This window comes from Pararge aegeria, chromosome 8 (assembly GCF_905163445.1).
Source record: "Pararge aegeria chromosome 8, ilParAegt1.1, whole genome shotgun sequence".
NCBI classification, from domain to species: domain Eukaryota; kingdom Metazoa; phylum Arthropoda; class Insecta; order Lepidoptera; family Nymphalidae; genus Pararge; species Pararge aegeria.
Genome location: NC_053187.1, coordinates 7,584,185 through 7,728,363, shown reverse-complemented (window position 1 = coordinate 7,728,363; position 144,179 = coordinate 7,584,185). Strand labels below are relative to the sequence as shown.

Below are 144,179 nucleotides of genomic sequence, written 5' to 3'. Positions count from 1 at the left end.
TAATCCAGATGCTTATGACTTATTCATTTATAAATATTCTTTTCCATTCTGAGCCAGAATGAGATGACTATGCTTGATTGCATAATGTATATAATTATGCATTTATTGGTATTTAATATCGTTAAACTACACATTTGCCGAGCGACGGGCACGGCCAACTTTTTCTAGAGGGTGGTCTTATTTGCAGATACAACATGACTACAGGGCGGTACCCCTTTGAAGGTGATAACGTGTATCGGCTGCTAGAGGCGATTGGGCGGGGAGAACCGGCACCCCCTCCACAAAATCTAGCGCCAACACTACAATGCCTTTTAATACACATGCTGAAGAGGAATCCTGATGAACGACCATCCGTACAGGAGATTAGGCGGCATGAGTGAGTTACATAGTACCAGTTACAACATTATAAAGAAGAGGTACAGAAGCTTTGGTCTTGTTGTATATTCCATTTTTGTCTGATCATCGATCAGTCTTTTATATTACACCATCGATCAGATCAGCCCGTTTTCACTATTGACGGAAAAGGCAATGCTAGGTAAACGCCTAATCGAAGAAGATTCCTAGGCATTACCTTTCACCAATCGGTTTTCACTAGGCAACTAATATAACCTAACTTGTTTTGGGTTATATATTTGGGTTTTTAGTATCATACTTTAATTTTTTGTATGGATTGAAGGTTATTGAAAAAAAAAAAATTATTATTCTTTAAATGTCAATTGGCAAAGAACATGTACAAATTGCAACCTGTGTCTGTTAAGCGTCATGTGACTGTAATAACACTGGCAACCACGCTCTTCAGACCGGAAGACAGTAATGATGCTTAGTTACGTTAGCTCATGACACAGATAAATATACTAAATATACGAAAATAAATATACTACGACAACACACACACACACACACACACACACACACACACACACACACACACACACACATACGCGCACACACCCACACGCATACTCACAAACACGCACGCGAACTACTTTGCACTTATTGTAATGTCCTTTTTCTTTAATTTTTATTTTTTAGTTAACTTCTTCTATGTAACATGTCTATTATTTCTAATATCAACACAATTTTTTTTTTTTTTGTTTGTATACTTACCCTCGTTTTTATGTTTATTTCTTGCTATGGCAGAGCGGTGTCTTCTTACACAGGGGACAATTTTTTTTAATCGGCGAAACTAAACTATGGGTACTAAAATGACTGATAAATATTTTTATAAATAATATTCATAAATACTTATAATGTACATGTTAACAACCAGACACTAAAAACATTCGCGCTCATCACACCAACATTTTTCCAGTTGTGCGAATCGATCCCACGGCCTTGGAATCGGAAAGCAGGGTCGCTGCCCACTGCGCCAATCGGCCGTCTTTAGATAGCTCTGTATAGATTACTAAATAACATTGTGTCTATTTAAAACAGTAAATGTTTGCTCCATAGCTGGGTTCGCTCCCGGCCTCCGCTGTTGTCGGGTGAGACGGTCGTGGGCCCCCGTTCGCGGCGCTCGGATGAGCTGCACAGCTCCACTGTCGTCCCCTACCTCGTGGAGCGACATTACGCCTCCGCGCACCACTTCTTCACCGAACGGGAACTGCGACACGGTAAATAGCAGTAGCAACTAGTTCCACAGCTGGGTTCGTGCGTTTCAAACAAACCCAGCGTCATCCCTTGCCTCGTAGAGCGGTATTACGACTCCGCGCACCAATATTTCAACGAGCGAGAGTTGTGACACGTTAAATAGAATTAGCAGTAAGTTCCACAGCTGGGTTCGCTCACAGTTTCCACCATTGTCAAGCAAAACGCTTGTGTTAACCTGACCAAAGCGAGGCGAGACGAGACGCATAGCTCCACCGTGACTCCACATTACTTCTCCGCGCACCAATTATTCACCGAGCGAGAATTGTGACACGTTAAATAGAATTAGCAGTTAGTTTCGCGGTTAGGTTCACTACCAGTGTCCACCGTTGTCGAGCGAGACGCTTGTGGGAACCTGACAGCGGTGCTTGGACAAGCTAAACAAACCCAGCGTCATCCGTTACCTCGTAGAGCGGCATTACGACTCCGCGCACCAATACTTCAACGAGCGAGAGTTGTGACACGTTAAATAAAATTAGCAGTTAGTTTTGCAGCTAGGTTCACTAACAGTCTTCACCGTTGTCGAGCGAGACGCTTGTGGGAACCTGACAGCGGCGCTTGGATGTGCTACACAGTCCCAGCGTCATCCCTTACCTCGTAGTGCGGCATTACGCCTCAGCGCACCAATTCTTCACCGAGCAAGAATTTTGAAACGTTATAAATAGAATAAGCAGTTAGTTTCGCAACTAGGTTCACTCACAGTCTCCACCGTTGTCGAGCGAGACGCTTTCGGGAAGCTAAACGCGGCGCTCGTATTAGCTACACATCTCCAGACGGGCGAGATGAGAGACGTACTCCATTGTCCTCTTCCGCACATAACATTATGACGCTGCAAGATAGGATCGCAGTTGCAAGTTCTATTTTATCGAACCGTTGCTTGCAGCGTTTGGACGACTTTACAAATTTGGGGTTGTTGGAACCAGACATAAAGAACGTATACCTACCTTTCTTTTCTTTGACTAAACATTTGTCATATTCATTCGAGTGTTGTTTTGAAAAACTGTCTGTGAAGAAGTAAACATTTTCGTTGCATGTGGGCGCCGAATCGACTAGCGGCGGATCTGCGTAAATTACTTTTTCATTAAGTAAGACTTGGGCCTCTGGGATTTTTTTAAATCTAATATACAACGTGTAACTAAATTACGAAATACTGTTGAAGAGTGCATAAGTATATTTCATAAGGAATCGCCCTGTAAAAATATTTAATCAAAAGAAGCATATTTATTTTTCCATAGAAACGAATTCGAAACATTCTAAGTGTTTACTTATGACAACCCTATTGAAGAAAAGGACCGACACGCACATAGTACCTACGCTACGCGACGCGTACCTAATAAAGTGACAGGAGTCACATGATTTTAATTTTGCATGTGATGTTAGGGCTGTATCTGATTTCTTTCAGTAAAAACTATTAGGTTTTCGGTTTCACATATAAGTCTCAGAGACAGTACATAATGCAACTCTAAAGCCTGTCAACTATTATTTTAGTTTTTATTTAAACGTTGTATATAGGGTTGCGACTTTCGTTTGACGACAATTACGGTACATAAGATAGAAGGCAATGTTGAAATGCACTTGCCTCAAAAATGCAATTAGTTTACCAGCTATAGTAGGTATATTGTGTCAGGATACAGGCGAATGATACTTAAATAAATAAATAATAAATAAAATCTTTTATTTGGGAAAAAAACAACACATAGCAATTAACATATAAACTTAAACTTTTTAAAAATAAAAGAAAGGATCTTAAAATTTGGTTAAAAAATAAATATGCTAAAAACAAACAAATATAGTTCCCTGTTGGCAGTGACATATGTATCTGTGGTGTTGTTCCTCCCAAACAGAGTATCGCCTCAGCGTTATGCTCTAGCAGTGGTTTTGTGATCACTGCTACAGCGCTGATTTTCAGGCGACCTCTCTCGACATCCCGGACCGGCCAAGAACTTAAACTTCGTAATTCTAGTTCTTCGTAGTTCTTGTTATCGTCTTCCTTATGCGCTTCATTTGTTCAATTAATTAATATGACACCACAATGCACACTTATCATCCATTGTATATTACTTTTTAATGTAAATTGCCTCATAAGTGTGAACATTTTAAACTAAACAATCACGGTGGTCACGGTAGATAATACAAATAGTACCCGGTGAGTGGTGACTTACTTACAAAATGTATGGAAAATAATTGATATCATATACATGTTCATCGATAGTAATACTAACTTTATACGAAATATCATTGCATTATGTTTAAAAATTTGTAAAATATATTTACATATTTAATTTTTTACCGTAATAAGGTATACAATAATAATAACGTTTAATTCTGATAAAAATCCATAGCTACAACAATAACAATTATCTTATTTACTATATTATGAATTAAAATTTGTCAAACCTATAAATAATAAATAATTAGGAATCTTCTAACTAAGGTACCCTATTGAGCACTTGGTGTGTGAGTGTGTACCAACCCAGTGCTCCATAAAGGGATTTCCCCATTTATTGCTTAATATTTTCAAAATATTATATATATTTTTATGAACAAATATTATTTACAATTATTATTATGATAGATTAGGACGACAGATTGTAAAACGAAATTAAACTTCTACAAGAAATACCGAGGATATAACCGTTTTAATATTGCGCTGCGAGTATGGAGGGTAGAGGAAAGGAGGATCATCTGTGTATATGAAAAAGTGTCGTTAAAATGTATTAAATTAGGATGGCGCCACATTCTTAAAAGAAGCGCCAAACCAAATATTGTTAGAGTAGGCTTGAAAAATAAACAAGGAAGTAAGGTTATATTTACCACAATATTTTGTGCAACGTAAGTTGTTGAAATTCTCAATAATTAACTACTTTAGTCGATAATGACATTAAATTTTTTAACTCGGCATACTTCAATTCATCTACGATTGCTACATTCATACCATACCCTGTGCATCCACCAGCGCCATTGTGGAGGATTTTTGAACTGTTATTTAGCGCATACAACTGGACACTTTTTCAACTTTTCTCCCATATAAGATGACTCTCCTTACCTCTACCCTCCATAGCTGCGAGCAAACGTAAGAGTATTATTTATAATACATTTTTTTCGTTTTGGTAAGATCAAAGTTAGGAGAGGCCTCACATCGAGCAGTGGACTGCTACAGGCTATTGATGTGATGTGATAGTATTGGCAATAAAGTCTCAATAAGTTCAAAGTTTATATAAAACGTAAGCTTACAGAAAAATTATATTAAAATATTAAGGATTACTTAAAGCTTGGGTGTGAATTGCTCTAGCTTCATAGCTTAATTTAAATAAACTGTGAGATTGTGATAACAAAAAAAAATCCTGGCTAAGTTTGTTGTGGGCTCTTCTTAGACCAGGGCGCGTTTGGAACCCTCGTAGCTTTAGGTTTAAGTTGGCGAACGAAGTTATCACCATCCCCTTACAATTATGTAAACTTATATGTATGACGCTTCATAAGTGCCTGTGATAGGCCTACATGAATAAAGAAAGTTTGAATTTGAATTTGAATTTGTTTTTGAATAAACAAGCATTACTTCATTGTAAGTAAAGTTATTTTGTTTTTGGGTAAATACTACAAATATTACGTATTTATTCAAATTTTAATAATAGATCTATTTATATTTTAATAATTGATCTCAAAGTACATTCTCCTTTTAGGCTTTTACCTATTCATTGTAAATAATTTGCAGATTCTGGTGAATATCGCAAAGCGGGTCAAATTCGAGCTCGCATTTGCTCTATGAGTTAGGTTCGTAGAATGAAAGTGTTGACGAAAAATAAATCCGTGTGCCGCAGAACCGCATTACAAAGTCCTAACACTAATTAAATGCATATAACATGTCACTAACATAGTTCGATTCCATAAATAAGCCACTAATAAGCGAGTTGTGTTTCTGTTTTTAACATAAATAAAGGATGGGTCATTTTCCTCGATACCAACAGCTTTATGTAATTTTTTAATTTATTTCTATTTATATTAGTTATTATACTCTACTGGCTGGTACGAAATTGCGTAAAAAGTTGTAGGTCATACAGTAACGGGCATATTTAGTTAAAAGATTAGATTTCTTACATGCTCAGTTATGTGAGGTATTTTTATTGTATTATGGCTTTTAAGAAACGTAATTCATGAAAGCGCTATAAAAAGAAAATATAAAACTACTACTTTGAGCTTCCTAGTACAAAAATAATCTGATCGAATTGAGATCATTAGCTTCCAAAGCGATTTTTGAGGAGCCCACATGGTAACAGTGGTAATCTTCCTAGAGCTATCTGTATATCTGATTGAGTTTTTTTAATTGTATTTTGACCTTTGAGAAATGTTATTCAAGAAAGCGCTATAAAAAGAAAAAAGAAAACTACTACTTTGAGCTTCCTATACAAAAATAATCTCATCGAATTAAGATCATTAGCTTCCAAAGCGATTTGTGATGAGCCCACATAGTAACAGTTTATCTTCCTAGAGATTTTTATCAATATCTGTGTATCTGATTGAGTTTTTTTAATTGTATTTTGACCTTTGAGAAACGTAATTAAAGAAAGCGCTATAAAAAGAAAAAAGAAAACTACTACTTTGAGCTTCCTAGTACAAAAATAATCTCATCGAATTAAGATCTGTTGGTTGTTGGGATATGCCCCATCTGTTTTGCTCATCCCCATTGAGGAATAGCCTTTAACAGTGAGTTTTAAAAATATTCTATCGTTGCAATTTGGACCGCTTTATCGTTAAAATCTTACGGTTTAGACATACTGTAATATCGCCAAGTGGCCTCTTACTTTTCGAAGTTATGAGCGTGATTAAATATGACTAACTTTAAGAAAAAGATCTTCAGGTAACCTGCATGCCTGAGAGTTGTCTATATTTTTATCAAAGGCGTGTTAATTCCACCATTACGCGATTGACCAGTGTGTTGTATTCCGATGTGATGTCGCATAGAATCCGACATCGTACATCGGTTCATGGGGGTTAGGGTTAATATAACTTCTGTACCCGCCAACATGTTAGCCCGCTCCCATATTAGACTGCATTATTACTTGATTGAATTACTACTTGAAGTGGAATAAAAAAAAGTGTTGGATTGAGTCTTAAATCCTTCACATACTGCGATGAGACCCGTGCCCTGTAATTGGGCGGTGATGGACGGACGATTGGCGCAGTGGGCAGTGACACTGCTTTCTGAGTCAAGGCTGTGGGTTCGATTCCCACAACTGGAAAATGTTTTTGTGATGAACATGAATGTTTTTCAGTGTCTGGGTGTTTATTTTAAAATTTTAAATATATATTTATATTATTCATAAAAATATTCATCAGTTATCTTAGTACCCATAACACAAGCTGCGCTTACTTTGGGGCTAGATGGCGATGTGTGTATTGTCGTAGTATATTTATTAATTATAATGATGATGCAAAATGCTAGAAAACGTGTGTTTTATAAATTTGCTAGTATTGTAAGATTGCTTACTTTGCAGAACTAAATGATGGCGGTTCCCGGACGATGTCTACAGCAGAGCTGTCGGACGCTGAGTCGTCTCAGTGCAAGCGGCGCTGGCACTCTTCGTGCGGCCGGCTGCCGTCTTGCCGACTTACGTGATCCTCGCACAACTAACGACAACCCTTATTGAGCAAGTACATAAGAGCCGTTTTACATTGTCACTCGATGTCGATTCATGTTTTATGACTGTATTTCACGTAGGTCAAGAAAACACCCACAAACCGCATCTACAACATCTTGTTCCAGTTCCCGCTGCCGAAGATCATATTATAGTCTAAAGTCATTTTTTTCTTATTTGTCTTAAACAATATCTTTGTAGTCAAAAGTATGTTTTAAATACATGAAAAAAACGAAAAAAGATACATACATAAAAATAAATCTCTTTTTATATTTTAATTGAATTATATAATAAATAAATATTTTTTTAACAATTGTTTTTTTTCGTATTATCTAAAACATACTTTTGGATTGTTAGAATTATAAGTCAGGTAAGAAAATTTTAACGATACATTGTTTATTCATGTAATTGATACATAGCGTTTTATGAGTGTTGTCTTGTACTGAAATGTTGTTTGTTACACCTATGTCTGTTAATTGTTTGTAATTGAATGCTTTGTGTGCAATACAGCACTGAGAGAGAAGCCAGCGATAGCTTAGAAGAGCCCACTCTACAATCGCCCGCGAATTCATGGCAAATTGTGGCAAGAACTGCCATTGTTCCTCAAAAGTATGCGTTTGATTAATACGCGAAAAATCGACGGAAATCGGGTGTGAACGTGACGCGAACCTCGAAGATTCAATAAAACGGTACCACATGGTTTGAGGCTTGTTCTCGGAATTTGCGTGCGAATGTAAAGCGGCCTCTAGACGGATTCCTGACTAGTCTAGAAACAGTAAAGGCGTCTACACACTGAAACCACCAACCCCCAGCTAACGCAGCCCCGCGGTCTGGTGATGACGAATTTATTATAAGGGAATCATTTTTGTGCCGTGTGGTGACGGCAGAGCAGCATACAGTTGTCAACACGGGTGGGAATAAAACAGGGATTTGGTAGCAGCATTTTCTGTGTTACCATCTACTGCAACCACCAACGCGTCTGCCCAGCTTGGTCAAGACTCGTTGGGAGAGGTTTTAGTCCAGCAGTGAACTGTAAAAGACTGTCGACGATGGCGGCGCCCGCATTTGATTCCCGGTGACATGCGACTAAAAGAGTTGGCGACATATACGCACTAAGTGCTCAGCATTGTCGAAGGTAGCTGACTGCGTGCTGACTCCTTCGCTTTCCGACTCTTAACGAGATATGATGCCGCCGACTAACCAAACCGTGTCGTCAGGTCGGCGGCTTTGGTTTGTAGACACACTTACTGTTGCTCCTCATTGATCTTCAAATTCGAGACGCCTTAAATTATATTCTCAAATTGCACATGAATCCTTTTGTGTCGTAAAATTGACGTCCGTTAAAGTGATATAATATAATTATCTTTAAATTTTAATGTGTTTTATTTAAGGTTATGAAGGGTCTGAGAGAATAAAGCATTTTTATGTTCTCGCTCAATACATTTAAAACCTTTATTCACAAACTGTATTACTTACTATAAAGTGTTATGTTAGGTTCTAAGAATCTGATTGCGCTAACGCTGCAATCGGATCTACTTTCATACTTTGTAGTATGAAATATATGTTTGTTAATAGAGGCTTAATATTTGCAATCACATGTTTAGTAATCATTTTTGTTGCCTACTTCGATATTTGTTTGAAATCAAAATAAAATAATTGCTTTTCATGATTCTTGGAATATAGAATTTCGCATTAGCGATTAATTAAAATTTGTTTTTTAAGAAATGTTTGGACGTATGAATTCCTGGTTCTATTTGTCAATATACCTATTTAAGAAGTGAATTTGAGTTGTCTCTAGGATATAGTAAAGTGATACAAAAGTCCCATTTAATAGTCTTATTGTGATTTCAATGTTACATAGGCCTGCCGTTACCTGAAGTTGCATTTCGCTACTCGCATATAATGAAATCTTTAAGAAATCCTCTCTAAAATTATTTTGTTTTAAATTCTGAGGATCTTCGTTTGACGGATTCTGTACGTGTGTATGCTTCAGAATGCTTCAGTAAGACCCTGCAGTGTAGTAGGAATGGAATGGAAATATTATTTTGAATAGAATTTAGTGGATTTTACGGTTTCCGTTTTTGCTTAGTCTCATACGGAATACGAAACTAAAAAAGCGAACGGTAAACAGACAAAACCAGTGCCCTAGGCAAGTTCATAAGTTTTGATACTTTTAGAAAACTAAAGCCGCATTCACATTACACATACGTGTCTGTGTCTTATCGTTTCGCGTGGGTAGGTACATCCGAGGCCTATCGAATTCATAAATCACGTGATGTGCGTCAACACCGTTTGCGTTGTACCTCGTCCGTGCGTCACAACACAGTATAATATGAATCCGGCTAAAGTGGTACCATTGGTGAATACGTGATGTAAAGTAATTCTCATTATTTTTCTAGTTTTCTGAACCGTTACTGTATCAGGCTCTAAATGGGGCCCTTGCAAATTCTAAAATTCTAATACTTAAACATCATTTATATTAATTCACAACAGTTCAACACGGTAATTTTATGAGTATAGTATAAAGTTATGGTATAAATTGGTGAACGAAGTGATCACCTTACAATTACCATTACCTTACAATTATGTACACAACAACTGTACACAAAATATGTTTACAATTGTGTAAACATATTTTTGTATGAACGCTTCATAAGTGCCTGTGTTAGGCCTATATGAATAAAGAATATTTGAATTTGAACTTGAATTTATAGAATGTCACACTGCGAGTTTATTTAAATTTCTTATGCCTTTATTTTTACTAAACGGAAAGTTATTCTAGAATTCTAAAAGTGAATGTTTTTTTGACGTCGTTCCTTGACGGCTTACTTACTTATAATGCCGTGTTGTATGAAAATGGCGACTTTTTCAGACTTAAAACCAAGTTTCAGACTTGACTTGGCGAATATCCCCCGATAATGTAGCCAAGGTTGTTGCAATGTGTAGATATTATGTAAACTTAATAAACTTATTGATGACCATTTGCTATTAGATTAAGGTATGGAAAAAGATAAAAGGTATTAAATTAAAATCTATTTTTCTAATTACGTCAGGCAATGTTTTTAAAATCGCCTCAATTTTTCAAATTAATTATTTAAGGTCAATATTGCATTCATAAAATATATAAAATTAGGACAATAAAATTGTAAAATAAGGTGTAGTGCAATATTTTTCTTAACGTTTGTTAGATGTAGTGAAATGCGACTTCTTTTTGAACAAAAAAATTATGTAGTTGCTGTCATAGGCTTAATTAAAAAGTGGCAATAAAATATTGGATAAAAAAAACGTGTAAAACTTACTAAAACTTTTTTTTTTAATAAATCCATAAAAAAAGTTTTTTGTTATATTTTTTTAGGAGTGGATGATTCGTAGAGGCTATATCGAGATCATCTAAGGCGAATCCACAGCTGCAGTATGCATACGAACTAGTTCGCAAACTGGTCGTGAACGGCCACAATATGTGCTTAAGATTAACGTATGCGAAACGGTTTGTGCGCGTGCGTAAATGTGGATGCGCCTTTAAAAAATAAATATCTTTAAACCTTAATTTACATTTACTTCCATAACTATATTAACGTGTCTTAAAATATAGCAATTGTTAAATAAATCTTATATCTAATCGTGTACTTCAATAGGTTCTAAACCACTCTATTAATATAGGTACTCACTAACAATTCTAGCAAACATGATATGTTATGATCGATATAGCCCCAACTATGGTTTCCTGTAAACAGTTAATTTTCTCATTAAACTTTTATAACTGATCAAACTATAATAAGGCATTAGTAAACGAAGTATGGCTATCGTGTCCACCTACTTTTTCATCATAGCGATACGTAACTACTTATGCCTTAAGTAAACAAACCCTTAGAAGCTTCAATAAACTAAGAAAATGTTTTGTAGTTCGAGCGAATCAGTTTCAGAATATCTGGCACCTGAACTGCACCGTGCGGCATTCTATGGATTTTGCTATGCCGCAGTGGCACTTCTTCCGCACATTGTGGTCTAGCCTTTATGTTTTGCGGGATTTAACGATTATTATCATATGCTTAGTAAAAATATACATTTCGCCTTAACTCATGGGTCAAGGGTTGACAACGTCAGCTATTCGGGGCTGGTTTTGCGAAATTCTTGATAGTTTGTCTGAATGACAACAAAATTTGGGCAGCACCCTAACTCAAAGCCAAAAGCGCAATTGGCAAAAACAAGTGAAGAAAATTAAATAATGAAGCCGATTTCTATTTTCTTAAATCAAGGTTGCCGGGGCGTAAAAAAAAGTAAATTTAAACTTTGGTGTTTCCTACTTATGTTAAATGTTAGATATAATAGGTGTTTCAGAGTTAACTCTTGTTTGTTCAGGAGCATCGACTAACAAGTGTGTAGTCTGAAATTCAAATTACAAACTTGTCTCGTTAATTAAGAGACCTCACTTTTTCTGTACTTGTTCTTTTTCATATTTGCATTCTGCACTTTTTATGATCTTTGTACCTAATAGTATGTAATTCATTGCATTTATTCATATTTTTGTATCACTCATTACAAATTGTAACATTGACATAATATATTGTAAACTAGCTCATAATTCCAATTTTATATATACGAAGCCACTAGTTCACACACTTGGAATATGGTTGTAGTTAGGTATTCCTGCGCGAACTTTTGAATCTTTCGGAGTACCTGAAGGCGTTCAAGCGATCTTAGATTAAAATTAAATTCAAAATGTTTTAGTTGCGTGATGGAGCAACAGACATCCAAACATACAAAAGTTCAAATTGATAGTATTACGCTTTGGCGTGCACTTTGTACATGCACAAAAGAACTGCCTACCCTAAAGTTGATATATAACTCGTATAGGAGGAGGACTTTTGGCACGAAACTTGACGGGCGTGCCAACCAAAACTATCATCCTAAACTAGACAAAGCATAGTTTATGTTGCCTTGGTAATTTAATAGTGGCCTATACGCGCCTATACGTCTAGTTTTGGCGACGTTTACGCTCTATAATTTTGTACACATTAATATAGTGTCCAGATTACCTATGACATCTAAATACTTCAAAAATCATTTGAAGTCAGTGTTGACACATAATAATCTCAACATGTACGTGCTAGATGAAAGAAGTAAATAAAATGAATCTGTTCCAAAATTTTCAGGTAACAGATTTGATTTTAGTATTAATGCTATTCTTTTTTACATTAAAGAGTGAGATAAAGATATCTATAACCTAATTCAACCTGCCACCTGATGTTTTTAGATTTGATGTATAAGTAATTAATTTTGGGTGGATCACTCTCTACGTCTTTCAAACCAAATTTAAAGCGCTGAGTTTAGTTTGAGTTGACGCACAAAGCGTCATACCTAAACTTAGAACCCCTGTCTTCTTGCATTCGTGTTGAAATTATATTGAATAGCCTTACTTATCGTTTATATTGGCAAATAGTGTTTATTCAATTCTAAATTTTTTATAAAACGACGCGTCAGCTTTCGGAGTTACTCAAAATATTCATTGTTAAATTGTGTCGAGTAGGCGTTCATTGGACCGGAAGCTAAAGAATGTGCAGTGTATTCATTTAACAGTGAAGAACATGTGCAGTGTAACATTTAACATTTAACATTTAACATAGAAAGTGTTGGTTTGTTGGTCCTTCCTTTACGCCCTAACTAAGCAACCAATCAACATATTTGGCATAGAGTTAGTTGAAAAGCCGGAAGAGACGAAAGGCTACTTTACATCCCAGGAAAACAGGTTTCCCATGTCATTTGCCAAAAAACTGTAATAAACTCGGACGAAGAACGCGGGCAATAGGTACTTATTCGTATGTTATATGTTATGTTCGTATGTTATCAAGCGTAAGAGTTTGGTATGATGACACGCAATATGCTCGGGGTATCAAGACACACGACGGTGTGTCAGCCAAGATCCAGCCAAGAAAGAAACTGGCAACGCAGCTACCGTGTGTAATATTACACGATCTCTTCTACGTGATTAAATGAGATCTGAGTGCCTAGTCTGAGCAGAAGAGCGCCGTCCAGTAGCAATGCTGTTTCCCAGCATTGAATCTAGATGACTCTTGCGATTCCATATAAATCGTAGTTAACTTTCACTCGTTCTAATAAGTTATGTATTAACGTAGAGAGAAAATTTCGCACTAGGCAATAGTTTTAAAAGAACTTTGTAGCTTCATAGCTGTGGAGCTTAAGTGGCAATGGACAGGGCACACTATCCTAACTTACCTAGGCTAGCACAGACAGAAGACAAAAAATATATCCCCCGTTGATTATATCCCCTGAGTTGATTAAGCTGTGAGAGAAGATAAATTTTTATCTCTGGTCCCTAGATGACGCTCTTTCGACAACACACAAATCATAGTTAACTTTTACGCGATCGAATAGATAATCTCGCACTCAGCGCACAGTATTGATACACACTCGCGTTTGCATAGTTATTTAAACACGCGATACTAACGAGTGACCGACGCTATCTGGCTACTACGGACGAGGTTCTGCTTAAAAACGCAATATGCCATCGCGTTTGTAGGTATAACGTCTGTCATTCAGTGGCGTGTTTAACTTTATACAGGTTTGCGAAGGTCTACAGCGTGTGTCTGACTCACGTGCGTATCGCTATAAAACGGGCGTCGACAGCGCGTTTTAAAACTTGGTGTGCACAGACCCTAAGCTCTTGATAAATACCTCTATTAGGTATAAGGGTTATTTATGTAACGTGGCCTTCCTTTCATCTAGGGTAAATAACTTTTCACAAATGTGTATACAATAAATTAGTGATAACACAAGTTCAGATTCATTACAAAGACTCTCTGAATAAGAATTTAACGAGTCACTGCATTCTTACACAAATGCAGTGCACTTTAATACAGACCTAGTTTCCATTGTTGGATTCCAATTTCCACGAGCATTGTATCGGAACACAAGTACTTTAACGGGGAGTGTCAAGTACTTGCTTGTCACTCTGACGCCCTACTTAGTTTTTTTTTTTTAGATTCTTCATTAGTTTCTTTCCTATAACTATGAAACGAGGGATGAAGAGCTAAGAAACCATGTCGCCGCCCCAATGCGGGTAAGTATCTAACCTCTAATCAACGTACGACATACCTACCTAATACCTGCCCTTTAAGGCACGTGTGTCAAGAATATTATTTGAGATTTGTTAAACAATTTATGGCCCATATTCGAACATGCTTACTAGTAGATATAGGTAACCTTTTATTTAATACAGACCTCAATGCATTTGGCTAAATTCCATCTCATTTATCAAAATAATACCGCCCCATTACGGATAACGGACTGGAACAACTAAGTACTAAAAAACATAGACAGTAAAATACGTACTCCTTTTTCTTCGCCGTAGTCTAGTTTAAGCGATTTGTGCACAATTTATGATGTCTTTCGTCATTGTCTTCTGCAATTAAAATGTGTTTTGTTATTTATGGAAGTTGTTATTAATGTTACTGTAGTTTTTTGTAAAGGTTATATTTTAAACCACATTGTAATGAGATTTAATATAGGTACGCTTTATCTTTCATCGCTAATATTAATATGTAGAATTTTTATGAAAAAGTGAGGTCTAGAACGTGTACCTAACTATTCTGAGGCGCTTCCATGGATGTATGTGCACACTGCGTAGTGCCTGAACTGATTATATGAGCAACATAACACAGATAACATACAGAAAATATATTATTGTAAATAAAAAGTCAAAAGAATTTAATGATGGTGATTTTATTTATTATCCTTCTTTGATATTTTTCAAGTCAACTTCTGAATCATTATGATCATATTAACCGACTGATGTCTACTATTGGACATATGTGTGTTTTGTAGGGAGTTGCAAATCTGACGACCTCTCTGGCGCAACGGTGGTCTTATCTGGTTCGGAAATATCTTTTTCGGAATTATCTCTGGTCTGGTCTGATGGGAGACTTCGTGGAGGCAAATTACCACCTTACCGACAAAGATATGCCGCCAAGCAATTTAGCTTTCCGGTTCGATGTCGCGTAGACTATGTCCCCATATAGCGTATTTATCCTAGGGCCAAAAGGGCCATGGCAATTGGGCTGCAGGCTGCGAGTGGCGGCGCAAGCACCAATTTCTTTTTGCCCAGTAATTTGACATTTCCCAATCTGCGTTGTCTTGTTTGCAGGCGACGAAGCGTATCAGCCTATTTGTTGAGGTAAATTCACTTAATTCGTTCAGAAACAAGAGATAACCGTGTCGCAAGTCACTCGCGACACCATTCCCAGCTACAATGTACGGAAGTGCGCGAACGTTGCCGCAAAAGCACCTTCCGCCATATCAAGCGTCAGGTTCCACCAACTAGTTCACTATGCCACTCCGTCACCGCGCGGAGACTTGTCGCAACATCTTAACAACCTATTACCGGCCCACTACATGGAATGGGAGACTTACAATGAGAAGGGTTTCAGCCGTAGTCCACCACGCTGACCCAGTGTGGATTAGTGGACTTCACACAACTCTCAGGCCAGCAGCTTTCCCCGCAATGTCTTCACCTATGAACAAATTTTAATTGCTTAATCCCTACTCCCTACTAATATTATAAATGTGAATGTTAGTTTGTTTGTTGCGCTTTCACGCATAAACTACTAAACCGGTCATCATGAAACTTTGTACACATATTCCTGAAGCAATATAGGATGCTTTTTATCCCGAAATTAAGCTCAGTTCTTTTGGGAGAGGGGACGAAAGAGTTTGGCGATTTTACACAATGACGGCGTCAAAAGATAAACGATTTTAATAATTACTTTTATATTTTAGAGGTTATAATGTCTGTTTAATTTTGCTCAAATTTCGTGTAGATCTGATGAATGTGATTGGAGATAGAGGACAGAACTCCCCAGCGGACGGCAGCAAACCCGTCATTTATGGCTTACATAAAGTGCTGCCACATTTATGAGGCCCTCAGTGCTAGGACTAAATAAAATTTGTCAGAAATGTTTTTCGTTACCTTTAGCATATGAATCAACTAATAATCCAATTTCGATTCTTCCTTTAACGATTACTATTCTTTGTAAGTGATAGGAGGAGCTGAGATTGATTAGACAGTTCTTTTTAGATATTGTTTATTATGTGAATATTTTTTTATATAAGAATATACAACTTAAAAATTTTACACCTAAATTGAGCCACACGTCTTTCGAAAAACAAAAACAAACACAGACGAAGTCGCGGGCAACAGCTAGTAAAATATAAAAGATTCGAACTCAGTCCCCCGAGAGTAAAGCCAAAATCCTAGCCATTAGGCTATTACCACTTGTCGCAACATAATATGGTCAATATTAATCACAGCGCGTGAAGAATCCCGCTAGCTCCGTTAACGTTTTGGCAAAACTGGCTCGGTTTACTGGTAATGGGTGCGATGCGATGGTTAATAGAAATTATTTAAAATTTGTCGCTATGTGATCACTTGCATCCTGCGTTAATTTTTAGCAAAGTAAGTGGTTATTCATTTACTATGCGTTATAGGTACCTACCAGCGTACTTACCTACTACCATACAAGGTATACACAGAGTATGCACTAAGCGGGCAGATTATAAATAAATAAATAAAAATAAAAAAGCCATCACAAATCACAAATAAGTTTACATTGGTAAATTGGTACTTAAGTATATAAAATTTACATGGGTTTTTAAGTTCCTTTATATACAAAATATGCAGATAATGAATTTTGAATACGGTGCATTTTCTTGGCATACCTAAGTTTCAAGTTTTTCATGTCGCTACTTTTTTTATGCTGAATGTCTTTAAATTGTTATAGTTATATGTAAGTATATTTTATTTTGTCGTACCTAATATTATCTTATAAGTTTAGTCATTTGCGTTTATTTAAAAAAAAATGTAATTAAGATATTTGTTATTGTTATATTAAAATTTTTGTTATTCATATTATTATTTATATTTTATAAATTAAATTTGTAGTATTGTGTGTGGATGAGGGGGACCGCCAACGGAGTTCGATCCCCGGTACCCACCTCTAACTTTTCGGAGTTACATACGTTTTTAATATAAGCAATTTAGGATATCAATTGCTTTAACGGTGAAGGAAAACATCGTGAGGAAACCTACATGCGTGTGGAGTCCACCAATCCGCACGGGGCCAGCGTGGTGGACTATGGCCTTACCGCCTTAACCCCTTCTCATTATGACCCGTGCCCTGTAGTGAGCCGGTAATGGGTTAATATGATGGTGATGATGACGACTATAAAAACCTACCTATTTATGTGCGTTTTAAGTTTAAAATATAACTTGCTTTAATAGTTAAGGAAAACATCGTGCAGAAACCTGCATGCCTGAGAGTTCTCCATTATGTTCAGAAAAGCGTGTGGTTTGCACCAATCCGCACTGGGCCAGCGTGGTAGACTACGGCCTTAACGCCCCTTGATTGTCAGAGGTGACCAGTGCCCTGTAGTGGGCCAGTAATGATATTCAATAGAATATTAAAATAAAAATTCTAATAGGTATGTTTTAATCATGTAGACCTATCTCAGGCACTTATGAGGCGTTCATACATGACCTATTATAAGTTACAATTATTGTGTGGTGATGGTGATAACTTCAGTTGTTAGCCTAAAACTAAAGTTAGGAGGGTTCCAAATGCGCCCTGGTCTAAGAAAAGCCCATTGGCCGGGGTTTTCTTTTTTGTTAAAGAAAGTTTACTTTTTGTCTTTGAAAAATTTAAAGAAATTGGTATACTTACGGTAGCCTCACAATACATTTATAACAATATAGTATTTGTAAGAGACAACATATTAGTCTTTATATACAAAAAGTGGATATAAACAGTCGACTTACAAGAAATGGTCATAAATTAGTGACATCTGCATATCGTCTGCGAAAGGTGCAGAAGTCATTTGTGGGATTGAGTATACGCTTTTATAATATGATTCCTAAGGTAATTTTGGACCTACCAATCCATAAGTTTAAAGAATGTGTTAAAACACATTTATTACAGCGAGGTTATTATACAATTGATGAGTTTCTTAATGACAAGGTTGCTTGGAAGCATCCGGCTCCGCTTTCATCTCTCACAAGATAGAAAAATGAATGTTAAAATATAAAATGTAAATTTTTGATGTTGGAAAAGAGCAACTGCTGAGTTTCTTGCCGGCTTCTTCTCGGTAGAATCTGCCTTCCGAACCGGTGGTAGAGTCACTACACACGGACAGACTTGACGTTTCAAAAGTGCTTGTATTAGGCCTACTTGAAATAAATGAATTTTGAATTTGAGTTATCACCATCTCACATTTATATTTAGCTATGAAATTAGAGCAATCCATACCCAAGCAATTTTATCATTCACGTATTCCTTTGATTCTTTGCTTTGATTTTTCGATAAGCTTACGTTTTATACAAGCTTTGATTATTAGCAGAATTCTACATATTCTCAATAGTAGATATTGACGGTGTGCGGGCGTATTGAATAAATGAAGTATTTATAATAAGTAGATATCAATAATATTGACTATATACGAGCAGCCTTAACCTGTGAGTTACCGACGTCTGACGACCTCCCTGGAACATTCGTGAGCGCTGGAGTGGAAATTTTGAAGAAAAATGGGAATTTATTTATGATAATCTAAACACTGAATGGAAAGCATAAAATACACCTGGGACAAGTATGATCAAAGTTTCATATAAAATCATACATAAATTATATGTCTTTGGAGAGTCATAGCCCATTCAAGTATATGTAGAGGTACGTATGCGGACAAATGGAAATTGTGTCATCGCCGATCTGAGTGAAAGGTTGCGAATGTACCATGTTATATCCCATAAAAGATTTTCCCATTGTCGTAAGGTGGTATAAAAAGATCAAGGTTTTCGAAACTAAGTAGGTAGGTATGTTTCAGGATAAGAAGTAGTTTGTTCATAGGGCGGTGTGCAAACGTTGACACGGTTGGTTAGGTTGGGTTAGGTTAGAAACGTTTCGTCATTGTGAATGTTTTTCCGCTCTTTTTCTATGATTAAAAAAGACCTTTTTATAACATAGACACTTTACTTATACATTAGACAGGTTAACAAAATGATAAAAACGAATCCTTTAGGTCTCAACCTTGTCCGTCTGTGACATCTCTAGATAATATTTAACTCAGGCTCAAATAAGTATTTATACTCTTTCTGAGGTAGTATTCAAACGCGACGCTGGCTTGTAACAACTTGCCTGTCTTTATTTTACTCTCAGAATTCGTTTATGGACCGTCTGGTATTTTGTTCGCAAAATTCCGAGACATATGTTTTGTTAGATTGACAGCCTGATAGACGGACGGACTAACATGCTAGTGATGCTATACACGCGCTCTAAGGGTCCTGTGTTTTCTTCGGCTAAAGGAAATATTTAAAAAAACTTAAATTTTCGCTGCGCCTTATTCTTTGTGGTGTGCCGAAATTATCAACTAAAAATAAATCACTATACTATAGTCATCACATCATGGTACCCAGGTATATATGAATATTATTAGCTAAAATTATTTTAATCGCCCTTTTTAGGCAACGTCCTACCCTAAATTTTAACTAAGTATTTACTTAGGGTGGGTACAGCTAACTCAATGCACTAATTAAAAAAGAGTCAAGGAGAAAAGTTCATTTTAATAAATAATTAATAAGACACATATATACCAATCACTTATTTGCAATTAGTAAATTAGTTTTAAGGTCTGTACAGGTTTTATTTGATACTCAAGTAGCGTTTTAAAAGCCGTTTAAATAGTTACGTAAGTGGGTAAATATTGATGTTACGTAGGTCGTGAAAGGATGTGCCGAGGATATCGGCTAGTCGCTTTGGTCCTTGGCTTGGCAATAATCACTACAGATGGGCACACGTAGGTACCTTTAGGTACTGAATACAACAAATCAAGGTACATTTTAACACCTGCGCGTTAAGTTTAAGAATTTTATAAAATACGTTGCATTTGGTAAATGCAATATGCATAGAACTATTTGTAAACTTACAATAAAATTAAAATATTATTATTTATAAGAAATATATGATACCTACGAGTAAGTATAAGCAAACGTTTCTTAAATATAGTTCAACGGGTACATACCTACCACGATAATATTTTTGGATTTGTCGATATTTCGACCCAGTTGCATGGATCGTGGTCACGACGGGACTCAAGACAACACAACACAAGTCCGTTGAAAATCTTAGTTTAAAATCTTTAATTATAAGCAAACGACTTCTATTTTTTTTTAATATCTACTGGATTACTCATAACTTCCTTGTTATTGTAATAAATTGCGTTAGGACCCATCAAACCGTATTGGTGCAGCTAGGAGTGTGTGCGCTCGATATGGCAGGAGACTTTTTATCTACGTGGAAACGACAAAATGTATCACCCCTCCCATAATTGTGGGATCCATCAATAATGATATAATGAATGAATGAATAAACTTTTATTGTACACCAAAGAAAAAAAGTAGTTACAGAGACATAAATACATATCAAGAGAGTACAATATACCTAAAAGGGAGGAAATAATATACATACTTTATATGTCAAACGGGAGAAAACCTCTCCTTTCCCTATCCCTTGCCGTGCTTGGTGGAAAAAATAACTTTGGAGTGGATATGATTGTGGGATAAAATCTTCTGTCTATGTTAGTCGTGCAGCTGTGGGATACTTATGCTCGTTTCTACTAACGATGAACCAGGCAATGCTTGTAAGTAACTAATCAAAGATTTTTCCTAGGTTTTTTAGATTTTACCTACATTTAGCTTTACCAATCGATTTTCACTAGGCAACTCATATAACCTAACTTGTCTATTCTTGCCACAAGATGCGGTATTTTGTGTTTGTATTATCATATTTTTTATTTTTCGTATTTCGTCATTTGAAAAAAAACATTTTTTTTTTCATCTGTCAAGTGTCAGTTTACTAGTTCCTAAACATAAATACCGCCAAATCGGTGTCGTAACTTTAGATGGCACCTAACGGCGTTAGTCATTATCTAAGAGTTGGTGAAACATATTTTTTCTCTACGCCACACTTAATCACCTAAATCATTAGGCATCCGTTTTAAGCGTTTCCTAGGTTTTAGTTAATTTATCATTTCATACTTTTCAAATTAAACTTACATACAATTAAACTACATACATATCTTATATCTACATATGAATGCAGCACACGTTTAATAAGTACCTACGTAAGATAGAAATACATTATTGTGACATCTTTTCTAAGTGATATTTGCTAAGGACTTCCAACCGCCTTGGGTTGAACTAAATGCCAACTCCATATCCTATTTGTGGTTTGCCACTGCGATATTTGTTAATTTAAAATGACTTGTTTTATGTTATATCGATCTTTGTAGATACTAATAAACTGAGAAGTTTATCTTTTGTTTATTTGTTTAAACACGCTCTAATCTCAGGAACTGCCGGTCAAAATTAAAAATCTTTCGTTACATTTAATAGATAAATTCTTGAGGCTATTTAGCATGACGCTATGACCCTTAGGAGCCGAGCAAGTAAAGTAAAAACGCGCCCGAACGCGGCCAAAGCGACGCGGACGATCGGGGTATATTGAGAACAATAAAGAGTATGGAAGACTCATCAAAATTTGTATGCGGGTAAAGTTGCATGGAATGGTTTGTTGTATATCCTACCTAAAAGAAGTTCCGCCTCGCGGTTTTACTCGCTTCCGCCATGAGCTTTACCAGGAAGCTATATACTTACTTTCTTAATATGATTCTTGTTGATAACCCCTAATCCTACCTAGTATGGTATTCAGTAACAAATTAAGGTTTTTTTTCTGATAATTTCATATTGCAGAGCATTCAAAAAATTACGTACGTAGGCGTACGTTATAAGCACTTTTGAAACGTCAAGTTTGTCTGTTTGTAGTGACTCTACCACCGGTTCGGAAAGCGGATTCCACCGAGAAGAGCCGGCACCTGTTTTGTGGTTTCTCTTTTCCAACATCAACATTTACAACCATTTTTCTATCTTGCGGGAGATGAGAGCGAAGCTGGCTGCTTCCAATCTACCATGTCATTGATTTTTATAGATAAAGATTACCAACCAGAAAAGTATCTAAGCTAGGTCGATGAACTACCATATATTTCTATAGATAGTCTCAGCGTGTCTCTATTGTTCGTGTCGTTTATTAATGATGTTAAAAGTTCAGATAGACGGATCAATAGTTGACGGACCATAGATAGCTAGGTGAAAGCAATACTAGTTACCTGCCTATGTAATTCTATTGTAATCTGCAATTTGATACCGAACGGTAAGTAACCTACCGTCTTCGTGGCTATTGTTCTTCGCTTCTTAACCATTTAGAGTGATTGGCATTTTAAAATTGAAACCCGTTTTTGTTGAGGTAACACCTCTTAAAGATTTGTTACAGATGCGTTTTCTTTTCAAGAATTGTTTTATTGCGTTTTACGTAATGGATGCGAGGTTTATCGTCAATCTGTTTGATTATAATGCTGTCCGGACTAAGCATAAAGTTATTTTTTGTTGCAACATCCAAAGTTTTGAACGTAAACCTATGAAGCATTAACTGTCGCTGAATCAGTTCTACGTAAGTCGTTTGAAGGTAAGCGACTTACGCACGTACTTTACTTAAGAAAAGATTTCAATTTATTTATTTATACACTTTATTTGGATTCCACGTAAAGAGAAGAAAATTAAAAATTTGGATACGAAAGGCGGCCTTATCGCTTGGTGGCGATCTCATTCAGGCTTATCATCATTCATAGGCTCATTCTTCTTAGGATCGGAAAACCGAAAGAAATGGAACGGTAGGGTGTATGTTTATTTCAAACATATTTAACGAGATTACACACAAAAAATAATATTAACTAAAAAAATTAATTTCATAATAAATGCTAAAATATGAGTAAGAATCCCTTAATATCGTTTTTATTGCTCAAGATATTGATCTTTAACAGCATGATTTAATATATCTAGGGACCAAATTTACTTTGTTGAAAATATTTAGCACCTAATTATAGACCAAATATTTGGCAAGTAGGTTAATGTAAGAAAATCGTCCTGAGAAGCAGACTCGTCACGTGTGCACGAGTTTGAGATTTGTTCACGACCCGTGTCTTAATAAATGTTTGTAGACCATCCGTTGCTAAAATTCAGCTTAATGCAGAAAGTAACTTAAAGATTAAAAGAGAATACATAGCATGTTGTTTATAGGAACAAATTAATACAACACTTGAACCACAGTAAATGTATGAGCTAAAGTATTTATAACTGTGCTTGAACTAAGCTTTAAAATGCTAAAAATACTTACGCTTGCTTCGGCTTATCCATACAAATATACAAATGCGAAAGTGACTGTGGTTATTTTTTTATATAAAGATGACTATTGCATTCTGGAGGATGTTCACCTATTTATTCTAAAAAAGGTTTTTGACGGGAATCAATAATAATTATCTATTTCACAGAAATGAGCATGGCGGTTTTACTTCAACGACCTCAGTCACAAAAAACTTTTATTTTTATAATTATTAGGATAGGTATAAAAAAAAGTGTACTTATGTACACGCGTTAGTTATACTTTGGCGTAAGAAAATAAAAATCTTTTCAAAAATTTTACCTTTCGCCTTATTCTTTCGTTTGTAGAAAAAAATAAACTAACAATAGAAAAAAGATATTTCATACATTGAGAGTGTAAATGCAAATGCAAAAATGCTAATGCAAATGCTAAATTTCTTTATTTATGTATTATAACGCACAATCTAGTTAAATAAGGTTTATTTAAATATCACAAAAAAAAAATATACAACATAATAAAAATAACAAACATGATTCAATTTGGAACACTAATAGACAGTTGGTTATCGGAAAACCAAGTTTCACACCACATTAAAATTTGAGATTTTTGTACAATTGAATCAATTATATCACCGGAATGAGCGCGCAGACTTTGACAATTCCAAGTGTACACTGTCAAACCTTATAGCTAACTTCAGAGTGTCGGTTTTTGTGACGGTGTGCGCGTGCATCGTAAAAATTTACTCTCATCATTTTTCCCTAACGCGCCAAAAGAAGTATAACTTCAAATAATTAAAAATTCAAATTAGAATTGTTGCGGAAAAGCAATAATATGCATTTAAGTTTGTATGGTAATACCTAACTCGTAATAAATAAAAGATATAACCTATCTATCAGTAGGTATAATCGGTTACGTTGTTTACCATTTCTTAAAGATTCTATTGAAATGCATAGTTTGAAGTGTTGGCAGAAATACATTCCGATCTCGATAAAGAAGTACAAAAAAATTATCTTGTCACTTGTTTTTATGATAATGATCTAAACATCTCAAGAAGTCCAGTGGGTCAAAATCAGCATGTTTATCTTCGGCATGCCATCAAAATCTAAAACGGTCGCGGTTGGACGTTCTACGTTACGATGTTACACAACTTGCGAGTTTAATTTGCGTGCCATCAATTCGTGATCAGTTTAACCTTTTGCCTCAACAATTTTATGTTACCTACCCGTATCGTATGGGTTTTAATGAGTAAGCTAATTGTTACTTCATAACTCGTTAGAACTTCCTCATTGGTGTAATGGTTGGGATGTCTTTGCATAGCTCGAGGTCCTGGTTTCGGTTCCCGGGTAAACAAAATAATAGGCGTGATTTATTTATTTATTTATTTATTTATTTATTTATTTATTTATTAGTAATCCAACAGCGTTACAAACAATTTTTGTTAAGGGTTTATCTTATTAGTAAAATAAGGCCAAATCTAGATGACATATATAAAGCAATAGGTACAAGTACAAAATATACAAAATAATCACTTACGATATTCACAACAGCATGAATGAGTGTGAGTGGGTGTGAGTGTGCGTAAGTGTGTGCGTGTGTTCGTAAGTGTGCAAAAATGAATGATTTCACATCATTTATTATCTCTGTGATGATAGTAACATAGAAACGCTAAATATTGTATTTATCTAATAACTTATGTATTATGAACGTATTTTTATTTATATTCGAAGTGAGATTGATGAATGAACGAATGAATACACTTTTATTGTACACCACAATAAAAAGTTTACAGAGATACAAATAAAACAGCACAATAAGGTAGATCACCCCGATATTCCTCGAGCCCTGGGGCTCAAAACCATTCATCAGGCGACGCTTCGCGCTCGCCCCGACCCACCGGTGACGCTGTTGAAACCCGTAAGGTTCACATAACATTTCGAATCCACACAATAAGGTAGAACGTACAATTTGGCGGCCTTATCGCTAGCGATCTCTTCCAGGCAACCAAAGGCATACAAGAAAATGCTATACGAAATTAGTAGGTAGTACAACATACATTGGTGAAACATTAGGATTTTAAACTAAATTAACATAAAATAAAAATTAGTTAGTTTTATTTATTGAAAATAAATTGATATTTATTTTAAATAAATAAAACTGCAAAATCTAGCGATCCGCCATGACAGGTAAAACACGGAATTCAAGACTATGACGTCACGTCTATATAAACATAATTTTGTAGGTACCACTTGAACTTAGGAAATCTCAGCGTATACCAAGTATTTTGTGATATAAACTATCAGTTGCTATGTTTTTTGTTTTCAATACCAAAATGAATAATCTTTAGCTATGGAATATGGACTTACTAAAGCTCTAATTTATTATATTTAATATATATATTAGTTTATGACGTCCAAGTTCGGCCATGACACCCGGCGAGCGTTTTCGCGGGAAATATTTTTTTTAAATAAAATTTGCAATTTATATTAATAAAACCTTTAATGTTGGATTTTTTCACAATTTGTCATCATGCTGGAGTACTTACCGGCTCATAAGGCTTAACACTAAGTGTTGCTCTGTTTATAGGCGATAGTTTTCCACTTAACATCTGGTGGCCCATCTGCTTCGTTTATTAATTATGACAAAAAAACCTGTTAAATATTGGATTTTTAATCTCAGTACCTTGGTAGGTAACCAGCTCTTAACTCAATGGTCCCTGGAGTTAGCAAATTGGAGTTTTTCATACCCGTGCCTTAGAGTCACGCTTACGGGTCCCCGGCTGTGGATTCAAGCTCGAAACCATCTCCTATGTCAGAGGAGGTCTGCGCTCTACAGGGTGATGTTAATATACTTTTAATAATTATTATTTTACTAGCTGTTGCCCGCGACTTCGTCCGCTTTTGTTTTTCGAAAGATATGTGCCTTTGTTTATTTATTTAGGATATCTAAGCCTGGTGTAAGATCGTCAAACACTTTCGTCCCCTCTCCCAAGAGAACTGGCTTAATTTCGGGATAAAAAGCATCCTATATTACTCCTAATACCTTCAGGAATATGTGTACAAAGTTTCGTGATGATCGGTTTAGTAGTTTTTGCACATTTATAACATTAGTAGGGATTAAAGACATCCGCACATCCAAATATTTACCATTAACTTTCACGTTTATGTATTTATGTTATGTAATAGCCAGTGGCGTGCACTCCATACATGCACAAAAGCACTGCATACCCTAACATTGATATATAACTCGTATAATTCTATATCGTATAATATCTCGGAGAATTTGAGACGTTTTATGGAATTTTCCTAGTGTAAGCATACCCTGGTAAGAAACCCAGTGCACGCCACTGGTAATAGCTATATATATTCAAATAATGTTTTGAATAATACTTACTAGAAGGAAATAGCGTGATCTCGTGTCTCGTCTTTGTACATATGGGTCATGATCATGGGCAACGAACTAGAACTGTTCACGCAAGCAATCGGATGCTAGTAATGAATTTATTGGTATGCGTTACAAGCAGTGGCGTGCACTTCATGCTTTCGTAAAAGCACTGCCTACCTTAATTTTTTTAATATAAGTCATACATTAGGAGGATTTTTCCATTTTATGCCGTCTTTCCTTGCGCCTACCCTGGTCATAAACTATATGCACGCCACTGGTTAAAAGCTGTTAATTCAATGTCGATGCGGGTTTAAATCGCTCAGGGTTTAATGACCTGATAGGGGTCCATTAGATGTGATGTGAATGAAGTTCCAACACTAAATGGTTGCCTGGAAGAAATCACTATAAGTGATAAGGCCGCCTTTGTTACACAAATTTAATTGTACCTTTGTTGTTTTTGTCTCTTTTATTTATTTTTTTCTTGTGTGCAATAAAGTATTTTTGATTGATTTGATTAAAGGTGTACACTAGTTACCAGTGGCGTGCATACAGGATATGCACGAAGCGGGCAGATGATATAAAATAAAGTCTTCAGTAACAGAACTGAAGACATACAGAATCCGTGTGCACGACTATTATTGAAGCATCAAAAACCACTCTACTTTAGAATGGTTTCTTGAACAAACGGTTAGTCACTTCATACCATTTAGGAGTTGACAGTAATGATGTTACCTTTTATGTTCTAAGCATTCGCTATAAAGTGTGAAAAAGTTTGTGAGCTAGCAGCATTTCGCGGGTGTAAAGTGAGACGTGTGCGGGGGGGTTTTGCCACATACAATATTGGCTGAATGAGGATTCTGTATCAATGTTCTAAATTAAATGCCCTGTGAAATTGCAAACCCTGTATGCAACTGCTAGTTACACTATATCATCATCATCGGGCGCCATCTTTTGGCGGTCAACAATAGAAAAGTCTTCTTATTAAGTGCCTCTTTTTTATATCTGGATAACTAAGTCCAGTCCCCTATACCAAATACAGGAATCATATTTGAAGTTGACGAATTCGCAATAAATAACATTAGTTAGTGTATACCTATACATAAATAGATTAGGTAGCTAGATAAACCCTCATACTGCATTCGGTAATGAAGTGGCTAACCAGCTGTTGCCCGCAACTTCATCTGCGTTTGTTTGAATTTATTTATATCCTGTAGGAACTAGATATCTTATCCTTACCAGCATCGCTTCTTATATACTAAGCGTTAAGGTCGCCTTTTGTATTCTGCTTCTTCGTCTTCTTTGTTTTTCTATTCTTTTTTTGTTCCTTCAAATTGTAGCGTGCTAATAAAGATAACAAATAAAATACAATAAAAATGTCTTCTTAATTTAAAAAGTCTGTCTTTATCGGTTTGATTTCCGGAATAAATATATCCTATGTACATTTTAGTTGAGCCGAACAGTACATACTTACGCATTTATGTTATTAGAATCGATAAACAAACGTGAAATTTTTCCACTGTGCCTTTCGAAATTGATCAAATTGAATCGATTATTTTATATTGACATTTGAGATGATCGCTATCGTGTGTGTATTGGAAGACGTGATGTTCACAGAAAGACTACATTCTCCAAATACAGAATCTATTCTCAGTTTCGTAAGATATTCCAAAAGCTTACAGCTACCTAGCTACACAATCCTGATCCCCTTTAGAAACGAGAACTTCATTGGAAAATCCTAACATGCAAATATGGCTAACAAATTACGTGACGATTTCTACCAGTTAACTTCGCCGCATTAAGGAACTTCGATCCAATTATTATGATATACTTTTCTGGTGTATATCACCGTCACTTTTCAGTTGTATAAAAATTGCATTATGAACAATATCAGTATCGTAAGATCTAATTAATATAATATATATATATATACATTTTCCCACACTAAATGTGTGTCGGTAGGGTGGTAACTAGCAACGGCAGAAGCCTCCAGAAGAATTTGACAAGATCCGAAAAAATTCGGATATTATAAATTTCCAAATTGTCCCGTCGGTATCGAACCCGGGACCTCCCACTTATAAGAATGCTCTTATATTAATTATAAGCAAGGTTTGTTTGTTTGTTTGTTTTAAGTCTTTATTGCACACACACATTTTATATATATTAAACACAAATACAGAAGAAACTTAAAATAATAAAAATAAAATGGAGCGTGCAAAGGCAGTCTTATCACTAAAGCGATCTCTTCCAGACAACCTTTGACGTTAGGAAAAAAAAACGAAGGAACGAGGAACGGGTTGGTGCAGCAATTTAAGTATAAAATATATATATTTATATATATACAAAATAATTTTAATAAACTACTTACTCATAAATTCTTATACTACATACATATTATACATAGGTTTTTATGTCCCCTGAAAAAAAAAAAGCTTTTTTTTGATTCATATAATCAACTGAGTTGCCAATCAAAAATAGATCTTACGAAGGTAAACCCGTTCTCATTCTCCATTATTCTACAGTGGCTATCATAATTCGGAAAATGGCCAGTTCTTTTCCGTTTAGAAATTCATAGTATTAAATTTAAAGAGCTATATATTCACAGAATTTAGCCCGGAGTCAGAAAAGTTTTATCCACGCTCGTGCCTCAAAGAGCATGTTTTGGTATCTATGACTAAAGTGTGCTGCACCGTATATGCTGACGTCGATGATAACCTCATGGTTATATACGTATACGGTGCATATGTCGTACATTTACTACTGCATGTCGACATATTATAAAGTAATAATAATAATAATAATAATAATTTATTTATTTCATATATAAAAGTGTATACAGCAGAAATCTCCTAATGGACACAGTGATACTCTATTTTATTAATTTGTGCACAAAGGAGTGCTTAAACACTCGCACTAAGGTAACTTGTGTTACGAGTGTCGCAAAGTGAGGTTATAAATTGATTACGTATCTACCTAGTGCAGAAAAATGTTTCTAAAAGAACTTTATTAATCAATGTTGCGTTAATAGTTCCCTACTAGTTCAAATATCATGAAATTACTTTCAAAGTTAGTTTAGTTCATGATAAGCACTAAAAGTAGGTTCCGGCAAAACTTTATCTTAACATTGATGCAACTAATGTTATGGAAATCGCTGCGAGTATATCCTGGTTACGTGAATCTTAATGACATTTTTACTGTCAACGGGTTGCGTTTTATTGAGAGATGAGATCGTTCTCGTCTCATACTCACTTAATGATGGCAATAACTCGCCGCCTAAGCATGCCGCAATAATAATTATAAGGCAGACATATTGATTTGTTTTTTATATTCTAATAGCTAGTTCTGCCACGGCTTAGCCCGCGTAACTGCTTCCGAAAGTTGCTGCTTCATAATACAAACCAAGAAAGTTTAATATTTTATACTAAATGTAGCCCATTCAGCATAAAAAATATTAAAGAAGGTTTTTTGTTTCGATCAGTAATGCACTAGTTAAGAAACCAAACAAAGTCAAAATGAAATATAAAAAGTGTCCTGTTTTTTATTTTACTGTGGGTTGGTTATCTATTGAGTGTTTGTAAAATATTGAATGCCTATAAATTGTTTACTTAAAACCCACATAACTTAGAAACGTAATAATAATAATTAAGAAATTAAAATATTGCTTGCTTCAACGTTATTGGAAAACATCGTGAGGAAACCTGCATGCTTGAGAGATCTACATAATGTTCTCAAAGGTGTGTGGAGTCCACCAATCCGCACTGGGCCAGCGTGGTGGACTACGGCCTCAACCCTTTGTCAATGAACGGTAATGGGTTGATGTGATGATGATGATGAAAATTATTAATAACTAGCTGTCCCGGCGATCTTCTTTTTTTTTATGAATGTTATATTTTAATACTGACTATCCTCTTCCGGTCTAAGTAGAATCCAAAAAAATCTAATATTTAAAAAATTGGTTCAGCCGTTCTTGAGTTATGAATGGTGTAATTAACACAACTTTTTATATATATATATATATATATATATATATATAGATTTGATGTCTTGACATATAATAACATATCCTGTCAGTTTTATTGCTTTTTCAGATGTCAAGCATAAAACGACTGCCACGACGATCGTTGTTGGTATTAAAAGTAGCCTATATCACTCTCAAGCTTCTATAAGCTTTCTCTAAAGCAGTCAACCCGTTGTTTTTTTGAATCGTGAACGAAGGACTAACAAACATACTTTAATTTACAATATTTTAAGGTAGTAAGCAGTTACTTTTCATATAGAATGGAGACATTGTATTTACCTACTATGCATACCGTACCTATAGGCTATGCGTAAAACCTTCATTATGCAATAATAGACCTGCCTGTAAGCAGGTTTTATTCTTGGGGCAGGTCGTAGGTCGCGATGCGCCAGCGGTCGCGGAAGCTTTCAAAATATTGTAGGGTTACCCATTAACAATGTTAAAATATGGCTTTTTATTGTTTTTTGAAAATATTCAGAGGTTACTTTATATATAACTTCTATGTTAGAACATAAGACACAAGAAGTGTGTATGCTTGCGCAACTTTCTGCTCCTACAAGGTGTAAACGTATGATTGACATTCCGTCAATTTTTTAGTTTTGCTTCCTCGTTTCTAATTCAAACCGCTTTGGAATGGAATGCCCTTCCGGCTTACACATTTCCCGCCGTTTTATTATAATTTTAAATTAAATCTTTTTTTCTTACTTAATCTTACTCTTACTTTATATATCTATTTGAGTTACCTTCAAGTTTGGAAGCACTAATAAATCGCATAAATCGAACATTTTTTTTAAATATTTAGACAGAGTATTATTTATTGAATCGCCTTATTTTTAACATACAAATAATAAGTACCTATTAGTTATGAATACTACATCAATAATAAGGCAAGGTATCATTTCCATATTCCAAAAAAAAATACTTTAGATATGTATTTAGGTTTACTGATTACTTTTGTTTTCTCCAATATGATTTAAGTAACTAAAGAGTGATTTGAGTAAAAAAAGTGGAAATGGATATGTGCATGGTGCGGCTACGTAGTATTTTGGGTCACGTTTTAGTTTGCAACGTTAAAAAATCGATGACAATTATGTTACGCTCTCAAGGATTTGCCATTCTATGGAAGAAACACTCCACACTTTTACCCGCCGTATTACTGAGCGTGTTTGCGGTCCTATTGCATCGACACGCTATGTACTCTTATGTTCATCCCTTAAGTATTCAAAGCAGAGAGCGGTGTAGTGGGAAGCGGCGCGGTGTCTGGACCTATTTTTTAGCCCGACGACCCGGGTATCGCGTTCAGGACTTAGCAATCCGTAGTATCCAGTAAAAATCAGTTAATCCTGTCATAGGTATAAAAAGAAATAACGAAAATCTTTTGTCGTCAATTTTCTTTGCCTAAACTTATGATTCTATTTTTATATATACTAAGAATCACATTTACAATTTATATCGTAGCTTATCTAATTAAAAAAAATACAAATAATTTATACGGAATAGGCTTTCAGATAAACGATAGCCCTAGTTTAAAGAAGGGTTCGTTCGTGATATACCAGGAGTGAAAGCAGGTTACCTAATCGGGGCTTGCCTTCGGGGCTGGGAAACTGCAGAACAAATAAATCACTTGCAATCCGTCAACGTCTGATAGCTAACATTACGAGTATATCAGACGGAAGGATTGGGTAACTGGAGAAAACGCAACTATTAATTAGGTCTTTTAGTTGCCTTTTTGCGTCTCATCTCATCAGATGATTTTGTGCATATGTATACAAGTTACATAATACATATGCACAAAAACGTCTATAACGATTTCAGTTTATAAGTAAAGATAATTAAATTAATAGCATTTAAAAACATTTGAACTGAGTAAAGTAATAAACAGTATCAAATGCTACCAATACAAATAACGAATAAGTATTTTATTATAAATAATCCTTTTAAATCAATGAAATAATAATTATAAAAATATTTCTCATTGGTGACTCTGTCATTATCTGACTGATTTTATTGGGAAAAATTCACTTACTTATTCTTTTTATTGAAACAAAAGATATATAACCGTGAAGGAAAACATTGTGCCAAAACCTGCATGCCTGAGAGTTCTTCATAGTTTTCTCAAAGGCGTGTGTAGCCTACCCTTGTGCTCAGTAAATTATAATGGCATAAATATAATGATGATGAGAAGAGCCCGCCAACTCTCATTGCAGCGGCATGGTGGTTCTTAGCTCGATCCCATGTCTAAATTCAATGACTGAGGAGATTTATGCACTGGGCACCTAAATATTAGCACAGAGCAAAGTAAGTCATATAAAGGTGCGACGAAGCCGTCTGTACATAACGTAATTTAGTATTAGTAGACCTTATTGTGAAGTAGGGGAAGTAATTACTACTGCCAACAGTGGCGTGCATTTCATACATGCACAAAAGCACTGCATACCCAAATCATTTTATATAGCTCGTATTGGAGGGGAGTATTTCTATTTTACGCTATATATCTGCTTTATGCATACCCTGGCAAGACCCTGTGCACGCCACTGACTGCCAAGCTTAGTTCTGCCGCCAAGCAGCATTGTTGTGTTCCGGTCTAAAGGGCATGGTTGCCGGTGTAATTACAGGCGCGTAAGGCTTAACACCATAGCGTCAGGTTGATGGACACAGGGCGGTACTTTAAAGGACGTGTACCCTGGATGCCCTGCGAATTGTTGCTCTGTTTATAAGGCATTGATTTTCGACCATTATCATCTTGGCGGGTCAACAGCTTGGTCTGTCAATTACAACCTATTTGATAAAATTCGGCCAAGTTAGAGTCGGATAAATATAAATACTTAAGGTAGGCTTTTTATAAATCTTTAAACGCCTATCCTTAAGTTTTTATAACTCGTGCTGGAGATTTTCTTCATTTTATATCATCTGCATACCCTGTGCATACCCTCAGTGCACGCCACTGGTTCCGCACCATTGTCTCGGCAAAAAAATCACGTCTGTTGTATGGTTTCCCATTTATTTTTTCTTTTTGCTTTTTTATTTTTTGTTTTTACAGCGGCAACAGAAATTACTAGACTAACTATTACGGTTTATGTAACGTCAGTACGGTCATATGGAAAGATAGCATATAGGGTACAGAATCCTAAAAAAAAGAGTAATCGAGCGGTACGTGCGGGCGGCGGGAATGACTCTTTCTAGCCTCAGTAGGTGCCGAACTACAGTATCCGTTCTTTATACTATGCTATTAGTTAAATACCTATTCATCTACACTTTTACGAGTGCATTAGACGTACATAGCATTGCAAATGATTCATCTGAAGCACACGCTAAATACGCCCCTGGGCGCCGAAGTTATGAAATCAAATTATTTAAAGCGTGTTGTAAGAACAAAGTTATCCACGACCTTCGGCAGCCGTGAGAATCATCGTTCTGCGTGCGACCAAACATTGTCTCCGTTAGAATAATCGACAACGGTTATGCACATGTTGCAAGCACTTCACGAAAACAATGATTATTTGTGTACGATCGCGTGCTGTGTAGTGTTTTATACATTCTGTTTCAATTTCCTTACAGTTGAATGTTTACGTATTGCTAAGACTGTGAATGTTGTTTGGAGGTTTATTTATTTATTTTATTATACTCATCAGATTGGTTTTTCAAAACATGTATCTGCGCAGTTTGGCAAAAGTATTTTTAATATTCTAAGAAATACAATAAATCACTGGAAGAGCTGACTGATAAGAATATTATTGTTTCAATTTATGTTTTACCTTATGTGTTATAAGCTAAAACATAAATTGAAACAATATCTTATTGAAAAATGTAATTATTCCATAGATGAGTACGTAGTGCCTTGCAGATACTTAAGGCCTAAATTAAATTCATTTTAATTATATAACATATAATATCAATATAATTATATGTCCGACAGGATTGATATTGTCATTTTATTAATTTATACAATTGACGTAATCCAAATAGGCTTTTTTTAAAGTTTCAAATTTGCATACTTGAAAATGAGCTTAAACACTGTTCTGTATCATTTTTGTAACATCTATAGTTTCATAATGTTTTTTTGCAAATAAATTATTATGTTTATTATGATTATTATTATTTATAATAAACAACTATGTAATATATACGCCTAATATGTAGATGTTTTGTGACTACAATATTTATTAACTCCTGACGTTTGCTCTATATTATTTCTTGCTTTATTTAGTTTGAGTACAATTATTTCAAAAAAATAAAAATCTACTGTTACATATTCTAAAAAGAAATAGAATTGGTAGGACTTAAGTTTTTATCACATATTTATATTAAACTAATAGTAAGAAAGTTATAAAATTAAAAAAAAACATTTAACATACTAACCCTGAAAGAAGTACTTAGTGTTTGAATACACTTGAAAATTTAACAGACGAAATAAACGATAACGATTACGATACATGAACATAATACTTATACATAAGTATATGACTTTCAGACTGTTTGTGTTTGTTTGTTTGTTGTCCACGGTCGATTTCAATCGCATCGCAAATCAGAAACAACCTTTGATAAAAGTCAAACCAAGCTTGATGACCTCACAGTTAACTTAACTCGCTCATGAGATTTTGGTGGACTTGCGTTTAATTGTGGCTCGTCTAATGCACCAAGTTAATAAGGTTATGTCTATTTTCGTAAATTAACTTCATAGTAAAGCACTAGTTTTAATATGAAGTTAATTTACAGATCATCTGTGTCCAGCCAAATTATCATTAGCTGAGTTCTTAATAAAGCTTTGTTAAGAAGTACCTACTTTCATCATATCAACCCAATACCGGCCAACTACAGTGCACGGGCCACCTCACAAAATAATAAAGGGTTACAGTAGTCCACCACGCTGGTCCAGTGTGGAATGGTGGTACCTATTATACGAGTACATGAACTATGTGAAGTAGGTCTCAACCTGACTGATGATTAATTGTAATAGGAAACAAATGGTAGTGCATAATGATTCTACCATTTGTTTCCTATAGTCATGATTTATTATGATAGTTTATAATCTATGCGGTTATACCCTGATTACCTCTATAAGATAAAAAGTATTTTTCCAAAATCAGTAAAATTAAGAACCCATTGAGATATATACCCGCCGACAACGGACACGGGTCGCCTCGCAAAATGAGAAGGGCAAAGGATGTAGCCCCCACGCTGGAAAAATGCGGATCAGTGGGCTTCACACGTGTTTGAGAACATTATGGAGAATTCTCGGGTTCAACGTTAATGCAAGTGATATATTTTAATTATTAAAACGCACATAACTTAGAAAATTTATAGGTGTGTGCAAGCGTTAAAACTCGGCCCCCCGGAATGTGAAACCGAAGCCCTACCTTGTTGGTAGGACTTCGGTTTTACATTCGGCTATCACCGCTTCTCCAATAGCTACCAATTACCAAGATATGAAAAATACGGACAGGTATCATTACATAAGGCATATAGGCTGTAGCTCATGTAAGTAGTAAAGAGTGCATAAAATCTCCAGGTACTTGACAGTTATCTCGATCAATCAAAGCACAATAATTGTGTGAAAGCTTTAAGAATGGATGCCCGGAACGAAAGCAAGATTCTTGTCGAGTCTCCCGACTTCGCTGTTGAAACAATTGCGTTATTATAGCGTCAATTAGGTCGACTTGTTTCTGGGGTGAATGTATTAAGTTTTCATTTACTTTATATTAATTTAATTCCTTTATTTTAATGAATTATCGCGATAGAAATTTTGCTGGACATTGGTGTTTTGAAGAGATTTCCATTCCTACGACGTCTGCTGCGGCTATCTTGATATGGTCTGTTCAGCTAGTAAAAGGTCTAAACTCCACCGTCCATCTACTATTATACATGCTCCGCCGATAGCCACTTCAGCTTCGCAACTCGTTGATCTACATCGGTACTTCAAGTTCTTCTAAAGATCTCTTTATGTCTGATTTCATCACGCATAGATACTTCGGGTAACTATCTATATGTCATAACTGAAACGACATATTATGTCGTTTCAGTTATGACATATCATGCTATGAAACTGAAACGACATATTATGTCGTTTCAGTTTCATAGCATGATCGTTGATACAGTTTAGTTAAAATTAAATTACAATGTGATACAAAATAAATTATAAAGGAATAAAAATGATGAATGATAAGATATAACATATGTATGTATGTATAATTAGATTTTACATCGCTCCACATCGTTCTACATTTTTCTTTATTAATAACTATAAAGTAAAGTATATATTCTTCAGTGCGTTAAATTGTTACAATAATCTGAATACCACAAGGCAATAAAGCGGATCCTGTTGCGATAATCATCTTGTCCATGAGCATAGTTCCGTGTTGGAATAGGATGCGCATCGACCGTTTACAAAGGTCAGTTAAAGGTTCTGGCTAATTTAACATTTATTTCCAAGTGAACCATAATGATTACGTGGCTTCATTAGAGTGATTGAACTGTTTTCAGATGAATCGAGTTGACCGGTCAGATTATAAAAAAAATATTAACAGCATAACATACTATGGAACATGCACTTAGGAATATCAGATTTATAAATTGAAAATGCATTGAAACTGTGACGCTGGCAATCGCGGCCTGAGCGAAATTTTTAATGCATTTCAATATACGTTGACAGACCATAAAATAATTTTAGCCAATTTTAGGGACCTTATAAAATAATGTTGGTATATCTAGTCAGTGTTTTATCGCGCTCAGACAGTTGAAAGGTGCTCTCAGTTGAAGTGTGACAAAACACTGCATGACTGTTACAATGTTATTTCACGTTTATTTGCTAAGACTTTAAACTTAAACATAAACGTAAACTTTGAAGAAATGACTGTATCTGGGGACTTATTACCATCGCTTAAAACGATATTACTTTATTACGTGTGTAAGATTTAAAACACAACAACGGCCCTATAATAGCCGTAGCTCTAAAAGAGTGCTTATCTTCAATGCTCCATTGTTAATTCTTCAGGCTAGTTAGGATGTGACTGCAGCGCTACAGATCATTCCCACGCATTTAGCCGGTAGCATATCAAAGTTATCAATGAATTAGTCTCACCCCCACCGAGAGCGACACGCCTCTTTAGCCCAGCTATACAAAACATCTCTATCATGAGTTTAAAACCCATTGTACATTAGATTATAAATAATTTAAAGCGGCGATAGCTTAGTGCGTAAGGCTTCGGGTTCACTTTAGCGGCACTCATCTCTAACTTAGGTATCGGAGCTATATGAAAAAGCAATTGTCACTTGCTTCAACGGTTAATAAAAAATATGTTGGGTTAAAGTTCTAAGACTCTTCTGTAGTGGTCCAGCATTGATGATCATTCAAGTTGTAACGCCCAAAATGGTGCTTCAAAAAAAATCAATGCCTTAAAGCATTGATATTTTTTCCCTCGATAAAGTTTGCAACCTCAACTACTCGAGTGACAAATTGCAAAATGGCTGCAAATAAGTTTTTTACACAAGCTGCACATACTCGATTTGAAACAATGCGTGTTATGGGAAACTTTTAGCACACACAATAATTGTCCGCAGTCTTTAATCTAAATATTAAGAAATCTCGACTGTGTACGGATAGATTGTATCACTAAATGTTTGTGTTAAAACATAAAGCACAAAATGCGGTTTTACGAGTAAAGTAATTTATCATAATGAGAAGGGAAAGATATCGTGTTAAATTTGTTATAGTTCCAACTTTACCTTCTATTGATTAGCTAGGATTTTTTTATTCGTTGAAACCGGCTCGATATATTTGTGGTCTTTATACATACCTACTTAAAAATAGAACATGATTTGTAAGGATATTTCGTTTTGTTAGAAGATTTTTTCGAAGTACAGGATACGTCAGAATTAAAATAATAGTACCCAACACTTTTGAGATAGCTCCGGGACTCTACTCAACAGATATTAATCACGTTCAAATCATAATCAATTTTAAATATTATCTGTATAAATGCAAAACAGTTTGTTTTTTCAAAAACGTTTCTGCTAATTGTATATTTTATTTATACACACGCTGCTTGCTGGCTTTATGTAGAGCATAAATTAATATTTTATCCCTTTTCGTACAAGTTCAAGATAAAAAATGTTTTTTATAACTTTGCCGCACCAAGGCAAGTTTAGGTTACAGATAGGTTTCATATACGTACTTATACTTGACGAAAATTAATCTAAACATGAGGTGATTGAAACTAAAATATCGTTCAAATTTTAGGTTCGAAGAAATGGATTCTTCGATTTGAGAATTTCGACACTAATGAAAAAATAACAATAGATCATCAACGGTCATGCGGCAATCGCAACAGTTCACCCGAGATACCTTCGTCCGCTCATCCGCCGTGAAGAACATTTGGTTCACGGACATTATGCTTATTGCATCGGGTCAGACGATTGGGAGCCTACAAATAATGTATGCACGAATGTTACGTTATACTCGACATAGGATTTCGTTGAAGAGCCCTAACGTTGTTTGCACTACTAGAATCGATCCCAAACGGTTATTTACCGAAATACACCAAGCAGCGCAAATACGGTCCAAAGTTAGCTTTATGAAGTTTTCTAAGACTATTTGAAAAGAATATTTGATATATATTCGTTTGTATACCCTGTATTTTTTCAGTTTCTTAGCGTAATGCCCAAATGTTCTTGTAACCTTAATGTCTTAATACATAGCAAAGTAGCTTGAAAATGCATTGCAAAACGCTTATAACTAGTTTTTGTAGATAATAGGAAAGCATTTGAGCTAATATGAAGCCCGCCTGTCTGCATTGAAGTAGGGTAGTGGAACTACGATTTTTATTTGCTTTTGACAATAAGAGCTAGACTGTTCGCACCGGTGTCGCTGCTACCCGAAACCGGTCTGTGGGATTTTTGGGAAGCTGTGTGGTAAATCCTACAGAAGATCTATGACCAGCATTGGACGTCCATTGGTTGACATTATTATGATGACGACTTACATAAGCATACTATTCTATATATATATATACAAAAAAGAGAACCGTTAATAGAATAAACATTTGTTACATCAAACAAAAGAATCGAAAACAGAGAAATAAGGGCAACAAAGTTTGCCTTATCGCTACATTGTGATCTCTTCCAGGCAAACAATGACTTAAAAGAGCCCCACCGAAACGATATAGGTAGTAGATTTTAATTAATATCTGTTATAAGTATACATATATAATATAAATGTTATAATCATTAGTGACCAATAACCGGCCCACTACATGTGGCGGATACTTTAAAAAAAACAATTCTCACTGGACCAGATAGTAACATATTAAATCATTGCACTGGACTTCATAAAAAAACTACGCATCTGATTTTCACTACACCCTTAAATATGAATTTTGTTAAGAATTTGATAACGTCATGTGTCATACAGATCACTACGAATTACATTGCATAATGGGCATACGGCAGACCAGAATAAAGCTGTCACCACCCCTATTCTTCCCGTGGCTGTCGTAAGAGACGACTAAGGGAATATGACGGCGACTTCCTTGGCGCAAAGGTGAGCGCTGTGAATTTAAGTAGGAGGTCCCGGATTCGATTCCCGGCAAGGCAATTTGGGACTTTATAATTTCTGATTTTTCTCTGGTCTGGCCAGGTGGGAGACTGGCTACTTACCACCTTACCGATAACTTTTAAATTTTTTTTTAATTTCATTAATTTGGGTGGTTCTTGTTTATTTATTTACTTATGCTTCAAAAATAAATAAACAAGGCTAAAGAAGAACCACCTTAATTAATGAAGGTCAAACATTTTTTCGGAGGTCATCTTTTGCAATGCAAGGCATAGTGATCTGTGATACATATCGTCGTCTAATTCCCACAGCTTACGAATAACTTGAGAATAATAATCGAGTGGTACATTAATCATTTTTTTAAGCTAATTGTAGCATCCGACGGTTCATTCAATTGGTCGTGAGTACCGACCGACCACACAAGGTCCGTGCCATTCTCCGAGGAGCATACTGAGATGTTGAAGATTATCTTTTGCCGTCGTTGCTCGTGAACGTTTTATCTTATCACCTTCTTTATCGTCTTATTTATCGGTAGACATATCTCTGGATTTCTTTTACAGCACGTCTGAGAAAACACTGAAGTTACCTGAGTATAAAATACGTAGGTCGTCGTAGAACTTAGGAAATTCGACACGTAAGATAATAATTACTACAGTTGGCTTATTAATAATGCATTACACAACCAACAGTACAGTACCAATTCTTCTGTTAAGAAGATCTCTTAAAGGAATTTAACTGACCTTCTCTTGTAAATAGAGGTCTAAAATATTTCCTTTTTGATTACTTTTGGACCTAACAATTAGTTTTGTTAAGTGATTTGAGAACAGCAATGACCACCATCGACCACAACCAATGTAATAAAAACAAAAAGACTGTATGTCTGTTTGTATGCAGTCTCAGAATTTGGTAGGACGCGTTTCTTGCATGCCCGCGTAATCGTTGCTTTTTCTAGGCGATGGTTTCCACTCCAAAATACTTTGTTCGTCAGATATTACAAGAAACAATCTTATACCTACTATAATACTCACAGAGTATCAATAGTGGGTGAACCATTTTGTACATTTTTTTCACGAATGTGTTGAAATACGGTCTGGCAATATTAACTAGGTATTTTAGTTTTAATTAAATATCAAATAAAAAAGTTCCATAAACGGGTCGACATACCTATGGTACCTATATGTTTGCGATAATAATGGTGCTTCTCGTTTTATTCGACTATTCTATTCGACCCTCTTTGCAAACTATAGGTACTAATAGATTTATATCTATTACTATTTAATAATAAATAGTAGATTATGATAGGTAATTAATACAGTCGGCATAAACATGAGAACTATGTACAATATAATGATTCATCTTCGTTGGATTTTTCGTGATAAGTTATCATAAAAGGCATTGTAGTGTAGTGTAGGTATTTAAAGCAACAAAAACTGTTTAATTTGATTATCTTTCTATTCTCTCAGTAACAATGTGCTTTGTTAATGTGCGGTTAAACACAGTGGGTGCCTACAGGTATTTATGTGCGACTAAATCTATTAAGTGCTTTTGGAGGGTACCTATTTCTGAATCTTGATACCCATCTTGTACCTACTTCTAATCTTACAATAGGTCCAACATGTGGGTTCTCGCTTAATAAACATACAAAAAAGATATGGTAGAAACTGATGGTTTTAATATAACTGCCATAACCTTAGCAGATTAGCCCGCTACCATCTTAGACTGCATCTTCATTTAACTGGTTTAAAATAAGTATTTTGTTTAAAACCCCCTTTTTTACTGTAGTGGAATAAAAAAAAACAAACTTATCGAGGTATTGTATTGTTACGTATCTAAAAACGTTGTTCTGTAAATGGGATAGGTGCTGGCATTCAAAAGAACCGCCACGAAAAGAAAGTTATAAAATAAATTGAGCCTTCTTATAGGCAGATTTATTCAATGAATAAAATTTATAGTACTAAGCTATCGTTTTCGAACGATTATCGAATGAATTGTATGCAAATATAAAACGTGCTGTATTGAAACGTGATCCGCCCATAACTCCCACAAGATGCACCGAAATGTTTGTTTTGCGAATGCTTGATTCGTTAAAGATCATATCTAAAATACGCGATCTATTTTTGAATAGCATTGGATCCGCAAGCGGCTTTGTCTGAGTGTACTTTATCCCTACTTCGTTACTGGTATAAATGCCTCGTTGATTGGCATGTTTGAATACGGATCACGATGTCCTGGGTTCGGTTCTCCAACCAGGAAGTTTTAATTGGGTATTTGGTTCACTCATCATTAACCCCCCAGCATCGGTCTACTACAGAACACGAGTCTCCTCTCAGAATCAGCAAGGTTTTGCCTGTCTACAACTACTGGCAAAACCTTGCTTATATATAATATTGCTTAAAACGCACATAACTTACAAAAGTTGGAGAGATTCGAACTCGGCCCCCGAAAGGGAAGTCGAAATGCTACCCACTGGGCTATCAGCGCTTAACAGATTATTAGGTTATTACTAACTTAGACTGCATCATCACATAACAACAGTTGAGATTGCAGTCAAGGGCTAAGTTGTTAAGGAACACAAAAACAAAGTTATCACAGAATTTAGAACATACAGAAACCGTGTACACGACTATTGTTGAAGCATCAAAAACCACTCCACTTTAGTAGTGTTAATAGAACAGGCGATTAGTCACATAAATAGTTTCAAAAAGTTCTTAATCGTTAGTTTTTAAAAGATAAGTTGATATTGTTTGTCATTTAGCACAACAAGAACGGTAACTTTTAAAGGTCATGATGAGATAAATTCAAAACTGCTTGCCGAAATTCAAGACCCTAGGATGCCACTGCATGCAATAATGGCTGACTAAGGATTCTGTGTGTCCTTAACTCTGTGGGTAACACTTAAAATATTTAATATTAACCTGAGCTAACATTGATTGACGATAAACAATTTTAAAATAATCTTTAATTAATTACCTTCAGCTTCTAAAAGTGTTTCTAGCTACTGAAACTTGTTATTAAGCATCATGACTTATTTATATATAATAATCCATGACACATAAGCAACATCTTCTTACGTTTCCAGTTAGTTACGTAACGAGGTTGCATGTAAGTTGTAACCCATTAACACATGCGGAACCCGACCACAAAACTTTAGTGCGTATTATGACATCTGAGGTAATTAAATGTAGGAACGTTAGATAACACAGGTTTTAGGTTAGCCAACATGTGAAAAATGCAATTTCTTAATACAATGAAATTAAATATTAATAACCAGCTTTTACGTTCCCTTTTTACGTGATAGAAAATTGGAAAGTAAACTATCTCTATGCAAAATATTTGGTAGGATCGGTTTAGCTGAAGCCGTGAGTAGATAACGAAAGATTCCTTTTTTAATGACAAGGTTGCTTGGAAGCATCCGGCTCCGCTTTCAGCTCTCACAAGATAGAAAAATGAATGTTAAAATGTAAATTGTTGATGTTGGAAAAGAGCAACTGCTGAGCAACTTTCTTGCCGGCTTCTCGGTAGAATCTGCCTTCCGAACCGGTGGTAGAGTCACTACACACGGACAGACTTGACGTTTCAAAAGTGCTTGTATTAGGCCTACTTGAAATAAATGAATTTTGAATTTGATTTTTTTTTTGTATTAGCTGCTGCCCGTGTCGTCCGCGTTTATTAGGAATTTCTTTTCTAGGATAAAACAAGTCCATGTTACTCTCCGTCTTATCAAGTAACTCTATAAATTAGCTATCATCATCCTCATTAAAAATATCACTCGCTTCAACGGTGAAGGAAAACATCGCGAAGAAACCTGCACGCCTGAGAGTTCTACATAATGTTCTCAAAGGTGAAGTCCACCAAACCGCACTGGGCCAGCATGGTGGACTACGGCCTTAACGGGTTGATATGATGATGATGAATAATAAACCGGGATAAACTAAGTATTCCTTGATGCAGTGCTTTGGTACGTGGACGTGTTAATTTCATCCCTTGCCGGGGGATTTTTGTCTCCTGCCTTTGTTTTCTGCCTGTGGTAGATCGAACCCGCGACCTCCCACTTCGCTCACCACTGCGCCTGGTCATCAAAATGAATAAGTCAAATGTTGAATACATTGAAGTCACCAAAGAGCGTGGCTTGGGAAATCTTCACCTGTTTGGAATGTGAGCATCCTCCGAGCTAAAGGTCGGCACGAGGTCGTGGCGTTACAAAGGTACCTAGTTCGCCGCAAAATACACAATAGCAACACTACAATTAAGTAGAAGGTGAACCGCGATGCGATAGTAGTAGCTTGCGTGAGTGGCTTCAATATCATATTTAATATTAATAAGAAAGGTGCAAATCGTTCGGTTTATTAGAAAGAAAAAACATTTATTCATGTTAAGCGTTACAAACAGTACATCTTATAATAATAAAGTAACAACATAGTATACAACATACAATGTCTGTGTGTAACACCAGACAGAAAGGGTGTACAGCTCAGCATTTGCCATGCATTGTACCTAAGTGCACGCATGCCGCTGATTTTCAGCTGAGACCCGAGTGACGATACGGGAAACTGAATATATAAATAAAAATAATGAAATAAATAAATAAAGTGAAGTACAGGTTATTCCCATTAAAGTTGGTAATAAAAGTGATAAAAGCAGCAAAATTATAATTATACTAAAAAATAATCAATAAAAAAAAAAACAGAAATACTGTTAATTACATAATGCAATTATATAATTAGTGTTAATATAGTAATATATAATATAATACGATTTGTATATAAAGATAACACATTAACTGAAACTCGCATGCCCACCTCTATATAATTGACCTCTATATATATTACGTATTGCAATTATAAAATATACCTATTTACCTACATTCAATACTGTTGCTTATTTATTTGTTTTTATTTATAACTAGCGGACCCTCGCGACTTTGTTCGCGCATGAGTCAATCGAGAAGCTAGAATAGATGTGATGCTAACATCATAATCATCGTGGCTAGCTATGTACCCTCTATTATTTTACGTGGTACACTGAGTTAGTAAGTTGTCATTATTTTAGTTGATACATAAATACATACATCCATCCATAAATCCATCCTCACAAACTTTCGCATTTATAGTATTGGTAGGATTTAAAAAATTCTAATGTTTCTAAATATATTAAATGTACAGAAATCTTCCAGTTACAGTTTTATTATAAGTATAGATTGTTGTTCAATGGTTATATTGCGTGGGATTTTTCTATTAATTAATTGCAGCTTATTTTTATATTATTGATTACGAGCGAAGCGCCACCGCATCAGGCGGTTGCAATCTATGTAAGCTTTATTTAATAAAGAAAAATAAAGCCTCAAAAGATGGCGCCTTTCGTCAATGCTTCAGCTAAATTCCTAAATGTACAAATTCACTTCTTACCTAAATGTTTTTTGGTTGACCTCCGTGGCGCAGCAGGTGAGCATTTATGTCTCATAAGTGGGAGGTCCCGGGTTCTGAAGTAATTTTCGTATTTAAATTATTAAATTTTCTCTGGTCTGGTCTGTTGGAAGGCTTGCTTAAAAGCTCCTATTAAGGAATTAAACCGAAGCACGTCAAGACACCATTGCCAAGCCAAGAGGCACCATTTTTCAAAGGTATTATTTTTGTAAACAAGAAATAATACCCCTAACAGACTAGCCCCCAGATGAGATTGCAGTCAAAGGCTGTCAAAGACTAACTCGTGGTGGAATAATAATATAAAACAACATAGTATAAAACTAAAAAAACATGTTTTGTTATTAAATTGCATTCCAATTATATATCTATGAATATCTTAATTGCAAAGGAAGAACATTGTTTTATGATAAAATGTACATTGCAGAGAATATATTATGCGGAAAGCCTTCTAACTGCAGCATCCACTATTTAAAGTATTCACGTTTAAAACTTAATTATGTGAGTATGGAATCTATATTTTTATAAAAAGTACTTTAACAAGCGTTGTTATGACCTTAGAATATTCTACGTTTCCTAATAACCTTTAAAAAGTAGCGTCTTGATATGGCGTACATTCATCGAGCCAATTTAACTTACTCTTAATTAACGCTATTTTAACCCAAAAGGTTTTAAGGCTAAGCGTCACTGACTGTATATTGAAATACTAACAGATATGGAATACTAAGAAGCACGGGTACTAAGAAAATAGTTAAAGAACTCAAGCATAAGATGGCCCGAAAGTTTTTTAGAATATGTAGGAATAAATGAGTGCTCAATTAATAAATCTTATAGACTGTTAACTGCGCTGAACCAAAAAATGATTTATTTTAATACTATAGTGTTCGTACGTGACACCATCTGTTAAAAAAAAAAAATTTAAAAGAAGTTTGACCAACTACTTTTAATAGTTTAATCTGAAATAGGTACTAAATACAGCTAAAATGGTTTAAATCTGAAGCTAAGCTGATTTAATCAGTACTATCGCATTCTGATATAAACAAAGTAACCGAAGCTATTGTCTGCGACTTCGTCCGCGTTTATTTGCAGTTGCAGTTCTGCGGAAATCTTTCGGGAACCGTTCGTCTTCCCGGGAAAAAAACCTATATTTATCTCCAGGATGCAAACTATCTCCATGTTGAACTTTCAACATATTGCTCTGTGATACATTCACAAGATAGTTAATTTACAAAAGTGAAAAGATAAATTTTTTTTTGTTTGCTTTTCCGCAATAAAAACTATCTGATATCCACTTCCAGCATACAAGCTTTATGTTTGATATAGATGATGCTCAACCATAGGTAACAAAAAACAAACAAATAAATTAACAAACAGTCAGACATACTTTGGCATTTATACTGGTAATATTAAGCTGAGCTGAATATTAGTATTAGTGTGATTACGTTCATTCGGTTTTACGGAAATGACAACTCCTTTTTTAAAAGCAAACTGTCATTTCCGGTGCAGCTTTAACATGTAATCTTACACGATATTTAATTTGATTATGTTATTGAGTCTACCGGGGATCCTAGAGCTGGTAACCTTGATCAAAGAATTCGTATGCCTATTCAAAGGGACAATGCTTCCAGCAATTTATGTACTATGTTGATGTAATTTAGGTACTATGCCTCGATGCGGTGGTATCGAAAAATTTCAGATTTCTCCAAGTTTAATTTTGGTACGTAGGGTATTTTTTTAATTAAGTTTATGTTATTTATAAAAAATAATTATTATATTTACAACTTACTTAGTACGCGCTTTTATCAATTCAAACAAATTATGTTTAACTCGTAAAAAGCTCCATACAAAAGACTTCAACGACTAACATTACAGTAATCACATTTAATTTTTTTTATGCATTATTTGTTTGTTTTAAATTTACATTGTTAAATTTTAGATTTAACTACTGATAATATTTAGTTTGTATAATTACATTTTTTTAAATGGGACGAATTAAGTATAATTATTACTCACCTTCAGTTAACTATTTTTCATTGTAAAGTCAACATCTCCTGAAGATGCTCCGGTTTCGGAGCGAAACGTGCGTAGAGGCTACATTGCCGAGGATCTATTTGGTGTGGAGTATACGGATTGAAGAAATTATAAATTACAACTTACTGATTCTCCAGCTTTTCGCGGAGTATAGCAAATTAAGCTAAATTTTTTTTATGTATTATTTGTTTGTTTTAAATTTACCTTGTTAAATTTTAGATTTAACTACTGATAATATTTAGTTTGTATAATTACATTTTTTTAAATGGGACGAATTAAGTATAATTATTACTCACCTTCAGTTAACTATTTTTCATTGTAAAGTCAACATCTCCTGAAGATGCTCCGGTTTCGGAGCGAAACGTGCGTAGAGGCTACATTGCCGAGGATCTATTTGGTGTGGAGTATACGGATTGAAGAAATTATAAATTACAACTTACTGATTCTCCAGCTTTTCGCGGAGTATAGCAAATTAAGCTTAATTTTCATAATATATTATGGATTTCCGAAAAGTAACGCCTGCTTCTATCCAATATCCTCATATTTCTAGGTGATACCGGTTTAAAAAAGACCATTACAACTATTCTTTACCATTATTTAGAGGATGAGAACTTTTATACCTAAACAAACAAGATGTGTCTAAATATTAAATTACTAAACGGACTTGAGATGTCCATGAGCGATTTTAAACCGACTAATCTTCAAGTAAACCTTTATGACTAATGTAACTTAACACTTAACTACAACTTAAGGTCAAGTAATGCTCTATTATCGTATTAAAGTAATCCATGACAATGATTAACTATATTACTAGTAAACCGCAACGGCATTGTGCTCATTAAGTGACATTACCTATTTCTGTGACATAGAAACTATTTCTACGTTTTTAGGGTTCCGTTCCTAACGGGTAAAATGCCTGTCCTTGTGTCACTAGGCTGTATCTTATGAATCTATAGTTAGATAGTTGAAATTTTCACAGATGATTTATTTCTGTTGCCGTTATAACAACAAATTTATTAAGATATTTATCGTAAGGTACTAACTATAGTCTAATCGAAATATAAGTATTAACAAGTTTTGATCCAAAACTAAAACCAATGTGTGTGTTCACAACTTTGAATTTTAAATGAATAGAGTAATAAAAACTTTAATTAATAGTTATGACATTTAGAAACAACGGAATAAAATAAATATCTTAAGCTGCTGTCTTATGGCAGGGTTTACGTACGGGGAAATTTGGGAATATATAGTTTCTGAATTATCTCTGGTCTGGTCTTGTCTGATGCAAGGCCATCACTAATATATGGTATACTCAGATAATGATGAGAGTCTATTTCATATACAGCGAAGTACACAACAAGGATCTTACGAGTATAACAAATAAACTATAATAATCCTCTTTAATAACTGATTTTAATATTCATTTAAAAAAAATATCCTTTGGTCTGGTTAAAGGCATGTTTCATAAAGAATTACGAGGTCCTGAGTTTGAATCCTAGGTCGAGCCAAAAATTGGTAGGCATTAGGTTTCTTTCTTGGTAATTTTCAATATTACCCCGCAGGAATGAAATAGGTAACATGAACTGAGCATAGGTTATTTATGGTTCAATAATTGTGTACCTTTATTATAAATTCTCAGTCTGTATCTCCAATTATATTGAAACTCGGTTATAAAAGAACATACGAATTAAACATCGTCGTTTAAAGTTAACAGGGAATTTGGAAAAAAAAAGTCGGTACTGGAAACGTAACAATGACTTATCAACGGTACCCTCTCCACGATTGTTTTTTTTATGTAACTTTTTCCTGCTATTAGCAAACTAGAAGCGTCACTTAAGGTGTGTCCTAAAGACAGTGTACTAAAAACTACGTAGGTATACCAGTTGTTACTCATCTTGGATAACAATGGATGCCGATTACGTGAATGCACCGAGTTTTAGAAGTAGGCGATACATTGAGTGGGTACGTATGCCATTCACCTACACTGACTGACGGCACAGTTTCTTACGTCGAAACTAGAATATACAAATAAATATTTGGTACTCAAAGCCTAATTTAGTTTTATAATTACCCAGCTAACTTTGTTGTGGGCTCTTCATAGACCAGGGTGCGTTTGAAAGCTTTAGGTTTAAGTTAGCGAACGAAGTTATCACCATCCCCATACAATTATGTAAACATATTATATGTATACTACCCGTGATACGGGTTGACACCGTCAATTTTCTAACTCCTGACTGGTACTGAATTTTTTTAAGAGATAAAAAAATACTTTTTATCTCTAAAAAAAATTCAGTACTATTTTTCGCCTAACCCAGGCTTCGAACCTAGGTCCTCGTGATCCGTAGTTAAACGAGCTAAGCACTATACCAACGAAGCAGTCAAAAATAGTAGTAGGATAATAAGTGGAGGAAATATCCAGTATATTTGTGCATTCCATGTATGTCTTATACGCATCCAAGAAAATGCGTTATAAAATATTTGTATGATTAGATCTGCTCTCTAGATCGAAATTCAGAATATAATACATTCGAATAAATCTGTTATATGTAGTGTCATCACCGGCTCTTCCCGCTGGTGACTTACTGGGCAACTAAAATATAACGGGTAACATTCAGCAGCGTCCTCTGTGCAACTACTACCATCTACAGCCAACACCAACCAGTCTGCCCAGCGTGCCGATTATGAGCAACCCCTATTGTTCGAAGAGGCCTTTAGTCCAGCAGTGCCGTTGACTTTTATAAATAAATAAATAACTATACTACGACAATGCACGTGTTAGGAAATAGGGAATTACAATATTTTATATATGTCCCGATGATTATATTAAATATAATATAAATATTCAACCATAGTATGCATACTCATTGATAGGATTAGGCGGGTGACGCGGGTTTGACAAGATAGATTGGCGGGAAAGAATAGTTAGCACGGATTTAAATTAATTAATTGAGAATAGTAGATTAAGAAAAGTATGGTGATAGAACGTTACAAATTGGGAATAGATGATTTATAATGTAAACAATATATTTAATGAAATATTGTTTTGGTGGAACAAGAGTCCTGAGTCGTATCTGGTCGACTGGTGATGAAGTTGAGATAAGTTGATCAAAGGGCCTAGCGGTAAAACTTGTGACAATGTTGTAATTGTGTTTATAAGTCTTGTTTTAATTGATTGAATAAAAGAGCAAGTTTTAAAGAGTTTCTTGCCAGTGGTCTTCTCTGCCGAAGACAGCATTCCGAACTGGCAGTAGAGTCATTTAAAGGTAACGAGTAATATGAATTATAGAGAAGCTTAATATACAGATACTTAGATATTTAATTTTTTTTTTTGGTAGTAAACATTATTATATTATTATTAAAATTAATACTTTAATAGTATGTCATAAGTAAGGAAGAATAATATTCATAAGAACAAATAAATTTACTGCTAAGCAACTAGTTAGTATTGAAGTTAATATCTGGGTCTACCTTTCACCCCCATTCTATTTTATTAGCACACGCATAGCCATCTAGCCCCAAAGTAAGCGTAGCTTGTGTTATGGGTACTAAGATTTCTATGATGGTGAATATTTTTATGAATAATAGGTATACAAAAATACTTTTAAAACACAGATAAACTCCCAGACCCTGAAAAACTAATTTTCATGAGACAAACATTTTTCCAGTTGCGGGAATCGAACCCACAACCTTGGACTCAGAATGCAGGTTCGCTGCCCACTGCGCCAAACGGCCGTCTATAACTTTTATGATTGTATAGTCCGTACCAGACTACCAATATAGACAAAAATGTTGTGATATAAAAAATCTATGTGTCTCACGGATTTAGTGGTTAAAATGAAGAAAAACTCTTTGCGAAACGAAATAATATGATATGTCTAATAATACTCAACAAGATAACTCAGAGGATAAGGTTTAACTTCAAATTTAATTTCCAACAAAAGCTATCAAACTATAATAAAATATAAAATGGATTATTAAAATCCATGCAAGTACTGGATGCCTGTTAAGCCTAACTTTAGACTAGCACGAAATTCTAACTTGTGAGTTGCCAATGATCACGTTTACCTTCTATTTGCACAACTGGCTTACGTAACGCATATGTTGTTTGTTTAACAAGATGCTCCAAACACGATTAAGATTTTACTGATAATATTCGCTAACCCCTTTTACAGTTAACTTTAAAAAAATAATATTTGCAAAACGTATAGTTAGATCATTTAATTTAACAATTTGGTATGCGTTTGGTTGGCACCCTGGATGGTTTAGATTCACAAACTAGCCCGACAGATTGTCATGGAGTCCGCTAGTATTTCAATAAAAGGATATTCTCGACTTAAGCTAAGTTCTTTTTTTTATTGAACTTTGCAGAAATCCGTGATTATTAGAATTAAATTCCGCAAAATCAGACTAATCTAGATAATTCGTTCGTTATTGTGTTTTTTATCTAAAGCTGCTGAGCTTTTGAGTTTGTTCGTTTGAACGCTCAAATCTATATTAATATAATTAAAATAGTAGAGTACAACATGTATTCTACTATTTTAGTTCTATTTATAAGGTTTTATCAAAATTCTATCCCCAATGAGTATATAATATATACGGTATATGAGTTTGTTAGTCAGAACTTGCTAAACGAAGATCATATCATTTTAATTTAAATTACCTTTTTTAACCCCCGACGTAAATTGGAAGTGTTCTTAGCTATGTTTGATCAAAATCGGTCCAAGGTGGACGCCGCCACAAAATTGTATAATATTTTTTCACAACTCTCTTAATATGAATATTAAATGAGACGGCTTAACTAGTAGAAAAATAATGGGGGTCGGGATATCTTTATTTTTTATGTTATATAATATGTTTGCATTTGAAACCAGAATCCTTGATATAGTGAGTTGGGGTATATTGTGTAGGATAACGGAAGGAAGTTTTTAATATGTTTTGTCTCCTACTTGGATGGTGGGATAATAATCGGTTGATGGTACTAAAAACATAATATTATATTCTGATCGAATGTTGTTGCGCGTTAAGGTCACTTCGCTGTCATGGTTGATTTTTTGTTCGGGTGCTAAGCGTGCTAAGTTATCTTCGCGCATTTTCCGGCGGGCGGGCATTCGAGCTTTCATCCCTACCCCACGGGCGGGCGGCGCACGCGCATCCCCGACATTGGCGGCCAGTCCCTTTGCGGCGCACCTCGCGGCAACATGTCTCCCGTGTGGATCGTGCTCGCTTTGCTCCCAATCCTCGGTAAGTGTCCAGTGGTTATTCAGTGAAGTTCTTGGACGTGACTACGTGAATTTATCTCAAGTAAAATACTATCTAGAGAGCGTATATTAGTGTTTCCGTAACTGTGAGGAAATAGGTTATAGTGATAATGCGGTTGCGCGTGAGTTAGATGCGATGTGCAGGACGTCCGGGTGCGTGGGAATATTTTTAAAACAAGGAAATTATTCTTCCTTTTGTTTTCAGAAGATTTATGTTTTTCTTGAATTTAAGAACCCTTTTAATGATTATTATAATGGCACTAGACAGAATTTGTAATTCAAACACATAATTTTTTTTTATGAATGTATTTACAATTTATTGCTGGTGTGTCTTATGAATAAATAAATAAATTGTGTTAATAAATTTTATAATGATTCATTAAGGGAAACGATCACGTTTCCCTTAATGAATGTCTTTATGGCGTCACGATAAAAGGGCAAATTGAAAACGAAAGGTCATAGGTCTGGACCTTGCGCGTCGCACTTATGTTGCTCCCACTAGTAGTTGGAGGGGTAACGGGAGAGAGAGCTACTTTTAAAACATTTACTTTGATATAATATATTATATGCCCCCGACGTTGTTGTTTAAATTAGGTCTCCAATAAAAAATAAAGAGACCAAAATGATATTTTATTTGATTTTAATGATTTTACTTTCAATGATAATAAACAAAAATAAATTAATAGTTTAATATATCCTATATTGAGTGTCAGCGGTGCTGTGCGGCGGCGGCACGCATACAAACAATTTTATATTACTGGTGTAGTAAACATCAAGTATTTTGAATATTGATTAAAGTTACGATTACGATAAAACTAGATCGCATAGGTTAAAGGGGTTGTTTGACGATAAATCATTATGTATATAAACATAATATATATCATCTTGAAAATGTGCATATTAAATAAATTACAGTTAATAATAGTCATTACATAGTCTAAATTGCTTTTATTGCTATATAATGTATCGTGAGATTATGTCGTGACCATCTCATAAGGTAATGCTCATCTTAGTCACATTTAAGCATGGCAAACAAATAATGCTAACGTAATTTCTTTTGCCGTGAGCAAAACTCGTCATTAATGCGTTGCGAATAAAGGTTGATATAATTTATTAGGTGACATTCTACGTGGCTTGTACCTAGTGCATCTCCGTGCGGTGTGAGAGGTGCACTATTGCATCGCGACTTAGTTGCGCAATGCCATTGCACTTTCCATTCGGCCGTACGCCGCTAGGCGCAAACTATCGCACATCAAGATAATCGATTCCCCTATTTTACATAAGTGATTTTCTCACGACTACCCGAAGAACTGGGGCGGCTTGGCGTGACGGTCGGCGAACGGATGTGCTACAAGGTTCCGATGCACCGATAATTTGTCACACAAACAAAAGCTATTTCCCGTCTCACAGCTATATAAGTTGATTTAAAGGTGGCTTGCAGGGCTACCATAGACAGGGGGCAAAAATTATATCCCACGATTATGATAATGATTTAAACATATGTTTTAAAAAATCGCGTGTAGATTGTATTTACACAAAATGTTCTCTGAAAATATAACTGAGTTTTACAATATACGATGTCGCGTAGAAACCGTTTACGGGTATGACTACCATACTCCCTAACAGATTAGCCCGCTACAATATTGGACTGCGTCATGACTTACCGCCAGGTGCAGTCAAGAGCTTACTTGTAGTGGAATAAAAAATATATATGTCATCAAATACTAGGAACGCAAAATCAAATAAGTAATAACTCTACATTTGCGCAAACATATTTTTTATTTATTTAGGAAAACTCCGAGTTTCATAACACGTCAAAAGTAGGTTCTAAGTCCTAATTAACCTTAAATTATAACATAAATATCCAGTTCTATCTTGTAATGAGGCCTGCTTCAGCGGATGCACTTCCACCCTCCAGGATCTTTTATGCTCTAAATATCCAGTTAGTATTACACTTGTATCATATTATATCAATGATAGTAACTAATATAATTCAATGATTAATATAATTGGTATAAGGGTTCATCAGTCGCACAGTCGTAATGTCGCGCCCGCGCATTTGACTGACAGCCGCGTCGTTGCCAAATCAATCGATTCTCCTATCACTTTAAATCATTCTCCGAAAAACTAGCTAATAAAGAAAACTCACGGTTTTAATGTTGAAGTAATGAACCAATATTTCCTTTAATTTAATAATAAATACTAATTGTTCGCAGTTCAAATTAATAAAATGAATAACTCCTCAATCGAATAGCTGATAGGAAAGTTAAAGTTAAACAATTTCTTTTGTATAAACATAGTTTCAAAAGCGCAAATACTAAGATAAATAAAGACCTCTAAAATGAGCACATTTACTATATAAATATGTCGAAACTATAACATACAGCGGGCGCGGTCATCAAAGCGTGAGAAAACTTGTTACGTGAATAGAAAAAGAAAGTGACGAGTAAGTTACAACGTCCGTGAAATATGTGTACGTTTACTATTGATTATATTGGCAGCCACGACAATGATATGGTCTCAGCGGGCGATGTTCTAAATTGGTGATTCTCTCCACAACAATAGGTTATGTCATCCGCGACACGGTTTTATAAAGTCATGACCTGTCCTCAGTCTTAAAGTATACAATGAGCAAATACACTAGGTAGGTATTATTATCTACATGCGTGTCTGTTTTTTTTTTAAAACCCCCGGAAACCGTTCTGATTCTGAGGATTTTCCGCGCCAGGATGGGAGCTAAATATATTATCTATCCAATATTTGGTTACCTTCAAAGTAGATATAAAAAGTTGTTGATTTACACTGCGGAAAAGGTTTCAGATACTTTTATGATATTAAACTCAACAAACGTCTAACAACATAATATAGCAACACCATAACAACAACACCATAACACCATAATAATACCTCCCAAAATCAAAGATTAAAATATTAGATGGTGTGACGGGTGACTGACTTTTTTCAATGCTAAAAGTCAGTACCGTCGTCCATGGTACATAATGACAGTCAGGACAAAGTATTATTTTTATCTTACTTATTAGTCGTCTTTTACTTTTATAAAACTCTCAACAAATCTACACTTTCGCTACCTGAAATTTGAAAATGTTTGATGAACTCTTAATAAAAATTTGCAACTCATATCGTCTTCTATCCGTTATACAAGATATTTCCAATTATATATCGATAACACTCATCGTTTAAATTGTTTAAGCAACTGTAGTTTTTTAAACACATCGTTCCTACTACTTGCATTTTTTGATTTTGGTTTGAACGGTTCTTGTAAAACAGACATGGAAATGTATTGAAGGTTGTTTGAAAAGGTTTTGTAGAACCTCCCTGCGGGATGAAGCGAGGAAAGCTGACCTGAAACTGGGATAAACAGCAAGGAATTTAGTTAGAAGTCGAAATCCATTGTAAACTTAAAATCAAGATTATCACATATAAACAATATCGCCTAAAATATAACTAGTTTGACCTACATTTAAAATTTAACTTTATATAAACAACACAAAAAATAATGAATAAAAAAAACAATCAGACCACTAAACAATTAGTTCCGTATGACTTCTGCTTACGGACGGAAGCGTCTATACTACCGGTTTCAACATTTTTACATGCAAAGCGATGATATTCGCTTTATTTAATTGAACTGTAGCTATAACTGCCAGCACAAGAGTAATATAATATAAATTTCCACTAATTGCGGTTAGTTTTTTCACGCATACTTATTTACTTTAACTTCAACTGCCTCTATGGTATAGTGGTTAGAAAGTTTAAAAGCACACTGGTTTTGGGGGAGTTCCTGGGTCAGACCAAGAGGTTTGAGGTATTGAGTACCAGTCTGCAAATGTGCACCACTATCAACCCGTTATCGGCCCTGTACAAGTCTAGGGTCTCCACTTATGCAAAGGCTTATGCCGTATCCTCCACATGTCTTTGAGATCATTATATGAAGAAGTTTCAAGTATCCAATTTTAATTACGATGTTTCCCCTTACCGGCGAAGCAAGGGATAATTAAGTTCTTAAAATTCATACGACTCCGAAAAGTAAGGGTGCAACGCGAAGCAAACTCGTTCCCCCCGAATGGGTAGCTAAAGCCTGACCCACTAGCGATAACCGTTTGAACTGGTGATTCCGACCTATGAATTCATACTTTATCACTCTTAAATTCCGCCATTCTGTCATTTCGTCATTCCGATTGTATGGAAACATAAGGATTATTATGATGAAATGTTAGCAAGTATAAAAAGCTTGTATATCGTTTAACATATTACAAAGACGTGATAAGATTTTGACGTCATATTAACCTGTGCGTGGGGTCATCTGTTGCATCGTAGGTTTCGAATAGGTGACGTGAATTTTGGGTCTAATGTATGTCAAGGAGTTTTCATCGTTTTCGGAAAGTAGTATCACTTTTTGATCTCTCTTAATGAATATAATCAATTTGATCTAAAATCTACCTTTATCCTTTTGCCTTTAGTTAAGAATATCACAGCAAAAGTCGTGATCATGATTTCATCAATCTGGCGGGTTCCGGGCTAACCTGCTAGGAAGTATGCCAGTTAAATATAAACTGTTCCCCTAATCGGTTTCTACGCGACATTGTACCGGAACGCTTTATCGCTTAGATTATAGGCAACATGGTCCAATGCCGGATCAGGCCAAAAATTGTTATATATGTTAAATCTAGAAATTTTCAGTGCCAGCACATGTTACTTATATACAGGAAATATGAGGAAAAGGATATCAATACTAAACTCAATCTGCCATTTGAAGATTTTCGATGAGACTTCATTTAGGGCACCGGTTAGGTAGTTTTAAAAATTAATAGTTCTTATAACAACGTTAGAACGACGCAGTTAGATACATCATTTATTTTAAAACTAAAATTACACACAACATATTCGCATCGAGATAAGCCCGGCGACCTTTCAGAGAGGATGAGGCATTACGCGGACCGAGGCTTGCGCAAGTCAACCCCACTCGCAAGCATGGGAACCTCGTTTAACCTCCGCACTCCGAGAGCCAAACGTTCACCGGCCAAACCGCACACCTTGGTGATGCAACATCGCAAATGACCACGATTATTTTATATTTTTTAATCATTGTGACACTATTTGCGATTTTTTGGATTGAACATTTACACAAAACATTATTATTTGCTCAAATATGGCTAAGTAAATCTATACATATATAATATTTAATCTAATAAAATACAAATATAATATGCATAGTTTGAATTCAATGTAGACATGTGTGTATGTGTGAAGCAGAAGGTATAGGATTTAGACTTTACTTTCGGGGAGCCGAGTTCGAATTCCAGCACGCACCTATAACTTTTCTAAGTTATGTGCATTTTAAGTAATTAAAATATCACTTTCTTCAACGGTGAAGAACAAAAAAGGTTGGGGGAACCTGCATGCCTTAGAGTTCTCCATAATGTTCTCAAAGGTGTGTAGAGGGCCAGCGTGGCCTTAACCCCTTCTCATCGTGGGAGGATACCCGTGCCGTAGTGAGCAGGTTATGGGTTCATATGATGAGGATGATGAATATGTGTGTATATACATTTATAGTATTTTTTACGCCTTTGGTCGCCTGGAAGCGATAAGGCCGCCAAATTGTACCATCTAACTTATCACTCGATTATAATTGCATTTTTGGAATTAATTTTCTTTGAGAGGTACAATTGTATTCATTCGTTCATTCAATAGAGCTGACAAGTTTTCGTCGTTTTTGTTTCATAGCCAGGAAGGTTTTAAGGCTCGTACTTAGTTGCATATGAATACTTGCGCACGTACCGAAAGACTTGTGATTGCGTAAAACCAAAATCTTTAAATTAATTTATATCAGGTGTTGTACGAATAGTAGGTACTACAAGAAAGACATAGCGATGATACTCAGACCCTACTCCAAACTAAGTTCCAGATAACTTCCAGTCTACGAAAAAGTTCTTGCATATAACTTTCAGGTTACTATAAATAGGATTTGTAATTTCGTGCCTTCAATGACTTAAACTGTGTAAGAACTATACTTAGTAAAGAGACACTATTAAGGCGTGTGAACGCGGTGTTGTGGTAACAGTTTAGCAACTATTGCCACTATTGTCGCCGTCGACCCCGCCTAACTAACTATGTATATAATTTGCGTGGTTTTGCAGAGTCACGCTTACGAAAAAAAAATATATTTTTGTGACTTTGGCTCAAATAATTGTCACAAAACTGGAGTAAGTGTAATTTAAATAATAGTCAGTCAGTTTTTTGCCAGAATATTCACTGTCAGAAGAAATCACGGCTGGAAAATTTAATAATGGCTATAAAGCCAAGCGAAAGTATCATCTATCGTGTCAAAAAGTAAACTTAAACTACTATAATTAATGGTGCCGATTCTGTTGCACACAAATCTCTTTTTTTATTTTTTTTATTCTACTACAAGTTACCATCTCACCTGGTGCTCAGTGATGATTCAGTCTAAGAAGTTAGCGGGCTAACTTGTTAGGTCAGTTATATTTACCACACCCGTAATCGATTTCTACGCGGAAAGCTAAATAGCTTAGCGGCACGTCTTTGTCCGTAGGGTGGTAACTAGCCACGGCCGAACTTATTTGACAGACCTAATAGTAGTTTACGGTAGTGACTTATGCACAAAAGAACTAACAACATCGTCCCAACTGCCAAGATAAAAAAGTACTCTTACTATATTAAAACACCTGCATTTGATTTTAGGCTGAGATCTATAGAGCGTGGTGAAACTGCATCATCACATTATTAGGGTACATCGCAGACAAGCGCAGTGGCTAAGGTAACCTACTACCATCGCAGAAAGTCAATCAATCCAGTGTTCTTTTTAAATTACACATATATATATCACATACCTTGTCGTCCTTAAAATAAGAATTATAATTCTGAAAACAATATTGCGATAATATTGTTTAAAAGTGGTAGTTTGTACTCTGATTGTCCACGAACAAAAGAGCTATACTACGAGTATGACCTAGTAAGTTGCCAGAAATAGAATATCGCGATGCGATGTTACTATCGGTACTCCTTTGTCGGTTATTAAAGTAAATATATTAGCAAAATGACTGCATCTTACGTTACCATTAAATTCCTTGTCCAAAACAAGTTCTTTGAATTTATATCAGATTTCATAGCTTAGAGGGTTATTAAACTTAAAATGGAATGGAATGGAAGGTACTCGTATTTTGAAGGTTGAACAACAAATCTTGCCTTACTGTTGTTTTTCGCACACATAAACGTATTATGGATGTTCCGTTGAAAAAAGGAAATGTACATTATGTAATGAACAACAATATCATTCATTCAACGCACGATCGATCGTAAATTTTTTTTGTGATTCAATAGATAGAGAAATGATTTTTCTTTAATAAGTTCCTTACTATGGCTACAGGTTATTGGTGCCGATTTTTTTTGTACACACATTTTTGCACTAAACTAAATTAACAGATCTAAAATTAGTGCTATTCTTTCCACAATTACTAGTACAAAAGACATCACATACATACATTCTAATACTTAACTACTGGTAGTTAAGTATTAGAATATATGTACTAGTACGGATAACTGGTACCAGTACCAGTTACAATCGCAATTCCGTATTTTTTTTATCCGGATTTTTTATTTTTTTTTATTTAAAGTACCTACTCGTAGGTTTGAACACTTTTAAAGGTTACTTAGGTTAGGACTAGATAAGTTATATCAATTCGGTTGTCTTTCACGCATTTAAAAGTAGGCTAGATGACTGCGGCCGTGTTAAAATCCAACTAAATCGATTCAGCCATCTAAAGATTTATCAGGACAAACAGACTGAAAGAAAAATAACAATATTAAGGAAGTACTGTCATACTAAATATCCTGATGAAGTTATTTCAATATCACTAGACTGACCGATCAAAGTTAAATCAGTGCAGTAATAAGCAATTTAGGTATCTACCGAGTACCGACCCATTGTTATATACAGAACGAACAACAAATTTTTGCTCGCATCTGCTTACTTATCGTATTTATTATTTCCCTAAAAACAATCTAAGTTCAAGAGTATCCCATGTGTTACTCTTGACCTCAGATTAACCTCAGATAACAGCTTTCTATAAATCCTTAAGCCCCTAAGCCTCCGGATGTCCAACCATTCAAATATGTTCAAAAAAACCTAAAGAGAAATGTTTAAAAGTCTCAGAAAAGAAAATATTAGATAAGATTTATAACGTGGGTCGACTGGTCACTGCTCTTTTGATGCGACATAGTTTATTTTGCTAGATTAGCAATCCATTTTATTTTACCAACAAATTACCGCCACTAATGATATTTCTGTTACTTTACATCAATGCAATATCTACCTAAAATATGTTTTGGGTGACTTGCAAAACCTATTTTAGATGAAATTTATATTCCTGAACAATGTTGACGGATGTTGTTGTTCCTGAAGGGAACAATGGGCAGGAGACAATTAATTATCTCAAGGATATCGAAAGGATAAAAATTAATCTTCTCCCACAGCTTTAAGAGCACTGGCGCACAAGTGGAAATTATATCCAAATTATATTTGTGTGTTATCTTTATATATATATTTCTTGTGTGCGTGTGTATGTCACTGAACTCCTCCTAAACGGCTGGACCGATTTGAATGAACTTTTTGGTATGCGTTTGGGTGGCACCCTGGATGGTTTAGCTTCAAAAATCAGGCCGACAGATGGCGCTGGGGTCCGCTTGTATATATATATATATATAATATTCCTATTCCTAATAAGCTTCTCCTATGCCATGTTCCCGTGCTTTGGCAGGTGGACACGTTCATTTTATCCCCTGTCAAGGTATATAATTTTTGTCTCCAGCCTGTGCTAACCCTGCTGGAGGATCAAAAATACGTCTTGTCTTTTTGGTTCAAGTTAACTTAACGTTCACTCTAAATTTGACTTACCACCAATCAATCTTTAATATTAAATCAATCTTTAATAGCAATAGTGAATTAGGACACATTCTTCTTACAAGAACTATAATTTTTTAAACCAAGTAGGCAATGATAAACAGTGACACAAAATAACTCCAGCTTCAAATAAAAGATATCAATAAGAAAACATAGTTCACAGATACTTAAAAGTGTTAAAGAGTGTGCTATAAGTGTATTACGATTTGAATGTAGATTACATGAACGATACAAATAAATAAAATTAAAGTGTCTACCTATGATTTCCAAATAACTGCCTCTTACTTATCTCCTACCTACCTATACTCTTCGGGCGAGACCAAGTATTCGACATATTTTAACGAAACGAAACTTCGTTACTTACGAACTTTCACAGTCCAATAGAAGACTATCGGCCTATGTGAATTAAAAGCAAGGAAGACATTACCAAAGCTTATTTTAGATCAAACCAATTTCATCGGAACTTTGCCATTTGTCAAGTAATTCGTTTTGATTATTGCAAGTAGTTTTTCCGTAGAGCCAAAATGAAAAAAGAGAATCTGCACAGAAGAAGTATAGTGAGTATATTTCACTTGGTATTAAACTTGGTCACCCTACGGTTTTAGATAATTGGGTGATGTATCTTCCGAATAAGTTTGATCCATTATTTATGGGACACGCTGTATGTGTGACAGCCTGGTTGGTAAAACATCGTCCTAGTTTCCGGGGAGAGTGGGTTTGATACTCGGCACGCGCCTTTAACTTAGCGGAGATAGGCGCGTTTTAAACAATTAAATATAAGTTTCTTTACCGAAAGAAATCCTCGTGAGGAACCTGCATGCAGTTGACCAGTTCAATACCTTGACTGCAACCAAACCTCTTTTGAGATGCCTATGATGGTTTATCTCTTCCGCTGAACCAGTCTTGCTGAAACTAGGTTTAGCATACGTAGAAACTAATTAAAAAATTTGGGATCCCTTCTTGACTCAGACGCAGGTAGCGATCCCAAATTTTAGAATTAGTTTCTACGTATGCCAAACCAATAAAACTGCTTATATTAGCGATTAAGGTAATAAATCAGACATTGTAAAACATTTTAAAGTAAAATAGTTAGAATGTGCACACTTTTCAATTTTTTATTAATTTTGAAAATTCAGCTCTTAGATTTTTGGCAGCATCTATAGTTTTTATAATACAAAAGGTAAACTAATCAGCAATATTCAACAAAAATCAGATTCAAAAATTTTTATTTATTACTGCTACTGCGTTAAAAAAACTGATTGAGAGTAGAAAAAAATTACAAACTAAAAATTACTGAAAAACTTGGTCACCCTACGGTTTTTTTTTGCGTTCAAATTTTAGGTTTTAGATTAGATTACCTATTAAGGTTTTAGGTTATTGGGTGATGTATCTTCCTCATAATATGATCCATTATTTATGGGACACGCTGTGACACATATACACAAACACATTTTCGCATTTATAATATTAGTATGGGTTAATAATTTTTCACATAGATGAACCGTGTCTAATGAGATGATATAAAATTCAATTATTTCAGCATTTGCCGGCCACAGTTGGGTAAACATCATACACTCTTTGATCACGTAATCGACCTCAATGTGAGGTAATGTAACCGCTTGACCTATGTTTTTTATATCTAGCGTAGTATGTGGGTACAAGTGCCTATCTAATTGTGTTTATCTATGTTTTCGTACAGGTTTATTCATCATTCAGTTATGTAATGACGTGAAATATGATCCGTTGTATCCGCTTTGACTGAATTTTTATCTTATATTGTTATTTGTTATTATTTATAATATCGCAAATCGTTACAAGATTAAAAATATTTATCGTTAATGTTAGATTTATACGCACACTTATTAAAAAAAAATCATCATCAACATCAATCCATTAATGCCCCATTACAGGGCAACGATCTGCTCTCAGAATGAGATGGGTTTAGGCTCTAGTCTATCGCACTGGCTAATTGCGGATCGTTAGACTTCACACGACCTTGAGAACACTCTTCTGTCAGGCATGCAGGTTTCCCTACGATGTTTTCCTTCACAGTTAAGAAAGTATTATTTTAATTGTTTAAATTAAATTAAAAACTTACATAACTCCGAAAAGTTAGAGTGCCTGAATTCATCTATCACCGCCATTATATTATTAAAAAAAAAAAAGGCTTGCCCTTCATTTCTTTCTTCATTTTCAATTAAGTAGTAGGTTCTATTATAAAATTATTCTACTGTTAGTATTTTCATTTCCAGTTTGGGCAACACATTAGTAACTTATGTTATGTTCCATACAATCATTCATTGAGCTCAATCTTATAACCACCAGGCAAATCTGTACTAAGGTATGCAAAAATGTGCTAGTTTTAACTATTTAATATCTATTTCGGCTAAAATTCGGCACATAAATAGCGTGTATTTTGTAAACATTCTTATGACCTTACAATCAACCGTTGTCAAAGGATTTTTAAGAAAATGAAACAAATGTCTGATGTGGTAGTTAACGGTTTAATGTAGGTAAGCCACATACACATCTTCTAAATCCACTCTCTCTATGCGTCGAGACGTAATATTGTTTAATGGCTGTGGCACATAAAAATTCTATATAAAACATTTATTACGAACATTGGCTCGTTGATGCAAAAAGGTTTGCCTCCTCTGACTCAAGTCATAGTCAGGTCAATTAGAACAAAGAGTTAAGATACTATTACAGCAAAAAAGGGCTATGGTGTGTACAATCACTATAGGCATCATATACCTTTAACTCGTAATTTGCCCAATAGGGAGAGCAACTAAATTTACTTTCGGTTTCTCTATGAAAATATATTTATCATACACCTTGAAAGGTGCATTTTGTTAAAGTGTTTAACTACAATTAATATCGTTGTCGTATTTGACATTTTTTTTTAAAAGTCGTAAAATAAAACGCATTTCACAGATTCCTAAGACCTACCTTAAAAGTGACATCTTCATTAGTTAATCACGGAAAATATTATTGTCTTACGTTGTCGTAACCACTTCTATCACAAATTTAAAACAAAACTAAAAGAAATCTCTTTTAAAAGCACTGGTAAGATGCTTACTTTCATTATTCATTCCAATAATTTCACCATTTATTTTTATTTTCACAGGGGGAGCTCAACGTTTTAACTGCCGGGGACGCATCCTTGGAGCGTACTATGCTGACGCAAAATCTGGATGCAAGGCGTTCCACGTCTGTGTGCGAGTAGCTGGTGGCGGCATTCGAGACTTCCGCTTCTTCTGCCCCCCTGGTACCTTGTTCCACCAGGAGGCGCAGACCTGTACCGATTGGGGTGATGACGACCCCCTCGCCTGCCCGGCAGACATCTACGATGGTCAGTTCGATCTCTACAAGATCGGATCTGGTGAGCTCGCTTTGCAACTAACAGTACTTACCTAATTTAGCTTTATATGTTTCGATACGAAAAAACATACAAGGTGACTTTTCTTTCGTCTTAGAACGGCGACGTTAGTGTATCCAATCTACTACTTAACATTGAAAAAATAAATCAATTATAGTTTGGTGCATTATAAAACACCCGTGAAATCACCAGTTTAGTAAACTCAATATATTGATTGACTATGTACCTAAGATATACTTTTGAAGCGTAAGGTTATACAAAAGTAGTCTTGTCAGTGTAGGTGACAATATGTGTTTTTTAAATGTGTGTTTTAACATTAATATTCAGAAATTTCAGATATTTTCAGTGTGTGCTTTTAAATTTTGGAAGTAAGCGTAATCTACTAGTAAGTTATTTAACAAAGCAATATTATCTAGTGAGAATGAAAGCTTAAAGTAGGCAGACAATTAAATGAAAAGCAATTAAAGTTTATAGTTATCATATTACGTTTGTTACTAGAAATAATGCTTACAAAAATGCAAGTAATTCAGAATATTTATGAAAATCATTCAACTAGAAATTTAATAACAAGAGCTTTATTAATTTACATACGAAATTACTGTTTAATTGGTTTTAAAAAATCTCAATATAATGAAATAACAAAACGCTTTAGTCGAACGCTTTGGTAGTTGCGCTTATTTAGAAATCAATAAAATTAAAAACAATGAAATAAATTTTAGACTTTTTCCATCCGTTAGAATAAAGGTGTCTAAAACCAACTACGAAATATTATTTAAATGTGGTAATATTACTTTTTGGTACTCAGGTTTTGACACAAAAAAAGTATCGACTTCCGGAAACCGAGAAGAAGAATCCGAATTTGGGCTTCAGAGAGCAGAAACCGGTGACCGCCGTCTATCGCAAAACGCTGGATCAAATGGTGCTGCCTCTGACCTTCGAGCAGCGCATTCATCGGACTTTTTCACTGGACAACGTGATCGAGGTCGGGATGAACCAGTAGCTCAAACTCAGCAGCCAACGTCTGTACCACCAGGTCGACCAGCATTTCAATCCTTTAGGAGAGCAACTACAGCACGTGTAACATATCCAACCACCCTTTATACTACACCAGCACCTACTTCTTTTCCCAAATCACAACCTTCCAACCCATCTCAATACAATGGTCCCAAGCGAAAAATAAGAAAACGTCCAATTTACACCCCCACAACACCACCGACAACAACTGCAGTCGAATACACTTTTCCTCCTCAAACATACTCCGAACAACCGCAACAAAATGTTAATCGAAGAAATCCTACTCACATTAAACAGGCTCCAACAACAACAGTAAATATACCTCCTCAATACAAAGATGAATACGTAGAAGTCAGCAAAGTCACTGCAAAGCAAAACAACAATAGATATTTCTCTAACGGTCCCTCACCGACTTCCTTTTCGCAAACCACACAGGCCCCTAATAAAAACGAAGCTCTTGTAGAGTTATATAACTATGAAATTCAGTCCACTCCTGTAACAAACATAAACAATAACAATCCACCTTTTAAACTGCGAAATAGTTTTAGTGTACAATCTGACTTTTCTAAGGAGCCTGATTTTGTAAAAGTAAGAAATTTAAATGAAAATAACAGCAGAAGTTCTCCTACTACTACAGTTGACTACAATTCTGTCCGTGGAACAAGTACACCAGCGTACAGAAACTTTAATAGTGTTTCATACGAACCGGAAAAGAATAACTTTGCTTCATTTTCAGGTGCTAAACAAAACTATTACAATAATCCCACAACCACTTTTGCTCCTACCACGAGTTATACAACTGCTCGTGTTGATCCGTTTGCAAACTTAAACACTGTAGCTTATAATACGAATATTGGTTTTAATACCCAATCTTCGAACTACGCAGAGAGCGTAGAAGACGATGGACAATATCGACCACCCCAAGGTGAGGACGACGGTCAATACAGACCGGAGTTGTACGAGCGTGAAGCAGAGTTACTGGCAGGTGCCCACTCATTAAATATAGCAGCTAGTGGAAATAGATTGCCAGAAGATCAGAAGCAATACTCAAAAACTCAGTCACAAAAGTCGTCTGCTAAAACAGCTGCTCCTCGTCCTTTTAGACCTGCACCGACACAATACTCACCAACAACTCACCCTCCAGCAGTAGAATATACAACAACAGTACGACCGCGATCCGAACCAACGACCCTCCGAGCTTTCGATTATTATCAGACTTACACAACCACATCGAGACCTTTCGAACCGCCTTCCGCTCCAGCTTATACTTTTGCTCCGGCCAGTAACGCAGTCAAAATAACTAGTACGTCAGCTCCTAAGACGACTGAACATTATCAACAAAGAGAGACAGCGCCACCGACCTCACCACCTTCATCATATTCCTCGAAGTCCACAAAGCCACCGTACTACTCAAAACCCATCCGTCAGGAGGACAACAGTTACGACTACGCGTACTACGATTCTGACCCTGGTTTCTCGCAATACGATCACATAGAAGAATTTGGTAGAACAAAAACTAAAAATTAAATGTGTATTTGTACTGCTTCCACTGCCATTGTTTTAGTCGCCTCTTTAGATATCGAATTAAAGCACTGACTGTACATGTTTTACTTCTAAGATCAGTGTGTTAATTAATTATGAGATAATTTAATTAAGGATTAGGTAAGTGCAATACCTACTAACAATTTACAAAATAGTTCTAATTTCGCCTAAAAAAATATGATTCATATTGTAAAAAAAAAACTATTGTATTTATTGAAAATGACGTTACTTTATTTATTTATTTAAATGCATATACGGTTCTGTTGTTAGATTAACTATAAGTAATATTGTCAACACCTGTCCAATTTGACTCATCACTCAAATACCAGAGGGCTTATGCATGCTATTTTAAACGTAAATTTTGGTATATCTTGAAACAAGTACCTACATCACAATCATTGTAGTTTACAGAATGTCGTAGCGAAAAAAGCCCTGTTCTCTTTCAAATCTAAAGAGGCCTTCCATAGTAATGTTACCGTAAATTATTTTGTGATATTAATGTGGATGCTTGTATTAAATTAGGTAATTAAATAAGTTATAACTATTAGTAATTAGGTAAAATATTATTTTCAGGTTGTCATCGATATTAGGCCTCTATCCACTTTCCGGATATTCCTTAAGATTGTTCGAGTCATATCATATTATATATATTTGTAATAAGTAAAAAAATATTCAAGTTCATACTCAAATTCATAGACCCACTCGTTCAAATATAAAGAAATTATTTAGTTATAAAAGGGTATCCGGAAAACGGATATTCATATTATGCTGACCAATAATTTATAATTTAAATTATAAAATGTTCCAGTTAATTTCATATATCAGTACAATAATGTATGACGATGCTGCATAATGTAAAATATTTCTTTGTAAATAAATTTTTTTATAAAAAAAATGTCTTGTGTAAACGTTATTAATTGAGTTGAGCGCGTGAGAAAGTGAGTTTATTGAATTTTACCTCATGCAATTGTGACAAATTTCCACTATTATAACTTGAACAAGACGGAGCACTTGCGAAGTCATTGTTTCTATTCACTCATATTTTATTCATTGTTTACTCTGTGTTAGGTATGGATAATGAATTATTGTTCGATTTAGAATAAAAATACGTTTTCTTTTCGAGCAAATATGCATTACTTGCACGGTCACAATTGCCTGTGGTTGAGAACGTATTCATAACAACTCGCGAGTGCGTGAATAACTGGTAAATGTGGCGTGATATATTGTGGTGATAGCTTAGTAGTTAGGAATTCGGCTTCACTTTCGGGAGGCAGGGTTCGAACCCCGTCATGCACTGGATTCCTGAGAGTTCTCCATAATGTCCTCAAACGCGTGTGAAGTCCACCAATCCGCACTTGGAAAGTTTGTGTAGTGGAACTACGGCCTCAACCCTTCTCATTCTAGGAGAACCTAGGGTTGTTAATGATGAGGCGTGATATGTCTCAGGTTAAAGGACTCTGGGTGGTACACTGTTGCTCTGTTCATAGGCTTTGTTTTTAAAATAGGCTACATGGTAAGTCCTATTATTAATATATAACTATAAATAAAAGAACATCTGCAACAAAGTGCCCATTATTCCATATATTTTTTAAATGTTTGGTAACCAGCGAAAACTTATAATTTTCATACAAATTTGTCAGTAAAATAGAATACAAGCGATGCTGTCAAATAATGCGTTTTATTTAAAGGTGAACTCCGAAAATACAATTGGAATACCAGCGCTTGACTCGCAAATAGTACCTACTTAATAATGCTACAAAACATAAGTTCACGATTTTTTTTTGTCAATTTTTTTTTATAATATTAGTTGGCCAACTAATACAAATAAACTATATTTATTGGCTTTTGCAATCAATATCCAGGTCACAATTTTCATTGTATCTCAATATAGGTATAAATTTCAATACTTTTTATTTGTCGTTGTGGATCATTGGCCGCTAATATCCGCCAATCGTATTTTCTTTTGTTTGCCCGCCTTTGTTACGAAAAGATACTCTATATTCCAGCCTAGCCACCAAAGAGAATTCAAATGCCAGATTACCTAGCGCCAATTCTTTGACGAATACTAGGATTCAAAAGCCAACCTGACTAATCATCTAAATAATACGCATGAGACGATAATATATTTTAATACCACATTGTTGTCTCGTTTTATGTTTGAAATTTAAACTAGACGATAATAACGGATTTTATTTAGTTTTCTGAACAATAAATGCATTTTTTTAATTAAATTGCAACTACCAATAGTACCATCTAGTGGCAAATAGAAACATCTTATTTCTTTCTATTCAGCAACAGATGGCGTTAGATTGTTAGATTCAATTTTGTCGTAATTAATTGGTAAAAGACAATAATAACCAGTGTAGGGTTTAGCATTAGGTATATGGCGTAATCAATATGGCTATCAAGAGCAGATATTGTTTTTTTTTTCTATACAGATAAGCCCTTGACTGCAATCTCAGTTGGTAAGGGATGATGTCTAAGATAGTAGCCGGCTAACCTGTTAGGTCTAGGTCGAGCAAGATTTATGGTAATAGGGTTAGAATAATGATTGACGTTGGAGAGAAGAGACCAACCTAATGGTGTTAGAAAAATGATTGACGTTTTAGAGAAGAGACCAATTTCAAATCGTCATTTGTTCATCGTCTTAGGTTACCTTTGATCAAATAGCGATTGACAGTGAAAAACTGATTTTCTTAGTAAAACCTAGGTCTATACGTGGTAATTAGGTACTCGGTCATGTGGATAAGAACTATTTTCCCGTAATATTTTTTTCTGTCACATCTTCCAGGCAATAGAAATAGAACTTTACTAACTCACGTTTCAATGAGGACACTGCTGACTTATAGGTATGAGCAATAAGTAATAACAATAGGCCATCACACAAAACAGATCTAATGAAACTATTTGTGGAACCAATGATGACTTGCTATTTTCTTTTATGCTTTATTTAATTTTATTTATTTATTCGTAAGACACACCAGCAACTTATTGTAACTACATTCATAAAAAAAAAAATTATGTGTTAGAATTACAAATTCTGTCTAGTGCCATTACAATAATCAATTATAGGTGCAAAGATACTTTGCTAAAAATTTTAAGGAAAATATAAAAATGTAAAGTTTATGTTTTTATCTTTTCAAACATGATTGTTAAAAAGGAGTAAGGATTAACACCACGTTGTTTCAAAGCGGGTTTCAGGCTTACCAGAATAAAAAAATATTATAACAATAATTAAAACTTATTACATATTAGCGTGTTCGACCACCAATCCCCTTCTCATTGTGAGAGACCCGTGCTCTGTAGTTGGCATGTTAGAGTTAATAAACTGGGACCGATGGCTTAACTATAATAATAAAAGAGGTTGATAACGCCTTTTTTTATTCAAATTAAAATTACAAAAAAATAGGTTACGTTTCGACCTGTGAATGAAACCCGAGACCTCTTAATCGGAAGTCGAAAATTTTAAGTAGATACTAAATATTTTTTCACCCGAAACAATACGAACCCTGACGTAAAAATCCGTCCATTCACATGTCCGGATGTAAGTACCGAATCAAAATCGTTTTTTTTGTTATATTCGTAGGAGTTTTTAATAGCAATGGTTCTTGTGTATGTTTTGTGAATATTTTCGTTCAACCGTTATCATTCAGGCCATTAGCCAATTATGGGGACTTACCTACTACCATCGCTTAAAGCAGTATTATTTTAAAATGAAATTTTATATGACATACCTTGTACCGACGTCCCTTTAAGCTTTTTTGTAAGTGATCGTCCGGGGAAGTACTACTGCCATGCTTAACTCTGCCGCAAAGCTGCATTGCTATTTTCCGGTCAAGGGCTTGCTTGTTGTTGTAGTTACAGGTACATAAACCTTAACAGCCACGGCTCAGGTTGATAAACACAGGGGGGACTTAGTAGGACGTTTTCCTTGCAGGCCCTGCAAAGTTTTCTTACTCACATCCTGGGGTAGCTGGAAGAGATCTCTTATAGAGACAATCTTTCCTTTGTACACTTCATGAAGATACATGAAGTGTACAAAGGAAACAATCAATGTTCACAATCACAATTTATGGTACATAAATAATAAATAAAAATTTATGAATAAAGTTTTCCACTTTAATAACAGGTGAACTATTTTATTGGTAATAATAATAATATTCATCAGCTATCTTGGTACCCATAACACAAGCTACGCTTACTTTGGGGCTAAATGGCGATGTGTGTATTGTCGTAGTATATTTATTCATATTGGTCTGTCAATGACTCCCATGAACATACAGCCCACTCCAGAATCGCCAAGTGATAGAATCTCTCATACTTAGAGGAGGGGTTTAGAGCTTAGTCAACCACGCTGCTGCAAGACTGTTCTTAGAGTGTTCGACCACCAATCCGCACTGGGCCAGCGTGGTGGGCCACGGCCTTAACCCCTTCTCATTGTGAGGGACCCGTGCTCTGTAGTTGGCATGTTAGAGTTAATAAACTGGGACCGATGGCTTAACTATAATAATAAAGGAGGTTGACAACGCCTTTTTTTATTCAAATTAAATTTAGGATTATCACCTTATCAGTATTATAATCCAGGTATTGGCATTTTGAGGAAATGTTGCTAGAGTATGGTGGTTACTCCGAGAGCTGATATTGCTATTAGGAATCTGCGGACTATTCAACCCTTTTTTTTTTGACGCTGGTAAATGCGATCAGGCATCCCTTCCCGAGGCTGCGCGGTCACAACTGTGCGGCCTCTAGTAGGGTATGTGGGACTCGCTAGCTGGTAAAGCATCAGCCAGAATACCCACTAAAACTCAGCGGAGCCGCCTGCGCCCAAGTTGGGGCGTCAAAGGATCGCAGTCGCATGCAACTTTGACGACCCGTCCCAAGGCACGCAAATGTGTCTACTGACCATTCAACCCTACATAAACTTTAAGTCGAGGGCAAAAGTGTATACTTGTTATATCTACTGTATGCAAATTTGACTGTTTACGGTTAACCTTTTAACTGAGAGATGAGTCTCCGAGCGTTAAGTTTTGTGTAAGTAAGCTTTTTGTATTGTTTCTATGATGTAGACGACCTATTTAAATATGTATTATGCTAGGACCCCAATTCCATGTTATAACATCTTAATTATAAATAACATTGTAAGTAAATTCCAATCTCAATTCTATATCTGATTAGTTTAATTGTCGAAATATTTTTTTATCTTTTAGGTTAACATTTTCCAATATTTTTTAGCTATTTTAATCTATTGAATTTATAGTAATTTTATTTGACCAAAATAACCATTTCGGTCCAGTAACGGCATTAAAAATAAATTTCGATAAATTTATTGCAATGCCCCGGCGGGGCGTTATGTAATCTCGTATGTACTTCATGTACATACGAGATTACATAACGCCCCGCCGTAATAAATAAACAAAATAATTATTTTTTCATTCGTACTTTTTTATTAGTTGCTTAGGAATATTTTATGGGTCATATAGTCAGGTAGACTTTTTATAAAAGAAATATAAATATATGAAATATGCAATATAATATAATATATGGAATAGATCTAATGAACTTATTTTTTTTGTATTACCTTACACGGTATCATCATCATCATCATCATATTAATCCATTAACGACCCACTGCGGGCATGAGTGCCGGTCTAGTGCGGATTGGTGGTCTCCTTTAAGAACATTATGTGGAACTCTCAGGCATGCAGGTTTCCTCACGATGTTTTCCTTCACCGTTGAAGCAAATGATATTTTAATTACTTAATCGCCCATAGCTTAGAAAAGTTAAAAGGTGCATGCTGGGATTCGAACTGTCACTGGGCTATCACCGCTCTCACGCTATACTGTACCTTAATTGAACTTATCTTATTTCTGGAAACTATCTTCTATACTTCATCATCATCATATCAACAGATAGACGTCCACTGCTGGACATAGGTCTTTTGTAGTGAGTTCCAAATTCAACGGTTCTGTGCCGCTTTAATCCAGCGATTACCTGCGACGTGCTTAATGTCGTCTGCCCACCTTTGGGGGTCAACCAACGCTGCGCTTACCAGTTCGGGGCTGCTATTCCAGCACCTTGGGACCCCAACGTCCAGCCTTTCTCCGAACTATGTGCCCGGCCCATTGCCACTTCAGCTTTGCGACGCGTTGAGCTATGTCGGTAACTCTGGTCCTTCTACAAATCTCTTCATTTATGATTTCGTCGCGTAGAGATACTCTCTCCATCGCCCGCTGTGTGAGCCTTCTTATGAGGCCCATAGTTGACGACCACGTTTCTGAACCATAGGCCATCACTGGCAACACGCACTGTTCGAAGACTTCGTCTTCAGGCACTAAGGGATTTTTGACGAAAAGATGTCACGAACGCTGCCGATCCGAGTTGGATTCGGCGGTTCACCTCCTTCTAGAAATTGGACCTACCTAACTGGACCGCGTGTCCTAGGTACACGTATTCGTCTGCAATTTCGAGTGCAGTGCTCTCAACGACACCTGGTTGAATCAGAACATGAGCATTAGACTTAATCTTTGTCTTGCCCATGTTCATTCGTAGGCCAACCTGTTTCGAAACTCTGCTAAGGCCATTGAGCATCGTATTTAAAAAAGAATAGTTACTGTCCCGAAAACCTCATAATATTATAAGAGGAAATGTGAGTTTGTTCCTAGAGAGTATATAGAAAAGTAGGGAAACGGAAGGTACACTCGCTCGGAGCCGCGGGTAATAAAACAAGTTTGGCTTCTCGAAAAAAAATTATTTAATTAAGAACCTGCTCACATTAGTAACGGTGATTTAGCTTCTTATTATCGAGTAATTATCACATTAAGTTCGCACCCTTTTTTTTTGACTTACATTTGTAAATTCAAACATCATAATCCTTCCCATCTACAAATTGAAGCGGTGATAGATAAATAAATAAATATTTTACTGCAACACACTCATCGCCATTTAGCCCCAAAGTAAGCGTAGCTTGTGTTATGGGTACTACGCTGACTGATGAATATTTTTATGAATAATATGTACCTATAAATACGTGGACTACAGCTTAAGCCCATCTCATTCGGACAGGAGACCCGTGCCCTCTAGTTGACCCGTAATCATTAACTCGAGTTGATGATGATGATAATGATACCAAGACAAAAAACAAAATATTATTTTAAATATAGTAATAATGATAATATACTACGACAATACACACATCGCCATCTAGCCCCAGAGTAAGCTCAGCTTGTGTTACTAAGATGACTGATAAATATTTTCATGAATAAAATACATAAAATACAGATAAACACTCAGATACTGAAAAACATTCATATTCATCAGAGAAACGTTTTCCAGTTGTGGGAATCGAACCCACGGCTTTGGACTCAGAGAGCAGGGTCGCTGCCCACTGCGCCAATCGGCCGTCAAATAGGTACTATTGTAGAAATATATGCGCAAGTTTTGGGCCCTGCATCTCAACCTCAGATACAGAAACGATGTCTTGACATTATCTTTCAATAATGTAATGGTGGAGCAATCCCTGTGCACTGTGAGAGACATTAATCATATCAACTACCTTCTTCTTCGTATACTTCTCAACCGCCTCGTTGGTCATGTGGTTTGCATGTTCGACAGCAGATTACAAGGGGCTGGGTTCGATCCCCGGGTCAGGCAAATAGTCGGGTTTTCTATCAAGAAATTCCTAGTACCTTCCAACTTGGAGTTTAGAGGTTGGCGGTGATTTACACCCATGCCTCGGAGGGCACGTAGCTGTCACCCTATTGGACTATCAGAGTGAGAGAAAAGAGTGCACCGGTGTTTGCGCACACACTTGTACACTATAATATCTCCCGCCTAGTTTCCAAATCTCTCTGGAGATTGAACACCGTGGCCGAAATCGATCAGGGAAACTTCTTTTTTTCTTATCAACCTATGGATGGCCACTGCTGGACAAAGGTAAAGAGTTCCGCACTCCACACCGCTAACGTCTACACTACATATGCCGTTGTCCATTATTATCACGAACATAATATTATATGGATGATAGTAATCGTTAATGTCCGCCTACCCACATTGGAGCAGCCTATCGGGTTGATGCTCTTAACTCTCTCCTATTACAGAGGTTTCATGTGCTCAGTGGGTCATTAATAGGTAGAAGATGATTTATTGAAGATTTTTTTTTAACTACTAATTACGCGCAGGATTTCGTCCATGAAATTGTCACTGGTGAAATTATTATATTCTAGCAGATTTAACGAAATTTATTACAGGTACCTAACTCCAAGGTGATCGTAAACGATGCAGATGTCCCAACTTACTAGGTATTTGCAATATCTCGTCGAGGCTAATGAAACGATAAAATATTATAGTCAAAATTTATATTTAAATAATTATCACTTTTAAAATAATGTTCTCAACATTACTCTTTTCGATAGCCACTAACAGAATAGATATTAAGATAATAATAATAAATGTTGTAAATCTTTTCATAAACAGAGTCGCTCCAGCCGTTTGTACACTTAGATTTTAAATTTTAAAATACGCAATAGATTTTAATGTCGTTATAAGCAATATATAGAATGATTCTAGAAGAAGGTTTACATATGAAGTATGGATGCATATTATATAAGAGAAAAGCCAAGAAATTATAATTTGTAAAGTAAACTTATTTTCGTGTGTTGCCATTGCAAATGTTGTCTGAATCTCTCGAGATAGATCATTAAATGTACTACGGAATTGTATATCTTAAAAAGTCTGCGGTAGCATATGTTTATCTTCTAAGGATAACCCACTGTTATGTTATCTTTAACGTATTATAACAATGCAATATGCAAGGGTTATTTACCAAATTATTTGGATAAAACAGTATCATTCCTTCTCACACTCCCGCTATATTACATTCATACTAACTTTCAGACTGTTGAAGTTTTCAATAAACTATCGAACAATAAACGCAAAGAAAAAATGTTACGCAAAGCGCCCAAAGCTTTATACATTTATTCATTATACATTGCGTATTTTAGTGCGTTTACTGTATAATTAGATAGGCGAGTACCTTATCGCAAACGCATCGCACGTTACGCATGTGTAATTTAATCATGGAAAAGGAGTTAAACAATATTATGACACATGCAATGCAATCAGGTGGGTTTGATTCACTTACCTACTGCATTGCATTTTACATTGAAAATTTAGATTAAACAATAGCAAATCAAGATTCCGTTTCGCCTCACACGTTGATTTTTTATTAATTATTTATTTATTTTACATCTTGTTAGTACGGCAGGGCCACATGTAGTAACTAGATAGAACTACATAATTTATGGATTACTTTAAGACAATGAATGAAAGATTACATTAAACATTATAAAATACATGATATTAGTGTACTTTAGTGATATTTATTGAAGTCCTTTCAGCGCGTTAAGAAAGTTGTAAGTGCATTATACTCAGAATTTCGTTAGTCCAAATGAGAATTATTTTAGTTTTTATTCTTGGCCTATTTTTTAAGTCATGTATTGTTTGCTTATGCGTGACGGAAATTTAGCTAAATTACTGTTATTTATAGTCATAATTTTTTTTCATAAGCATTTGTTTATAAACACTCAAGTTTACAGATAACTCTATCTGTAGGAATTATCATTTTAATAATTGACGGACCAAGTCATTTATTTATTAAGTAGTTGAATAATTTTTTCTTTTTTTTAAGATATACACTTGCGAACCTGCCATCCCCACCATAAACGCATAGTTTCTAAGGGAATGGATAATTATGTTGGAAAAATATTTGTTACTTTTATTTTGAACAATAAATTAAAAAAAAAAAAAAAAAAAAAAACATGGGATAGGTGGAAACTATAGCCAGCAAACAGATCATTAACAGGGCATGCAAACATCAAATTTCCATCCTCGGCGACCTGAAGACCTCCAAGGCGCAGTGTGGAGGCCCCATGTTCAAACCGCGGCGGCAACTATTTGGAATTAATAATTCCCGAATTCTGAACTGGTAGGATGCTCCAGATGTGGCTGGTTACCGCCGTACCGGCAAAGATGATTCAGCGATGATTTCCGGTACGACGAAACCGATTGGAGTGCCATACCCCAAAGAGGTTAGCGTGCTACCATATTAGACTGCATCATCACTTACCACAAGTAGCAGTCGAGGTATCTCTTAGTAAACTACAAAAAAAAAAACGACACTGTGTCCGCAACAACCTAAAGCAAAGGTATTAAGTCTCATGTGCCTATAATATACCGGCAACAACGCCCTTCAAACTGGAACACAGCAATACTGTTTGGCAGAAATAAGCATGGCGAAGGTACTGCTCTCTTAAAATGCTCTTTGTATTTTATGAAACAGACAGTGGATATTATTGACGATGAGGTAATCTTAGAGGTTTGCGTAATACAACGACCAATGCAGTATGTAGGAAAATTGAAACATATCCATACTTATCATTTTAATTCACATTCATACTCAAACCAAAAGACACACATCAGAAATTAGTATACAGACGTTTTATTTAAACGTACCGTGAACTTTGAAGTGCCGATTATGACTTGGCCGACTAGCAGAGCTGCTAGTCGGTTGTAAAGAGGCCGACTAATTTGCCAAGCCGATCGTGGTTAAAGACATTTTTTATTTTATAAATAATGCCGTGCGAACGTTGTTCTCTGTTGAAAATTATTCAACAGAGAACAACATTATCAACTTTACGAAGAGACAATATGCAATATGCAATATCAGTCACAGCCGACATGAGGACAAAAATGGAATATCAGTCACTGCCGACATGTGGACAAAAATGGAATATCAGTCACTGCCGACATGTGGACAAAAATGGAAAGCAGGGATCCTCTGGACCCAAGCGGCACAAGATGTCCATTGGTTGATATGATGATGTTGACATGTGGTCACTTGAAAACCAAAGAAAGTCTTTTGAGTTAAACAGCTACTGGTTCGACGATTATTGTGAAAACAAATCATTGCATAGCTAACTTATATACAAAAATCTGTTTCTAACTCTATCTATACATAAATCTAATTGAATAAAACACAAGTAAATTTTAAAAGTCTGTATTTTTTGTAATGTGAAGAAATTACATCATACAATTTATTTTAGGTCTAATAGTACCTAATTACAAGTCGATCTTTATAAAAGGCAAAAGAAATTAGTGACAACAATTTTTTTTCCTCTTCATTTAAATTGCCTCTATAAAGTGTAAAACTAATTTATATTATTTTTGGCTTGGTATTCAATTTAAGGTTCCATTATTATAAAACTATAGTTTAAATTACAAGTGCAAGTTACAAGCACTGCTTGCACACACGATATGCGGATCAGCATTAACCTACGCAACCGGGTGTTTTGAGTTGAATACCTGTAGATATTCGAGGAGAAAAAGGTTGAATATTGGGAAACCAGAATGAACCAAGATAATGCGCATCTGCACCGAAAACCGGTTAAAACCCGAACATATTACCAGGCTGTTGGTTGACGATGTATACGAATATGTACTAGTTTAATTATATCAGGACTTATTAAACTAATACATACACGTAATTTACGTTATTATTATTTTATTGTACATTTTTAGTCATTCAGAAAAAGTAAAAATCATTTGCGTTATGTTCAGAATTTTTTGAAGTTGTTATTGTATTTTGATGCTACCTTCAGTAGTGTTTTGATTGAATACCAGCGTTGTGTTTACACACCAGCGTTGTATCCACATCGTCCAGCTGAGTCAGAACATTCTTATTGGCACGACACATAATATATTTGCAGTCTGTTATAGTTAAGTATATGATTATAAATTACTCTATATGTTCTAGAAGGTAAAGAAACTTTCATTTATTAGGTACTGAAGGCCTGTTTTGTTGATAAACTTACAATGACGAATCAAGTTTGCCGATCCCAATGTGTTGTGTAAGACTCGTAAACTAAGGCGACGGCGTAAATTTATGATTTTATATGGTGAAATAATCAAACATCTCTATATAAAATTGCACAGATAACATTAAAACATTGCCCGTTTTGTAGTTGTTAGTTTTGATACTTGCACTAGGATATCTGTTAAATCCAGGTATTCTGTAACTATCTTGAATAGTTTATATTTACAAAGTTTTATTAACGGCCAGAAAATCGGAATACTTGCTAGGAAATAGTATAAAAAATATAAAAATAACAGTAAGCTACGATGAATACCTTGTCAATTCGTAGCTACCTTACGCAACTATGTCGATATCGCCGAGCACTTAATAAATATATCACGGCTTAAAAATGAATAACAACAGTCCTGTTATTTCGATGCTGGAAAGATTAGAACTGACTACAATTCAGAATTTAAGTAGTTACTACAAAATTTTAATCCGTTATAATTAAAATTTGACAACTTTTTTCGATATCCCCTTACTGAATGATTTGAGTAATCACCTTTCAAGCAATTATTAATAGTTAAAGTATTTAGTATTAACTTGTTTTCTAACTATTATATATCTAAGTACTAAGTCTACCACAGGTCCCAGATTAAACTTATTATGTATCACGCCACTACCTAATTTTTTTATAAGGTAATCTTTATTTGTAGCCAGCACATCTGTAAATTTCAGCTTCGTTATAGCCTTGTTTTATTCTACTAAACTATATCTAACACTTTTAACTAATTGAGCTTAAATTTGTTAACTTAAGTCTGAGATTCACTTTTGTACTTTGTCCGTCTAATATAATTGACACGTACACCCAGATTCTCGAGTCCTTTCACCTTAACCATGGCACAAGTTAAACTAAGATCACTGTGAAGCCACCGCTCCTGCCATCCTTTGCCGAACGTCACCAAGCCCTGAGCTGTTGCTGAAGCCATTGAGGATAGAGAGCTTCCTCTCTTTAGGCTCAACCTTTGATGATTCTACTTCAACTTTTTCTTTCATCTTGATACTCTGTGGACATAAATTTTAAGTTTTATTACACAAAAGTATAGAAGATTTTGATAAGGCCGCCTTTTGTATTCTACTCCAGTTTTTGTGTTTCTCTCTATTCGTCCTTTATTTTCCTAACTGTGTAGTGGTGTAAAAATAAAGAGTTTAAATAAATAAGATGTAAAGGTTCAAAAAGTAAGTAAAGGAAGTAAAGGCACTTGAGGAGTTTATTAATAAAACCTTAATTCTGTATTCCATCAGGTATACCAATTGCGTAAACACAGTAAAACAGTTTTTCCAATTATTTAATCTACATTATGTTTTAATTTCTATTTTTCATTGCTTTTAATGAAAATATTAAATTAAGGATAATCATTTATTCCATAAAGTATGGTGGCGTTGTAATTATTATTTTTATTATTACAAGTAGTTCTTGAGGAAACCGTTTTATCATATTTATCTATCTCCATTGAGTGGCTTTTGTCCTTCACTTGACGTGATTGAATGATCAATCTATACCTACTAAACAAGTGAATTATAAAAATTAATAACTAAGGCTCTAGTACGTTTTTAATAAACTCCCCAGTGTTTTTATCATGCAATTTGCTATAAGTTTCTTGTTCTTTTATAACTTAATTGTTTTCCGGGTCTAATTCAAAAATGATTACTGGTTCAAAATAATCAAACATAATTTTTTAATTTGTGGAGCAATGAATAATTTGATGCATTAAAAAAAGGATAAAAGTATTTTGCCGAATCAAGAAATAAATAAACTACGACAAAACACACATCGCCAACTAGCCACAAAGTAAGCGTAGCTTGTGTTATGGGTATGGAGGGTAGAGGTAAGGAGAGTCATCTTATATGGGAGAAAAGTTGAAAAAGTGTCCAGTTGTTGCGCTAAATAACAGTTCAAAAATCCTCCACAATGGCGCTGGTGGATGCACAGGGTATGGTATGAATGTAGCAATCGTAGATGAATTGAAGTATGCCGAGTTAAAAAATTTAATGTTTTTATCGACTAAAGTAGTTAATTATTGAGAATTTCAACAACTTACGTTGTACAAAATATTGTGGTAAATATAACCTTACTTCCTTGTATCTCCATACTTCCTTGTTTATTTTTTAAGCGTACTCTAACAATATTTATATTTGGCGCTTCTTTTAAGAGTTACCCTGATGCAAATGTGGCGCCATCCTAATTTAATACATTTTGACGACACTTTTTCATATACACAGATGACTCTCCTTACCTCTACCCTCCATAGTTATGGGGACTAAGTTGGGTTTTGAATTTCATAAATAATATGCATAACTACTTATAAAACACAGATAAACAGCGAGACACTGAAAAATATTCATGTCAGAAAGCAGGGTCGCTTGCCGCTGCGCCAATCGGTCGTCAAATTAAATATGAAATTTAAACAAAAAAGTAATACCTAATAGGTGCAGTTAAAACGATATTTTACCTTAGCTTTCTTGATATAGGCTTGTTTGTAGAAGTCTGAGAATAGATAGTAGAAGAGAACAGCGTGCATGCCAATCCACCAGACGAAGGCACGAGGGTAGTCGCAGTCGATGAACAGGAGTTGGAACGCGTGAAGGAACACCAATACAAATTGCACCTGCAACAAAAACGGTAAATGTTTAATAGTTGTTTTATTTTTCACCTACGTAAATAAGGGGTTGATAAAAAGACAATTGTCCTTAATGGAAAAAAAAATTCATTATTGGTAACATTGAATTGATACTATAATATAAATAAATAATAAATAAATATACTACGACAATACACACATCGCCACCTAGCCCCAAAGTAAGCGTAGCTTGTGTTATGGGTACTAAGATGACTGATGAATATTTTTATGAATTATATATACATAAATACTTAGAAAATACATATAAACACCCAGATACTGAAAAACACTTATGCTCATCACACAAACATTTTCCAGTTGTGGGAATCGAACCCACGGCCTTGGACTCAGAAAGCAGGGTCGCTGCCCACTGCGCCAGTCGGCCGTCTATATATATATATATATAAGTAGGTAATGCGTAGTTTGACACAAATATATTTTTGAAAAAAAATTCTATAAATTAAAATTCATTTTTCACTTTAACAATCATAAACAGTTCTGAAATTCCGTGTTTTTAAGTTTTAAAAGAGTTTTGTCACCATCATCAAGCCCACTACAGGGTACGGGTCTCCTCCCACAATGAGAAGGGGGTTAAGTTCGTAGTCCACCACGCTGGCCCAGCGGATTGACTCCACACACACCTTTGAGAACATTATGAAGAACTCTCAGGCATGCGGGTTTACTCATGATGTTTTTTCTTCACCGTTGAAGCACGTGATATTTATTTAAAGTTTAAAATGCACATTGAACCCGGGCCTTCGAAAGTGAGCTCCTACCCACTGGGCTACCAAAAAGAGTTGTAAATAATCGTTATATAAAGTACAAATTAATTTGTTTAACCATATTTACTAATGGTTTGCTGCATACCTTTGATATTGGTTGATTATTATAATAATAATCAAGATAGCTTTAAATCGATTTTCAAATGTTTTTTATGTACTACTATACTGACGTTATCTTAAATCAATCGTTTTACGATAAATGTAATATCCATTGGATGGGTATAATTTACGAACCAGTTTTAGGTCAGCTGTTTTGTGCAAAATTAGATAATACGCTACTTTTAAAACGTTATATCAAAAAATGGTCCTTTTCTGGACGCTTATTTATTAAATTTTAACACATAACCTCGTGATCATCATCATCAAGACGCATCCTGAATTCTTAGGCATTTCCGATATACTTATAATTATTTAAGTAGCTTCAAAAAGGTAGATACTATGTACATGAGCAACCTAGGGTAGTATTTTCAGAACAAAGATCTGAACGTTAAAATATAAGTGTGAACTTAAAGAATATATTTTTGTTTATCATAAACTAAAAGTTACCTAATAGTTAAGCTAATAGCTCTGCAAAGTCTGCTTAAAACGAAGCTTATATACCTAATTCCTTGCAAAAACCTACACCTGCCCGGCTGTCAAAACCGATTAGCTGTTCGATTCGAGCACATACAGTTAGACAAAATACACGTGTGTATGGGTTATTCTAAGAAGCTTAAAAAGAGGTTATTATTTTGAACTCATAGATAGACATTTCAATTTTTTTTTATAGGTAAACATAATTATATAAAAAAAAACCCACCTAATCAAAAGCTATTTAAAGTTTAGAAGCGAGCCATAAAAAACTTTTAATTTAAATAAGCGAGTACACTAGTTATTTGTATTAGGATTTATATTATGTTGTTTGCTCGAACGTTCGCTTAACGAGAATGACTCAGCGCGTCGCAGCGCGCAGCTTCCTTTTTGTTATTAACTATTTACGTCTTGACTATGGTATTGACCTTACACTGCGGGAAACGTCCCTTTTACTCGGACTGATGCAAAGAACAATTAATTATTAACCTTGATGTACATTTAATTACTGCTGGCCTTAGAAATGCGCTTGCGTGCAATGTCTACCGCAAACATTTATGAGAGCAACTTATTAATTAATGGAATTTGAAAAGACATCCTTGCTGTGTGGTGACGGCATATTTTTTTTTATTTTAACAGCGGGCGAACTATTAATTGGGTCACCTGATTTTAAGTCATCACAGCCGTCATAAATATCTGCAGCACCAGAGAAGCCACCGATGCGTTGCCGGCTTTTAAAGAATTTGTTTATCAGCTATACATATATAGATCGGAATGCAACAGTTCACCACCGGAGGGGTGGTGAACGGTTGTATGTATGATCTTCTCGCAGATATCCTAAGAGGCGACTAAGGAAATATAACGGTGAATGGCCAGCATCGTACTCTGTGCTACTACTACCACATCTACTGCGATTACAACCCGTCTGCTCTGCATAGTAATTATGAGCTAAACCACCCTCTGGTAGAGGCATTTAGTTCAGCAGTAGACTGTTTTAGTTAATTGATGAAAAATCACCTGGCTCGCTAGTTCGATTAATGAGATGGGAAGAAAATAGTTAGGTGTTCCCCAACAAGGTCGGCCATGGGCCCAGCTACCAGGCCATTTAGTGGGTAGGAATACACCGATAACATAACCCGACCTTCTCAGGATATCGGGTATCTCACTTAAAGAATTACACCCGCTAACAAAATGAAGTTGGGTGGAATTTATATTGTTTACACCCGTGCCTTTGAGAGCACAATAAGCCGTTGATCTCGGTTATTGTTACGAATATAATTATAATGGTTAAAGCCTGCCGCAATCCAAATGAAGTTATGAAAAAATACATCAGACAAATAAAAAACATGTATGTTTAAGTAGCTATATTATTAGTAAAAGTTATTAAATGCATGTATTTGATGAATCATCATCATCATCAAATCAACCCATTACCGGCCCACTACAGGGCACGGTTCTCCTCTAATGAAATGGGGTAAAGGTCGGTCAAAGGTACTCCACACACATTTGAGACATTACGGAGAACTCTCAGGCATGCAGGTTCACCAAGCAAGTGAGTTTTAATTGCTTGAAACGCAGATAACTTAGAAAAGTAAGAGGTGCGTCAGAACGCACGCGAATTCGAATCCCAGAGGATTCGAATTCGGCCCCCCGAAAGTGAATTCGAGCTCCTACCCACTGAGCTATCACCGCTTTATTTGATGAATAAGACGGACAAATATAATTTTGTTACCCTTGAATTAACCTTTATGGAAGTTTGTTAAAAATAACTTACCATTTGCAGTGCAGTGAGGTATTTCTTCCACCAGAGATACTTTTGAACTTGCGGACCGAGTGCGGCGAGTAGGTAGTAGGAGTACATCACTATGTGGACGAAGGTATTAAGCATGCCGAAGAATGTTGAGTGGCCACCTGAACATAAAAAACATAATTATATTAGAATAACTCACATGTCTTACGAAAAGTATCCACGACGTCCAAAATAAAATATATAAATTTTAAATTTAAAAAACCCTGAATTTTAATATACGGTACATTATTCTATGAGTCAAGCTCTTTTATTTGATACCCATATTGAGGGAGTTGTGAAAAAAAAACTTTATTTCATCATAACGTGGCGGCAGCCGTCGTGGTGTTAAATTTATCAGAGTGAATAGTATTCTATTATTTTCATTAAACATAGATAAAAATACAATCGACTAATTCACCTAAACATAAAGTATTTGTGTATTTTTTTTAGTCTTCTAGCCTAAACTCTCTCTAACTAAATAATCTTTTAATATTTTTATATCTGAATTTATACTAAAAATTATTAGAAAACGATTTACGTGATTTAGTTAAACATGTCACAAAAAAAATGTCTACACACCTAATACTTCCTTAGGACGTAGTATTAGACAACTTTACACACGTAGTATTTAATAAGTAATAAATCAACAATCTACGCAGTAACTAACTAAGTAACAAAGTACAGTCACCTAATAGGTGTTGTATTTAGGTATGTTTTTGTTTTGTTCTTTTCGAAATTAGCATGGGTCAGAAAATGATTATTAAAATTCTTTCCGCGTTACAAATACGCTTTTGACCTTCACCCGTGTTTCGGCAGTAAACTATTTTTAAACTATGAAATAATAAATAATAATAAAATTATATTCCGCATGCTGATCCACTTTAGCTAAGACAGTTTCGGATGGTTAGTCTTTTCGAGCAAGTCAAAATATAGACTTTAAATAGCAGTAATTCACATTGATTAACGCCAAGAATTTATCAGATCTCATTTTTAAAGTATTTCTTTATACAAAACAGCTACTTTTTTAGGTCGACATGTTAAAGCAAACAAGCAAAGTTACAGCTTTTAAGATAAAAAAGTTTCCATGATAGATCCCGGGATAAAAAAAACCTAAAAAAGCTACTTTTCTAGCCCTATAATCAACCAAGGAAGTAAATTAAGCATTGAGTAAATGAATAATGGAGTAACATATACATTTGATGGTCACAGCAAATTAGGGTATTTTTTTATTTTAATAAATAATTCACTTTCGGCTTTAGAACATGGATTTCAGTACGTAATATTTTTTTTTTTTTTTTTTAATAAATATACTACGACAATACACACATCACCATCTAGCCCCAAAGTAAGCGTAGCTTGTGTTATGGGTACTAAGATAGCTGTTGAATATCTTTATGAATATAATACATATAAATACTTATAATATACAGATAAATAACCAGACACTGAAAAACAATCATGTTCATCACACAAACATTTTCCAGTTGTGGGAATCGAACCCACGGCCTTGGACTCAGAAAGCAGGGTCGCTGCCCACTGCGCCAGTCGGCCGTCGAATTGACTTTGTATGCCCATTGTTTTTAAAAATTATAAGGCTCTGACTAGTAGTTAACTACGCAATATGACTTATGAGGTCTTGGGTTCCTAACCCGTGTTGGGGCGAAAATTGTTAGGTACCTATTTCGTTCTTCTTTTTATACATTTTAAGTACCAGAACGGGAAAATCGGAGTTTTGGGTTTCGACGGTGAATCTGTGATAATAGACGCTAAAGCCCACCAAGCCGCATAACAGCAGCTTGGTGGGTTTATTCTCTAAAAACAACTCTCCTATGAGAGAAGAGACCTGTTCCCAGATTCGGGACAGTAATAGGATGCGGATGATGATGATAAAGGCTCTGCGACATACGGAAAGAGCATATTGATGTAGTAAACTCGGAAAACTCGTTTCGCTCGGTCAATTTCCTACCATGCCGTTTCCTAAATAACAACGTAGTGCAAGTGATTTATGTAGTTGTGCCGTCTTATTATACTGTGGATTTTTCCGATAAAAAAAATACCAAATGGAATATTACGCGCGCTGTTATTTAATGGCTTCAACATATATATCAATCGTAATTATGCTTTATTTGTGTGTATAGCTTCCGATTTGTGGCAGAGTGTAAACCAGTTATACATGGGAGTTAGTTTAGGTTGTTTTAATGTGACGTTAATTGGAAATATAGTAATCTACTTCTATCTGCCCGTACCTATTTGAAATATAAGGTAGAAAAACTATGTAGATCATGAAATAAAATAATAATCATTATTATTTTATACTAGCTGACCCGCGCAACTTCGTCTGCACCTAGAAAAAAACCTAGAAAATAATTGCAGCGCTACCTACCAGGTGTTTTATTTCCAAACTATGTTATTCGCGGCCTAACTTGTTATTCTATACACGTCGCAACTTCTAAGCGATAGGTTCAAATTGAATATTTTAAAACTGAATTTACAGGTATATAATCAAACTTAATATTTTTATTACTTTATTTCTTTCGCATTTATAATATTAGTATTTAGTAGGATTATACGCATGCATTCGATCGTTGTCCCATATGCCTCGCGACTTGCTGTTATCTGTGAAGATTTATGTCCTTTATCTCCGATAATATTTATCAGATCTTCATTAAAATTAGACAGAATATGCTTATATTATATAGTATACACTTTCAAATAAAAATAGAATTATAAAAATTCGTCGAAATTTAACGGAGCTATGAAGTAAAATTGATAAAAAATTTCATCCCATTTCCCGGAGGAAACTTATTGTTTATCGGGATAAAAAGTATCCTATATGTTGACCCGGTATATCAGCTTCCACTATACCAAATTTCATTTGAATCCGTTTAGTAGTTTTCACATTATGCCCGGACAGACAAACAAATATTTAATAAAAATCTGTTTTGGACTCAGAATCGATTATAAAGCAAAATTTTGAAATATATTAAATGTTCAGAAAACTTACAGTTACGGTTTTATTATAAGTATAGATTATGAAGCAGAGATGGTAGATTTCATTCCATCCAGCACGCAATTCTAACTTTTCGGTGTTAAGAAATTGTATATCACTTGCTTCAACGGTAAAGACCTGAATGCCTGAGCTTTCTCTAAAACGTTTTCTTAGGCGTGTGAAGTCTACTTATTCGAACTTGGCCAGCGTGGTGGACTACCGCCTACACCCTTCTCCTTCTGAGTGGAGATCCTTTCCCAGTAGTGGACAGGTAATAGATTAATATTGATGATGATGATGATTTTGCGTAGGATAGTTGAATGATAAAGGCCAAAGCAATTTGGTTTGTCAAAATAATAGCTTTAAATTGAAAACACCGACAGGAATTTTATTGCTCTCCACGTTTGGGAGTTGCCAGATTAAATTCAAAATGGCTTTTTAAAGTCTGGATGTTGTTTGAGACCTTGTGAGATAAGGGTTTTTTTTTAATGTCGCGGTAGAAAATATTTAATTACAGATTATTCGAAGATTATTATCGATTTAGGCCATAGAATAATAAATTTATATATTTGCGAGTTTTAAGCTACTATCTTCTTTCATACGAAGAAGTTTGACGAGCTTAAAGGTGGTTGGCGGTCGGCCAACCGCCTCAAAGCGGTTTGAACCGCGGCAATTTGGGAATTTACAAATTCCAAATTTTCTCAGATCCGGTCGGCTTCGAAGTGGCTAGTTATCATCCTACCGACAAAGACGTGCTGCCAAGCGGATTGGTGTTCCGGAACGATGTTGCGTACAAACCGTTTATGAGGGGTATCGGTTTAATATAACTGCTGTACCCATAACGGCTAAGCCCGGTATCATTTAAGACTGATCACTTAACACCAGGTGAGATTGCAGTCAAGGGCTAACGTGTTGTGGAATAAAAAAAAGGTTTGTAAGGACAGCCAGAAAGACAGATAGACAAACAGCAAGGCAATCAAACTGCATATATTAAACCAAGTGATCTAAAATTCCTCGCTTCGTCACTGTCAACCATTACCATGCCGTTTCCATATCAATGTTCTGCAAGTGATTTACGTAGTTGAGTCTTCTTATTCGACTACGGATTTTTCCATATGATAAAAAAACAAGTGGAATACTACGCGCGCTGTTATTTAATAACTCCAGCATCGTCATTTTTAATTATTAGTCTATATTTTCCGATTCGTAACGGGGGTTTTTTTATTTGTTTTTAGGGGCTTCGAGCAAACTTCTTCAAACTATCGTTTTGTACACACACAATTATTTATGTATATGTGAAGATAGTAAGAACTTAAATGATAGTGACTGAAAATCATTGTTGGGGCGACTAGGTAGGTACGTAGGTAACTCAGTCGTGCGGTCTATTGGTAAACAGTGCTTAACAAATCCTAGAAAAATTGTCCCTAAACGGATACAGACAGAAAAACAGAATAGGAAATACCTAATATATATAATTGATACCTTTCGTAAAGAAAAAATGTATTGTGCCCGAAGGCTGGACCTAGGCTAATTTTAAGAAAATTACAACAAGAATTTATAGACATTATCTACATTACAGCGAGCGAAGCCGCGGAAAAAAGCTTGTTATATTATAAATTTCAGTGTTAAATTTTTTGTTTGATACAAATAAAGAATGTTTTTACTTCCAATGTAACGAGACAATAATCGTCATAATAATATTTATAAAATTAATCTACCTTTATATCCTAGTAAATAACTACTGTTATTTATAGCTGTTTTTGTTTAACGTTTATAGCCTTCTCAGCAAGATTATTTTTATTAAGTAGGCTAGTGGGTTATTTTAAATAAAATTGATTTATCCATTTATTCCGAAACAGGTTTTTGTGTAGGAGTGTCATAATAAAAACTGGAGAAACCTTATCTACGAAAATAATATATCAATAAATTATTAATGTTATTCTGAACCTAATTTTGACAGACTGGTTTTTGAAGATTCGTAGTAGCTTCAAAAGTAACATAAACGTAACACAATTGTTTTGAATGATACGTCATTGTATGATAAGATTTGATTTGCGGCCGCAGTAAAAAAACGGTTGTGTACCTAACTCGAATATATTCCTATACTTTTTTTTTACTACGTATAATAGACGGACCAAGCAGATGCCCCACCTGATGTTAAGTGAGAACTATCGCATATAAACAGAGAAAAGAAACTCGTCCTGAAACATGATGCCCTGCGTCCAACAATTGGCGTTTAGCCAAAGAGGCGTAGGTGTTAAGCCTCATGTGCCGTTAATTACACCGGCAACCTCGCCCTTATGGTCGGAACCATAAGGGCGAGGAAGGACAGCATTGCAACAATGCTGCTTAGCGGCAGAAATAAGCATGGCGATAGCACTTTCCCGGACGAGCTCTGTCACAAAAAACTTTACTACTACTACCATTTCTATGATAGAAACGATTTCTAAATCAACTACAATACACCTACACGAAAGAACTAGCTCCGCCTAAATTATAATCTTGTTTCTTAATTTCACCTATCTCCTCTCACTCGTATTTATCTCTCTATAGTAGTTCCTTCAATAAGGAAGATCGGCGTCTTGGTTGGATCTCAGCTTTGAACAAGTGAACTGGCTCGATCGGCTCTTTCAACTAGTCAGCCAATCTCGGTGGTCACTGGCCTGTTGGTCTTTTGCATTCGATGATGCCTGTAACTACTATTTTTTTCTAGGCTTGATGATTGTGATTTTACGATAATGCAAACCGCATAAGGAAAATCCTGTCAAGGGACAATATCCGCACCATCGGATCTTTAAAGAAACAAGACGGGAACTACACTAAAAACGACAAAGAAGTGAGTGAGACACTTATCGATACCCACTTCCCAGGCTGTAAGATTGTCGACAAACCAGTGTGGGAAGAAAACAACACGACACCAACAAAAGCAGACTGGGAAATAGCAAACAACATTGTGACATATGAAAGGGTCTGTTGGGCTATCGAATCCTTTCACCCTTTCAAATCTGCAGGTACAGATCACATTTTCCCCGCCCTCCTACAATGGGGCAAAGAACAACTCATACCATGGCTAGCAGAAATCTTTAGAGCATGCTTAGCACATAGATACATACCGCTAACATGGAGGGAGGTAAAAGTAGTATTCTTACCCAAACCAGGTAAAAGCGACTACACACAACCCAAATCATTCAGACCTATTAGCCTAACATCTTTTCTACTAAAAACCCTAGAAAGACTCGGAGACAGATACCTCCGGGACGGAACACTGAAGCACATACCTATAAACCAAAATCAACACGCTTACTGCACGGGTAAATCAACAGAAACAGCTCTGCACTCTGTTGTAAGCAAAATAGAACACGACCTGGAAAACAAACTCTCGACTCTCGGGGCTTTTATAGACATAGAAGGAGCTTTCGACAAAACAACATTCAAGAGCATAGACTTAGCTCTTGCGAGACATAAAGTACCGGACACACTAAGAGCTTGGATTAGAGCCCTACTAGAATTTAGGGTCATCCAACTGGACTTTAATGGAACAACCAAGGGTATTGTAGCTAAAGGGTGCCCACAAGGAGGGGTCCTTTCCCCCATCCTATGGAACCTGGTAGTTGACGACCTAATAACAAAAATGAACAAAAACGGTTTCCTCACCATAGGATATGCCGATGACATCACTATCCTCATAAGTGGAAAGCAAGAAAACACCCTGAATTCAATAATGCAAAACGCACTGAAACTGCTAGAACAGTGGTGCAGGGAAAATGAACTTACGGTTAACCCGAAAAAGACAGAACTCGTATTATTTACCAACAAAAGGAAGCCACAATTTCCAAAAACACCAACACTGTTTAAAACAAGCCTAAAACTATCAACCGAGGTAAAGTACCTCGGAGTAACGATGGACTCCAAACTAAACTGGAAGACACATATAGATACAAAAATCCAAAAATCAACGATCATCCTCAGCCAATGCAAACGCATGGCAGGAAAAACCTGGGGGCTTAAACCATACATCATGAAATGGTTGTACTTAGCAGTCGTCAGGAGCTCACTAAACTACGCCTCACTGATATGGTGGCCGAGAACACTCCTTGCGACAACCCAACTAGAACTACAAAAATTCCAACGCCAAGCGTGCCTAGCTATCACAGGCTGCATGAGCACAACGCCAACCACTGCGCTGGAAGCTATATTATGCATACCACCACTACACCTACACATTAAAGAGGAAGCCACACTTGCAGCCCTTAGACTGAGGGCTTACGGGCTGTGGAAGGATACAAACATAGGACATACAAGGATACTATCAAAAGAAACTAATAAATGCCCACAACTAGACTGGATATGTGACAAGACGCGGAAACACTATGTGCTAGACAGGCACTATAAAGTAGCCGCTGAAGGAGGAAAAACAGACAAAGCTGACACCGTCGTAATAGAGGTCTACACCGACGGATCAAAAACAAACTCAGGCACTGGAGCGGGGATATACTGCCCGGAGCTTAACATAAACATTGCCCAGCCGCTTGGTAAGAACAACTCCGTCTTCCAAGCGGAGTGCGTGGGCATAACAACAGCAGTCATAGCCATGCTAAACAGAAAGGTAAAAGGCTTCAGCATCAACATAAACAGTGACAGTCAAGCTGTACTAAAAGCCTTAACCAAACACACAACAACATCAAAACTCATACTTGACTGTCACAAGAACCTACAAGCCCTATCAAAATCGAACAGAGTAACCCTAAAATGGATACGAGGTCACAACGGAAACAGAGGAAACGACGCAGCCGACGAATTAGCGCGTCAGGCAGCATCACTAAGGGTAGCTGGACCGGAACCCATCATACCCATACCCTTCACTGAATACAAAACATGGCTCCACAACCAGACGCAAACATCACACTCGGTACTATGGTCCAAAACAAAAGAGTGCAAACACACGAAGGAGGCCGTACCAGTTCTCAACCCACGACTAACAACAAAATTACTACAACTGAATCGACCTAAACTAAGGACAGTTGTAGGTATGATAACAGGGCACTGCCCACTAAACAAACACCTTTCCATTTTAGGTATAACTGACAGCCCTCTCTGCAGAGCATGCATGGAGGCGGAGGAAACACCGATACACGTAATGCTCCAATGCAACGGAGTAGCAGAACAACGCGCAGCACACCTTGGCTCCTCAGCAACACTCCATGAAGCACTCGGCGACCTGGGCGGCCTGCTAAGCTTTTGGAGCGAGCTCGGCTGGCTGGAGTGATCCAGCGGGGAGCCGCATCAGTGGCCATACGTACAACGGACGGTCCCAGACCAACCAAGTGCGGAAAAGGCCCAGGAACAGAAGAAGAAGAAGAGAAGATTGTGATTTTTTCCAAGAAACCATTTTGAGTAATGGACTTGTAATTGTTTGTGGTATTCATAATTCGTACGTAAAAGTCATGTCACGAGGACGAGCAATATAATAAAGCCAATGATCCTGGAAGATTTTTAAACTAGCCAGGTTAAGATTTTTAAACTAGCTACCTATAACCTTGGCCTAAAACAATACTAAGAATAGTGTAACTAATTTCTTATTTATTATAAATAAGAAGAAGCAAACGAAGAAAACAAAGACAGAACCAGAATACAAAACACGGCCTTAACGCTTAGTAGCGATCTGTTAAATATACATATAACGCTGAAATCTTAAGGATTACATTGCTGCATTTAAGAATGATATGAACCCATAATTATTGTTGAAGACGATAATAATCTTTAATTAAATAGTGCAGTTCGTTACCTAAGCCCATGAACTCGCATTATAGAAGCGTGGTGGGCCTAAGCTCTATACCCCTCTCTCCTATAAGCCTTTCTCGATAAAAGACCGTTTAATAGGCTCATGAAATGCTGTTCATTATTCTAGAAAATACGCAATCAGTAAGGTGTTTGTTTATTCAATTACTAGTGACCGGACGTACAAATACAACTTACTGCATATTAGTTTACTCTACCATATGAGCAAATACTGATCTCGTCTATACGACATGTTTATTTTTATCCGTATTATTAGGTATACATTTTAATACTCCTAGAGTCCGAAGTACATTTAAATTATAGGAGACGGTCCAAACATGTATGAAACATAGCCGATGTTAAGGTAAACGAGCTAACGTTCTCATCAGTTTAATTGGTGTCTCATTGCCACGCACAGTCCTCCTTTTTTTGTAAAAGACAGGAATATAGAGTTATGACCAACCAACCATCATCATTTCAACTGATTAACGTCACGTTATTTTGTAGGCAGTTCCAAATACCACGGTCTCGGGTCCAGCGGCTCCCTGGGACTCGCTTCATGCCATCCGCCTGGTCGGGGGTCTACTAACGCTGCGTTTACCGGTGTAAAGTCACCATTCCATCACCTTGATTCTCCGAGCTATATACCCCGCCCATTGCCATTTCAGCTATGTCCAAAACTCTGTCTAGTTCTTCTACGGATATCCTCATTCCTGATTTAATCATGTAGAGATACTCTTAACATAGCATTCTCCATCGCCCGCTGCGTGACTCTGAGCCTTCTCACCAGATCATAGTCAGCGACTACGTTTCGAAGCCATAAGTCATCACTGGCAAAACTCACTGTTCGAAGACTTTGGTCTTCAAGCACTGAGGTATTTTGGATGAAAATATGTTCGGTGTCCAGAAAGCTGTCCATCCGATTCGGATTCAGCGGTTCACCCGAGTTTTAATAAAAAAAGTCCGAGTACTTAATTCCATTTTTTTTAACACGTTCGACGTGAAATTAATTCAGCAAGTAAAATATCACTTTTGAAGCAACTAAAATATCACTACTAACTATATTTAATTTGAGCAATAATAGTATCTTCACTTGTTTTAACGCTGAGGAAAAAATGGTGAGGAGCTGCATGCCTTAGAGTTCTCCGTAATTTTCTAAAGGGTGAGTTAAGTCAACCAATCCGCACTTGGCCAGGCTGGTTGACTACTGCCTAAACCCATCTTATTCTAAGAGGAAACCTCTGTCCTGTAGGGCCGATGATGAATGAGCCAGTAGGCTATCGTCGCTTTGTTTATTAATATCAACGCTAGGCCTTCCCTATGGTAGGGGAGTAGAGTTTGTAAGCGTATAATTTATAATAAGATAAGAAACATCTTTAACAACAAGTTAGGCTTATGGGACAACGATCGAATGCGTGTGTATCATCCTACTAATGTTATAAATGCGGAAATTTGTGAGTGAATGGATGTATGGATGGATGTATGTATGTATGTATCAACTACAATTATGACAACTTACTAACTCAGTATACCACGTCAAATAATAGAGGGTACATAGCTAGCTAGCCACGATGATTATGATGTTAGTATCAGATCTATTCTCGCTTTTTGATTGACTCATACGCAGACGAATTCACGAGGGTCCGCTAGTTTTAAAATATATTGGTAGACCCGTACACACGATATGTTTAATAACCTCTCAATAACATGATAAACAAACTGATCCCCCGTCTGTAACTCAAGAGCTTTTGCTTGTTAGCCCTAAGGCTAAACATGCCAAATCCCTCTTTCCTGGAAGGCTTTTACAGCGCAACGAAAGAACTTGAATCCGGTCATGTACCTGGTATCCATGAGGATTTCCCCACGAAAAAAAAAAGGTTATTTCATTATTATTTGGACATTACTCAAAAACCTTGAGTAATAATAAGTAACCCCAGGTAAACCTTAGTTTATTCTAACTCCCAACCTTACCCCAAACACATATATATATATATATATATATATATATTTACCGGCAATTAGACGGACGCACTGTGTGATTGTTTATTAGTAGATAATGAAGAAAACGCCAAATAAGAAGAAACGTCGGGCACAATAATTATATTATAGTGTTTGATAACATCAATGATTCAGACTAGGATATTATTTAGGATATTTAAATTATTCGAACAAAGGATACCGTTTGCGCGATCATCAAATGTAAATCATAATAAAGGCACAGAGCGGAATGTGTACATATCGTGACTGGCTTACTAACGTCTTCATTTTTCTTTTAAAAAGACAATAAAGACTTCGCTTTAACTTCCACAAGTAGTTCTAACGTATAATATAACATAAAATTATAGAGAACTTGTCCTTTGAGATGTTATTATGTGTCTACAGTGTTAGATAAGTACTTGTTAATTACATATTTATGAAACTTCCATCGTAAAAAAGTGACAGAGTACAGTATATCACAGTTACGAGTACCTACTTGTGACTTAATAATGTGTTTTTTGTATCTTTATACCTTCTTTCTGCATTTTTATAGTAGCAACAATTTATTAGTTGTCTTTTGAGGCGTCAATTAACTCTTATAAATTGAAAATTTGCTGTAAAGTGTAAACTATAGGTACGAGTATCTATTAACCTTTTATCATTTATTTAACTTAATTAAATGCACGATCTCATATGTATGCAAAATACTAATTCGTGCATAATTTATTTTCACATAATAATATGTAAGCCATTGTCTAAATTTTTACGGTCATAAGTGAAGAAACACAGAATTAAGAACATACAGAAACCACGTAACCGACTAATCATCAATCAATGTGATAGCCGAGAAGACGGATTTATTTTGTTGCACTCTGAGTGAACTCACAAATATAGCGATTTGGATTTTATCATATACACTATAGTTATATATATTATTAAATTTTTACATAACATGCTGCATTGTCGTATTAGGATAACTTTTTCCTGTAATGACAAAAATGTAAGATGGGAATAAATAAATAAATAAATATTAAAGCATCAAAAACCACTCCACTTTAGTGGTGTTTTTAAACTGGCGGTTAATCACTTCATTCCATTTAGCTTCACTTCAATGTTTACCATAAAATGGGGAAAATGAGAACAGTTCGTGAGCTAGCAGTATTCTGCGGGTGTGAAGTCACGGACGTGCGCGGGGCGTTTCATCTGTTATGGACCAACTGCACTTCATGCAATAATGGCTGACTGAGGGTGCTGTATGTTTATTTATTCTATGGTGATGAAGTAGTTTAAGATGATAGCGGGCTCACCGACTTATACATGGTACCGAACGGTTAGTCGCGTGGCGGAACCATAGTAATTAAGCTATAGTATATTTACTGTAACGGAACTGTGGTGTTTGTAGCTACGGCCTTAACCGTGCAAGTTTCACCAGACCAGACCAGATAAATTCAGTATTGTCAAGCGAGCCACAAAACCCAGATGACGACCACGACCGAAGACTGAAACGACTATGAAGAAGAATGTATAAGACCAAAGCGCTCACCACTGCGCCAGAGCAGTCGTCAAAGGTCTGTGCTAGAAGCATTTAAGTTCATTTCAACCTACGAGTACCTACATACATACACTTTTATATTGTTCTTCAGAAGGCAGCTCTACAGGCAATTTCTAAAGTAAAGTAATCACTGATCGCGCATCGTAATTATTGATTGATGACAGTGCCTACACTCCGCGTACACATCAAATATTTGAGTCTTGGCTGTATACATACCTGGTGTGAACTTGACTCCGAACCAAACGGACATCGGCATAATGCCATGGTGAATGACGTGCAGCTTCGACACGTGGTCAAACTTCTTCCGCATAACGAAGAAGATCTGGAATAAATTAATCATGTTAGTAAATAATATATATCATAATAGACCAGTGCAAATTAGTAGAGTTCATTGGTTCTTCAACGTTAGGAAAGTGATTAATAATTAATTGAATAAAATGTACCTTAAAGGCACCTTAAATTTAAATCAAAGGTTTAATCAAAGCTAACCACCAGTCTATCAACACTTCAAAATATAATATAGAGCCTTAACCGCGTATAATTACGCGTTTAAGGCTCCGTAACCGATAAATCAAAAATTTGTATATGAAGTTTTATTTAAATATTTTTCGAAAAAAAATTGTAACGGTAAAGGCTCGGTATGTGTATACTTATTCCTACTGTCATATATTTTATTGTTTTATTGATCCTTTCTTGTGTCGGCTTGTCACCGCTTTCGACTCCCTTGACTCCCAAAAGGGAGTATTCCTCAACACAAAGGAGTCGAGAGCAGTGGCATGACGGCATAAGAGATAGTCATACTTTTCCGTGACGGCATTTGGGTCGATTTTACTGCCATAGCTTGCTGAATACCAACAGGTGATTTATATCAATAAAATAAATAAACATATACGGTCAATAAAAGGCATCACTAAAAAACTATTAAGAAATCGACTTGAGTTTGGAGGTATGAAAATTTTAATTTCTATAAGTTTTATTAGCTTAATACACATTTACACGTGTATTTGAACGTGTGAGTAAATTATTGATTTTAATAATTTTTTGTTGCTCTAGTAATCTGTGCCCATCTGATCATAAATTTAAGCAGTTACATACTGTGGTTGTAACCGCGTATTATGCCCAACTTTCCTAGAAGAAAGGCTACATATTGTATTTCCGGTGTATGTATGTATGTACGAGTGTGTATTATGTGAGTATTTACAATAAAATAAAAACTGAAACTTAAAAGCTTGATTGGTAATTGTATAGAAGGTGTAAAAACGGTGATTTGATTTTGAATAATAAGGAAATTATTAGTAAAAATATATTTTTGAGACATATGATGTTTCGATACTCGAAAACGACTTATAACTATATTTAAAAACTCGATCGACGATAAGGTCGTTCATTTGCCATCCAATATACGAGTAAATACCTAAAGCTGAAGTATTTTATAATAAATAATAAATATACTAATAAATAAATAAATATATTACGACAACACACACATCGCCATCTAGCCCCAAACTAAGCGTAGCTTGTGTTATGGGTACTAAGATGACTGATGAATATTTTTATGAATAATATACATAAATACTTATAATATAAAGATAAACACCCAGACACTGAAAAACATTCATGCTCATCACACAAATATTTTCCAGTTGTGGGAGTCGAACCCACGGCCTTGGACTCAGAAAGCAGATGGCCCACTGCGCCAGTCGGCCGTCATAATATAATAAATGTAGTGCTAAATTTAAAAACTTACCGTGTCAAAGAATTCCGTGAACTTTGAGATATAATACCACCAACAGCCATTCGCTATCTGTAAAAAAATAACTCCTTAATACAAATGATGATGACTTTACCTTGCATAGTTGTATGTAATATATTTTTTGACTATGATTAATTAACCGAAATATGGCCACAAATTAGTAGTACGGGACCCTTTGTGCGCAACAAAGGGTCCCGTATAGAAAATATCAACTCTTCTAGTAAATAGCAATATGGATAAGTAACAAGGAGAGAAAAAAAAATCCAAAATTAATGGCGTCCGATAAAGAATTGAAAAATCTGTGTAAGAGAACCATAAATTTCATTTTAGGTAGGATCACTTTGATCCCGTCAAATTTAATTTTGTACATATATCATAATAGAACCGACAAAAACATTTTTGGAGGACTTTTCTATGGAGTCTCCATACAAAAACCTCAAATAAATAGAATCAATTTTTTTATACTTTATTGCAATTAACAGAAAAATAGATAAGCAAAGAGATGGACGGACAAAGGAGGCCTAGAGTTAAGTTCCGCATGAATCGGGAGTCAAAAAGAGACACATATTTTTCTTTTAAAAATTAAATAATAATTTCAAACCATCATGTTATTATTAGCTCAATATTAACTTTTTCCAAATTTTTATGCACAGCACAGCAGTTAAACATAGTCTGCCAAACTGTGAAACAGTTCGTCGGCAGTAGCTCTCGTTGAATCATACTATTTAGTAAAATATTATTAACGGCCTAATCCCTAGGTTTATTAAGGCTATGATAGTTTAGAACCAAAACACTATGACAGGTTATGTTTACTTAAGGTAACTATTATATGTATTTCGATTTAAATACATGTGAGTAGTTCACACGGCAACTTATTAATTAATGTATGTGAGTAATCCACCGTCTTTCCGCCTCTCCGAAGTAATTGTTAACATTTTTAATATAACTATATTTAAAAACATAAAAAAGTCTGTGAGAACACAAACGCATCAGGTGTTTGTGTACTCACAGACTTTTTTATGTGTGTAACAGAGAGATTTCTTTTATCATACATTGTAACATACGTTTACATAGCAGGTATTTATTTGTATGAATATAATAGGAACGTTCTTTGAATCTAAATAATTTATGTAAATATTTTAAAAATCAAGTTGATATTTTGTGTTAGACCCACTTCTTAAATAATTGATAAAAGATATTAAGAGTCGGGCATAAATTGATAATAATCACCTATATGTATTCGTTGAGGCAATCATTTGAAACACATTCTCACATATATTATGTGTATGTTAAGGGCAAATTGATTAATGAGGGCATTCATAAAGCAAAAGCGAATTCAGCCACTTATTACTAAAAAATCTAGCCAAGCGCGAGTTTGACTCCCACATTGAGGTTTTTGTACCTAAGTAGGGATATATTAAGTTCTTTTGATAAAAAGTTTGTTTGAAAATGATTATTGCCAATTACTAAAACTCTGACCTAGGTACACAAACATTAGAGACACTAAGAAATAGAAGTGGGTAGAATGTGTTATTTTAGTTATTTAGTATAATAAAAAAAACTATTTTAGAATACGGCACCATTGTAATGAAAATAAGACAATTAAAAAAAAAATCTCGTGTGTTCTATGAGTAATCCTAATTTTAAATAGATACCATTAGTAATTATTAATATGAAGGTTTACCAAACGAAAGAAATAGCGTCATTAGGGTACGTTTTTATAATTTCGTTACGGAATACTAAAATTGGAAACTACATCATAACACATGTCTAGAAATAATAAATATTGCTCTCGAACATATTGATTAATAGACATTATAAATTCAGACTTTTTCCGTCTACTATTCTTTATTGATCTGGTTCGTCCACCACAATATAGTTTCAGAGTAAAGTTAGTAGGCTGTGGTAATAGGCCGTGGGCTGTGTAGTAGGGAGAAGAGAGGAGCGTAATCCTGTGAACGCTTTTATCATATTATGTAGTTATGTCAGAAAAGGAACGGGAGCTCCCTTTGCATTCGCAGGAATAATCTGAATCTCAGTTTTAGCAAAACGTCAAAAAGTCACCGTTTTCATTAGCACGGCTGCCAAGGAATCAAACCTAGGACTCCGTGTTTCGTATAATACTATGCACAAGACCAGCAACGCGGTCACCCACAATCAAAATACCACTGTCGTGTGTCAGTGATGATTGATTAATCACTTCGCATACTTCTATCAAAATTTGATTTTGAAATTATATACCAAATATATTATTTCTGTTACACGCACGCACATACTCGTAGGTACAATTATTGTATTTTTTTATTCGTAACAAAAAATTAATAGTTCAAATACGTGATGAACCTAATTAAAGCATTCTCTGTATTTATTTGATTCAAATTCCACTAAAAGGTCGAGGCAAAATATTTAATAACGCAAAAAAAAACCATGCACGTATGTATGTATAAAAATATATATGACCCTTTTTATACATAGTTTTTTCTTCTAAATTCATCGTAAGAAAATCTTCTTATTTAGTTTGTAACAATTTAAAAAAGAAGTATATGTCACACTCTAACTCATAAACTATCTTCATACAAAAAATCATGTAAATCCTTTTCTCTTTGTCTGCGTGATTGGAGCACAAAATAACAAATATACTTTCACATTTATAAAATCAGTCCCTTCTGGTCATTTCTGGAGGAAATATTATGATTTTATTAGAACGCCAACTTCGTGATGGAAGTGTGCTATTTGGCAAAATTATTCAAATTAATTTCAAATGTTTTAAATATTGACGGCTTACGTGATTCTATCTTATTATTATAATTCACCTACCACCTACCTATAAATACATACATTTTATTAACAGATATAGGTACTGTATAGATCTGAACGTAGTAATTTGAGATGATGAAAGATATTGCTTTTTGGGTTTTAATATGATATTATAACGAATAGTTATATTATCATAATATTTCACGATAATTCACGATATATATATAATATATATATATATATCTCGTTAACGTTCTATATCTTAAACTTAAATCTAAAATTAATAATAATCACTAATAGATAGGTAGGTAAATAACTAAATTATTTCTTGCAAAATTTAAATCTGATCAGGCAAGCTACTTGTTGTAGCTAATGTTACATGTGCCTTTACAAGTTCTAATTTACAAAATTGTCTGCTTAAATTACACTCATGCATGGTGCAATACGTCCTTTGAAATTATTACAAGAATTTAAATTGAAAACCTATAAAAATCGAAGTTTATTCAAATTACTTAAACACAGTTAACATTCACCGTTCAAATTAGTTTCGTACGCCACATAAGAAATAAAAATGAAAATAACCAACATCAACATTTTGAGGGCCCCCGAAAACGGAGCAGAACTTTGTTTATAAATCCGATTTAAGACTATTAACGGAAGGACATACATGAGATGTAAATTTGAATAAACCACCGATTACAAGAGACAAAATTATAACGAAATGACTGTTGAAATTGGCGTATCCGGGTAGTGTGAACTACTTTACATTAGAGGAAATTGTAGGAAAACCTGAAGTAAAAACGTATTAAGATGCGAATACGTTCGAAGGCGAACTAGCTTTAATACGGTGTGGCAAAACGATACTGGCTAACCATAATTGATCTTAGTTAATCACCGTACGTTGTTTTGCTTACAACCTTAATGCAATTCATATAGCACAGGGATTCAAAATACGAGGAACTGTTTCATCGAATAATAGTTTCATTTGAATTCCATGCAATTAACATTATTAAAATTGATAGCAATTAGATTATGGGTTGCGGTGTTAATGGACTATATATTGCACAAAAATTCGTTACGCAAATTAAATAATATTAGGAAACTATGTAGGTGTGCCAACCGTCAACCCTTGTTAAAATCAATCATTACGTATATACTGCTACTGCTAGGGATAGGTTTTTTGTAGGGAGTTTGATCCAGTCACTACACTTTTGTGCCGCTTATATCTAGCGACTCCCTAGTCCCTACGACTCGATTTATGTCATCTGTGAACATCGTTGAATTCTGTCCACAGTGCGCTTTGCAGTGCGGGGTCATCGCACCAACACCTCGGGACCTCGATCGGATCGGTTCTCCGAGCTATTAGTAGCTATAGTTTATCCGAACAAAATTCTTTTTAAATTAGTAGAAATGATGCAGTCTAAAATTAAATCCGTCAATGTTCCTCAATTCTAGTTATTCTAATTTCTAGCTTATGTTCTAACGAGATATTATTAATAATTATGAACATGGTTTGGTCAGTTGTTTTATGTCTAGTAGATAGAGAGAGAGTACTTTGATTAATATCTTTTCTGAACGAACTGGAAATATTAATTGGTTGCCTTTACTCTAAATGACTAAAATACCTGCGATTTTACTTATCACTATGCATCAAAGACAAATACGAATATAATTATTGCAATTTCCATTTGTGGAGATTGAAATGGTAGAGATTACCATCTGTGTAATAGATAAATGGTTTGCTTACCCGCATCGCATGTGGACTTCTCGAATAGTCTACGGGTTGACATCTAAAACTGTATGTGCTGAACCAGCCAGTCGCAATACTCTGTGAAAGAACAGTTCTATGAAAACATAATAAAAAATAAAAATTTGTCTCGCCGCACATTGGCTACTATTGCCTGAGCAACTAGTTTCAGTCAAACATTAGATATTCTTGGCGTCTATTCAAACCCGTGTGCGCTTTGCTCTAGCAGCAGATTTGTGTGCAGTCCTTTTGAGTAGGCGATAGGAGAACGTCGAGAGGTCGTGAAAATACTACGATTTGATATATAAATAGTTCAAGTAAATAGAAATGGATTACCAATTACTTTAAACCTATCGATAAAGTTCGGTTTCCGTAGTAAGCAAGATACGGAAAATGAAAAAAAATGTTAGCAACATTAATTCTTGTATCTTTGGGTAGTATTGTAATTAGTGTTTGGGCCAGAGGTTTTCCCAGTTGTTACCAAACTGTGGAACTATAGATTCAACGCCGATTGTGTAATTTGATCTGAATAGACTGCCTCTATCACTAAATCGTAAAGGAGCCTCAAGGCACTAAGTTCGCGATAATGCAACATTGTCCTGAACAAGTCACTAATATCACTACCCTGAAAGTGAAATTTAATATAACACCTCAAAATAACTACTTGGAGAATTGTGGTATCTACCTTTAGCCGCTTATTGTGGATAAATAATAATGCCTAGATAATTATATTAATCAAGCAAAACCTTTTAAATGTCGGTACCTACATCTAGGAAAAAGCTTAATTTTCAGATTTGAAAATTAAGCTTTTTCCTAGATGTAGAACGCCTAAAATAATTTTACTTACAAAAATGTATCAATATCGACCAAGAAAACTTACATAAATTACGTAATCTTAAAGCAAGGTCGTGTCAGGTGGGGTAAAGTAAACAATAAAAACATGACGTTAAACTTTACCTCATTAAAGAGCCAGCAGCTAAATATAACTTGAAACAAGTTGTACCATATAAGTACTCTCTTCAATTCGAAAGGTTTTCTGTCTTCCATGAGTTTTGGACCCAAAATCTGTAAAGAAAATAATTTCAATTTAGTTAACAACACACAAATGCCTTTATATTATTATATAAGATGTAGATACCCAGCCACGATTTACTATTTTTTCATGGGAACGTAGGAATACAAAAAACAGACAGTAATAGCTCGGTTTTATACAATTTCGATTCGATTCGAAATATTTTAGATATGTTAAATGATGACTGCATATAAAAAGTATATAAAAAGAATTATTGAATTAGTTTCGTCATTAAATGCACGGTTGTGTCTAATCTATATCACATAGTTAATATGGTTTCCGAACTTTATATAAGATCTACTAATGACCAATTATGTAGTCAGCGGTTAAAATAGCTGGGCTTTATTCCTGGCTTGCTTATTTTAAGACTGAAATCTTATTATTATCTCATATAACTAAAGTATGTTTAACTTCTGGATAAAATAGTTTTCTAACCATGCATTAGTTTCATAGTTTATCAATAACCAACGAACATAAAATAGATTTTATCAATACACATTGTATGGTGCCCTCTTCTAATGAAAATCGTGCAGTGTTCGGCCAGCCTTTTCTATTACGAAGTTATACATTTTTTGCGATATTTTATTTAAATTGTAAATTGAAACACTGTCAGTAATAGTCATCTACTCAATAAATCACTAACACAAGTTGACGGACATACAGACAACGTATCTACAACTTAATTCGCGGGATTTAGAATTATAACATTTACACTGGAGTTACTTCTACTTGGTGGTTTTTTATTCTGGTGAATCTAATCACAAGGTAACATAAATAATGTGATCAGTTTACAACACTTGTGATAGAAACTACACTAGTAATTCATTCATAATTTATTACCAGCGTCCAGTTAAGTGCCTATTTTCTTACTTCCTTTAGGTTTACCTTAGCTAACATTATCTATTAATGTCATTAGTCATTGAAATATGCTATATAATTTACTACCAGGTTTTTACCAGGTACTCAGTAGATATTAGACATATCTATTATTTGGGTGGCCGCTGTGAGACAAAAGACTGCGAAAATCCATTTAAACCACCATCCAACATCCCCATATGGAAGATTTAAACTTCTAGGCTATAAATTACAACATAGCTGACCAGATTACTTATACGGTTTACAGTTAGTTATTTACTAATAACCCTATTAGTAACAATAATAGTAACGTTTAACATAACCAACCAACATTTTTCTTATAAAGTAACATTACTGTAACTTTTATAGAATAACCATAAACCAAATATGCATTCATAAATCACTATTAGGTAAACATAACTACGTTGGAGTAATTGCGTGTCTCGTGGGAAATAAAACCCCGCTCTATTTGATTCTTAAGTAATTTCATTACCTTGCCTGGTAAATGAGAGTCATTTATGGAAACAATACAATTTTTACTTGAGAATATATGAACCGAAACACACACTGGGCATGTCTTCCGTTGCGTTGGTACTGCGCACTTTTACTTTTATATATTACGTCGCGTAAAGAAGCCAAACGATTAGCATTGTGTGCTGACTCTGCCAAGTTGTGTCAAAAGTGAATATGGATCTGCTAGAGTTAGAGCTTTATTAGGGGAATAGGTACAGGAAAATGATAGGACAAAAGCATAAACATTCGATGCAAGGATGCAAGTCACAATTCGCGTAAAGGCGTATAATATGCACGAAGAGGTAATCTGCCGCCCTACAAATCATATTCAGCGCGATAAATTAGCGTACCGCGACTGAGACCTGCAAAAATACGATTCGTTGGTTCCGGCACTTAAGTTTGTTTTCCACTACTTCATGTTATCAACTAAAACGACATCCTGCGCTCTTAAAAAAACTTTATATTATGCTCTTTAAATTTATAAGTAATCGTAAAATAAAAATTAACTTGTTTTATTAAGGCACTATAGAAACAATTACAAAAGGTAATAAAGATAAAAGTACCTATATTTTTGATACTTAAAAACCTATAAACCTATGAAGTACCTACCTACCTATATAACTTATACCTAGAATAATAAAAAACTTGAAAGGAATAAGTTTTAACGTCAACAAGACTCTATTCTATTTATATTAATGTATACAAGTATTTTATATTTAACTAGGAATTCAAAGACAACCTGCGGATAATATTAGTAAATAATTATTGTATTATTAATATGTAGGTGCACTTTATTCAAGAATTCGTTTATAGATCTCCTTTATATATCCCGTTTTACGTTTTCTCTGGAAATAAAAGCTTTTATAAAATCCTATATCCATCTCAAGAGTGCAAGCTATCTTTGTTTTCAATTTCAAGATTAGTTAAGCGATTCCTCTCGGCTCAATTGTAACAATTAAAAAAAAATGCAGACAGACAATCTATTGCTATTGTAATATTAATGTTTAAAAATTTTATTTGTAGCATAATATTTAAAGGATTTTTTTTTTGATAAATTGCCTGTATTGAAAGTAAATGAAACCTAAAGTATCCTATGGTATAGAAAACGTATTTCACAATGTTTGGGTATGAATGACGATGGTGCAGGAATGTGCAGTGTTATAGGAAGACATTTTGTGTTTTAAATTTAAGTATTCCGAAGTGATAATGATACCACAACGGGAAATCCTTAATTTATCGCTCCCAGTATTCTGTCCACAGTTCATCTAATTAGCACTGTTATGTTAAGTATTCTCGTTATAGAAGTATTATATCATAGGTTTTGACAATCGCCCAAAACCCAAAACTGATTGGTGCTAATTAAGTTACAATACTGACAGCTTATAAGGCATAATACTATCCTTTTTTAAACGTATATCACTAGTTTTGACTCGACGGTTAATTAGGTGTAGAGAATTTTCCTGTGTCATAACAAAATGTAGGGCACATTAACACCTGTTAATTTAATTCAGATATATTTTGTGTAGCACTTATTATTTTCTTTCTTAATTCTTAAAACTTAATTGAGGGATGTAAACTTTTGCGATTACACTTTCGCGGTATTTTTTGTTGTACTTACTTTAACTGTGAAAACGTATGTGAGGCATATGGCAAGCGTGGGGAAAGGTGACGACATCAGGAACCAGTCCTTAATTCTCGGGTCGCTCTGATTGTCCATCAGATCGTGGTATCCATCCACTATCCTTTTTATGATCTCCATTTTCACTGTAACAGAAACAAGAAGCTGCTAAAGTTTTGACAAAAATACGTCGTTAGATGACATTATCTTATTGAGGAATTAGGTCTTAGAAATTCACTTTTGTAGAAACAAAGTTAAGGGTGCCTAGAACACTATACGTCTACATAATTACCGTAATCAAAGTCGTTCGTAATATTATGCGCGTGCGTGGATACAATACAACGTTCGTGAAATAAATGGCAGCTATGCTGCAATTTGGTCAATTTCCCAAGAGTCGAGCGTCAAGTTTACCGAATGTCAGGGTGGACCGGCCCCCCTCTACGAGCACAAATCACCCGGCGAACGTATAATTCAAATTAGTGTGTGTATCCTTGTTAATTTTTGATCGCTCTTTCATTAATTAGCATACATAAGACGTTAGGATTAACGCTATGTTGATGTTTTGGTCCAGAGATAGTCAGATAGTTGCCAGACGAGAAAAAATTTCGTTTTTAAAAATTTGTTTTGCATGTAACGGTTTGCAAATTAAGCATTTTTTTATTTTTGGTAATTCCATGGTAGATATTTCACCGATTTCTATTTATCAAAGTGATAAATTATAATCGCGACATGTGTCATCTCTTTAAAAGGTGATAATAAAATTGTAATTTATAGAAAAACTGAGCCAATTTATGTCCCAGTGCTCTCTCCACTCCTTGGAGAGTGGACTCTCATAAGAAGAAGATAAAAAGATTATCTACTTGAGAAAAAGTGAAGAAAGAAGAAGAAACACTTCTTTGCATGTATAAACTATGGGAAATGAAACAGTAAGGAGTATACAGTACACAATAAAGACGTGCAAAGGCGGCCTTATTGCTGCAAGCAAGCAATAGTGCCCATGCAAGAGATCTTTAATTTTTCAAACGGAACGACACTTGAATAATTTCTGTAACTGAAGGCTAAAGTAGAATGTTTAAAAAAAGAGCACTTTAATTAAAACATTCCTCCAAAGAATCTTAAGTATTAACAAAAAACTTGTATTATTTGGCTTAATCAGGTCATCGTAGTCAGTAGAGTTACCAATAGATGCTCATAATTATATGCAAGGATAATTAATCAGAAAACTCGCCATAAGAGTGATTGAAATAAATTTTTGTCAAATACTCAACTAAATAAATTAAATGTTTTAGCTGATCACCCAAATGTTGAAATAAAAAATATGTTTATACCAAAACACATAAATATAATATTTATGTTATCTATGTGTGAATTCGAAATAACTACCCCTTTTGAAGTTTTAACGTGAATGTTTGACTTTTATTTATCTGTTTTTTGGCACCAAATTTAGCGGGCTTTTTTTATATAGAATAACTAGCCGTTTCCAGCCCGCTTCGCTGGGCGAATTGAAAAAGGAAATAAATTACATTTTATGTTTCATTTTTATTTATTTTTTTCATATTTTTATTATTCTCCTTTTTTTTTATTTTTGTATGAACATAAATAGGCCCCGCGGATAGAACTGTAAGCATCGATATTGTTTAGACTTACTCAAATTCCAAATTCCATCGATTTAGTCTGTATCTTTCATCCAGGTGATTTTTCTCACTAATATTCATTATAACTTTCAATGTGCAATCATTATAACATTTCCGTGCCTTTCTTCCAAAAATTAATAATAATTGACATGAAGAAAAAAATTTGAAATGAGCATTGAAAGTTTAAGTTAAAGTCATTGCAAGTCTCATATGTGAAGTTGAAATCTGTCTAGGTTCAAGTGCGACGAATTTTCTGTTAACTCTTATAGAAAATTAATTGTGCATGTTTTTTATGAATTCTACTGGAATAAGTAACTAAATTTCTTTTCCACATCTCATGTGCTTGGAAAATGCATTCATTTTAATCTGTTACATTTCCGCGATCCCGCAATAAAAGAATTCGTCGGTTATGTAGTGTGCAAAAGTAAAATGAATGTAAAATTCTTAGTCCGTTGATTGGATAGCTACATGTAAAGTTAAGTTTTTGAAACCTCTCAATGACTTTTTCTCCGCTGCCAAAAAGACGATTGTTGTAAGGAAATACACGAATATCCCTACATACACGAAGATCCCCACCAAATTTGGAGTCTGTAGAAGTTACAGGTTAGAAATAAATTTTTTTTATTGTTAACACCCACCCCCGCGAACCTTATTGGAGGTGATTCATTGTAAAATCCGCTCGAAGATCATTTTTATATTACATATATCAAATTCAAATTCAAAATTCAAAATTTCTTTATTCATGTAGGCCTATCACAGGCACTTATGAAGCGTTCATACATAATTGTTTACATAATTGTAACGGGATGGTGATAACTTCGTTCGCCAACTTAAATCTAAAGCTACGAGGGTTCCAAACGCGCCCTGGTCTAAGAAGAGCCCACAACAAACTTAGCCGGGTAAATTTATTTTTTTGTTATCACCATCTTCCAGTAAATTTAAATTAAGCTATGAAGCTAGAGCAATTCACACCCAAGCTTTTTTGTCGTTTAAATAATCCTTAAACACTCTCACTAAATTTGGAGTCTATAGGAGCTATCGCTTGGAAATTGAAAATTTTCATTGTTAACGCCCCCGCAATCTTCTTTGGGGTGGGATATCGTAAAATTTGTTCATAAATCATTTTTACATCACTTATAGAAAATTCCTACAAAATTTGGAGCTTGTAGGAGCTTTAGCTGGAAAATTAAAAATATTAATTGTTAATACCCACCCCCGCTACCCCCTGTGGGGTGAGCTATCGTAAAATTCGTTCATAGCCTATTTCTACACCTCTTACAGAAGATTCCTACCAAATTTGAAGTCTATAGGAGCTATAGTTTAAAAACGGGAATTATTCATTGTTAACGCCCCCGCAATCCCCTTTGGGGAATGAATTTCTTAAAATCTATTCATAGCTGACCTCTACATAGCAAAAGTAATATTCCTAACAAGTTTCACGTTTCTAAGTCTTATAGTTCCCGAGATTTCGTGGTGAGTGACTATATAGATGGGAATTCTTCGATTATCATCGAAATTTTTAACTTTTTATCGGGCTTTTTTAAAATTTTCTTACATACAAAACTTTCTCCTGACAATTCTGAAGATAAAAAAAAGCCTAATTGGTTCAGCCGTTCTTCACTACCGTGAGTAGATTCTTAGCTGAATGTAAAAAACCATAATCCGTTTAATACACTCTGTTGAAATCCATGAAAACAAAAGAATCAAGAGAAAATGCTTATCTTTTGTTTTTATTAGCGGGATAAATGTTCATAAAAGTAAAACAGCAATAAAAAAATGAAGGAATGTTGGAATTCAAAAAATAGATAGCCATAAACCATCTAGGAAAAATTTCGCATCGAATGGTGGTAGTTTCATGTCGATACGATCAGTGGTTTAGGCGTGATTGAGCCTCAAACGAAGACCATTTTCATTATATATATATAAGAAATTGGTTAATGAATTACCCATTACAGAGTTGGCTCTAAGATAGTCCCTCCCCCCTTAAGAGGTGAAACTGGGGATTTAAATATTGCATTTAAGTGTTGTTTTAAGGTTACAGCTATTAAAATCTCTCATTTAATAGTTTTAAATTGAATACCCTCACTAAAACAAAACAGCGGGCAATATCTAGATTATGAATAATAAACGGAACAAATCATAAATCGTTAATATTCATTATCATAAATTTTATTCATCTTTTAATATAATATCCGCCACTTCATAAAAACTCACGCAAACTGTTTTTTTTTTCAAAAAAATAAAATTATTGATTATTTTAAATTAACAAAACTGAATTCAAAACATTTTTTACTTGAGTTCGTTGATTCGCCTCTGTTCCAAAGGCTGACTTATGTTGAGAACGGTTAATTCAAACAAGCACCAAAGAGATCTCTTACTAGCAGCTACGCCTGCTACTTCGTCTCGTAGAATATCTAATTAGTAAATTGTTTCGGTCACAAACTCTTCCCGCCTCAATAATCTATGTTACTTTTAATAATCTATGTAGTCTATGACAGCGAAAAAACAATGTTATTCGTGATTATATATCTGACTAAATAATGGTCCGCTTTACACGATTCAGTAAATTTTTTCTTTATAGAAAACATTCAAAGTTACCCAAAATTAGTTGTATTGTATTTTCCTGTTAAAATTATAAGCACATATATATTATATACATTATAAATAAAATATAGATATAAATAAAATTTATTATAAACTCGAACACAAATTATTGGAAATGGCATACTGGGATCGGATTATTTCAATCTATTCCAATAATTTAAACGAATTGGTTTGATTTACAAGATCGCTAACCCTTTAGAAAAGCGTGGCCGGTGGCGAGTAGTTTCTCTGTATCAGAAGCTTAAAAATGAAATAGCGAAACCTTTTTATTATATTATACATTATATGAGAAAGAGAAGTTATGTACTCATAACTTCTCTCTCCTGTTTCTTAATTATGTTGATAATGATCCATATGTTGGTTTGTTTTTCCCCTATTTTCGGGTTAACCAGTGCACCATGTTCTTGAAATTACGTATTAAAGCTCGCATGATAAAAATGGACTTAGGATACTTTTTATCTTTTTATAGAATAAGTTTTACAGCTGAACTGAAAAAACTTAGATCCTGGATAGGATACTTTTTATCCCAGGGAAATAATATTTTTGTCTAATTTTAAAAACCAAAATCGAAAACGCAGATGAAGTCGCTTGCAACAGGCAGTGTTCTAATACGTTACTATTTACCGTCACCGAAGAAAAAGGCAAAATAAAGAAAGAATAAAGCAAAGCAAACTAAGAAAATCAAGCAAATATTAAGCCGAAAACTTTATAAATAATATACATAAAATACCATACAGGGGTTTCGAGTTTGTGAGCAACAGTTTTGGTATGTTTAAAATACGTGTATGATGAAAGTGGCCTTACATATTCGCATGTTTTTATTGAAATAGGACAATGCCTCTGTGCATCGCATAAAAATCAATTTTTGTGCGATGTCTTTATAACTTTACTCTATTTGTTAACTTTTTGCTTATTTCATGTAGAAATAAATCTATGGATTGAAGCAACTTGGATTGCTTATTAATTGAGCCTCTTACAAATAAATGAGTTTTGGACAACGGGAATCACACGCGCTTTGTACGTCTACAAACAGACAGCCAACATATAAACCTACCTAAACCTAAAAGATAGCGAAGTTTTCGCATTTCATTCAAATATTTTATATAGCTCGTGATTATAAATAGTCCCTTTACATGATGCTTCATCGCCAAAACATAATGAAATCCTATATCAAAAGTCTTACGACTTAAAATCCATAGTGATGAAGACATGCAATTTTTAAAATGACGCCATATTGTTAAAACAATGGCCAGTAAAATGAAACAAACTGTATTCTTTAGACAAAGAGTTCCATTTTCAAATGTTTTTATTACTTTTTAAACATTGTTTAATGTTTATGTAAGTAGCCAGTTCCAAAAAGTCATAGTGCGCCATACATAAAATAATATTGATGTTGGTATGTTTATTTCTTATAAGGTCCTCAAAGACCTTAGGCAGTGAAATAATTGTAACATAACTACTATAAGTTTTCCTCACTACCTTGAGATAGCTTAGTTTAAAATAATACACATTTTATTAAACCACAGCTTGCTAAGATTTTTCCGTGTAGGTATCATAATCCACCTAGTTAATACGTGGTAGAGGCCACCTTTCTCATAGCAGAGAAGGACATTTTTTATAGTGATAATTGACAGAAAAAGCAGTTCACTAGCTGATGGTTAGTGGAAAACTATCACCTCTAGACAGAGCAGCACTTCTCAAGACATACAAGAAACACGTTTTACAAATTGTTGCCCTGTGACCATCAACCTGAGGAATGAAACCAGAAAAATATGCCTGTAATAACACCGGCGACCACGCCCTTTAGAGTTATCCACTTAGGCATATTAGCAGTGGTGTGCACATGATATAAAATAAAGAATAACTCAAGTAAGAGTTCTAAAAACTTAAGGGTAGGCTTTTAATAACTCTTACAAAGCCTATCCACAGGTTTTTTATAACTCTCACGTGAGATTTTTTTCATTATATTTGATCTGCCCGTGTAGTGCACTGCACACTAGCACCACCAAAATTAGCTCGATACCAAATTATACCAAAATGGATCAAATCATAGACAGCCTGATTTCTAAGATGATTACTTATTTCATTTACAAATCAATTCAGCGAAGTCACGTTGTGTTTCTCAATGATAATAAATCGCAATCTATTTTGTTTCGACATGAAACTGACGGAGTCTTCATTTTACAGACTGCACCGATTCATGATGATTTGCATCATCTTTAAGGTTTCTACTTATTTATTATTTTATTTATTTATTTTTACATCTTGTTAGTACACACTAATAGATGGAACTACATTATGTATGGATAACTATAACACAAATGAATGAAAGATACCATTAAACATTATACAAGGCATGATATTAATACATTGAGATGTATAGTGGTACTCTGCGAATATTGAAATAATGGTCATTGAATTTTCTCAGAGTACCGCAACAATTCACGACACAATGCTGTCCAACTATCATGAAATGATCCCATTTAGCACTGCTGTCCAGTGTCCAAGAGCGCGTTGAATGACGACAATGCACCCGGTGTAGATGCCATGCTTCGTGCAACAGTGCTACATGAAGGGACCACGAACAATTTGTTTGGACGAAGGCTATTTGCTTTTGAGGAACGTATCCACACAGTTGATTATAAACATCTAGAGCAACGATGTCTCCTCGTAAGATTTGGCACAAAATTTTTAGTGGCTCATCTGACCAGCGATGCCTCGCGACGATAAGTCAACCTTAAAATTTAGACACATGCTGTCGCGGACTTTTCTTAAAACTTTGACATGATTTTATCGAAACGCAACACACGCAGCGGAAGCTCTCAAAATAAAAAAAAACCCTCGATTTTGAAAGATTCTTCATTAGCTTTATTTAACTTCATTGCTATGCTCCTATTGGTCTTAGCGTGATATAGCCTTCTTAGATAGATGGGCTATCCATCATTTAAATCATTTTTCAAATCGGAACCTTAGTTCCGGAGATTATTGCGTTCAAGTAAGCAAACAAACAAACTCTGCAGCTTTCTGTATAAGATATACAATTGTAAATTAATTTTTTGGTCATTCAGATCGGCTTAAATTTTCCCCTGGTTTCCATTACGTTCCCACCGAATGAAAATAAGTCGTCCTTGTTTCGAGGAACATTTTAGTTAGCTGCCTGAACCAAGGCCATTTGGTTAACCAACGAAATGTCGTCGAATGGCGATGATATTAAGCTGGGGGCCGCAGCTTTCATTATTGTAAGCAAAACCATCGTAAATATAAGAATTGGGTACGAGCGAGCATTCAAAAAGAAACGTACAAAACAAAGATCAAATGATGTAGAGCAAAAAATATAAAGATCAATAATCTAGTTGGTAAAGGTGCTGAGTGAGAATTGAGCTTGAAAAAACTTGGACTGTTAATAATCCATATAGTTATTTACAGCGAAACAAAAGGTAAACAGTAACTATGAGTTTCGAGGTAATTATTTGAATTTTTAGATAAAATAAAAAATAAGATTTAAATATGCAGACATTGTTGAGCAATATGGTTATTTCAAATTTTATTATTACAAGTTACTTTACTTTTATTGATATTTCTTCTCAAAAACAACTTTAATGTCTGGTGGGAGGTTTAAGGCGTAGCTAGTACCCTATCGACGAAGACGTGCTAAGTGATTTAGCGTTCCGGTACGATGTCGCGTAGAAACTAATTAAGAGTATGTAACGTATGGTTTGATACAACTCCCATGCCCCTAACAACACAAGGTGAGATTGCAGTCAAGAACATTCCTAACCCGACGACTCCTATAATGCATGAATAATTGCAAAAATACATAGTTGGAAATCACTACATTGATTTGGAAATTTGGAATTTGGAAATATTGAATGCTTTCCTTAGATATGAAATAAAATAGTAATATATACTAAATAAGTAATATATAATATGACGACTAAATTAATCTGAGACCAACTGTATATAACACACAGATGATAAACCGATAACGTTTTAATCGATAGTGATCAATCAATTCGCGAAATGGCTCCAAAGATCATATAGCAAGTAGTCATGACATGTTCATATACATATATTTGCAGGTACCTAAGTAAAACGCAAGTTCTTCAATCAAAACCATAAAATACCTACGAAGGCTGTGATATCATCTATATTTCATTATCAACATTGAACTTCAAAATCGGTGCCACGGTCCGCGCAGTTACCTAACAGTTAAAAATGTACAAACCACGCGTCTGTTTAACACGCCAACAGTATTATATAAAAGAGATGTCTAAGAACCGGCTATTTTTTAAAGTTCTTATGTTAATTATAGCTTTGGTTATTTTTAGCATAGGCACATATAAAAATAATATCTTTAAGGGCCGGTTTTCTATGTTTATTCATGCGTTAGAATATTAGACAATTTAAAAATCGGATCCTAGGTAAATAAAAAAGTTTTTTAAATAAATTTGATGATGACCGCGGTTTTTTATTTTCCGTGGCATCAAGAAATGTTCCTGAGCTAATAAGTATAATTTTTATCCTTCAATGTATTACTTACTTCTGTACAAGATTTTATCACAATAAATATCAAAATTAAAACATAAGTCATTCCATTGGTAAACCCTTAAAATTGATTTCCCAAAAAGCTGAAACAACCTATTTTAATTTCATAATTACACCAGCATCATCATCATCATTTCAGCCAGAGACTTCCACTGCTGAACATAGGCCTTCACCAAGAAGCGGCAACACACCCGGTCCTCAGCCTTCCAAATCCACCCACTCCCCGTCTCTCTATTAATGTCGTTCGTCCATCGTGCTGGAGGGAATCCCACACTACACTTGCTTGTTTGTGGTCTCCACTCTAGAACTGTTCTGATCCATCTCCCACATCGCACCAACAGCATGGCCTGCCCATTGACATTATTTCTGATAGTTTGGACTATCAGAGACTTTTATTATCCTGCGGATCTTATCGTTTCTGGTTCTGTCCTTCAGGCAAACTCCATACATCTTTTAAGAGCTCGTTATATCCTCTCTTTAGTTACAATAAGTTGCAAAATAGCGGTTAATTCACATACATTTTTACGCTCAGGATCACCATTTTATGAAAGAATTATAATATAATATTCTCGAAATATATTCTTTTATCCCTACGTCATTTGGAATATGTTGTACCCTTCGAGTCAGATAAAATGGAGTCAAATATTTTTTTTAGCTTTGCTGGTCCTTTTTTTACAAGACACAACAACATATTTTGACCGGATTTAGTAGCAGTTAAGAAACGGTAACCTTTGTAGAAATTACTATGCTAATAAAAAACAAAACCAGCAAAATCGTATTAGAATGCTTTTAACGCCTACTTACAACAATATTTTTTAATATTGTATTTAATCCTAACGACCATATTTCGGAATAGCGTCGAATAAGCTTAAGGTTTCGCAAACATATAAATGTGGCCGTGAAATTTAATGCTATGCAAAAATTATTGAAATGAAAGCAGTGTCACTTGTTATTAGTGACTCAAATGGGCACAAAATATTTGATATTATACACGTTGACATATAATTAGCTTTTACGGATATAATATGCGATTCACATATAAAGAAATAAAACAAACAAAAGTTTATTTCAAGTAAGTCTACCTCACAAGCAAGTACCGTTTCAAAATACAACTCAGTTCCCAGTTCCAATGATTCTCTCAATACGTAACCTAAATAAGAAGATTCTAAATCGCTGCACTGCTACACTAAACCAAATTAACAAGTCTAAAATCTGTATCACCTTCATAATAAGACTCTGTATTATCTTGGACAGAATTTTGCGAAATTCTGATAAAGATCATTTGTATATCTGCTTTAAACTTATCTCCGTAAGTAACTATGATTGAAGACTACATTTGACATGTATTTAAGTGAATAATTGATTATTATAACTAATAACTATTTTCCGGTATTTTGAAACCGGGCATATTATCATCTAGTCTTTAACTCTTAACTTAAACTGCTAAAAGGTTTAAACCTTTTTATAAGTCAACTTCAAGTATATATTACATGTGAATTTAAAGACACTAATTACAAGTGATATTTCTTTCAATACATGAAATAACAGGTATTGTGTGTTATCCGTATCACAACTGTCATCTAAAAATTATTGCGAACGTTTTTATGCGATGAATAAATAATTAATTTATATTTTTGTACTCGTTTATAAATAGAAGTGTTTGTATTTGAAGTGCTACTATTAGGGTTGATGATGCTAAATGTAATTCAACAAATAAATTGGTTCTTCCTATCTCATTACCTTGTTACAAAATAAATCTGTTTAGTTATTGCAGGACGAAAAGAACAAACACACTTTCGTATATTAGACAGAAGCAGCAGTAATTATTTGGCATAGTCGATGGAATACAATAAAACACAAAGCTAATCATGCTTTGTTGTAAACTAAGCGTTTAAACATCTGATCCTGTGATGCATTATTACAGGAGTATTAAATTAGTTATTGCCAGTGATTTCATTCGCGTTTATTTTTGAAATTCCCTCAGGAACCCTTTATTTTCTCGCGATAAAATGTGTCTTATGGCTGTCTTCAGGATTTAAACTATCTGTACGCAAAATTTCACCACGATAAGTTAAGCGGACTAGTCACGCATAGGTGGCAAATGCTATTTTTATTAGTTCCGCACGTAAATTTTCCTCACAGCTTTCCCGGGATAAATATTCTAACCTATGCCCATTTCCAGGGTGCATATAGGTGAGCTAAATTTCATCAACATCGCTTCAACGGCTGAGTCAAACAAAGATAGCAAAGACTATCGGATTTATAGTCATTATCCTTACTAATTATAAATCATTAATGCAAAATTGTGTTTGTCTGTTTGTTCTGCCTTCACGCCCCAACTAAGCAACCAACCATCATAAGGTTTGGTATGCATCTTCACCTATTATTACAAAGGTGAAAAGAATATGTGAGTAAGTGAATAACATAGGCTACTTTTTATCTCTGGAAATAAAAAGGTTCCTATGGAATTTGTAAAATCGGAATAAACTCTGACGAAGACCGCTGGCAGCGGCTAGTAACACTATAATTCAACTTTAATAATATGTATGTAAGAAAATAAGGATGCAATTAATAACACGTAAATTGACAGCCCTAGCTCAACGCAGTGGGTTTATTGCGCATTGACAAGAGAATAAGTGCGACCACCGCATACACACGACTTAAGATTAGTTACAATAACGGCCCTGAGCGACGGCCCTGTTCTACCCTACCATTATTACAGACCGTGATCTTACGGACAGTATCAGATCAGCCATGTATATCGCCGATCATAATCCCATGTCTAACCTTGTTAATACCGCATAAGTACACTTTGCATTGTTAATACCGCGTAAGTATATTATTCCAATTTCACTGTCGTTTATAGAGTTTCTTTAATTTTTAGACTTAAAATGTATATAAACTTAGGTTAGCCTTGTATGTCGTCCATCATAGTCCCATGCGTATCTAAACTTGTTAATACCGCGTAAGTGCAGTTTTTTCAAATTTCACAGTAGTTTATAGAGATAATCTTTAAGAATTTGAAAATGTATAAAAATCGAGATTAGCCATGTTTATTGTCAAACATAATCCAATGCGTTTCTGACCTTGTTAGTACGGCGTAAGCAATTTAACTGTATATCATAGAAATCCAGAGATATAATATCTATACATATAAGACTGAAAATGTATTCGAATATGAAATTTCATTCCCAGTTTTTTTTAATTAAATGAATATATCCTTTTAAACCTTCATTTTTAATATGATAATTGGCAGAAATATCAAGTAGGTACACACTAAAAATACACTTCAGTTTTTTTTCTAATACACTATGGTATTGTACAATAAATAATTAAGTCATTTTGACAGTTATGCCAGCCAGGCATGGGAAATCTCGCAAATTCGGTTCGTAGATATATCTCCAAGAATTGCAAAATCCGCCGTGAACAACTTACGCTGTTGTATTTAACACTATCTTACCCGCGACTTCGTACGCGTTTGTTTTTGTGCATCCCGTAGGAACTGTTTATTTGGGAGATGTGTGGAATTCAATTTATGTGCAGTTCTAAAGATATTTAAGTTGTGAAGTGTAGTTTTTATAAAAAATCTTTTTTAATAAGGTGATTTTAAAATAAAAAAAATAAAAATAGATTTTTGCTACAGGAAACACAAAAAATTATATTTATATTCACAAAAAATACTATGAAGCCTTACAGCGCAATCAATCGCTCAACCTACGTCACGTCATCTAATAATAATTTGATTATTTGAAATTTTGCCGAGATTATTTTTTGTTTACAAAGATTCAGTGTGTTTTGCAAATTAGAAGAACAAAAACAGTTTGAAAAACTCGCGATCGGTAGATTTTCAAAGCAAACAAATAAACAACAGACAATTTTTCTACCCGTCTAAAAATTTAAACAATCTTTCCATTCCTCTGTAATCCTAACTAATATGCGAAATACTTATAAGTGCGAAAGTATATTTGTTTGTATGTTTTACGCCCTTATTAAGCAACCAATAAACTTGATTTCTGGCATTTCAAGAGTTAGTAACATACTCTACGTCCTTAGGATTTTTATTCCAAGAAATCAAACGGTTCCCAAGGGATCTGTCAACATCCGTAATTAACGAGCATTTTGTTTTTGGAATTAACTCTAAAGTCAGTATTTATCTACTCTTATCTACTGATGAGTTCTTTCATATAACTGAGAAAGATTAACACGTTTATTTTTTTTACTATTGACTTATAATTGAACAATCATACTTGTACTTACTCGGAGTTTTGCGATGAAAATCCCATGAGTCTATGAAATACAACAATTACCATCGATTAGTTACGGAAAAATTTTGCACAGCACATTTTATAACCAACATGAAACCATAATTTTGCATTCTTTTAACACCACCCATTTATTCCTACCCAGCAACATTCCTACCAAAAAAAATATTATTAAAAATTAATGTCAAGTATTTCAAACGTATGTATAAAACTTAATAATTTATTCAGCTTTCAATTTCCTTCTTAAATTTATTAAAAGTATTGTTGACAGTATTTTTTTAGTAGGAAATTATGCGTATCTCTAAACTATTTTGAAGGTCTTTTATGACGTATGCTAAACTATTAATAGCATAAAATATGGTAAAAAATGCAATTTCCTTTCCAGCTTCATTATTAAGACATACTATAAGATAATATATATTTTCATCATCACAATCATCTTCAGTCTATCACCGACCATGTCTCATACGAGGGTTTTAAAGTGTAATGCCATCACTCTGCTCAAAAGTAGCTTGGCGGGCTTTAACGACTATTATGACAAGTAATTATAGCCGGGAATCTGGTACTCTCCTAGGCATGGGGGTTGACCGTTTGCCCAGCCAATATCCTAAATCTAGATAAATAACTAACTAAACTAACTTTAAATTCCAAAAAGGCAGTTCAACACTATAATACCATGGCAGATACACGGCAGTGGGTCAAGCCAAGGTCAAAGAAGTTTTTATTTAGTTCATATATTTTTAGAGAGAATAAAGAAGAAGGACTTCGACTTCAGTTTTGCGGGGCCAAGTTCGAGTCACAGCCCGTACCTGTAACTTTTCGAAGTTATGTTTGTTATAAGCAATTAAAATATCACTTGAATTGTGAAGGAGTTTTCCTTTACCGTTGAAGCACAGGAAACCTGCATGCCTGAGTGTTCCACATAATGTTCTTAAAGTTTTGTGAAGTCCACAAATCCGCACTGGGCCAGCGTGGTGGACTTCGGCCTTAACCCCTTCTCATTATGGGAGAAGACCCGTGCCCTGTAATGGGTTACTGTGGTGGGCCGGTCATGAGTAACAACCCATGTCATGATGATGATGATAAAAGAATAGGATAATTCCTTTAATTATCGGGAAGATGTTGAGAGTGATTATAAATTAAGTTGCCATACCATTTAAATTTAATTAACATAACATTAAGATATGTACCGTTTCTTTATACAGGTATATCGTATAGTCTACATTTAGACTTAATATATCTACATCCTTGCAAATTTTACGTTAAATGAAACCCGTTTCCTAACAAATATGTTGTTCTATTTGTGCTCGATCATTAATATTGCTAAAGATCTCTGCCACTTGAACTCGTTTATAAACAGTTAAATGGACTCTATCAATATATCATGTCGATATTACATGTCTAGATAATATTTCATGTCAGAAATCTACATTGACAATCTTTACACTTCTAAGGAAATAAAATGATGATATGTGGGGATATCGCCATTGCACTATGAAATTATGGTATCGGTATATCGCAGTACGTGAAGTTCCTTATTCATAGATAAGATTCCTTGCACACTAGGTAGCCCACCAATGGCCGAGTTGCAGTTTCAAGCAACAAAATAAGCATCGCACACTTGGTTGCTACGACTACAGTTTTTTTTGTTTAAGCAGGTGAGCATGACGTATGCACGTCTTTCATTCTCTCACATACTAGCAGCAAAACATCCTACTTTGCTACTAACGCCAAGCTTTAACAAGTATCGAATTGCTGTTTGCGTATAATCATGACCATGATTGTAAGCAGGCAAGGTGGTGACGACAGTCAAGGACAAAAAACGTGGCCGTGTTCGCTTAGTGCGGGAGATTCCTTAAACAGAACAATGAAAATTTTACTATATATCTATTAAGTATTACTTTAGTTATACTTCATTAAAATATTTAAAAAAAATACAGGTATATAATATATCGTTAAGTGTTAACTCAAATAAAAGGGGTTGATTTTTGTGGTTCGTTCAGAAATTCCGTTCTCTTATATATTTAAAATTCTTCAACAGATAAAATTTACTTGGGACCAACTATACAGTAGACTAAAGATCTTACTAACTTTTATTTAGGTTCACCCGTCCCAGTGTCAGTCGGTCCGTAATCTAATCCTGTATGTTAAATGTTTCCGACTGAGCCGTTTTGTATGAAAGTGTAATATTACTATGACATGGTTCTGATATGATGATGATGCCAGAGTTTGATCAAAGAAAGACAGGTCAATTTATTCATTCGATTGAAAAGTACTTTCAACCGTTCATAACAAAGATCCTTGGTTGGTTTTCATAAAAAAAAATTAGGTCAATACCACTCATAGCTCTAATAATAATTATACTATAACAATAACAAAGCGTAGACATCCAGCGTACGTTAACACATGTTTACGTCGTATAAAACGGCAAATAAATAGTTAACCTACTGTCTTGAATACTAAATTCCATTTATGTGCCGTCTACATTTTTTTCAAGCGATGATCGATACCACAAAATATACAACGATATTAAAAAATCTTAAAAACCCGATTGCCAAACACGCACGAAATATCTTCAATATCTTATTTGAAAATGGCGCTACAACGACGACATAAGTAAGTAATATTTTTTTAATAATTAAAGAGTATGCCACTCAGGATAATGTAAAGATTCTGAAGATAAATTCAAATTGAAATTCAAATTCAATTCATTATTTGTAGGTTTGTATGTAATGAAAACTCAAAAACTACTGAACTCAAAAACGAGAACATTGGCTATATATTATTTTAGTAGAAGTAAAATTTTGGAACAGAGATATATGTAAAGCAAGCCAGAAGAACAAGTGCGAATGACCTACATTATTCGTGTAAGCTGATCATACGTACCTACTAAAAACTAAAAGAGATTATTTAAACAAGAAACCATCCATACTAATTACATAAATGCGAAAGTGGGTTTGTTTGTTTGTCCTTACTTTACGCCCTATCTAAGCAACTAATAGACTTGATTTTTGGCAAAGAGTTAGTTAGCAACGTCCTCTGTGCTATTACTACCATCTAAGCACGCAAAGAGACCAAACCTCAGAGGACTGTTATAGGGATCATGACAGTGTGAAAATCATGTCACTACTTTTTGACTTCCGCCTTCTAGATTTGTGTATTATGTACATTCGGCAACAATTACGTTAAATAGGCTTGATAAATAAAAATTGTAAACAACACAATTGTCGGTACTGCTCTTTGATCGCTACTGGACCAGACGGATAAGATCAGCATCAAGTAAAAAATACAAAACATAAACTGGTATAAAGTGATCGGAAAGTTCCTACAGCAAATAGAGTTGTTTTTTAGAGCCCCATTTAGTATTTTTTGCATTCAATATCTTGAAGGCTTTTACGTATAGGTACTAATATTTTAATAATAAAAAAAACTAACTTCCTACTACTCTGTACAGTCATCGGTTAAAGACCAAATTATTTAAGCATAGGTATATTGTACATAATATGTTGTATATTGTACATAATATATGAATAAATGTTTGTTGTTTGTTGAATGTTTTTTTAATTGTTTGAAGAATCTGGGCTGCTAAAATATTTAATAATTAGTAATTATATATTTTATTTATTACAAATACTTGACGTTATTTTGTAAGCATGTAACATTTGACAGCCGGTTGACGCAGTGGGCAGCAACCCTGCTTTCTGCATCTAAGACCGTGGTTTTTTTTGTGTGATGAATATAAATGTTTTTCAGTACTAGGTGTTTATCTGTATATTATAAATATTTGTGTGTATTATATGCTTAAAAATATTCATCAGCTATCTTAGTACCCATAACACAAGCTACGCTTACTTTGGGGCTAGATGGCGATGTGTTTATTGTCGTAGTATATTTTTATTTATTTATAATTATTTACATGAAGAAGATGGAGGTCATCATCATCATCATCATCATTTCAATCAATGGAAGTCCCCTGCTGGACATAGGTCTTTTGTAGGGAGTTCCACCATCGACGGTCCTAAGCCTACCTCCAGCGGCTCCCAGCGACTCGCCTGATGTCATCTGGCCACCGCGTTGGGGGCCGACCTACGCTGCGTTTATCGGTGCGGGGTCGCCATTCATCTTCCCATAACATCTTCCCTTTGTTATGGGAAGACGTAGGTATTTAAAGACAAAAATTGAGTATGGTACTTTTTTTTTCTGAAACGTAAGCTTATGCATGATGACAATCTATATATGATAAGGTAAATGATGAGGTCGGAGAGCCCTATCATAAAAATGACTACCTATTCACTCTTGCCTTCAAAGTATCTAATAGGTAATCAAGTTATGCGTGGCGTGTAGACAGGTCATGTAAGATAATCAGGAACAAAGATTATTTATTTATATAATACAATTAATTTAAGTTAAGGTGGAGTCCGTCAACTAACTTGAGCCATTTTGCTGAGAAGTCGGTATGATTTTAACGACTGTCAGTATAAATCATAATAATATAACTGATTTGTTTTACCTGAACAAGCACTGATAAAACATTATGTATAAAGGAAATCCTTAGGAATGAATATTTTTGTCTGCACTTTTTTGATCGCCTGTAATGTGTAGCGTCATATTTTTTTTTAAATAGGTACCTTCACATTTGCCCTTTTAAATAAATAAATAAATTAATATACTACGACGATACACACATCGCCATCTAGCCCCAAAGTAAGCGTAGCTTGTGTTATGGGTACTGAGATAGCTGATGAATATTTTTTTATGAATATAATACACATAAATACTTATAATATACAGATTAACACCCAGACACTGAAAAACATTTATGTTCATCACACAAACACTCTCCAGTTGTGGGAATCGAACCCACGGCCTTGGACTCCGAAAGCAGGGTCGCTGCCCACTGCGCCACTCGGCCGTTTTAGTACGTGTTTCATTCTTTAATAGCACGTTCTTTTGTTATGTTGTAGTCTTTAAGCTTCTGTACCTATTGCAACAGACTTGGCATCAATATACCACAACCATGGGGAGATTGTTAGGTACTCAACTACAATTTGCTGTTGCTGTAGTAATTATGGCAGAGAATCTGGGAGTACTTAATAAATTGCTCAATGGCATAACAGGATCAATGCTGGCATAGCAGGAGACATATTTCAACGGGGAAAGGACAAAATTTATATCCCACAGTTTTATTTAAATAATATGCTTTCGCAGATGGACCAGGTTTTATCTTTGTCATGGACATAATCGATAGATATTTTTTGTCTTTAGGAGCCGTAAAAATAATTTAAAAGAACGTGAGCGAGACGAAGACTATGTCTAATACGAATGAATTGCTCCACCCATTATATTTCTTTGCACTCGAAATTGCAGACGATGTTTGACGATGACCTGTTTATTCTAATTAGGCCAAAATGGCCTAATTAGAATAAACAGGAAAAATTATGAGAAATGCATTTTTAATTGGAACCATTTTCTTAAATTGACTATTTTGCTTATTTCATTGAATAGCAACCTAAATAATATTTTTAATTGCTCGCGAGCGCTTGGCGTGTTGCCATAATTAATTTTTCTCGTAATTAGAGCTACCTGTTTAGACAGTGTATCCTATGTTTATATCATAATCATCGTCATCATCATCATATCAGCCTGTGCACGTCGACTGTTGAATATACGCCTTTCCCAAAAAACCACCACACCCGGTCCTCACTCCTCAGCCTTCCTCATCCACAAACTCCCCGTCTCTCTCATTACGTTGTCGTCTACCGTGCTTGAAGGCGTCCTACACTTCGCTTACTCGTTTGTGGTCTTTACCAGACGGGGTTTATACACTCGTCTGCAATTTCGAGTGCAAAGAAATATAATGGGTGGAGCAATTCATTCGTATAAGACATAGTCTTCGTCTCGCTCACGTTCTTTTAAATTATTTTTACGGCTCCTAAAGACAAAAAATATCTATCGATTATGTCCATGACAAAGATAAAACCTGGTCCATCTGCGAAAGCATATTATTTAAATAAAACTGTGGGATATAAATTTTGTCCTTTCCCCGTTGAAATATGTCTCCTGCTATGCCAGCATTGATCCTGTTATGCCATTGAGCAATTTATTAAGTACTCCCAGATTCTCTGCCATAATTACTACAGCAACAGCAAATTGTAGTTGAGTACCTAACAATCTCCCCATGGTTGTGGTATATTGATGCCAAGTCTGTTGCAATAGGTACAGAAGCTTAAAGACTACAACATAACAAAAGAACGTGCTATTAAAGAATGAAACACGTACTAAAACGGCCGAGTGGCGCAGTGGGCAGCGACCCTGCTTTCGGAGTCCAAGGCCGTGGGTTCGATTCCCACAACTGGAGAGTGTTTGTGTGATGAACATAAATGTTTTTCAGTGTCTGGGTGTTAATCTGTATATTATAAGTATTTATGTGTATTATATTCATAAAAAAATATTCATCAGCTATCTCAGTACCCATAACACAAGCTACGCTTACTTTGGGGCTAGATGGCGATGTGTGTATCGTCGTAGTATATTAATTTATTTATTTATTTAAAAGGGCAAATGTGAAGGTACCTATTTAAAAAAAAATATGACGCTACACATTACAGGCGATCAAAAAAGTGCAGACAAAAATATTCATTCCTAAGGATTTCCTTTATACATAATGTTTTATCAGTGCTTGTTCAGGTAAAACAAATCAGTTATATTATTATGATTTATACTGACAGTCGTTAAAATCATACCGACTTCTCAGCAAAATGGCTCAAGTTAGTTGACGGACTCCACCTTAACTTAAATTAATTGTATTATATAAATAAATAATCTTTGTTCCTGATTATCTTACATGACCTGTCTACACGCCACGCATAACTTGATTACCTATTAGATACTTTGAAGGCAAGAGTGAATAGGTAGTCATTTTTATGATAGGGCTCTCCGACCTCATCATTTACCTTATCATATATAGATTGTCATCATGCATAAGCTTACGTTTCAGAAAAAAAAAGTACCATACTCAATTTTTGTCTTTAAATACCTACATCTTCCCATAACAAAGGGAAGATGTTATGGGAAGATGAATGGCGACCCCGCACCGATAAACGCAGCGTAGGTCGGCCCCCAACGCGGTGGCCAGATGACATCAGGCGAGTCGCTGGGAGCCGCTGGAGGTAGGCTTAGGACCGTCGATGGTGGAACTCCCTACAAAAGACCTATGTCCAGCAGGGGACTTCCATTGATTGAAATGATGATGATGATGATGATGACCTCCATCTTCTTCATGTAAATAATTATAAATAAATAAAAATATACTACGACAATAAACACATCGCCATCTGTTTATTCTAATTAGGCCATTTTGGCCTAATTAGAATAAACAGGAAAAATCAACTAGGCCTTCAAACCTTCAGCACTCGAGACAAAAAAATTATACAATCGCGGTTATTACCTGTGATTGCAGTAATAATAATAATTCAAAAGGCCACATAGATTATAATTTAAGACTCATTGAACAATCATTTGTATTAAGTTACAATATGGAAATCATGAAAAACTGTTTTACTCTGCTTACGCAGGTATAAAATGTAGAATAGAAACCCTTCAGCATTACAAGTTTTACATACATTTTAAAGTAGGCAGTGATATACGCATATTTAGTAATTCATACCAGAACCCACTCGGTAATATATTTAAAATAATCCATAGGTACTAATATTACAATTGCGTAATTGGATTTGATGGTTTGGCATTCCATATAAAGTCAATCCATCATCTACTTTTAAGTTTTGCAAAAACAGAAGCTTCTTTTTTATTTACACCGAATAATATAAAATGTTAGTCTTTTTTCTGAATATAAAGTCATAAAGATGTCTTTCGTAAATAAAAAAGAGGTAATAAAGGGAAAAACTCGCGATGATAAAGATCTTGGGCAGTTTACCCTGGTAGAAATGCTAAATTGTATCAAAGAACCCGCTTCGAGGTGACTGCTCCTGTCTTAGAATGCTTCAAAAGTACGTTTAAAAACACGATTGCAGCACCCATTATCAAGTAAGGCCATAAAACATTTAAGAATCTGCCCATAAATTATGTGTTACCTACTAGTGCGAAACCAGTATTAAAAATGCAGTAGTTTTGCGGGGAAAATGGTAATAAAAACACAAACACAAGGAACCTTCAAAACTCAAAGGTAAAACTTGTTCTCTGAGGTAAATAGACTATTTGCTGATAGAAATATCATCATATCGACCCATTACCGGGCACGGGTCTCTTCCCACAATGACAAAGACAAGGGTTTAGGTCGTACTCCACCACGCTGGCCCAGTGAAGATGGGTGGACTTCACACGTTTTTGAGAACATTATGGAATGTTTTCCTAACCGTTGAAGCAAAAGAAAAAGTCAAGTTGAAGGTATTCGAACTCGGACCCCGAAGTGAATTGAAGTCGAAGTCCTACCCACTGGGCTATCACCGTTTCTGCATTTCTATACATGTTGTTTACATACAAATTATACTTTTAACTAATTTAAATAAAAGCTACCATGCAATACAAGCTTTATCTACAATATATATTTAATGTTCATACAGATTAATAGGGGGAATAAGGCTAAAGATAAATGTAATACTGTAATGAAGACATCATTAATTTAGAATCTGTGATTTATGTAAACTTACATTAGAATGTAAAATGTTATTTAAAAATTATTGTTGCCTTGAACAGCGGATTTCTTCATCACATTTTTTATTTACTTCATTTCACACACCGCTATTTACAAATTACAAAATACTGTTTACAAATAATAATCCAATAAATCAAAATATTTCCAAACCTTATAACACATAACTTTCAAGTCATATTTTAAATTTGTCAGTTCTAGAACCATAAAGCACTAATTTAAATGAGCATTCAATAAATTACTTTGATTTGTAAGAATGAAAAAGAGAATATTATGTATGTTACATATGTAGTTTAGTAAAAACTTAACAAATAAGTACATATTATCTTTGGCGTGGTAATTCACCATATCATCCCATTACCAGCCTCCTACAGGGCACAGGTCTCCTTCCACAATTAGGAGCGCGGATTGGTGGACTTCACGCGCCTTTGATAATTATGTGGAATTCTCTGGCATGCAGGTTTCCTAACGATATTTTCATTCGCAAGTCAATCAAGTAATATTGAAGCGCTTTAAACGCACATAACTTAGAAAAGTAAGGTGCGTGCCAGGATTCGAACCCGTTCCCCCAAACGTGAAGCTGAAGTCCTACCCAGTAGGCTAAGACAGCTATTTGGTGTTATACTCAACTAAAATTAAAATGTCACTGGCTCGAATTTATCCACAAATTTATTTCTGTTTTTTACATGTTGGCAGTCGAATATTTTTGTAGGATAAGAAAAACAACTAGATACAAATGTGATCGTAGCATCCAATTCAACACTTAACACCTTTTTATTTCCGATTAAGTTTTTATACTGTTAGTATGTTTGTACAATTAATTATCTGCTATCGAATTACGTTATTTCGCTAAATATTGAAGTTTCCCTATTGTCCTACGACTTGAACATTCGTGGGAAGCAGTTCACCACATTCACGGATGTTTCGCCCAATGATTTGCATGTGCCGAAGCTTAGACCTAATGGTTTCCTTACACTTGACAAGGCCAATGTGAAACAAACCAGTATTGGTAATTCGCGCGGAGAAGTTTGTTACGGACAGGTCGCATTCCGCCCACGACCGCCGCAAACGGAAATTCCTACATAACACGTAAATGCCTTAATAAAGAAACGTAAACCAGATGTGTTTGTAAGTCTCATATCTAAAAAATGTTAGATGCGTTAGCACAGTATAATACATTCATTTTATATACCTACATATCGCAGGTAAATAATGCAAGGAGGCATAATAAAATCTAATACTAAAATAGATTAATTTTTCATGTTTTACGTCTTACTAACTAGAGCTTTATTAAATCCTCGATTTTATTATTTTCCTTTGAGGTTAATTTCCTTTATATATACGAAAAATAATGGTTGACCAAATCTCAAAGTCATTGGTCGCGGCATAAATAACAATTAAACTATAATTAAACCTACTAAATGCAATTTTTGCTTATTCTAAAGTCAAGTTACCTTTACCTTAAAAGCCTTCAGACGGTGGGGGAAAAGGCTAGTAAACCAATCAAACATACCTGACCTGGAAATGCCATTTATACAAGGTCATTTCAAAACGACACTCCTTACAATGGTAAAACTTAGTACATTGAAATGATTATAACATCAAGGCATTAATATTTCTCTTGTCTTTTCTAACGCTTTAGAAGATTTTGTTTCTTAATATTTATTTCAGTTGCCAGCTTTTGATTATTACAGGTTTTAAAACGTTGCCGTCGGTTAAGAAATAAATCAAAATGCTTACTAAAATAGATATTCAAACCCCATAAACCACTATCTCTTTTTGAAGGTCTTTTAAAGGTAACTTCTTTATTTCCAAGTTTATCTATTTATTTATTTAATCAAAACTAGATTTATCATTCATATTCACAACAGTGAAAATAAAGCAATTTACACATTTTGAATTGTTGTACCTAATAGCAATTTCCTTGTCAATTTTAAGCGCCCACTACGTTATTAGCATAATTTTGTAACTGGAAACCAAAATTAACAGAACGGTGCACCTTTCCGTTTAAATCTCATTCGGGAGAGCGTTTACATTGCGAAACGATGTAATAACCGCGGCAAGACGGATTGCAACAGTTTACACCGCAAAATGCGTGCGCTTCCACGCGAATTCGAAAAGTAATGAACAGAAGTTCAATGTCACCGATACACAAACAACGTTGTCTACAATACATATTACTACATCGCGATTTAAGTTGGCCGGACATAAATGAGTCACGTGTGGCTGCGTAGATATATATCATTTAAATCATCTTTAGCGTATTAACGTCCCGCTTCTGGGCACAGGCCTTTTCTATGTATGACTTGAAGCTTAGACACCACACTTCTCGTTTTTATTATGCTAGTTGCTGCATCCAGTGCGAAGTTATTACATTTTTTAGGAATGCAATAGTATCAGCGTTGGATAACATGAACTCGGTACAGAAATCTTCTTGTCTTTGCTATGAGAGCCTAAGTATACCTAGTGGAAAAATACAAAAACCTTAAATGTAGTATAATACAAAAACGTTTTTAATTTTAATGAGCTCCGTTTTGTTTATAAAATGTTAAAATTTGTTAATACCTTTTTACCCTTTTTTAATATAAAAAGATAAAGATGCTAAAATTACTTATTTATTGCATTTTGCATGGTTACAAAATTATACTTGTGATTGTGTAATTAGATATTAATTGTGTTTTTTAACCAAGTACTGATATTTTTGTATATTAATTATTTTACCCTTATTTGACTTTTATACTTACGTACCTCTTTGAATTCTCGTTTTTTGGTCACATATAAGTACCTTCCACGTATTATTATTTTAAAATGACCTATAAGACGTTATTCGAAGAGTAAGCTATGGATAAAAAATCCCTTGAAAATGGCACCTTATTAGGACTGTTACGAACAATTGAAAAATAATTAGCTAGATCGGTCCAGCCATTCAGTTAAATGCGCTTGCTAACGCATATAAATAGAATAATTAGCAACGTCATTGGTCTAGTGTTTAATAAGTTCATTTACGGTACACACAAGGATTTGATATGACTCCCTGGTTGACCAAGATAAGTATTGGGTTTTAGTGTTTAAACATCTCAGTTAGGTTAGTAACGGGAACCGACCGAACGGTCGGTTCCCGTTACTGTCACTAAAATATTATATTAATCGTTACCACCCACATTGGAGTAGCGTGGTAGACCTATGCTCTAAAACCCTCCCACATATGGGAGCAGAACTGTGGGTCCTTAAAAGGCTAATAACAATATAAGATTTATGAAAAAAAATTCAAAATTCATTTATTTCAAGTAGGCCTAATATAAGCACTTTTGAAACGTCAAGTCTGTCTGTTTGTAGTGACTCTATCGGAATGCAGATTATACCGAGAAGAAGCCGGCAAGAAATTCAGCAGTTGCTCTTCTAACATCAACAATTTACATTTTACATTTTAACATTCATTTTTCTATCTTGTCAGAGATCAAAACGGCCGGATGCCGACGAAAAAAAAATGCTAAGCCTAGCAAAATAGCCTGATAAAATAAATAAAGTCTTACAATTGCATTAATCGCCACAAAAATATTAGGTGACTACAGTTATAATAAAGAAGTATCAGATCCTACTAGGCTTTAATTCTTAGGCACGAAGGGACACTATGACATAATTTTGTAGAATCACTTGGCCAAGTCGCTGGCCAATGCTCTGCATTGCACGCATTAACGATGTAGGTGGCATATAGATGTGTTGTAACACTTGCTTACAATGAGTAAATAACTCTCCTTTTTCTATGTAGGAATCACTAATCACTAATCACTACGCTTTACGTATGCATTTTATTGTTCATGTAAATAACAAAAGTAATGGTTTATGGTATAGAATAAACATAAAGCTCACTTTGCTTTAATCCGAGCCAACTAGACAAATGTGTACGGTAGAATTTATAACTTCCTTATCTTCTATAACTTTACTCAATACTTAAATGAAAGCTGAAGAGATAGAGCAGAAAGAGTATTTTTCTGAGAAAAGCAATACTGTAATAAGCTTTAAAACTTATCACAATTTCAGCCTTAACGGGGAAAGGATAAATGTTTGTATGAAAGTCCGGCCCTTTATAAGTTAAATTTATGACAATTGGTAATTATATTGGGAACTCAAATGGTATAATACATGTTTCAGTATTTATAAATAAAACACCCACTAAGGCGTTAATAGGGGATGAAAGTAAATTTGTTAGAACGCGTTCAACACAGGATTGCCCGCTTTCACTAAGTGACGCCTAATATTAGAAGATGCCTAGTTATAAATAAACCGCTAAGCACTACCGCTAAACGCTGAAACCCTTTTTTTCTATAGACCTCTTTTGGCGATTTAGGCGATAAAACTTCTTACTACGCTCTGATTAGTGCAAGCAGTCGACGCGACCTGACTCGTGGTTACGGCATATTGTGTTGGATGGTGGAAGAAATTTTGCATGGGAGACTTCTCACAAGTTATAAATGGTCCACAGCGATCTTCTAAAATATGACTAAGTATGTTTCGTTCAGAAATCAAGCAAACTCGGGAGATGTTTTTTAGTTTTAGACCGTTTAGTATGATTGCTAATACAATGTGATATTACGTTTATAGAAGTTTATAAAACGACGACGATGATGACAAGAAGAGTCTTGTTCTACCACATTTATTTCTTTTGTTGTTGTATATTAATTTCTTGTTAATAAAAGGTCGCATGTTATCGAAAAACAACGCGCGACATCGCCTTATTAGAGCAAGGTTGTTTAAAAAGTTGATTTTTTTTCAACCGAGCCGGTATTATTTACCGTAGGTATGTGGTATTTACGATACAAAATTAAGAGCAATAAATAATCAATTATTATTACTCAATGGATAAGATCAGCTATCGTTTGTTTACCAGTTTATATTTATAAATCATCAACTTCTATCCGATGTATGCAAAATAATTTATTTAATTGCAAACTAAGTAATTATTGTATGTAATAGAAATCTACCCACTCGATGCATAATATTTTAATTTGCATAGTGATTTGAAGTTGATGCTCTTATTATTAATCCAACATGTTATACATATTTATTAATGACAATAATAATATATTATTTATCATTTCAACAATGTAGTTAATAGATAGGACAATTTAATCATCACTTAAGTTTGAGATTTATTTTTCTTAAATAGACTTTAAACTGTTTTCGGTGCTTCAATTTTAATGTAATATGAAAGAATTCTTGTATCTTTATATCTATATATCTTAAAAGAATCAATAAATCAGTTTAGGCAAGAATTAATAATTCCATTATTGCTATGATTAATGATAAATAAATTTTAAATATTTCCAATAAATTCATTCAACAATATAAAGAATGTTGCAGAACTTCAGTGGGTAGACTACTCCAAGGTATTTGTCGACTTACATAAGTAAATTAAACTTAAAGTATTCTCTACGCACAAACAAAACAAAAGCAAAAATGTTGTTTACATTATAATTAACTTTTATTTACTTTAATGAATTATTTTATGAATTTATTTATATTTACGAGGTTGCAAGCATCTGTAATTTTTATCGTTTTTTTTTAAGAACATATTTTTTACGGTAGTAACGTAACTGTTACGTAATTATAAGAATTTATGTATTCACAGGATATCAGGACATATGTAGAGACTATACATATAATATTATAAAGCTTAAGTGGTCGTTTGTATGTTTTTTAAACGAGATCAACGTAGCAGCAGGTTTTTTTTCCATAAAATGAAACCAAAGGGTATGTAAATGAAACCAAAAACGTTTTTGAAAGTTAATAAAACCACGATTTCTAGGTGTTTTCAATAAGAATGCCAATATTTTATAAAGATAAGTTTATATGAGGTTTATAAAGATGCATGCCTAATAAGATTTTTTCTTGAAATGCACTTTGTCTTCTATTTTAATTATGTTTACGAAGTCCGGATGTTACAAACTCTAAATGTATATTCCAATATTTTATGCAACATACAATACCTACCTAAACCGCTATTTTTTGACAAAAACGAATTGTTTAGTCTAACTCATTGTGTTGACAACAATTAAAAATCTTTGAAACCAAAGAGGATTCAACACTACGTCAACAACTTCAAACAACAATATTTTTATTTCATGACTTTAATTGAAGGTAAACCTTAAGAATCAAATGTTAAGGAATTCATACTCAACACACTAATTTTTCATTAGTAGACGGAAGAAAAAACTCATCAAAATTTTGTATGGGAGTTCGCCATTGTTCATTAGTTACTATAGCGAATATATACTTATGTTATAAATGCGAATGTTTCTATTTAGCTCATATTTATATCACTAGCTTGTCGAAGATATTAGAAACATTATTTATTTTTTCCTCGAAAAAGGACCCGCGTAAACTTCCCAGGGGATTTAAGTAATATCCTTTGTTACGTATGCACGACCACATAGCAAAAGCGATTTTAAGTAAAATTATAAATCAGACGAGACGAGAGAAGTCGCTAGCAACAGCTTATATCATATTTAGCATAATACTGTCCACGTGCATCTTAAAACGAAATGATATTTCTATAAGAACCTTGTGCCGAATAAACCCGTGTGAGTATATATAATAATAAATATATATTATTTTTGGTATGCAATTTGGTCAATGACTTTTGTAAAAGTATCAGAGCATTAAAGCCTTCATTGGTTGTGAAATGTTGACCATAAAATATTTTTCGCTATGAACTTTACTGTTGTTATGGGTGGAATCCATCGATAAGATAAAAATGTCATATAATAGGTTTATGTGTTCTTTATTCGTGATATTTAAACCTCACTTTCTTGCGAGTATTATTTATTAACATAATCTTGCGCCGAATAATAAGAGTTAAAATAAATAAATAAATGAATGTACTACGACAATATATGCCATCTAGCCCCAAAGTTAGCGTAGCTTTGGAACTAAGATGACTGATGAATATTTTTATGAATGTAATATATATATTCATGTATTTTACATGAATATACAGATAAATGTCCAGACATTGAAAATTATTTATGTTTATCACACAAACATTTTCCAGTTGTGGGAATCTTACTCACGGCCTTGGACTCAGAAAGCACAGGTAGGTACAGATTAGGTACTAGCAGTAGTATTATATTGAAATGTCAATTATTATATATGACATACCTATCTTGACATCTCTAAAATAAAGATTATAATTCTATAACATGAGAGTCACCTATATTAAAATAATACTACTTTTAGTGTTTTATTTACGATAGGCCAGCGCTTGACGACAATCATGCCCGTTATAAAGCAATGATGAAGTCTAGGTTGGAGCACGCTTGCCTAGAAGAAGCCTATTCACAGCATATTAGTAAGCGCCTTGTTTACAAAATCTTCCATTTGAATGTGTAACGGTATCTTTTAAAATTTTAATTAAAAAAAATTGTAGGCTTGAGTTGCATTGTCAGTAGTGATTACCTAGATTGGCAGATTGCACTAGCGGGATGGGAAGTTGGATTGATTGCTCTTAGTACAAAATTTAGCCACAAATTTGCGAGGACAGCGTTTCAATAATTGAAAAGACTCAATTGCAGTACTGCGTTTTTTACATTAAGGGTAGGCGAGTAAGCCAGTGAAGGGAACTTCGCATTTATATCTATAAATAGATGTACCTATACCAGTTACTGATTTTCTTGTAACACTACATTTTGTAGTTAATAAAAATAGCTGCTTAGCTTCGCACAAGTCTTTTTTTAACTGGTTATGTGTGTATCAAAATACGCGTAGGTACTTCGTAAGAGCTGTGCAAATGGGGAAACGCACGCGTATACGCGTACAAATTCAAAACTTATCGCAGCGCCCGAACGATAAGTTTTTAAGACCGATTTCGAGAAGATCAGAATTGTTCGTAGAATTGGGTTTGTAGTGTTTGTATCTATATTTTTTTTTTATTCTAGGCAACTTTAGTGCTGTAGAAACGTCAAGTTTGTCTCTTTGTAGTGAATCTACCACCGCGTCGGTTCACAAAGCATATTTTACCGAAGGCGAAGTTGGCAAGGAATATAGCATTTATTATTATTATTCTAAATCGTGGATTAAATTCTCTTTCATCAATATTAAAAAGTTAACTCTTGTCGTAGTTGGTATTATAAATGTCCTTTAATAAATTGTTTCAACCTAAGCTTGGCCAGGTTCATTGATCTCGGACCGTTTAGATCTTTGGAATCGTGTTATAAAATCTCCTCTCCCTTTAAAAAAATGATATTGGAGAAACTTATACATAGTAAGAGTATGGGCTATTGACCTTAGTTTTTAATATTAATTGCAACGCAAACCGTTTCTTACAGATAAAGCCTTGTCATTCATAAAACTTTTTTTTTTATTCCACTACAAGTTAGCCCTTGAAAGTATGATGCAGTCTAAGATGGTAACGGGCTAACCTAAGGGAATATAGTAGTCATACCCCTAATCGGTTTCAACGCGTCATCGCACCGGAACACTAAATCGCTTAGTCACGGTCAAAGCCTCCCACTGACTAGACAGAAAATTCAGAAATTATAAATTCCCAAATTGCCCCTGCCTGGAATCGAACCCGGGACCTCTTCCTAGTTCCCAGTGCTCACCGTTGCGCCAGGGAGGTCGTCGTAATTATTTAAAAATTGACTTTATAATGGTTCCATTTTTATTACCAGCAAAGGAAACCTTAAAATAATGATATTATCCACACAAAAGGTACCTGTGTATATTGTAGATACTTATCATGGGTGTATTCTTGTATATTCAGGTTTCGTTGCCTGTTAATGTTTCCTAAGACGAGTTTCAGTTTTTTATTTGGCTCTTTTCTTCTTTTTTGTTTCGCGGGTTTCCGAGATAACCACACCAAAGCCTGGTTTTAACCGCAATAATGACTTTCTGCATTTTATAGTATGAACATATTTTCAAGTGTATACTCAAATTAATAAGAAAACCCTGATAGCCTAGAAAGCGGTAATAGCCTAGTTGGGTAACATTTTCCTTTCTTCGAGAACGAGTCTCAACGGCGTTTGAAGTCCTGGCCAGCGTGTTCAACTACGGCCTATACGCTTCTCATTCTTAGAATAGACCCGTGCCTGAGCAGAAAATACCTACTTTTACATGTTTTGAAACAAGATAGCAACAGGCGTTACTTCAGCAGATCTCAAAATCGGTTTTAATTTGCTGGTAAATGTTGGTTACTAACCGACCGATTTAAATATAGTTTTATGTTATTGGTTCAACGATTAAGCGGTTGTATGGAAATCGAAATAATTTCATAATGTTCAATCAACCTAAGATAATCGTTTTATGCCACTAATTATACTATATGCCACTAGTTTATGAATACAAAGTACAAATCAGTCTTACATGCTTAACATGTGAAGATTTACTTGAAACTGAAACTCAAAAAGTGATTTAACGAGTAATGCCACTTTGTATTTTCTAAGGGAGAGTAACCGACAACTATAACAAAATGCTACGTTACGTTACGTTACATCTTTTCATTTCATCTTATTATATTACTCTCGAATTATATATATTTTTCATTTATGTAATTAGAGAATCAGGCCCATCAACTTGCCAACTCGTTTAACCTGTTAACCAGTTTTTAATCTCTATTGTCTTTCAACCCCAACGAACCAATTATAGTTAAATGTACTGGAATTGCCGCCAACTCAGTGTATTGTGATTAGAATGGAACAGAGTCTGGTTCTTAAGCTTGCCACCTCGTTTAACCTGTTGACCAGCTTGTAATCTTTATTTTATCCATTAATCCCCGATGAGCTAGTTATTGACCGTAATTGGCCTTAATTCAGTGGGTCATTATTTGAATCTAATAAAATCATATCAGAACCTTGAAATTGCTACATCGTTTAACCCGTTCACTAGATTTTAATTTCTATTATCTAGGATCAACCCAAACGAGCCAATTATGTACTATTAATAGAGTTATATAAGCTTGTCACCTCGTTTCACCTGTTCGACAGCTTTTCAACTCTGTTAATTATTGATCTTTAACCCACATAAGAATATTAATATCGAGACTCATAAACCAAACATGATAATTGTACGCGTTAATTATAAATGATAGCTCATGCTGAACTGAAAAATTTGAACAATCTTGCAGTTGCTTGCAGAGGAGTGACATCTAGTGACAGTACTGAGCAACCGTACAGTAAAGAGATGGCATCTTTTCGACACCAGACAAATCGTAGATAACTTTCTCGCTATAGGATAAGTAAACGTTGGTGGACAATCGCATACTTGCATTCAGGCTAAGAAAATCGTCACTTCTTAACAACCGACCCTTAAACCTAAACTTTCACAACACGTCGTTTTAGATTCGCTACGTTTTACTTTGAACCGCTCGTATCTAGATCTTAAATCCGGGTCAGAAATGTAATTTTACATTTGTAACAAATTTAAGTTCGATTTTCCGTGATGTTCGTTTCTTATTATTTTATTGTACCTACTTTCATACAACTTTGTAAACCCTATTTGGTCTCCTCAATAGCAACAACCCTTAAATACAATAGGGTCATGGATTGATACCAGCTTGAATCCCTTTGTATGCCCACTAAAAACCGTTTCGCTTATTGTGGAATAGAAGAAGAAGAATAAACATTTTGATGCTCGCAAAACATAAAGGCGAAGAGACAGTAAGAAGATTACAAAGAATATTGTAGGCATGCCAAGGCGGCCTTATTGCTTATAAGCTTATAGCTTGGTGAAAAAACTAGAACTATATAATCCTTAACGTTTACTACTGTGTGTAATGACAAGGTAGATTGGAAGCAGCCAGCCTCGCTCTCATCTCCCGCAAGATAGAAAATTATTGTAAATGTTGATGTTGGAAACAAACATACATACTTGACGTTTCAAAAGTGCTTATAAAGTAGGCCTACTTGAATTAAATGAATTTTGAATTTTGTGTTAGTTGTCCTCTACAGCATTCTATCGTTAAAAATTTAATTTTAAATGTCCACTATCAGAGATCTTTTTCGTGTCACTTTTAAGAATTTACATATTAACTTATAACACTAAGATGTAACAAAGATTACTTTTAACAGATTGAAAGTATCTATGATTCAAACTCTTAAATGTAGAGAACATACTTAAAAGACCTATACGTCTATACCTACGTAAGTTCATAAAAATAAAATGCCTGGCTGTGATTTCGAAATAACTTCCAATTATTCTGCTCGCAATATTATGATTATTAAATGTTTTGTTGTCTATTTGTCCTAAAGGGCTTATCTTTGGAATGGCAAATCGGTTTAAGTTAATTTTAAGACATTTTTTATTTTATTTTATATTGTTTCGATATTTCTTTTACCTGCAAATATAACCTACATATATTATATTCTTAATAAAAATATGCCAATCCATCAAAATAGGATAAGCTATTCTGAAGATCAGCTAGGCGGACAAGCAGAAAGACAAAATAAGGTTACAAAAAAATAATTAATTTTGTAGCAACTAACCTAAAGTCTAAACACTTTTTAAGGCATTCAGGACCATAAGGTATTTAGGGTTTCCTTATTTAGGAGCACTTATTTAGAAATAAATATACGCTATTTAGAGATATCTAGAGATTAAGGTGGGTCGGTCCTTTTTCTCTAACCTTCTCTACTCTACCATCTTTAAGTTAGAATAAAAAATCTAAATTCATATAGTAAGGAATTTCGGAAATTGAAGGCCTAAGGCCTCGCTCCACCTTAGGCTGCATCATCGCTTACCATCAGGTATGATTGGAGTCAAGCGCTCGTATATAAGCACAAAAAAAAAAAAAGTTATGTACGGAATTAGTAGGTAAGACGATTTTAAATTGATAAAACAAGTACAGGTAAGTTATACTAAAATGTTTGCGAAGGCCCTCCATGTACCTTTTATGACGCCTTTAGTTAATTGCATTCCGTTAACAAACTATTGCTCTAATTATAACTTCTTAGGAAAATATTTAATTAGCCATAATTGCTTACTCTGAATCTTAATGGAAAATTAAAATCCTTGTGAAGATATTCCGCTAATTATAATTAGATAAACCCATTACACATTCTTGGATAAAAAATTGTACCTATCAATAATCTGTAATATAAATCTATCTTTCTGAGTAGTGGTATAATTAAGGTAACCTAAGTTTTTGTTGAGTTTATATTATAATTTTGATTAAAAGCAAACTCAATAAAATTAAAAAAAATATTATTTTAGGTAGTCTGACGTCGGTGCCAGTGTTTCTATTTAATACATTATTTAAATTCATTTGTGTTTTTCATTAGGTCCAGCTGCAGGTAGTCAAAAAACAGCAAAAGCAAAAAACTTTTTAAAGACGCGCTTGATGCGTTAATAAATATGTTTTTATTGGGTGATGGTGATAGTAAAACTTTCCTAATTTTCCGATTATTCGGATTTACGACTTATTCGGAACTGTAACCCTTTGGCTTCCAAAGGCAAAAAAAGTTTATTATGTTGTACTAGAAATTACTATTCAGCAATAATATTACAAAGGAATATTTTATTGAATAATACATAGATCAATGTGGTCTGGTGGAGGCTTCGATACCCCTCGACAAAGACCCTCGTCAGGAGCCAGCGTTCTATCATCATTTACCATCAGGTTAGATTGCAGTCCATGACTTGTAGCGGTGTGACAAAAAGAAACCGAGTAACTACATCGTGTAACCGAATTACGAAATACTGTTGATGGGTGCATAATTATATTTCATAAGGAATCACCCTGTAAAATATTAAATCAAAAGTAGCATATTTGTTTTTCCGTACAAACTAATTCAAAACATTCTGAACGCTTACTTATAACAACCCTATTAAAGATAGAAGACCGCCACGCGCATAGTACCTACGCTACGCGACACGTACCTAATAAGTTGTTATTGATTTTAATTTTGCATGTGATGTTAGGGCTGTATCTGATTTCTTTCAACAAAATCCTGTAGCAGTGGTTTACTCAAAATCTATTAGAGTTTCGGTTTCACAGACAAGACTCTTTATATTACGAGTTATAAACGCTTAAGGTAGTCAATAAGTTACTATTATTACTACAAGTAAAGCAAATTAATTAAAAATACATACAGAAAATCAAATTAAGAGTACCTATTAGGTTAATTTCCATTGTACTTAATTATAGAAACCTCCATTTTTTATTATTCCACAACTATTGCATCCATAACGCATTTGATCTATTAACGCATTCCTTTATTCCTATGTACAGACTTATAGGGAGCTGGTATAGAACTAGTAATAAACGCTCCATATAAATTATATACATACGACATCACTAAACATCTTACATATTTTTTTGGATCCTTAAAACAAATGCAAATGTCCCAAACGTAAAAATATAATGTTGTATTTTCGGAATAATGGTTATTTTCATTTATCCATACCATCTAAGTACCACTTAATTATTATCTTCAAGTAGGTATTGTGTCCGCAATGCATTTGAAATATTTGTAACGAATTATTTTATTTTTATAAATACAGATAAATATCTATTGATTGTAAATGTTACGCTGTAAAAATCAAGCTGGTTTGGTACCTAAGTTATGTTTACTAGGAACGACATCACTACAAATTCGCATACATTGTTTTGTATTGCTTAAAAATCAAGATTATTGTACCCACAGGTATTGTATCCACAACGCATTCGAACTTTGTTTATATTAAACTCACCTGGAATATCCTCTGCAACACAACAAAGTCACTGAAATGCACTAAAATATTTAGCTTGAATGCGATTCAAGGGCTGACGACCGGAATCAATATCTTCGTTAAGATTTGTACCGGCATGCAGTGTGCGGGCCACTCGCGGTTAAACTTGCAATGTGCGCGCGCGCCGCTATCAACCGCCTATATATCTTGATGATTATGACGTCACGCGTACTACGATAACCAACATTAAAGCACCGAAAACGTGCTATATCTATTTTCCTACCTGTAGACCGATCCCTTATATATTATTTTCCAATAATCCAGATTATAAATAAATAAAAGTGTCTCTTTGTAATTTCGAAATAACTGCCAACTTATCTCTACAAAAAATACATATTAAAATGAATAAATAAAATTAAAATGCTTCTGAATTTAAAATG

The 144,179-nt window shown here is 34.8% G+C and overlaps 3 protein-coding genes across 4 annotated transcripts in view; 2 read left to right on the top strand and 1 right to left on the bottom strand.

Moving 5' to 3' along the window:
• The window catches only part of LOC120625860 (serine/threonine-protein kinase stk11), an 11,174-nt gene extending 3,659 nt beyond the window's left edge, over nt 1-7,515 (top strand). Inside the window, exons 4-6 of the mRNA XM_039893107.1 lie at nt 188-376; nt 1,453-1,613; nt 7,140-7,515. Of these exons, the coding sequence (XP_039749041.1) occupies nt 188-376; nt 1,453-1,613; nt 7,140-7,261 (472 nt within the window). The 3' untranslated portion in view covers nt 7,262-7,515. The remainder of the gene's footprint in view (nt 1-187; nt 377-1,452; nt 1,614-7,139) is intronic.
• A 31,741-nt stretch (nt 7,516-39,256) lies between these two features.
• On the top strand, nt 39,257-68,130 carry LOC120625989 (adhesive plaque matrix protein-like). Its single transcript, XM_039893270.1, is given in 6 exon segments — nt 39,257-39,350; nt 53,022-53,053; nt 53,055-53,103; nt 53,106-53,186; nt 65,272-65,526; nt 66,329-68,130. Coding segments are annotated over 6 exon segments (2,247 nt in total). The 3' UTR covers nt 68,065-68,130.
• Nucleotides 68,131-79,117: 10,987 nt separating this feature from the next.
• Nucleotides 79,118-143,923, bottom strand: LOC120625554 (elongation of very long chain fatty acids protein AAEL008004-like). 2 transcript variants are annotated; one of them, XM_039892606.1, is made up of 9 exons: nt 143,761-143,923; nt 108,362-108,507; nt 105,261-105,368; nt 104,304-104,384; nt 99,794-99,850; nt 98,263-98,368; nt 85,736-85,872; nt 82,442-82,597; nt 80,847-80,993 (listed from the first exon to the last, which is right to left on the bottom strand). In XM_039892606.1, the coding sequence occupies exons 2-9, from the start codon at nt 108,500-108,502 to the stop codon at nt 80,847-80,849; spliced, it is 933 nt and encodes a 310-aa protein (XP_039748540.1). In that variant the 5' UTR covers nt 108,503-108,507; nt 143,761-143,923. The 2 variants fall into 2 exon arrangements, with proteins under 2 accessions (XP_039748541.1, XP_039748540.1); XM_039892607.1 differs by lacking the exon at nt 143,761-143,923 and having other exon boundaries at nt 79,118-80,993; nt 108,362-108,502.
• Between the last annotated feature and the right edge of the window lie 256 nt (nt 143,924-144,179).

What these genes read in the sequence shown, in the direction of transcription:
- LOC120625554 (XM_039892606.1), bottom strand. Translation starts at nt 108,502, where the DNA reads ATGGAGATCATAAAAAGGATAGTGGATGGATACCACGATCTGATGGAC. An exon ending in GCTGCTGGCTCTTTAATGAG is followed by an intron (nt 104,385 to 105,260) that starts GTAAAGTTTAAC and finishes GTTCTTTCACAG; the next exon opens with AGTATTGCGACTGGCTGGTT. An exon ending in TCACGGAATTCTTTGACACG is followed by an intron (nt 98,369 to 99,793) that starts GTAAGTTTTTAA and finishes AATTTATTCCAG; the next exon opens with ATCTTCTTCGTTATGCGGAA.